Genomic DNA, 142,544 nt, shown 5'->3' with positions numbered 1-142,544 from the left:
CCCCTGGTTGGTGCTGCATGCAATGTTCCAGGCAAAAGTCCGATCCAAAAGTGATGCATCTCTGATGCCAACTTATGGAGGGGTCGTGGCGCGCCAGCCAGCTCATGCCCAAAACGATTGGGGGGTCTGAGATGGTGGTGACGTTGAATGCCAGTGTCTCTGAGTGCCTTCCAACCGTCATTCTCATGGGGGGGGTTTGATGAGTGATGGCCCCTCCCAGCAGCTCTCTGCCGTCAATGGTTGCCACGTGCAGAGGAAAATCCAGCTGCAGAAGCTGGATCTGGTGCTCTTCTGCAAAGTTTCTCGAGAAGAAGTTGGCTGAGGCACCACTGTCAATTAGGGCGAGGACCGTCAATGGATAGCCATTTGGGAGCGTGAGCGTCACTTCTAGAACCACTCCTGCTCTGGGAGGGGTGGGCTGGCTCTGCTCCTCTCTGTGCGGGTGGGTGGGCTGGGGCTGTTGTCTGCTGACTGTGCCTGGCTGCCGCCCCTTGTCTCCTGCAGCCAGGCTTTCCCGTTTCCCTGCTGTGGTGCTGCGTCAGTGGGGGAGGGCACAACCGTTCCCGCCTTTCCTTGCCACTCCCTGCGATGTGGGCAGTCTCTGACGAGATGCTGGGGGGAGTTGCAGAGAAAGCAATTCCCACCCCTTCCCTCCTTGCGTCTTGGCGCCGCTGGGGTTTGAAAAGCCCGCGCGCGCGCGCTATCAATCTGCATGGGTTCCTGGTCCTGACTGGCCCCAGGCGTGGCTTGAAAGGGTTGTTGAGGGAGTGGCTTCTCCTGCGACCGTGGGAACCAAGCCCGCTTTGCGCGCGTTGCTTGCTTGTCGCTCCATCTGGATTCCTGCCTCACCCCCACCGCCAGAGCCGCTTTGCTCAGTTGATCCATATTACTGGGCTTTGGACCTCTCGAGAGCTCATCCTTCACCTCCTCATGCAACCCCAAGTAAAACGCCGCTTGCATTGGGGCAGACTCCAGATCCCCCCCAATCTGTGCACCAGCATGGTGAATTTCGCCCAATACGCGCGAACTGTCATATTTCCTTGGCGTAAATTATGAAGTTCCTCCTTAGTCTGGTCCATATGACTATCGGACGAATACATCGTTTTCAAACCTTCTAGAAATAGTTTGACATTCTTCATGCAAGGATTCCTTGTTGCAATTAACGGTCTTAGCCACTCCCTGGCCGCCCCTGTAAGGTGCTCCACAATAAACGCTACTCTGTGCTCATCATCAGGGAACTCATCGTGGTGCAGCTCAAGAGCATACACAATCTCAGTCTCAAAGCCCTGAAACTCCTTCGGGTCTCCATTGAACTTGCTTACTAGGGTCCCGGCTCTCCTTCCTGGCAGCACTTGGACTTGGGGTGCCCCTCCCGCCTTGTTTTTCTCTGCATCCAGCTTGTTTTGGAGGTCTACCGCCACCGCCCTTAAATGCTGCTCTTTTTCCTGGAGCTCTCTCACCTGTTCCGCAAGTTGTAGCCGGTCGTCCTGGACCTTCTTAGTCTCCTCTTTAGCTGCCTTCAATTCTCCCTGCGCCTGCAGCGACAGCTGTTGCAGTTCTAGCTGGGCTTGCTCAGCGATCTGCCGCCACTTCTCCGCCTCTGACACGCTCATCCCGGCAACTCCAAAGTAGCCCAAAAATGATTAGGAGGTTGCTGTCACAGTGGCCGGAGTGGACTACTTCAGAGTAACGACGCTACGCAGCTCTGCATTTTATTCTTTTATTGGTGCTGCGTATTTACAGTGCTCAAGTCATTGCTATTTACACGGAGCGATGTTGTCAGTCGGTTTCAGAACCTCCTAATGGCTTTTGGCGCGTCTTTCTCCAACACAAAAGCTTTGGCAGACCCATCCTCTTGCCCCTCCTCTTCCTGCGTAATTCTGGAGTTGGGGGGATGGGTCTTCCCCCCTTACTTGCCCCTTCCTGTCCCACCTGGGACCCTGGCTCCTCTACCTTGCCTGAGCCTCGGACACGACTTCCTGCTTCCCCACTGGAATCGGAACTCTCCCTGCTTTCCCCTTTGCTCGGGGACGGGCTTGAACTCAGGAGGGGAGGGACTTCGCGATATCCCCTGTCCCTCACAACGACTAAACAACAACAACATATATGGAAGAAATGTTGTTTAGTCGTTTAGTCGTGTCCGACTCTTCGTGATTATAATATATATATATATATATATATATATATATATATATATATATATATATATATGAGATTTTTGCAAAAAAGCTCAACAACTTTTGTGTCTGGATTTTAACTTTTTGAAATATGGCAACCCTATATAGGGTGATGGGATCAGGGTGATGAGAAAAACCTACACCTAAGATCATGGAGAGCACTGTCAATCAAAGTAGACAATTCTGGGACACGTGAACAAGGAGCTTCAACTGGTAAAAGGCTGCTTGGTAAAAAGGATGATAACCAATGTATATTCCAGACAACTGACTATGAAACTGGGTCTGTGGTGGTGCCTGGCTATGAGGTTGTATATGTTGTTGTTGTTGTTTAGTCGTTTAGTCGTGTCCAACTCTTCGTGACCCCATGGACCATAGCACGCCAGGCACTCCTGTCTTGCACCGCCTCCCGCAGTTTGGTCAGACTCATGTTGGTAGCTTCGAGAACACTGTCCAACCATCTCGTCCTCTGTCGTCCCCTTCTCCTTGTGCCCTCAATCTTTCCCAACATCAGGGTCTTTTCCAGGGAGTCTTCTCTTCTCATGATGTGGCCAAAGTATTGGAGCCTCAGCTTCACGATCTGTCCTTCCAATGAGCACTCAGGGCTGATTTCCTTCAGAATTGATAGGTTTGGTCTTCTTTCAGTCCATGGGACTCTCAAGAGTCTCCTCCAGCACCACAATTCAAAAGCATCAATTCTTCGGCGATCAGCCTTCTTTATGGTCCAGCTCTCACTTCCATACATCACTACTGGGAAAACCATAGCTTTAACTATACGGACCTTTGTAGGCAAGGTGATGTCTCTGCTTTTTAAGATGCTGTCTAGGTTTGTCATTGCTTTTCTCCCAAGAAGCAGGCGTCTTTTAATTTCGGGACTGCTGTCACCATCTGCAGTGATCAAGGAGCCCAAGAAAGTAAAATCTCTCACTGCCTCCATTTCTTCCCCTTCTATTTGCCAGGAGGTGATGGGACCAGTGGCCATGATCTTGGTTTTTTTGATGTTGAGCTTCAGACCATATTTTGCGCTCTCCTCTTTCACCCTCATTAAAAGCTTCTTTAATTCCTCCTCACTTTCTGCCATCAAGGTTGTGTCATCTGCATACCTGAGGTTGTTGATATTTCTTCCGGCAATCTTAATTCTGGCTTGGGATTCATCTAGTCCGGCCTTTCGCATGATGAATTCTGCATATAAGTTAAATAAGCAGGGAGACAATATACAACCTTGTCGTACTCCTTTCCCAATTTTGTAAAAGGCGAAAGATTTATACGATCTGAAGAGAAACCAAATTTGAACCAATCAGTTGTTCCATATCCAGTTCTAACTGTAGCTTCTTGTCCCACATAGAGATTTCTCAGGAGACAGGTTGTATATATATTGGTTATATATATATATGTGTGTGTGTGTGTGTGTGTGTGTGTGTGTGTGTGTGTGTGTGTGTGTGTGTAATGTTCTCAACAGGATAATCCTCCCCCTTTACTGTACTGTGATCTTGAAAAGAATCGTTCTTCCACAGGGTGAAACAAAATGATTAGGGGCACTTCCAGACTGTCTTTAATTCTGGGTCGGATTCAGCCACATACCAGCAAATTCAGGTCACACAGATGATTTGGTACTCTTTCACAGCAAGCTTGCTTCCTCTCCCCCACAATACCATACCCCACAATGCAATGTGGCCAAATCTGGGACACCATTTTCTGGGTCCAAAATCCCACGTGAGTCACGTTTGGGGAACTGCATGAGATTGCAGACCCGGAAATAGCCTTTTCGGAGTGAAATCTTGGCCTGAAATCGCGAGAGAGCAAGGTGGCCAAAATGGCTGCCGTGCTCTCGCGGGGGAAAATCAGATGTCTCTTCCAGTTGAAATCAGACAGCCCCCCCCCAAAAAAAATTTTTTTGGTGCTTCCTAAAGGATATTTGTTTTATTTCCCCCTAGCAAGCTATTTAATTAAAATCTGGTACAGTATTACAGTTTTAACTCATCCCAAGCTTTGTTTATTTGGTCTCCTATCCATGCCTTAGGAACAACTGTGCCTAGAAGAGCTTGGATTTGATATCCTGCTTTATCACTATCCTAAAGAGTCTCAAAGTGGCTAACAATCTCTTTTCCCTTCCTCCCCCCACAACAAACACTCTGTGAGGTGAGTGAGGCTGAGAGACTTCAGAGAAGTGTGACTAGCCCAAGGTCACCCAGCAGCTGCATGTGAAGGAGCAGGGACGCTACCACTCTTAACCACTACACTACACTGGCTCTCAACTTGGCAGTACACAACAAATTGTTGAAATAAATAGAATTCAGGGGTCAGAAAACTTTTTCAGCAGGGGGCTGGTCCACTGTCCCTCAGATCTTGGGGGGGGCAGACTATATATTATGAAGAAGAAAAAATGAACAAATGAATTCCTATGCCCCACAAATACGTAACCCAGAGGTGCATTTTAAATAAAAGTGCACATTCTACTCATGTAAAAACACCAGGCAGGCCCCATAAATAACCCAGAGATGCATTTTAACTAAAAAGACACATTCTACTCCTGTAAAAATACGCTGATTCCCAGACCGTCCGCGGGCTAGATTCAGAAGACGATTGGGCCAGATCTGGCCCATGGGCCTTAGTTTGCCTACCAATGAAATAGATAAATTAATGATAAAATAATAATAAACCTTCCAAAGGCCATATGCCAGTTGCTTTAAAGAAATAGTAATCTGTCCCATGACACAAGGAGGTGATAGTTCCAGGGCCACAGAAAATGTCACAGAGGGCAGAATTTGCACTCAGAGCTGACGGGCAATGGGAGGCACAGACTAGTAAATTGACACCTTTGTCACTATGGGTGAAACTAGCTTTCAGTTCCCAGAATGACTCTGTTGCTGGAGGCACATTTTCTACTTGTCTTTCCATTAATACCATATTTCCTGATTGCAACCACATCATCATTTTGGTGTTCAGGAAATGGCTACACTTTGGGCAAGTGGGATGACATGTCAGAATAAGGGATGGCATGTCAAAATAAGGGAGGTGAGCGGGTTACTGGTTTTGCACAGTCTCCTCTCCTCCAGGTCAAGAGGTCAGACAGAGATTTGCTTTGAATTATTTCCTACAATTTCCCCCAACTGTTGAGAGGGGATGGAAGAGTGCAGATTGCTATTGCGGTCCATGGGCAGAGGAACAGCTGACTCTCAGATGATGGTCCATTCATTCCAGAAGGCCCATGGGCTGATGGGGGTTGTAGTCCAAAACATCTGGAGATCACCAGTATGATGAAAACTGCCCTATGGCTAATGTTTTAGGAAACTGGAAGGCGAGTATCTATAGCTCAGGGGCAGAGCATCTGCTTTGCAAGCATAAGGTGTCAGGTTCAATCCCCAAGTACGGTAGGGCTGAGAAGGATCTCTGTCTGAAGCCCTCGAGAACTGCTGCCCATCAATATAAAAATTAGGAATGGAGGTGAAATGCGATTCAGTTCACATTTAAATGTGAATCTATGCAATTTGCACTTTCTGAAATGCACGCGAACCGAAACATCCTTCGAAATTTGTGCTTCTCTGAATTTCACAATGCCGTTCTCCCACCAAGGAATGTGCAGGAGTGGCAAAATAACTGCATATGTGATTCTTCAAACAGGTAGGCAGCTGTGTGAAATCCCAAAAGAATGTGTGTGTTGACATCATCTCTGAAGCCACTCACTCTGGGTCATTGGCAACACCTGCAAATTTCACCCCACTACTGCAATCTCCAGATTCCACTGCAACCTGCAGAAAAGGAAACGGCAGGTCACTTCTGCGAGAAAAGCTCAATAGCCCTTGTATTCCAGGAATGGGCAATGTGTTCCCATCTAGCTTCCAGAAGTAAGGTGCTGCACGTGGGATGCAAAGGTCCTGGGCAAGGACCGGCATGCAAAGGCAGTGGTTGGGATTGCATGCCCTGGCCTTGCTGCCTCTCATTACACCCAGCCCTTGTGAGTTTGAGAACTCATCTGTTTAGAGACCTAGGCAATCTCTGGCTGAAACTCAGTGGCGTAGCGTGGGTTGTCAGTACCCGGGGCAAGGCAAGTAATTTGCGCCCCCTAACCGGCATATAGATTTTTAACGGCTCACCCGGCCGCCAGCTTACCTCACGGCATCGGCGTCGCCTCCGAGGCAGAAGCACTGCTTCGGGGAAGGCGCCCTCGCACGCCCTCCCGCTCCTCTCCTCGCCAGCAGGTACCTGAGGAGAGGCTGGTCGAGGCCGCCCGGGAGGGCTGGCACCGAAAGCACCCGCACATGCGCCCGCCTGGCAAGTGGGTGGGCGCGCGAGCCCTTCAGCAGCTACGGCGGTGGCGACAACAACAGCAGCAGCAGCTGAGGAGGCGGCGGAGGAACTGCTGGTGCCTTATTCAGTCGCAGGGAAGAAGGGGAGGCCGGGAGAAGGGAAAAGACCCCCCTGGATTAAAGGCGGAGGAGAGCCGACCTGAGAGCGGGGGCTGGGGGGGAAGAGAGAGAGCACTGCGCTGAGGAATCTGCCGCTGCCTCTCCAGGGAAGAGGCGCTTCTGCTTCTACTTCCTCCTTGCCCTCCTTCGTCTGCAGCCGCCCAGCGCACCTGCCTGGCCTGTGGGAAGACAGGAAGACGTCGCCGCCGCCACAGCCGCGGTGCCCGGGGGGCTGTGCGGAGCAGCCTCCCCGGGCACACCAGGAGAAGCCGCCTCCGCTCGCCCATGAGCACCGCGGCTCCGGAGCACCGCCGCCGCTCTGGCAGGGGGCAGCTGGCTGCAGGAGCGCACTCGGCGGGGGCGGCAGCATGTGGACCCCGACGGAGGAGGAAAAATACGGCGTGGGTAGGTGCCGCCGGGGTGCTTCTCCTTCGGCCCCTGATCCTCCTCTTCCTTAACCACCCCCCCGCGGCGCGCTGGGATGGTCAGTGGGGAAGGGATGTTAACTCCTGAGCTAGAATAATGATAATTCCCAGTGTGAGTGAGCCAGGCAGCGGCAGAGAGCTGCGAGCGCGAGCGCCCCCCCCAGATGTTGCGCCCGGTGCGGCCGGCCCCCCTGCACCCCCCACGCTACGCCACTGCTGAACCTCACATAACCAGACACCTTGATTTTGCAACAAAGAGCTGTACTCAATGCATTTGTTGTTGTTGTTGGTTCCTTGTGAGTTATTTACTGTGAAAAATCCTGAGAACAGTCACCACCCTACGTCCAACAGAGTATTTATTCTAACACTTCCCTGTTGTCACTTTGCAGCATGAAGAGATTAAAATGTCTCTGAGTACAGCTAATTTTGGATTATGACACTTCTGCGTCAAATTGACAGAGTTAACAACCCAGTTTCTGAAAATTGCTTCCAGTTTTTCTCTAATTATGGTGTGGTGCACAGGGAAGGTGTTTACTCCTCATTAAAGTATGCATCAAACTAGAAACAGGACTAGAAACTTGGGATTGGCTTGAAAATATCTTTTTTTAAACCCATCTGCACAATTTTGTCTGCATGCTTTGGGTTAAAGCTTCACAAGTAAAAGGAAGAGAGGTTTTTAAAAGAAAGAAAGATGAAAACTGAAAATTATGGGAAGGAAACTCAAATATTCAAGAGGGGCCAAGTCCCCCACAAAATCCCCCTGTGGAACCTTAGTCAGTCTGGTCTCTCCCCCCCAAATCTTTTTACCCTTGCACCACTGGAAAGGATCAAAGAGCAGATGGCATGAGACTCCTGCTTGAAGCTCTGGACAATTATGGGCTGGAAGGAGAACCGTCTGACTTGGTGAAAAGCAACTCTTTATGCTCCTAGAAGCACGTATGAATCATCACCTTTCAGAGGGGTTGAACTGATGGCAATGATAACCTAGCTGTGCACATGTTTTCTTTAGGGTACGTACGGTTCCGAAACACTACAACCCAATGTACCCTAAACGTGTCCTCGTGACCTGCTTGTACTTTTTGAATGACAGATGGCATTGGCAGAAGAAAGCGCTGATTTGACCTGAAACTTCCAACATTCAGCGTCGTTGAGTGGCCCTGAGTTCGAATTTTACAAGAGAGGAAGAAAAATGTACCTTTATCAACCGTCTTCACAATCTTACACGCCTGGTATAATCATGACCCCATATTACTCACCTTCCCCCCTAAACTGAAAAGCCTCAAATACTGCAGCCTTTCCTCATAAGGAGTTGTTCCACCCACTTGATCACTTAGGATGCCCTTATCTGAACCACTTGCAGCTCTTCAATATCCTTTTCGAGGGGCAGTATCCGGAACTATGCTCAGTATCCCAAGTGCGGCACCACTGTAGATTTGCATAGCGACATTGTGGTTATTGGCAGCTGTATTTTTAATTCCTTTCCTAAACATTCTTAGCATGGAATACGCTCCTTGCAATCTCTGCCATTTTCCCGGGTTTCAGCCAGGAAGAGGTCATTCTCACCACCTACCAGCTGATTCCTTTTAAGCTTGAAAAGTCGGGGCAGAAGGTGAGAACTTCTGCATGCAAAGCATTTGCCCTGCCATTGAGCGACGGTCCCTCCTTTGCATGGTCATCATGCCATTTTTATTTTATATTTTACCACCCATTGTCAATTGACAGCGATTTGGGCTTCTGCCCCCCCCCATTTAGGGGCAATAAATACCCTCACCCCTGCCAAAAGACTGAGAACCAGTATTAATCTCTTCTCCACTTGCCGCTTGTTATACAAATAAATAAAAAACATATTAAACAGAAGTCACAATTTCCATTTTGGCGCATCAGAACAAACACAATGAAGAGTCTTGTGGCACGTTCAGGACAAACAGATTGATACTACAATCCTATGCACATTGATAATTTAGGATGCCCTAAATTATTGCACTCAATGGGACTCACATCTGAATAGACATGCATAGGATAGCTGCCCACAAACATTTCTGCCACTATACACCAGTTTCTTCAAAGGCGCCGCAAGACTGTTTTTTTTAGAAGTCACAGACTTTGGGGGACTTTTGCCATGGTGCTGCTGATGGGCAGATTAAAGGTCTCTGGTTACAGTTAATTTTGGATTATGACATTGCTAGGGCTGGGGGAGATATCAATATATCAATATTTCGTGATGTTTAGCTGGTCATATACCGCGGTGTTAAGGACCAGGCCTAGAGACTGCTGCATCTAACTGGCAAAGTTAAGGACCCTGTTTCTGAAACAGGGCATTGCCTTTTGGGTTACTTGAAATGGCAGGAACCCTTCTTCCAACAGGGTTTCCATCCATCGTTCTCCAGGTGCCCACTCATCCAGCCACACAGCACTCATCCTCAATGTCCAGCCAGTCTCCGCCACAACATTCCTTGGCAATAGCGGTTGGTTTCATTCCTTTGCATAAATGCAGTGCTATGTGGCAATTGGGTGGGGGAGACCGGGAAGGAAGAGGAAGCTTTGGCTGTTGATTTCTGCATACCACGAAGACGTTATGCAAATGGGACCCCGGCGAATAGGTCGCAGGCACCATGATTATGGCTCTGAATGACGTTGCTTGCCTGGGTGAACAACACGACATTTTTGACAGCCAGGTTCAACAAGGGCAGGCAAGGGTGCCATTGAGTTGGGTTTGCCACCTGTCACCGTGAGGTCGAGGCAGGTGTGGCCCTCAGAAGCGACAAGGGCAAAGCACTCTTCCATCATCCCTGCACAAGCTCCTTTGACTCACTGCGCATAGGCGCATAGGAGTAAAAAAAAAAAAAGTTGGAGCAGAAGGCACCTGCTAAATCTCTGTTGGCATAGTATTCCACAATACTGGGCTGATGACACCAAAGGCTCCATTTCTTGTTATTGTGCAATTTACCCTGCCAACTCTTTTTAAACATTTGCCAATATTTTGGATGGTGGTGCATGTGTGACAGGATGAGGCTCACGGATGATGATGAAAGCAAGGACATGAAGCATACGTGGCTGGGATTGCGCCACCCCCACCCCCAAACAGCGAAATGACGAAGGGACTTGGTGAACTGAGCTGGCTGACTTTTTCCTTAGTTATTTTTGCGGTTGTGAAACTGACATAGCTTTTGTATAGCAACACATGAGGCTGTGACCCCGAGAAGGTCAGAGAACAATTATTTTTGTTAAAAATGCTTTTGCTTATTTCTTTGTGAAGATGATACCACAATTAAAGGCTTTCCCACACCTTCCTCTTGTCCCGCTGCTTTCCCCTCGGGAGCTGGGGTGGGGTGGGAACTGCTCTTCAGCGCGCAATTGGAGAAAACAGCAATTTTAGGTTTTCTTCGGATTGATATTTGCTCTGATTTAGCACTAAAGAGTGGGTGTTCCCTGGGAAAGGAGTGGGGAGAGGGGGAACTGCCCCAGAACCCAAGCAGAAGTGTGGAAAAGTCCTAAATGTTGCTAGCTTACTGCACAAGTGCTTCCCATACACAGGCATCTGGTTGGCCACTGTGAGAATAGGACTAGATGGGCCTCTGGCCTGGTTCAGCAGGCTTTTCTTATATTCTTACCTTAACCACACAAAGAAACGCCATGGTGCACCTGTAGCAGCAAAACCAAACGCCTTCATCTGCCCCACTGGCAATAAAACATGTCTCTCCTTTATCAGTCTACACAGCCAAACGAGGCATTGTCTCTCTCCAATGGTCTGACTTTACCCCCAAAGGTGCACTCTGTCATTGTCTCTCGAGACAGACAGGTGTCAACTCCCCCCCAAAAAACCATGTACTGGAGAGCTATGTAAATAAGGAGACAGGATAAGAAACATAACAATGGATGTTAATGCCCTAAATGCCATTGACCCAGTATACCTGAAGGAGTGTCTCCACCCCCATCACTCAGTCCGGACACTGAGGTCTTCTGGCAGTTCCCTCACTGCAAGGAGTGAATTTACAGGGAACCAGGCAGAGGGCCTTCTTGGTAGTGGCACCATCCTTGTGGAATGGCCTCCCTTCAGATGTCAAGGAGATAAAGAACTACACAGCTTTTAGAAGACATCTGAAGGCAGCCCTGCATCAGGAAGTTTTTAATGTTTGATGTTTCATTTTGTTTTATATGTACTGTATATCAGGAAACCCAGCTTGATGGCCAGGGTATGAATAATAAAATTATTATTATTATTATTATTATTATTATTATTATTATTATTATTATTACCACCACCATTATCACTTCAGTGAAACTGAGTTCAACAGAATACACATTTCAGCACATGTGATACAAAACAAATCACTCAGCCCATGTATGGAAAGCGACTGACTTGCCGGCTTGGTGAATGAATGGACAGCTGCAGAGAACACATTAATGTGTGATGATTGTGAAATTCTCCCCCACCCTTCCTGTAGACAATATTGAGCTAGAATGCACGAATATCCTGAATGGGTGCAAGGGAATTTCAGGTGCTCCTATCTGCCTACAGATAAAGCTAACCATCAGATCACATACAGTAACCACCAGGGCCGCAGCGTTCAGAAGATGAATCAGTTCAATCAATTTAAATAATTCTGATCCATTAAAAATGTAGCTCCGGCTAATCACTAGGATATTTTTAGTAGATGTAAAGGTAAAGGGACCCCTGACCATTAGGTCCAGTTGTGGACGACTCTGGGGTTGTGGCACTCATCTCACTTTACTGGCCGAGGGAGCCGGCGTACAGCTTCCAGGTCATGTGGCCAGCATGACAAAGCCGCTTCTGGCGAACCAGAGCAGCGCACGGAAATGCTGTTTACCTTCCCGCCGGAGTGGTACCTATTTATCTACTTGCACTTGACGTGCTTTTGAACTGCTAGGTGGGCAGGAGCTGGGACCGAACAACGGGAGCTCACCCTGTCGCGGGGATTCAAACTGCCGACCTTCTGATCGGCAAGCCCTAGGCTCTGTGGTTTAGACCACAGTGCCACCCATGTAGATGTAAGTACTTATAAAAGCTGCCAACGAGAAGCACCATCTTGAAAGAAGGATCCCTTCTGTGTGGGAGGGGGGGAATTCTCCTTTCTCAGGTGACACTACTTACACACATAGCATGATGCAATGCCTAAAATGAAAGATCTGTTGCCTCCAGACTTTCATAGTTTTGTGGGAAGAATTCAAGCACCTATTAAAAAATGCAGGTCTGCTCAGTTAAAGTGGATTCGAGCTCTCTGTTGCTCTAAAACAGGCACCCCCAAACTCGGCCCTCCAGCTGTTTGGGGGCTACAACTCCCATCATCCCTAGCTAACAGGACCAGTGGTCAGGGATGATGGGAACTGTAGTCCCAAAACATCTGGAAGGCCGAGTTTGAGGATGCCTGCTCTAGAACAACAAATTTATTTTTAAAAAAGAATTGGACTTTCTGTGGTTTGGGAAAGCAGCAGGGAAGGACACTGAAAAGTAAGGAACACACAAATGACTAATGGGAAGATGTCCTAACACCCCACAAGCAAATCAGGATGAATGCTTGTTGCCAGATAACCTCCCCACAAAGGAATCAGAAAAGTGTGTTTAAACTGTGCTGTTGTCGGATTTCAGAACTGTTTTACCGTTTTAATTGTTTCCAATGATGCTTCTTCAACTGAGGTTCTGAATTCTTCTTCTTTGTGGGACTCCTTCCTATGCATAAGCACCTCAGATAAATGCACACTGGGATACACAAACCAGAGCATGTTAAAAAAAACAAACCTACAAAATCAGAATGCAACACATCAGAGAATCAACAGTATTTCCCCCCCCCAAAAAAAATCAAAATCTCCATAGCACATCACTGTTTAGAGAAGCTCTCCAACTCTCACTCATATGTTGCTGGGAAAATGCAGGAGGGTTGCAAATAGGCGACAACATCACGTGGACCCCTGCAAAATGTGATCGAAAGAGGAATGCCAACTCCACACTAAATACCTAGTGCACAAGCAGCCTTAGGACAGGTGTTAGACTAAATAACGCGTTGCAGCCGTTCCAAATCTTTCATAAGTCATAAGAGGTTCTGATGAAGCATGCAGAGCTTCGCCACAGGCTCTCACACCCAAATCAACCCCAGGTTCCTGTAAGGATAGCTGTCAAGTTGAAGATCGGCCCTTAGACAGCCAATGGAAGACATCTTTTAAAAGTGGCTATAATAATGTGGTCTGGCCAATTTATTTATTTCATCGGACACAGGGAGAGTTGTTTCGCCACTGTCTCCCAGCTTTGGGGGTTCCCTTTCACAGGAGGTGCTGAAACTGAATTTGTTGAGCAACCCTTAGATGTCAGGGTCCTGGGAAGTAAATATATTGTAATTAAGTCAAAGAAATAGAGAAACCCAAAGCACTGCTGGGTAATTTGACGGTAACAAATTACCACCCTTTTTGCATACGTCCTCCATGAATCATACGTCCTCCGTGAATCATAACCAGTGGCGCTGTTTTGGTGTTCTGTTAGTCAAGTCACCTGAAAGTGAATGCCATTAAACAGGGGCTATTTCATGCAATGGCCCAGTTTATGGATACAAGTCCTGCTTGTGAGCCTTTCCAATGGCATTCTGGTTGGCCCCTGTGAGAACAGGCTGCTGGATCAGATGGGCCTTTGGTCTGGTCCAGCAGGGCTCGTCTTCTGGAAAATGAAGGAGCTTTCCATGGCCTTTCCAGAGGATTCAAAACCTTGTCCCCAAACTCACAGCATGCCCAACATAGTAAGCTTCTGTATAGAAATAAATACAAAGCAAAGTCAGCTGAGTACACCAAACACACCTCAGAAGGACATAAGAACACAGGAACATAGGAAGCTACTTTATATGTGCTTCAATCACAGAATCATAGAGTTGGAAGGGACCTTCAGGGTCATCTCGTCCAATTCCCTGCAATGCAGGAATCTCAGCTAAAGCATTCATGACAGATGGCCAACCAACCTCTGCTTAAAACCCCCCAATGAAGGGAAGTCCACCAACTTCAGTTCCACTGTCGAACAGCTCTTACCATCAGAAACTTATTTTTGATGTTTATTTGGAGTCTCCTTTCTTGTAACTTGGAGCCACTGGTTTGGGTCCTAGCCTTTGGAGCAGGAGAAAACAAGTTCGCACCATTCTCCATGTGAAAACCCTTTAGATATTTGAAGATGGCTATCTTATTTCCTCTCAGTCTCCTCTTTTCCAGGCTAAACACACGCAACTCCCTCAACCGTTCCTCATAAGGCTTGCTTTCCAGACCCTTGATCTTCTTGGTCACCCTCCTCTGCATACGTTCCAGCAATATCCGGCATAAATTGTGGTGCCCAGAAATAGACACAGTACTCCAGGCGTGGTTTGACCAAGGCAGATTAGATTGCTACTATGGCTTTCCTTGATCACGACACTATACTTTTGCTGATGCAGTCTAGAATAGCAGGGCTCTTTTTGCTGCTGCATCACACCGTTGACTTGTGCTAAGTTTGTGCCTAGGCATACACACAATGGAATATTGGGCTTGGACCACCTCAATAAAATACTATACTGGTTACGCTGCCATTTTTGCTGCTCCCCATCAAGTCTGCTCACTGATTTGCTCAAAGACTCCTATAAATCAAAATGGTATCAGTACCTTGAAAAAAAGATTGAATCTATAGGCATCGAGTTGGAGCCCTTGTACAATTCTAGCAAGCAATACATTTTCCATAATATCCTAACTAGACTAAAGGATGTCGAGAGACAAAATATTGTGGCAGCTGTAAACAAAATTTGCTCCCCTATATTCTACGATTTAAATATCCTAGATAGCAGAGCCAATTACGTCACTAAGTTAAAAATCCCAGCCCAACGTAGGGCTTTTATGTTGGCCTGTCTGAATGTTTTTCCCTCAGCATTTGTCAGGGGAAGATATCAAAACATTCCTAGAAACAAGAGATTCTGCAGATGTTCTATGAATGTCCTGGACACTGTAGAGCATATTCTCTTTCATAGTCCACTGTACAGTACGCTCCGTCAACGTGTGCTGTCCCCTCTTTTGGGTGGTCTGGAACCCTAGCAAGGTGAAAGTGTGGGATTCTGCCTATCTGACATTGACCAAAGGGTAACGGTGGGGGTAGCCGAGTTTTTGGTAGCAGTCCTCCAAGGAGCAGGTTAACAGGGGAAACCCCAGATTCTGTACACACACACAATCAGTCTATGTAGCCAACTGCTGCCTTTTATATATATATTTCAAGGCTCTTATAGGTGATTTTCTCTTTTATGGTTTTATTGTAAAATGCCTAATAAAGGTTTGATAAGTAAGCTAAGTTTGTGCTCTACTAAGACCTCTAGATCCTTTTCACATGTACTACTGGCAATGTTCATGTTGTATGCATTCCGTTCCGTAAGTGGACTTTAAAACTTCTGTCTTCCACGTAGCATTTTATTGACTTTCTGTGTGACTTGATATGTTAGTTGCTACTTTTGGGGGGGGGTGAGACTGGCCCTACAATTCTATAGACCCTGGGAGGACATCCCAGGGGCCATGGGAAGCATTTTATCTCCTTTTAACTCAAAGAAAGCTCTGATCTTGTAGAGGGAGATCAAATCTTGGATGATCCACAGGAAGTTTGGATCTGTTTTAATGATATTATCCCTCAAACTGATGGTTCTGTGCAGTCCTTTGAAGTGCTACCAGTGCAGGAATCTCATGAAGACACATCACAGCTCCCGAGAGGATGCGTCTCCTTGGCTCCACCTTGGGCATCCATGAGGTAAGCATGGACATATTGAGATTTGACCTATGCTTGTAGACTTCATCATGCATAGGTTTCTCATGCAAACCAGAACCCAGCACAATCAGGACCAGAAAGCCAACGCATGTAGAGATCTTCATCCATTAGCTTTCCCCTGCAGATGTCCAGCCATAATACATAGATATTGGGGATGGGAGTAGTTGGGGAGCCATGTGGCCTCAAGGTCAGGGTTAGAGGTCCAGCCCCAAAGTCCCATCATGAAATTCACAGGTGAAGGAGGCTTATGTCTTGAAGGTTACTGATGTTTGAATTATGGCTATTGATTATCTTAAAATCATTCTTTAAGGCAGAGGAAGCCCATGTGGTGGCTTCCAAATGTTGCTGGACTCCAACTCCCGTCATCCCAGACCCATCAATCATTTATTATGAAGTCCCAGACCCACTAAGCACCCCAGACCACTGGCCATGCTGGCTAGCACTGATGGGAACTGGAGTTCAACAACAGGGTTATAACTTGGAGATCACCCTGTTGGTTGTCTCTGCTTTCAGGATTTGGGAGTAGTGTGTTTTAAAACTGAATTTGTTTATTGTTTTATGGAGGCTGGCTGTACACTGCTTTGAGGGTCAGATAGGACATGGATAGTAGCCTAGAAATTAGATGTTGTGAATAAATGTGTAAAATGAATGAATGAATGAATGAATGCACACGTAAATAACAGCGCCGACATAATATACTGCTCGAGGGCAACCACCTCACCTCGTCTTATGGGAGGGCTGGCTCTGCTTCAGGTAGTTTGGGGCAAGCCCATCTTTGGCTGATGCTACGGGGCAAGTGATTCAGACAACTTGCTCAAGGGAGAACAGGTGTCCGGTGGTGAGCAGAGAGAGGCTGTGTGATTCAGCCCTCAACACAGCCGATTTCTGAGGGCATCTTCTTCCTCCTCCTCCTCTAACAATCACCTGTTATATCATCGGGAAGTCTGCATTAATCTGAACAATGGATTTGGTCCTAGTCACTCGGCTATGAAAGAGCAAGGCGGGGGTGTTAACAAACACTTCCTGAAAAGCCAAAGCCCGGTAAATCCAGGGCAGGACTAGTTGAAATAAAAGCCAAGAAGGGCCTGGGAGACAGTGTCTTGGATTCCGGCAGCCTTTGGGGGTAAGACATCTCTATGCTTCTATGGCTTTCTGGTTTCAAGCTCTGAAAACCACCTTAGGTGTATTATTTTCTGGGCAGCGCATTCTCTCTGGGACATCTCTTTAAGGTTCTCCTCTGGAGGCAGTGGGAGTTAGCTGACAGGAGATCTCCGTCTTGATAGCCAACACCCTGATTTATTTGTCTCCTTATCTGAAATATCTGCAACTTTGTGAATCTGAACAGATCTGGGCAGGCTGTACAAATTCCTCTGGATGCAGCCTGCAGTCAAGGAGCGTCTCTCCAGCATAACCTCTCAGCGAGGAGCTGCCTGCTGTTGACTCCAATTGATACGTCTTTCTGCTCTCCTGTTGCAGTCTGCAAACCATAGATATATCTCTAGGCTGTCTACTCAACAGCTTTCTGTGCAGGCAGGACTTGAAAAGGTTTGTTATGTTGCATGATAAGAATGGCATAGACTGAGCCACTCTGGAGTGATTTATTTTGTTTCTTTGTTCTGCTTGTTGCCCTGCAAGAACTATTGATTGATTAGATTTAGATCCTGGCATCTTTATTTGCTCGTTTTCTAGAGGGCATCTTCATGATGCAGTAATCAGAAAATCCTCCTCTCATGTTTTCTCTGTTCAGTTTATTATTATTATTTTTTAACCTCAGACCACAGAGAATCTGACAGCAGCAGAATTTGCTCAGGTGGAGATGGCATACCCTCCAAGTGTCCCGATTTTCCAGGGACAGTCCAAGAATTACAAAAGCCACCCCGGCTTCTGATTTGATCCTGGAATGTCCCTAATTCCTCTGACAATGCTGCTGCCACCAAGCTTGGGGAGGAGGGTGAACTGATACTTGCCCTGAGTGATGGCTGGGAGGGAGCATCCTGTTGCCTCTCCATGGCTGCCGCTGGTGACTTCCTCCCTTGAGCAGCCCGTAGTGCAGGGGTCAGCAACCTGCGGCCCATGGGCTGCAAGCGGCTCATGGGGGTCGTTTAAATGGCCCACGAGCTGCCCCTGAACTGAGCCGCCCGCTCAGCGAGTCCCCACCAGCTGTGCTAAACCGGCGCAGTGTGGAGCGGGGACTCGCTTCCAGAGCGCCAGAAATCACGTCTACACAGACACGATCCAGCCAATGGAGTCATCTCCATGGGAGTGAACTGGCCCAGGCGAGGTAAACCTTGCTGACCGCTGTCGTAGTGGGTGAGGAAGAGGAGAGGCTGTGGCCACCAAAAACCAGCCCTGCATGATGCACTGGTTCCGAGCGGCAAATTGTTTCCAGATCCCATTGACATATATACAGTGGTGCCTCGCAAGACGAATTTAATTCTTTCCATGAGTCAATTCGTTTTGTGAAAAATTCATCTTGCAAATCGCGGTTTCCCATAGGAATGCGTTGAAATTTCTTTTTTTGCCCGTAGGAACGCATTAATTAAATTTCAATGCATTCCTATGGAAAACTGCGATTTGCAAGGCGCATTTTTCGCAAAACGAATTCGTCTTGCGAGTCACCATCAGATCACCATCAGATCGCAAAAGGCATTCGTCTTGCAAAAAGTTCGTCTTGCAGGGCATTCGTCTTGCGAGGTACCACTGTATATATATATATATCTATATTCAGTCCCTACATTGAAGTGTGTGTATGCTTGCTTCCAGACAGGTTTATATTGTGGGATGAGTATTCCTTATGCATGCAAGTTGTTGTGGTGTTTCTTTTGGTAGGGTCCACATGCCATCTTTGACACCAGAATGCCAGTTTATATCAACCCCCCTTTAATCTGGATGTACCCTTTTGGACTGGGGAACCCACCCACCCTTTTTTAAAAAACCACCTGTTGCCAGCAGCCCGTTTCTAAAACCTGAATGACCCATTTACAAGATTAAGCCTGGAAGCACCTTGTGTGCTTACAGAGAGTGGGGCTCGTGATCAGGAACGCAGTGATGGGGGAGAGAGTATTTAACCCTTTCCCCCTCCACAGTGTGATCCTAATGAAAATCCACCCTGACAACTGAAGCTGGGGAGAGGCCAACTGCCCTCTTGGTTACAAGAGGTTGTTATTTGGATTCCGTAAGTCTGGAAGCAGAGTTGCTAATCCACAACCCTCTTATAGCAGAACAGCCATGATTGGGACTGGCAAATCACTCATGACTGGAAGCAATCTTGGAAAATATATAACTACCCACGGAGCTGGAGATGGACTTCCAGCTAATTACTAACTCCACTGTCCTACACATTATTCAGAATGAAGTGGTAAAATCTGAATGGTACTGTTTCAGAGTGCAGGGGTCTCTCTCTGTGTGTGAGAGAGATACTTTTGAATGCTCCTCCGCACAAGAATTTTTCTACCTATAGGAATCTAGCACACCAGGGAGAAGTGGCTGCACTTAACCTTTCTCTGTGATGTCCTAGTTTACCATGCAGGGAATATAAGGAGCATTTATGTGCAGGAACAATTGAAAACAGGACCTCCTACCTGGGATATAAAATGCCAGAGTCTGTCATCCTTCCATCTCAGGCTACTGGTCCAGAATATAGTAGCCAGGTAACTGGCTGGGGTTCCATTTAGATCACATTAAACCCCCATTTTATTTTAAAGCACCTGCCTTGGTCGGCCAGTTTATTTTCAGGTCCAATTTAAGTTGCCCACATTAGTGCTTAATGCCCTAAGTAAACCAGGGCAGACGAAGCCCTCTGATTGCTCCACTGCTCTCAGAAGCTTGTGAGGTGGGGTGGACCGGGAGGTGGCCTTCTCTGTGGCAGCCCCTATGTTGTGGAATTCCCTCCCCACAGAGGTGTGTCTGGCTTCTTCACTCTGCAGCTTTCAGTAAATGCTAAAGGTGCACCTCTTTCCTCTAACCTTGGACACCTGAGGTGTAAATTTTAAGATCCACCCTAATTTTTCAGAATTGTATGTTTTAAAAACTGTTTTCATGTTGCATTTCAAATTGTTGTAACCCATGCTGAGACCTCAGGGTGAAGAGCCAGTAATCAACAACAACAACAACAACAACTCATTCTGTGTAAAGGGCAGAATGGCTCTCAGTTATTTTGATTCCCATCTCACATTTGTGGAGTTGTGGTGAAAAGAATGGAAGCGGTTTCCTAGTTTGGAGGCTCTCTGCTATCTTCAACCTGTCCTCCTTTCTCCCATTGCTTTCTCCATGTCTCTGGAACTCCTAGAACAATGGAATGATTGCATTATTATCTCCTCTCTTACAGGACAGCTTATTCCTGGAAAGAATTGCACCCTACCCCCAACCACCATGTCATCTCATTTACTGGAATTGCTGGCTGCCATTTTGTTCCTGGTGTCTCCTGGTAAGATCTGTAGGGCAGGCAAAATAAGTGTGTGATGTTGTTGTATTTTTAGGTGTGGTAAATATGTTTGGGAGTGTACGGCATAGGATGCATCTAGTGGTTGAAAAACACATGGAAATATTTTTAAGCTGTTTGTTGGTGTTTTTTTGGCCAACCACTGAGGTTAGACCAATAGATCCACGTGGGCAGGGAATAGTGACAACAGCATTGAGGGACAGGAAAGTAGCACTGATTTAGACATTCTTTTCCAGAAGAATGTGGTGCTGGAATCCTGAGGTAGGAGGGTGGACTGTACCATTTTAGACTACAGGAGGGTGATATTAAGAACGAGCCCAACAGGGAGTGGACTTTTTTCTCCCTGAAGGTTTTACTTTTAATCTTTTTGATGTGGTAATGTGAAGAGCTGATCTTAAGACTGGACTAAAAATGAGAAACTGAGGGAAACCAAAACTGGCAGATTTTACCATCTTAAACAGCAACATGGTTTCCCAGTATTGCTGCAGATGTGGCCTCTTCTTCCTTCAATTGCCATCACAAGGCTACCCAAGAACCATTATGTTTTGAGGAAAGGAGAGATCTAGCTTCCATAAAGGCTACCCCCAGTTGCTTGTCTTACTTGTTTTAATTCATGCTCAATATTTTAATGTAATCCGCCTTGTGAGGTTAGTCGGAAAAGCAGGATGCAAATATCTTAAATATGTAGATAATAAATGTCTCTTTCAGAAGTTGAACTTATGAGCCAAAATCCCATCCACCCCAGATTGAACTTTGCCTCCTCCATCCAGTGGCGTTGCAACGGGGCGGGGGGCAGGGGGTGGTGTGCTCCCACTGGCATGTCTCCAGGGGTGACAAGGCAGCGCCCCGCCACGGCTGCACGAGCAGCCATCGCAACGTTGCAGCCGCATGTAGAGGATCCTCCGTTCATGGCTGCAGCCGGGAGCAGAGGATCCCGCCCCTCCCAGCCTCCCTCCCTGGCTCGCTGGAAGTGGCTCCTGGTTTGCCGCTTTACAGTGAGCCAGGGAGGGGCAGATGGGAGACACGGCTCCCCCTCTCCCGCTCCCCGGTTTGCTGTAAAGCCGCAAAGCAGGAGCCGCTTACGGTGAGCCACCTCCCTCCCACCCTGGCTTGCTGTAAGTGGCCCCCACTTTGCCGCTTTACAGCGAGCCAGGGAGGGGGACAGACGGGAGTCATGGCTCCCAAGAGGACACAGCTTTGCCAGCGCCCCGGCAAAGCGGAGTGCGGGTGTGTGACAAAAATTTCCCCACCGGGTACCACCTGGGCTTGCTACACCTCTGCCTCCATCAAACCCCAATATATACGTTTCTTTTTCTAGTATTGCAACTGGTATCTCCTAAAAACATACCTTGTGAAGGAGGCCTTGGTTGTGCACCCATTCCTCACAAAATTGCAACTTAGGGGTGTTGACAAATTACATTTGACTAGTGTACCCTCTTTGTATATATGAATTTCCCAGACATAGCTGGCAGTCGGCCATTGGAAGCAGTGTCTGGGCAGAAATTGCTGGAATGTCTGGGAAAATCTAGGTGTTTGGCAACCCATGTTGGCAGTGTCACTTTTGGTGATTTTCCTTTAAAAAAGCTCAAGAATTTCAAAAGCTCAACAACTCCCCCCCTCCCCGAAAAATCTGTCCAGATTTTCACTTTTTGAAAAAAAAAGCGGAGATGTACATTTGCAGTTATTCACGTGTCATATTCAACATGTTCAGCAAGTGTACAGACTGTGTGTCTGTGTACATAATACCTGAGCTGTACAAATCACATAGTGTACACTCTTTCACACAAATGCTTGTACATGTGCTGAGACAGCTTGCGGCCGTGTTCTGTGCACCGTGTGAACAGTCCTGCGATCACACAAAGTTGTTTGATTTTTTTAATTCATTTAACAACATTCAGATTGCTGCTCGGTTGTAAGGAAACCTCTGAGCGGTTTACAAAAATATAAAACAAAACATTGAAATGATTGATAAAAACAGGTATTTGAAAACATTCAGAAGATGATTAAAATCAACGGTACCTAAAAAGAAACAAAACACATGTAACTTCTACATGTCTGGGTAAACTTGCCTAAAGAAAAATGTTTTAATCAGGCGCTGGGAGGAACACAGAGAAGGTGCCTGCCTGATCTCAACAGGCAGGGAGTTCCAAAGATCCATTTCCTAGAAGTACAGAATGCGTATTATATGTTGCAATGGCACTTGTAATAGTGCAAGTGTTGCAGATCAAAGTGACCAAGAGAACTCATATGGGGTAAAACATTCCTACAAGTAAACAGGTCCCCAGCTGTTAAGTGCTTTATATACTAATAGTAACATACACCCCAACATTTCTCCAACTAAAATAGGGACATCCTAAGGAAAAGTGGGACGTTCTGGGATCAAATCAGAAACTGGGACGGCTTCTCTAAATCAGGGACGGCCCTGGAAAATAGGGACATTTGGAGGGTCTGTAGTAACATATTGAGCTTCGTTTACGTGGCAAGATGTTAATGATTTGTGGTTTATGTTCTTCCAGCTGCCCGAGCAGATACAACCCGGATAATTGGTGGGGGGCCTTGTCGAAAAAATTCCCAGCCCTGGCAGGCAGCACTTTTTTCAGGCTTCAGACTGCACTGTGGAGGGACCCTGATCACCAACAGATGGGTGCTCACTGCCGCCCATTGTAAATTGGGAGTGTAAGTGTACATGGGCAGGGAGAGGGCTGGGGGTTTGCATGTGCATGCGCACACATATGAATATGAATACTGTACTTGTGCATTTGTGGGCATGAGACTCACCATATTCTTACACTCACCGTACATTTAAAGCACTATGCTACCTCTTCAAACAGTCATGGTTTTCCCCCAAATAATTATGGGAGCTGTGGTTTGCTAAAGGCGCTGAGAGTTGTTAGGAGAGCCCTAAATTCCCTTCACAGAACTTCAGTTTCCAGAGTGGTCTTAATAATCAATCCCTTTTCCCAGGGAATTTACCACATCTAATCTCAGGGGCACTGTTATAGTGGGGCCTCACACCTGTTTTTTTTTTTAAAAAGGAGAATAAAACCTTTCAAAAATTGTTTTACTTTGATTATAGGAAGGCTGGGCACTATACTGTTGCACTTCCATCCACCCACAGCCTTCATATTCCAGAAGCATTGATACAGAGAAATTAGGATATGCAAATGTGTTGCAAACTTGTGACACAAGCCTTTAAGTACGTAGCAAGGCCCCTGCAAATCATATGCAAGCTTGCGTCGACCAAGCTGAAGGCCACGCATTACGAAACGTCAACATGGAAGGCATTCCCACACAGCATTAATGTAAATCTCAAGTATAGTCATCGTGAGTGATCTCACTTGGCAATGGAGTCTTGCCTCTGTTCTCAATCCTGCATAAGTGGCGTCCAGCAGCTGCATCCCAAAGAGCTAATAGTAATGGGCATTTGCACAGTGCTTTTGGATGTTCAATGAGCTTTGCCTGCACTGTCTCACTGCAGTTCATACAAAGCATGGATGGGGGAGTTTGTGGCCATCCAGAATCTGTTCAACTCTGACTCAATATCAGCTTCAGGAAGGATGGCTAATGCTCAGGACTGATGGGAGATGGAGTCTAGCAGTATCTGGAGGGTCACAGCTTCCCCATCCCTCTTGTGAAAAAAGTGGATATACTTGACCATCTCTGTGAACCGCCCCGAGACCTGTGGGTATAGGGCAGTATATAAATTTAAATCATCACCACCACCATCTCTTTTTTCACTGCCAGGTAGAGTTGCCAACTTTTCTAAAGGTGCTGCTCCTGTTCTTTTAGCAACAGTCCGGCATGCATGTTGGAAAACGTTGCATCTGCTGGACTTCTGTGATGCTGTTAAAAGTTCAGGATCAAATCCAGTAAGAAGAACAAAGCAAAGCACTGTTGGCAGCACTCCTACCAGCCTAACTTGCCATTTATATTTATTTGCTCCTAGTCCTTTTCCTGTCCGACTTGGGGAACATAACCTCAAAGGTCTGGACTGGTCTGAGCAGCTGAAACTAGCATCAAAAGTCATTGTGCATCCAGGCTACAACCCTCGGAGCAAGGACAATGATATCATGCTTGTCAAGTTGCTGACCCCGGTTTGCTTAAACAACAAAGTCAACGTCATTGATTTGCCCACCAGCTGCCCCGTGGCCAGGACCCAATGCCTCGTTTCAGGATGGGGTACCACGACAAGCCCCCAAGGTATGTTGCCTTTTAAAGCGCGTCCTTTCAACCTAACATTTATTTCTTATTTTATTTCATGACATTTTAATCCCGCCCTTCCTCCCAAAGGAGCACAGGATGGCAAATTACAAAACAGTTAAAAACAAAGTAATAATATCCATTTTTCAAACAACTTTCACCACTAAATACTTGCAACCAGTGGCGTAGTATAGGTTGCCAGCGTCCGGAGCCACGCAGAGGGAGGGTTGTAGGGAGGGAAACTAACAGAGTATGTATGCGCATTCAACTGCCTAATGGTGTTCGCATCACCCAGGTGATTGCAGCTGCAGAGATAAGAAAAGAAGAGTCTTTGGTAAAATGTGTATTTGTGTGAAAGTTGCCTACAAAGTTGTGTACAGTACATTGGCAGCAAATTTGTGCTAAGATGTTGATGAGTTTTCATGAGGACTTTTTAAAAAAGATTGAAAGCCTGTGTGGAAATGTGGAGAACTGAACTTAAGATTGAAAAAAATGAGAAACTGAGAAAAACCGAAATTAATAGATTGGTACTTCCCCAATTGTACCACAAAGGCTGCAATCATTTACTAATTTCATTTATTAGTGCCTACCCCTACCCCTACCCCTACCCCAAACCCACCTTTTCTCTTATGGACTTCCTCTTTAGAAGGCATAAATAAGAACAGGACAGACATCACTGGGTGAATGAGATGGCTGTGATGATGGTCTGCACACTTGAGGAATTTTTGGATTCTGATACAAATTAATCTGAACTGCAATCTCCAGTAAAATCTGCAGACTGGAATGCAGATTTCATACTTCTCTGACTTTTGTGCTGCAGTTTCTTTTTTTAAAAAAAGGGTGTATGTGTGTTAGAATAAAGTGCATTTAGAAATGCATACTTTGAGAAAAAAGGTGTTCAGAAATGCATATGATGTCGGGTCCTGCATCTCCTTCCAGTCATTGGATCGAATGACCCCAAGTCCTAATGCTATGAGAAAGGGGTGGGTGGGGGGGAAAATACTGCTCTGTCTCCACCCATTCTGTAATGTTTGACGCTCTCTCCAAACAATGTGTTGTTGTTTTACAGCAAGATTCCCCAGTGTTTTGCATTGTGCAAATGTCACCATTGTTGGTCAAGACGTCTGCCGGTCCATTTACCCTAATAAAATCACTGATAACATGGTCTGTGCTGGTGCTATGGAAGGAGGCACAGATGCTTGCCAGGTGAGTTGAATTGCTTTCCACTAAGCCTGTGAATATTCTTGAGGACTAGGTGAATGCCAGGGGATGAAAGTGTTTTCTGGAATCTTGTAGATTAGTACTCTTTAACCTTTTCAGACAATCCACCTTTAGCCTAATCGAGCATTTGAGGACCCAGTTCTTCAGGTTTTTAGATCTTTTTGTGATAGCTCTGCTGTTGTGATCTATCTTAGGTTAAGATCCAGTGTTGGGTCACATCCCACCAGTTGAAGACCTGTAGCAGTCAGGAAGCTAGACAATAACTTTATTGTTCCTCTTGAAGAAGAGCAGAACAGCAGATAGAACTAAGTCCAGTGCCACCTAGTGACGAAGCTATATAATTACTGTATGCTTCCCATACAGTAGGAAACCAACTCTACAAGCCAAATGAGGCAGAGATGCAGTGAAACAAGTAATGAAACCACAGAACAAATTGAATCAAGTGCTAAAATTAACCACCAAAAGCAGTAAAACAAGAAACGGAACCATACGACAAACTGAATTAACCACCAGAATTATCCACTGAAAGATAATTGCTTGGTGCTTCTGCGATTTCTCTCATTTATCTGGGCTTTTATCAGTGTCATGTTAGTGGTTAATTAAACCTGTGGTGTGATTTGGGTTTCCTGTTTCACTATAGCTCTGTTTGGTAGGGTTGAGCCACGAAGCTGGCCTCCCAAAAGTGACATCATTCCTCCTCAATGAGAGTGTTAGGACCAGTGAGGGGCTTGCCTTAGTGAGAAGAGGCATAGCCTAGAGGGGTGTGTGTGTATGTCCCAGTGAGAGTCCCAAGGGCCAGACAGAGAGTCCCATTCAGCCTACGGGATGAAAATTCCTCACTCCCAGCACAGTCTTCAAATCATCTTCTGTTCTAGATTAACCCTTGATGTTTCTAACAAGCTGCCTGAGATGAAAGACAGAATGGTGCCCTCACCAATTCACATACAGAAACTGAACAATGTGGCAGCTGAATCTTACTTCAATACGGCTGATAGGGTTGTAAGTAAGACTAGTCCTACTCTGAGTAGACCCATTGAAATGAACAAACATGTTAGATCCATTCATTTTGATCAGGCACAGGCAAACTTGTCCCTCCAGGTGTTTTGGGACTACAACTCCCATCATCCCTAGCTAACAAGATCAGTGGTCAGGGATGATGGGAATTGTAGTCCCAAAACATCTGGAGGGCCGAGTTTGCCTGCACCTGATTTTGATTGATCTACTCAGAGTAAAACTTAGTTGTATACAACCCATAGTCCTCCACTACCCATGAGGATGGCAAGCCATATAGTACATGGAGCTTCTTCGTCTGTTGCTCCTCAATACCGCCCTCCACCATTTGCCACCTGAGGCGGCTGTCCAAATCTGCCTAATAGTAGGACAGGCCCTGTCCCAACAATAAACACACACCACTAATTAGTTATAAGAAACTTTGAAGATCTGCCACTCCGCTCACCTGCATGGCCTTGTGCAAATCATTCTCCCTGAGCTTTATTTACCTCCTAAGGTGAACTGTCAGTGAAGGATCTAGAGAAGTGATTGTGCTTTGTTTTTTTTTTCTGCAGGGTGATTCAGGCGGCCCCCTTGTCTGCAACGGGAAGCTGCAAGGGCTTGTATCCTGGGGGCCCCAGATTTGCGCAGAACCTAGGAGGCCTGGCGTCTATGTTAATGTATGCAGATATATGGACTGGATCCGAGAAACTATCCGCAATAACTGATGCTCCTGTGGCAGTTGGAGCAAAGGAAGCTGCCTTATATCAAATTGGAGCACTGGTCGATCGAGTTCAGTACTGTTTACACTGACCATTGTTTTAGGGCAGAGGTCAATCCCACCCTTTCCTCGAGATCCCAGAGGCTGAACCCAGCACCAAGTGCTCGACCACTGCTCCTCCAGCCCTGAACAAACTATGAAGTAAGGTGGGAATACCCTTGCTGTTTTGTTGTGGACTTCGCTAGACTCCTCCAAGTTGGTTTGTGCTATGTAAAAATGTACTATAATAAAACCTGGTCTTGACCACCAAATCTTCTGCTGCCCTCTGAAACCACCTCAAGCTGATGAATGCTTTTTGCTGAAGGGCCAAATTAGACACACCACCACCTTTTGTGCAATTAACCACAAATGCCTTTTGAAAGGTAAATTGAAGGTGTGGGGCCCTCAGACTGAACTGGGACCCTAGCATGCAGGTTGCAGGTAGGGATGGAGGAGAAACTTGATTCCTGGCACATTTAAAAGCAAACTTATCTAATCTGCACTTTCCAAAACAAGATCTGAACTGAACTTCAGCCATCTTTCAAAATCCAAAATTTTGCAATGCATTTCTCCATGAATGTAAATGTTGCCTTTGTACAGTAGTCTAGTTTCTACACATTCAAAAACCATTAAACCATTCCCTATCAGCCATCCAGACAAGCAAGAGGCATTATCAGAGTTCAAGGACATATTCCAGTCAGGCAAGAACACGCAGGGTGGGAAGCAGAGCCTGTGGCCTGAGGAAAAGGGGCCTGAAGGGTCGCCTGAGGGCCAGATAAAGAGGCTCAAGGGGTGGCATGTGACCCTCAGGTCTGAGGTGCCCTACCCCTAACTTAAATAAGCAGACAAGAAAGGGGGAGCATGCACAATCACCCCCTGTCCTCAGCGCTCTCCACATTTTCAAGGGCAACCGTGTGCAGCAGGGGAAGTCTGTACTTATGGAGGGTCCTGTGTGTTTTAGAACTTCTTCTTCTTCTTCTTCTTCTTCTTCTTCTTCTTCTTCTTCTTCTTCTTCTTCTTCTTCTTCTTCTTCTTCACTTGTATCCCACCCATCTGATTGGATTGTCCCCGCCACTCAGCTTCCAACAGAATATAAAAAACACAGGATACATCAGACATTAAAAGCTTCCTGATACAGGCTGTCTTCAGATGTTTATGGAAAGTCGTATAAATGGTTATCTGCTTGACATGTGATGGGAGGGCATTCCACAGGGCGGGCGCCACTACCAAGAAGGCCCTCTGCCTGTTTCTCTGAAACATCACTTCCCGCAATGAGGGAACCATCAGAAGGCCCTCAGAGCTGGACCTCAGTGTCTGGGCTGAATGATGGGAGTGGAGACGCTCCTTCAGGTATACTGGGCCGAGGCCGTTTGGGGCTTTAAATATCAACACCAACACTTTTGTGCTCAGAACTGTTTCCTCCCTGGCCCCGTGGGCCCTGGAATCTTGCACCGCTCAGAGATTGGGGAGGCGTACAACAATATCTTGTCATTGTGCTTCTTCTACAGCACAGTAAATCATAAAACGTGCATTAATGATCCCCTGCAACAATGCCCCGGGTTGGAACACCCTGAATGACAACCTGGAAATGTGAGATCACCCATAGCCATGGGTGACCAACCACTCCTCTCCTCGCGAGAAGGAGAAGGGAGTGACTGGGACAATTGTTCCATGCATAAAGAGACTGTCACACAGTGTCCCAACACCAAGGAATTTGAACTTTAGCACCCAAATCATGAGTTTACACAAGCTCCAGGGCGAATCCAGGGTGCATGAGTCCCACAATTATTTATCATATTAAGATCAGCCTTCACAGACCTGGTGTGCTCCAGTTCCCATTAGCCCCAACTAATGTGTGGCTGCTGGTCCTGAGGCAGTATTGTTTTATTTATAACAATGCATGCAGAGAATAATGCAAGCAGAGACTCCTCTGGCAGGCAGCAAACACTCCTAGGTGGAATCTACACACATATAAAAAGACGCTGTGAAAATCCTTTATAAAAAAAAAGTTTTGAAAAATATATTGAATTTGCCATAGCTCGCTTTCGCCATGTAGTGTCACATTTATATATTGGACCATTGTTGTTGTTTAGTTGTGTCCGACTCTTCGTGACCCCATGGACCAGAGCACGCCAGGCACTCCTGTCTTCCACTGCCTCCCGCAGTTTAGTCAGACTCATGTTGGTGGCTTCGAGAACACTGTCCAACAATCTCGTCCCCTTCTCCTTCTGCCCTCCATCTTTCCCAACATCAGGGTCTTTTCCAGGGAGTCAAGTCTTCTCATGAGGTGGCCAAAGTATTGGAGCCTCAGCTTCACAATCTGTCCTTCCAGTGAGCACTCAGGGCTGATTTCCTTCAGAATGGATAGGTTTGATCTTCTTGCAGTCCATGGGACTCTCAAGAGTCTCCTCCAGCACCATGATTCAAAAGCATCAATTCTTTGGCGATCAGCCTTCTTTATAGTCCAGCTCTCACTATTGAGAGATTGCACCTTACAACACACTTAAAACATTTTATTTGCAGCTGTATAGCTGAGTCCCTAAGATGGATCAGATTCCTGGGCACTCAAAGAGCTTTCTCTTCAGTCGACTCTCAGCTCCCAACCCTCTGCAGGAGTGTGTGTGCTCCTTTCCAACATTAACATCAGTTCATTAAATTAAATTAACATTAAATGTTCATTAAATGAACATTAACAGCAGTTCATTAAATCCCTGGCTATTCATCACCTGGCCATTGATAGTAATCTAGATATTCAAATGTAAGAATATCTCCTGAAAACCCATGGCAGTGGCAAAGTTTTCTTTCCCTAAAATGGGCATGGGGAACCTCTGGCCCACAGGTCAAATGAGGACCACAAGACCACTTACCCCACCACACCCACCTGTCACTCACCTGGTGCCATCTGATGTCAACGGTGTGTCTAGTGAAGCCACAGAGGCAAAGGAACCACTGGGAACTTTAGAGTGTGCACTGCGCAAATTTATGATGGAATGTCAGGTCTATGTGATGTCACACGATGTCATGTGACTGACCCCATCCTACATGTTTGGTAATCTCTGAGGGCCGTGTTGCACATACCTGCTTGCATTGCCCATACCTGCTTGCCAGCCTTTTTAAAACAAATAAGCAGACCGTATTAGAACGCACAGAGAAATTAAACCATTATTAAGCACATTGACGCAAATAAGCCTTCATCCTTTTGCCACTCCCTTCCTTCCTCACCCTCTGTAGCCTCACACCCATTATTGGAATTTATTTAAATAAATAATGTAGTTTAGATTGTAAGATCCTCAAGGCAGGGACCCTGTCTTTCTTTGTCTCTGTAAAATGCCACGAACATAGTAATTATTTGAATCCTGGCACCAGCAGGCTTGGGCAGCGCAACAAGAACCCTCTGTTTACACTTGCACTCCTTTAAATAAGTGGTGGGGTGGGGTCTGAGAGTTGCCAGTTTAGTTACCCTCAATGTCTCCTGAATAGCATGACTCCAGGATAACCGGGGAAATTCAAAAGGGCAAATCGCAGCTGGCTAGGGCTGATGCAGAGCATTTCTGTTGCCACCACTCACAGACCTGTTTGCCCTCCACATCCCTGGCACTGATTATTTATACAAGGGGTAGGGGGTATTTTTCAGCCAGAGGTCCACCATTTCCTTCTGGGAAACCTCCCAGGGGCCACATTCCAGTAGTAGATGGGGTAGGAGGCAAAGGTGGGCATGGAGCAATGGATTTAAATTTTACCATAGTTCAGTATGCTTGTTTCTACACATGCGCATCCCTCTCTACCTTCCATCCAGGCAAGCATGATGATTATCGTAGTTCCAGGTTGCATTCTGCTTTGCTAAATGAGCAAAGTCAGCGGAAGGTGTGCTCTAGAGAGAGGGGGTGCAGCTTGGGAGGGCCACGTTTGACCCCCATTGAGCCTGAGGTCTCCCACCCCTGATTCATGCACACAATGCTTGGTGCAGCTCTATTGGACATGTCCGTGGGAATCCCATCTTCAATCTGCTTAGTTGTTCCCCATCACTTGGAATGCCATTGGTCAGAGTTGCCACCTGATCAGACGTTAAAATAGCCAGACTCGCTCTTCTGCATTTAACTGCCATGCAATTTGAGGAGACCAGGAATGGAAGCTTCCAACCTTAATTTGCGTTGTGGGATGTTGCCTGCCGCTCCATCCCTAGTCCCTGGTTCTCCCCAACACGCTTGGCGATTATTGGTTGTGCTCAACGTGAGGAAGAAGCAAATCAGCTGCTGCGTTTTCTCAACCGGTGCATGTTTGCAGCATGAGATCAGTGGCGTAACCCCACTTTGTGAGTTTGGCCAAGCAGCAGCGACACCCCAAATAAAAATGAGTCACCGTGCAGAATTGTCGAAACGAGCACAAGAGTTTTAATGATGGAGGGGGAGGTATCCCAGAGGTTCCACCACCTGCTTCATGCCCTTGACCTGCGCAGCTAGTTAAAAATCTAAGGAGTGTGTAGTTATGGAAGGAGGGACATGTTGGGCTTCCAAACAGTGCAATGGGCATTGGGCAGTGAAAGGGGCGGGGAGGAAAGTGAAGCTCTGCTCTGAATGGTTGCTTCTCTAACCCATTGCATGAGATCAGCCCAAGAGAACCTCTCTCCCCATCATCTGTTACCTGTGGATTCTGCTTCTGACCATCACAGCCTCCCTCAAAGCAAAATCCCAAATTGGGATCTCAGGTGACTTGACAGATTTACATCTTCTTTGAGCTGCTGTTTCAAGGTGGTGCTGGTGGGCATTTTGAGTGGCATGCTGGATCATGGCTGGGTGATCATGATTATGGGTGTGGTATTCATCTAAGTTTTGTTAAGTGTAGACCCTTTGAAATGAATGAAGCTAGGTTCCTAAATTTCAGCAACGGAACTATTCTGAGCAAAACCTAGTTGAATACCACCTTTTGAAGTTCGTGGGGGCCCATAACAAAATGTTGTGCATTTGCCTTAGGGAAGCCTTCAAACCTCTTGGTTCTTAGGCAGGAGTGGGGTGACGAGAGAGCGAGGGGATGGGTGGACCTTATCAAGCTATGTTTCTCTCCTTCCATTCTCCTTTTCCGGCCACCCCATTCCGTTCCCCCTCCCCAACTGTTAGTCAGCAGCCTGTGCCTACTGAGCATGCTCAGTCCTCACTAGGATTTCTTTAGTGTCTACCCTCTTAGATTTCCTCCTCCTAAAGTTTTTTTGTTGTACTTCTGCAAAAACTGGAGGTGTGACCTCCCCAACCTACTAATCTTCTGTGCGTGGTGGGTGGGGGTGGGCGGGCACTGTTCATGCTTGTTGGGGCTGATGGGAGTTGTAGTTCAGCAACATCTGGAGGGCCAAAGATTCCCCACAACCAGGGTACATTAAAAAATGGCACCCACAGCCTGAACATTGGAAACAGGAGGAGTGCTATTTGTTGTGTGTGTGTACTGTTGAATGAATAACAATATATGAAGGACTGCTTACGACATTCAATATATGAAGGACTGCTTATGACATTCAAGACATTCAATACAGGATCTCAAAGCAACTGTCTTATTACAGTTCAGAAATAGACTTGAAAGAGAAGTTGCTGAATTACAACTTATTACTAAACTGAAAACTATGGAGAGACCTGGTCTGAAAAGAGATATTGGATTCTTGTCTCATTACATATGCTAAAGCTATTTTTGGTCATCTGCACACTATCCCTTGCTTTTTCCTGTAGGACTAATTGCAGTCGTTAACGGTCGTCAATAGGTTTACCATACCCATTGAGTCAATCACCCATCTCCCACTACCCTTCTGAGAAAAACCCCACCCCACCCTCCCACTATATATAAGGTTCTGGTGACTTCTGTTTCAGTGTGTCTGAAGAAGTGTGCATGCACATGAAAGCTTATACCCAGAACAAATGTAGTTGGTCTCTAAGATGCCACTGGACATTTTTTTAAAATTTTAATTTATTTATTTCGTTTGCTTATGTATACTATGTGTTGTCGCTTAATGCAAGGCACTGGTGAGTTCAGCACAGCAAAAATGCACCAGTGGGGCTAATTTGGCATTGGTGCCTTTGAACCATGCTGACCCGAACCCTCCCTGTCCTGGTGTGCAGCAGCAAAAATGGATGACCAGAGGTCAGGTGGAGGAGGGCATCTAGAGGGCACTATATTGGCCACCCCTTTTGTACAGCCTTGTTCCCAAGCTGGCAATGACAGTTCTCCTTCAATCCTTCAGAAAGTTTCCAGAGTCTGTTGACCCAACAGCCTACTCTTGCTGCCTGTTCTGGTGATAGGCATGGAGCTTCTAGCAATGGCTGTACTTCTGGTCACAACAGGTAAGATCATGCATATGGGAGTCAGACCTGAAGAGCAGATACGCTTGTTTATTTATTTTTGAAAACTATATACAGCCTTACTTCCAAAAGGAATTCAAGATGGTTAATGCATGCTTCTCGGCTTGTGCATTCAGAGAGGGCAGATGAACAGGAAAGGGGAGCAAAGAGGAGACTGGCTGTAGCTTAGTGGTAGAGCATCGGCTTTGCAATCAGAAGGTCCCAAGTTCAATCCCCGGCATCTTCAGGTGACGTTGGGAGAGATCCTTCCTGGAAATCTTGGAGAACTGCTGTCAATTAGTGTAGATGGTGCTGACGTGACCAATGGTCTGTATATGACAGCTTCCAGTGTCTCTACTCCTTTGGGGATGAGCCATAGCTCAACAGCAGAATATCTGCTTTGCATGCAGAAGATCCCAGATTCATTCCCAAGCATAAGGCCACTGTGTTCTTAAGCAACAGGGCCTAGGGGCCTCTAAAGATGGGCAATGCCTGCTCTCTTCCTGGTGAGTTGCTCTTAGCAAGTGCCCAACAATGATTACCCACTGGTGCCGACCTGGACAAATGAGTACCATTTTTGATCATTATTGCTGATGGCTGGTGCCCTTTGGGCCTGGCTTGACAGAAGGGAGGAAGACCAATAGCGGGCGGCGCCAGAGCCAATAACAAAGAGAGCCAATTAATTCTAGTTTTGACTCCATCCTCCCCCTGCTGAGCTATACAGGGCAGCACTGAAACGGAGGGGGCGAGGGAGGCAAGCCATGCAGTGCCAGTCCCTGGATTTGGCACAAATAAGAAGACAGGCAGGGTAGATGGGTGTGTAGATGTGACCCTGCCTTGCTGCAGCACAGCTAAGAGAACATTGTTAGCTTTCCTCTGTTCCAAGCCCTTTGCTGTGACATCCCTGTCCATTTTTTTAAAATAGTGACTGCACAGAACGGACCCGGCATGCTCAGGGGTTTCCACTGCAACAAAAACTCCCAGCCCTGGACAGCAGCACTGTTTGATGGCTGGAAGTTCCACTGCACAGGGACTCTGATCAACAGCCAGTGGCTGGTCACCGCTGCTCAGTGCTTCACAAATCGGTATGTGTGACTGGGAGGCAGGGGCTGCATTCATTGCAAAGGACAACCTGGAGGCCTGTTATTGTGGAACTATGGCTCTGTCTGCGCTATACAGTCAAAGCTGCATCTTACCTCTTTGCACCGTCATCAGGGCTGAACCAGGACATTTTGCTGCCTGAAGCAAAACAGAAAACAGCCTCCTCCACCACCACCGCCACCATGCTCCCCTGCCACTGCCACTAATGACAATGACTCCTCCACTCTGCCACCTGAGGTGGCCCAAGGAAGCCCCTGTATGCTGAAGGTGGCAAGGGAGAAAAAAGAAGGCTGAAAAGGAGGCCAGTTGGGGGGAGGGCAGTGGTGGAAGAAGAGGCAGGGATGGATGAGTCATTGTCACTACTGGTGAAGGAGGAGGAGTCAGTGGCAGCAGGTGACACGCACAGGAGGCAGTGAGCACCATGCTCCTGGTGGGCCCAGATCTGCCATCCTTCTCAGCTGTCCCAAGCCTGCTACCAAGCATCATGGGCTGGACAGCCCTGGTTATAGCTCCCTCCAAAGAAACTGGGGAACTGTTCACCCACTCTGAGAATTGCAGCTCTCTTGGGGGGAATAGGGGCCTCCTACCAGCTCACAGCACCCTCAAGGAATGAGGCTTCCCAAGATTCTTTGGGGGGGGAAGCAATGGCTGTTTCAAGCAGTATCACTGAACTTCAAACGTATAGTGCAGATGGGGCCGTCAGTAAAGAAGGGGACCATGGCAGGTATTGAACCTGGTCTCGAGAATTAAGGAGAGCCCGAGAAATTCTGCTATTCAGAGATTCAGAACTGCTCTAGATGAGAGAGGGAAGGGTAGGTATTGAGGGGGGAGGGCTCAGTCATGGGGGCCAAATGCAGCTCTTCAGACCTCTCTGCCCTGCTCTTGGGCATCTCCCTAGGCCACAGCCCCTCTGCCAAGAACACACCTCTCACCAGCCCTGCTCCACACCCTCCTTGCATGCCTTTGCCTGGCTGGAATGTGTCCTTGAACTGTGATGTTGCTTCTTGCTTGTCTGGATGCAGGATGGAGAAAGGAATGCATCTATTGACTTTTGTGTAGCTGGAATGCAACCAAGTCTACAGAGGTTACACCCAGGGCTTTTTATCCAGCCAACGTTGTTGAGCTTTTTTGAGAACAGCTCACCCTGAAGAGTAAATGACACTCTTGGGGATCCCCATTTGTGCCATTCAGAGGTGAGGTGCTTGCCAGTCTTCAGTGGGTTTGCATTGGTGGCTGCTCTTGATAGAACCTTGTTTCCCCCTGAATACCCCAAGCATTGAGTCAATCTTGGGGTGCCCAGTAAGGAGTCACACTATTGGCCCACCTAGTTCATTACTGTCTACACTGACTGGCAGCAGCTCTCCAGGGTTTCAGCAGCAAATTTCTCCCATCCCTACCTGGAGATGCTGTGGATTGAACCTGGGACCATCTGCATGCGAAGCCAATGCTCTTCCATTGAGCTCTGGCCCTCCCCTTGTGCATCACTATGCTAGAAAGAGCTTCTCCTGCTCAATGCCTTTATCTCAGGCTGCTGTTTAAAGGTGTGCAGGAGCAGGATGGGGAGCAAATTTGGCCACCCTGCTTCAAAATGCCCTTTGAAGTGCCATGAAGCCCTTTGGGGAAAAAATTTATTGGCATGCCAAGAAGTCGTTTGCCTTGACTTGTCATTAATCACAAACAACTTGGGAGATTCCGGCTCACTGTCCTCTGGCTCAACTTAGCTCTTACACAATTTTCCAATGGCAAAGAGCCACGTTCTTCCCATGTCAGCTTTCCCCCAAAGTTGTGCTCTCCAGATGTTCCTGGCCTACAACTCCCACCATCCCCTGACCATTGGCCATGCTGATCAGGGCTATGGGTGTAAAAAGGCATAATTGTTCATTCTTCCCTGTATTAGTCCTTTTTCTGTTTAAGGCAGTTTGTCTGTTATTCAGCTTGCTGTCCACGGTGGCAAAACTACGTAACTTGTGCAATTTATTACATAAATCGCATTGCCATTGTATTATTCCGGCCCCATTCATTTCAGTGCCAATGAGGTGCAATGCAAATGGGAAGTGGGGTGTGTGTAAACAATCAAATAATTGCTTGTGGGCTTAAAGCAACAGCAAAAATGAATATTGGCAATTTCCCCTCCCATTACCGTTTTCGTCAGAATCCTCCGACATCCCTATCTGGGGTTGTTGGAAGTTGTAGCCCAACAACATATGGAGGGCACCAGCTTGGAGAAGGCTGCCAAAGGCAAAATCCAGAGTGGCCACTTAGATGACCTTAAAAGGGGATCAGACAAATTCGTGGCATGTTTAGAGGCAGACTTTGACCCTGGGGAAAGGAATGGATATAGCTAAACCAAATGTAGCGAGGGCAGCCTTGTGCTCTAAAACGAGGATGGGGAGTACTTTTCAGCCTGAGGGCCACATTCCTTTCTGGGCAATCATCCGAGGGCCACATGTCAGTGGTGGGTGAGACCCAGGAGCAGCACAGTCATTCGGGTGGGGTGAGGCTGCCACCTCTGGCAGTGGAAGCCCCTGAGGTGGCACCCTCGTGGGTGCCCCATCACTTCCCCCAGCAGTGGAGAAAACAGCCGAAATCAACACTGATTTCAGGAGAGATCTCGGGGATTTCTGGTGAGATCTTGGCCGAAACTGCCCAATATATTGTGGCCTGGGAAGATGGGCGTGACTGGAGAGAGGGTATGGTCTAGGGAGACTCCCAAGGGCCAGAGAGAGAGAGACCTGGAGGGCCACATACCTGCCTCTTTGTCCTTTACATCTGCTCCTTGTGCCCACAGTTTCTTCTATGTGACTCTCGGAGAAAACAGCCTGCTGAGCTTTGAAGGGACAGAGCAGCTGAAGATCGGAATCAAGGGTATCCGGCACCCCTTTTACAACAGCTTCAGCAAGGATAACGACATCATGTTGGTCAAACTCCTGACCCCCATCAGGTTGACCGACAGCGTCCGGCCACTTGCCTTGCCCAGCAACTGTGTTGATCCTGGCAGCTACTGTGTCGTCGCTGGATGGGGCACCCCCATTCTGCAGAAAGGTAGTGGGGGTTGGGGTGGGGAGTCGGAAGGAACCTAAGATGTGAACAGGGATGGGGGAGAACTCTGACTCAATTTGCTTTTAAAGGCGGACCTATCTGATTCAGATTTTCTGAAACAGTACACAAACCGAAACGCGGCAGTCTTTCAAAATTCGCAATTCTCTGAATTTTGCAATACAGCCAAGTAATGGGTGCAGAAATGTGTATATTAGCAGAAAGTCTGCTTGAAAATGCAGATATTAGGGAAAATAGCACACAAAAATGCATTGCATAATGACAGTTTGTTGTGTAAAAATGTGTACATTTGGCAAAATTGCATACAAAATGTGCTTATTAGGGGGGGGATGTGCAGTAAAATTAGGGTGAGGTTGAATCCCCATTGCTGATGAAGTGGGAGAAGCCTCTATCACTGCAATTTCTTATCTTCCTGGTGCACTATGCGGCAGAATCAACACCCTTCTTATTCCTTTTTTATTTGAAAACTTAACAAGCAAAGGAAAAAGAGAAAAAGTCAAATAAAATTAAAGAAGAAAGAGAGATTAATAATAATAATAATAATAATAATAATAATAATAATAATAACCATAGACCATGATCAGTTCACATTGTGGACACAGTGACCATCAGTATATGTATCTTAAATTAAACATATAATTTAATATAAGCCCTCCAGATGTCCGGATAGGTAGCCACACAACACTGATGCCCAGGGCTTTTTTTTCAGGGGGAACTTGTCAAAACTCAGTTTTGGCACCTCTCAGGTAGGTGCCATTGTGATTCTGAGAGAAAGAGGGAGGCATTCATGGTGAGTTCCGGCATCTCCTTTTCTAGAAAAACAGCACTGCTGATGCCTGTATGCAATATGGTCACATGCAGCCAGGACAGTGATGGTGCTCAGACCGTTGAGCAAAAGACAGTGGAATGCAGGTGGCGCTGTGGGTTAAAACACAGAGCCATGGGCTTGCCGATCAGAAGGTCGGCGGTTCGAATCCCCATGACGGGGCGAGCTCCCGTTGCTCGGTCCCTGCTCCTGCCAACCTAGCAGTTTGAAAGCACGTCAAAAGTGCAAGTAGATAAATAGGTACCGCTCCAGCGGGAAGGTAAACATTGTTTCCATGTGCTGCTCTGGTTCACCAGAAGCAGCTTTGTCATGCTGGCCACATGACCTGGAAGCTGTATGCCAGCTCCCTCGGCCAATAACGCGAGATGAGGACCGTAACCACAGAGTCGGTCACGACTGGACCTAATGGTCAGGGGTCCCTTTACCTTTACCTATGTATCCTTCCAGGTTTCAAATATAAGTATATTTGTCACCATAAGGGCTCACGGAAACCCCGCTTGTTGTACTACTATTAACCCCCATACTACAGGGATACAGTTTGAAAGTACATGAACACCTGCAAATATCAAGGATTTTGCCAATACTAAATCGATGTGACTAACAACTTCAGACCAAAAGGAATATATATCAATGTACAAACCCACTCCATATGCATCAAATAGACATTCCCAGCTTTACACCTCCTATGTTAAACAGTGCCCTCTTATACTCAAAATATTAATTCTTGCCACATCAATCTCACTTTCAGGTCCAAAGAAATATTTCGTATAGATCCTATAGCAACTTCCCATTGTTTAAGCCAGGCTTCCTCAAACTCGGCCCTCCAGATGTTTTGGGACTACAAATCCCATGATCCCTAGCTAGCAGGACCAGTGGTCTGGGATTATGGGAATTGTCAAAACATCTGGAGAGCTGAGTTTGAGGAAGCCTGGTTTAAACTGTATAATTTCTTATAATTCCCTGTTCCTCACTTCTCTAAGTTCCTCAACTTCTACCTCATCAAAATCCATTAAGCATCCATTAAGCAGCAGTTATAGGTTAGGTTTTCTGTAAGGATTAACATCCTAACATTCCCCAGCAGACTGAGAAAGAGGGCGCACGAGTCTGACATTGATCCCGGAGCAGAAGGTCATGAGAATGGGCAGTAGTGACAGTGACTGAAGGCATTTAGCTTGAGGTCTACAGATGTCAGAGAATTCAAATGGAAATGGAAATGGGAGCAGAAATGGCCAATGATTGCTGAGTCATTCCACATTCAGGCCAAAACTCAATCCGGCAAATACACTCGGTATTTGCTGCTGTGGTTGTTTTCAGTCCACAAATGACACACAATGGATTACTCCCCCCTCACACTTGCATTGTGTTTCCTTTGAATTGAAATGAATGGTGTGGAATACCGTGATAAATACATGATGAATTATGGATTGTCTCCAATGCTAGTCCTGCTCAGAGGAGACCTACTGAATTTAAGGGATATGATTAAGGACCATTGATTTCAAGGGGTCTGCTCTGAGTGAAAATTAGTTGGATTCACGCCTGTGTAGTTTATTCTGTGAAATTCTGCTGCAGACGAAATTCTGCTGAGATGAATAACATTGTGGTTTTTTTTGTTTTTTGTTGGAAGCTGCATTGCAGTGGAATGGAAACAGCACTGCATGCGACTAGCATGGGTTTGGAGTGGGAAACTATGCTTTCTTACACCTAGGAACCCGCCACAATCTCTGTGTGAATCAGCCCCATGAGAAAAGGCAAAAGTGTGTTGGCGGGGGTGGGGAATCCAGGAAATAATTAGAGTGTGAGATTTTCTTGCAGCATGTGAAATACCTGCTTCATCCATTCCTCTCTCACTTACCCCTGCTCAGGCCCATTAGAGTACCCACCAGACATCCTCTACTGCGGAAATATCACCACCCTGACTGACCAGGAATGTTTGGCTGCCTACCCCGCTATCCACTTGGGGCACATGCTATGTGCCACTGTGAAGATGGGTGGATCTGATTCCTGCCAGGTGAGCAAGGCCATTCCTACCACCCTCTCCCAGCCACTGCCACCCTAATGTTTGTGCCTCCTGATTTATTCCTAGAGTCTTTGATACTTACTTGCACATGGCTGACAACAGGAAGCATGGAGCCTAGGGCTGTTTACACAAAAATACTTTGTGTAAACGCGGGTGGCGCTGTGGGTTAAACCACAGAGCCTAGGGCTTGCCAATCAGAAGGTCGGCGGTTCGAATCCCCACAACGGGGTGAGCTCCCATTGCTCGGTCCCAGCTCCTGCCCACCTAGCAGTTCGAAAGCACGTCAAAGTGCAAGTAGATAAATAGGTACCACTCCGGCGGGAAGGTAAACAGCGTTTCCGTGTGCTGCTCTGGTTCACCAGAAGCGGCTTAGTCATGCTGGCCACATGACCCGGAAGCTGTACACCGGCTCCCTCAGCCAATAACATGAGATGAGTGCTGCAACTCCAGAGTCGGTCACGACTGGACCTGATGGTCAGGGGTCCCTTTACATTTACCTTACTTTTAAAACACATGGCTTCCGCCAAAGAATCCTGGAAACTGACGTTTCCCCCTCAAAAACCAACCGTTTCCAGCAATCTTAACAAACAACAGTTCCCAGGATTTCCCAGGATCATGGGTGATGAGATTAAGATCTGGCCTCCACCCCTGAAATGAGAGGTGAGGTGATCCTTTAGTCCCTGCAGGCCCAAGGCTTTATATCCTTGAATTGATGGATTCTTTTACTCCGTAACAGCATTTCTTCATTGTCCCCGCAGGGAGACCTTGGCTCACCCCTCGTCTGTGATAACACACTGCAAGGCATCACATCCTGGGGCTTTGAAAAATGCTCTGAGGTAGAAACCCCCAGCGTCTTTGTCAAGGTCTGCAACTACATTAATTGGCTGCGAGAGACAATGGCTTTGGCTTAACATCTCTGAGGAATTCCTCACTTGGAAGCTTTATAAATTACCTAATATACCAACACGAATGGAATCACAAGATTGTAGCTGTTATATAAGAGATTATTGTATCGAAATGGCATGTGATGGAAATTATTAAGATTTTGGAACGCAGAAAAAATGTTGAAGAATGAAGTCATCCAAGGTAGCATGCGGGGAGGCCAGTTTGTTTAAATTGTATAATTTGACATTGGGTAAAATTGATATTGTTATAATGAGCTGCTATTGGAACGATATCGGAAAATCAATAAAAAACTTATTTATTTGTTTGTTTATTTATTTTAAAAAGAGAAGTTGCCAAGTCTTATAAAGCCCACTGACCACAAGCCCTTTCTTTTGATTCATGTGGGTACAAATGATTTTGCCTGACACAGCCTTCAACAGATAGCAAGGGACTATGAGACTATGGAAGATGTGCAGAAGAGGGCAGCCAAGATGATAAAGGGTCTGGAAACCAAGCCTTATGAGGATAAGTTAAGGGAATTGGGGATGTTTAGCCTGGAAAAGAAACAGAGAGGAGATATGATGGCCATCTTCAAATATCTGAAGGGCTGTCACAAGGAAGATGGAGCATGCTTGTTTTCTCCAGCTTTGGCAGGTAGGGCTTGAACCAATGGCTTCAAGTTACAAGAAAGGAGATTCCGACTAAACATTGGGGGGGGGACTTTCTACCACAGTAAGAGATATTCAGCAGTGGAACTGACTCCCATGTGAGGTGGTTGACTCTCCTCCCTTGGAGGTTTTTAAACAGAGGTTGGTTGGTCGTCTGTCATGGATGCTTTAGCTGAGATTCCTGCATTGCATGGGGTTGGACTAGATGACCCTTGGGGTCCCTCCCAACTCTATGATTCTATGAATTAAGCACATCTTGTAAATTTAGTTATGCAGTTAAAGTGCATAACTAAAGACACACGTTCTCTGTGTCTATTGTGTAACAAATCAAAATTTAAAAACAACAGACTGTTCTCAGTTGGAAACAGGACACAGAAATCGCACCAAAAGATGTGGGTTGAATGAATGATGAAGATGTATAATCATCCTGAAAACAAATCAGGATGAATGCCCATTCTTGTATAATCTCCCCCACAAAGAAATGCTGAATAAAGGCATGAAATAATCTAAGCTGTGTGTAAGCTTTGTGCAAGCAAATCAGGATGAATATTCAATGAACAGCTCTTCCGGAGGAGCCCAGGGTGGTGAGTAGCAGTAGTGCCACCTATTGCTGGCTCTGATCTCATCCACTGCCAATATGCAGCCCCTGACCCATTACCCTTGAGGGAATCTAGCCCAGGTTGGAAAAAAACCACACTTCTCCACCTTTGCCCTACTGTGAAGGAAAGATTGTTAATGTTGCAGAAGCCATAGCTGTCAACCTCCCCCTTTTTTGCTGGAAATTCCCTTATTCCAGCGCCATTTCCAGCTGCTATCCTGGATTGTTAGATATACCATAGACTGTCCCCGGGACAGGTGAGGCTGCTGATCCCTTATTTTCAAATCTGAAAGTTGACAGCTATGGCAGAAGCTTGTCTGTCATCACTGACTTCATTGTGGAATCTCTGGCAAAGAAACATCAAAGTTCCCAGGAACATTGTTTTGAAAACCAGCTTTTGAAAAAGGGACGGGGGTGGTGCTGTGGTCTAAACCACTGAGCCTAGGACTTGCTGATCAGAAGGTCAGCGGTTCGAATCCCCGTGACGGGGTGAGCTCCCGTTGCTCGGTCCCAGCTCCTGCCAACCTAGCAGTTCGAAAGCACATCAAAGTGCAAGTAGATAAATAGGTACTGCTGCAGCGGGAAGGTAAAGGGCATTTCCGTGCGCTGTTCTGGTTCGCCAGAAGCGGCTTTGTCATGCTGGCCACATGACCTGGAAGCTCCCTCAGCCAATAGAGCAAGATGAGCGCCGCAATCCCAGAGTCGTCCGTGACTGGACCTAACGGTCAGGGGTCCCTTTACCTTTAGGGTTGTCATGTTGTTTTAGTTGCCTTCTTATTGTGCCTTTCACAGCAGCACTACGCTGAAGAAATTTAGGACATGACTTTTTGAATGACTTACAAGGGGAAAGCACCATCTGCCATACAGACACCTGTCAAGCTGTTGTTGGAAACACAGGAGTCAAGGTTAGACAAAAAGAAGAGTGGCTACCTTAAATGGCATACAGGGACAGGAGGGAATTTTATTCCATTTGCACTTATAGGCGAACATACTTAATTCACACTTTCCAAAACAATACGTGAACCCAAACACAGCCATCCTCTGAAATTTGCAGTTCTCTGAATTTTGCAAGCCAAGTTATGTGCACAAGAATTGTGTTACGGGGGAAAAAAACCTTTGCAAAAATGCATACACTGGGCAAAATTGCATTAAGATGTGCATATTAGGAGAGAAAAGTATCAAAAGGCTGATGGATTTCCCTGAGAACTTTTTAAAAAAATGCAAACGGATATGGCAATGAGGAGAATCGAACTTAAGACTAGGAATGTGAGAAACTGTGAGTAACCAAAATTGACCTAGTCACCTGTCCTAGTGGCACAGAACGTAACTGGGGGGAAAAGTTGCCTGGTGCAGATTGCATGGTGTGTGTGTTTTTCTTCGGAAGCTGCTTCTCGCCTCTATACGTATATCAGGGGAGAAAGGATACATCTCGTAACGTTTGCACTCAATCAAGTGAGAGGAGGGAGCAGGTTTGGAAGCATGAACATAAACCAGGAGGCATTTAAACCAGCTAAATTTGAGGACGCGATCCAGCTGCCTGAGTCTCAGAAACCTCAGAGCAAAGGGATTCCAAGCCAAGGTGGAATCTTAATGATAGCTTTGGCACAGCACCTGGCTTCCATCTTTCAAAGGTGCTTAAGTAAGAATGAGAGGATGTTCCAGCACAGGAAGTGTGGATTTGCTGAGCGAGCAGTTGTTGCCGGGTTGGCATAATTATCGCCTTGTTGACGCAGAGGCAGCACTGGAATTGAACACCCACCAGCAGAGCAGAGGCGTTGCTTGCTGTGTTGCAGGCATTATAATTAACCCAGCTAATGCACACTAGGGTATTACTGAGGGGCACGGATACTTAATAGGGTGCTTATCCCCGTCGGACAATGCTCTTCATAGTCAGGTTTCCTAACCCGCACCAAACAGGAAAGGTCCCTCCGCATGAAGAGCTGCAGGTGAGGAATGGTGTCGCAGCTCATCACTGGCCAATTATTTTGCAGCTCCATTCATTTAACCACCTGTTGAAACTTGCCAAGAAGAACAGCCCTTGCCTGGCAGATTCCCTCTGCTCCTTGTTGCCATACATTTGGCCTGGTAGCTGCACATTTTCAGTGTCTCCAGGCCTTTCTCTTTGGCCCTCGGAACTCCCCACCACCAGGCAACATCCCTCGCTGGCTCTAATTCGCACCCCAAGCTTTCTGCTTGGCTCAAATGTGTCCTTGAAAGCTCATCATGCCTCTTGCTTGCCTGGATGGAGGGTGGAGAGGGAGGTGAGAGTGTAGAAGCTAGCCTGCTGTATAAGGGCAAAATTTGCATTCATTGCTCCGCCTGCTTTTGCCTCTAGTCCTGCCCACCACTTGCACGTGGCCCTCAGAAAGTTGCCTAGAAGGGAATGTGGCCCTTGGGGAGAAAAGAGTTCCCCACCCCTATCGTAGCTGTTTCTTGATGCTTGCAAAGCTCCATGGACAAGGGTTTGAACAGTGCTGCAGATCAGCTGACTGGCAGTGCCTCCAACTCCTTTCAGCCCAAATGTGTCTTTAGCTTCTCCACATCTAGCATTGTTGTGTACATCACATGTATGGCAGGTATGCAGGGCTTGGCCAAATGGCCAAATGGGGAGCACTGGTGGGGCCCAACTAGGTTCGCAGGCCAGAGGTTCCCTATCACTGTAATAACATAACAGAAGTTGGAGTAAGCTTGTTTTCTCCTGCTCTGGAGGGTGGGACTCAGACCAATGGCCGAGGAATGGTGCCACAGCTGGTGCTGCAACACTAAAAGCCCAGTCTCTTGAACACGCACTTTGATGTGACAGTACAGTGTGTTTTCCTGATCTGGCAAGACACATTCTAGGCTATAATAAAAGGTAAAGGTAAAGGGACCCCTGACCATTAGGTCCAGTTGTGACCGACTCTGGGGTTGCGCGCTCATCTCGCATTATTGGCCAAGGGAGCCGGCGTATAACTTCCAGGTCATGTGGCCAGCATGACAAAGCCGCTTCTGGCAAACCAGAGCAGCACATGGAAATGCCGTTTACCTTCCCGCTGTAGCGGTTCCTATTTATCTACTTGCATTTTGACGTGCTTTCGAACTGCTAGGTTGGCAGGAGCTGGGACCAAGCAACAGGAGCTCACCCCGTCACAGTGATTCGAACAGTCGACCTTCTGATCAGCAAGCCCTAGGCTCAGTGGTTTAACCACAGCACCACCTGGGTCCCTCTAGGCTATAATGAGTGTTAATCTAGGGTTGCCATACGTCTGGATTTTCCTGGTCATGTCCAGGATCCCAATGATGGAAAAGCTCAACAACATTACTAAAAAAGGGGGGGTTGCAGCTTCTCTTCCCTATAATGGCTGCATTTGCATGTAACACATGGCAGCTTGTCTTCCAAATGGCCCCATTTCCATGATTAACACAAACCCAACAACAAATCAAGGATTATTGACCTGGTCTGTTTGTGAACCATGATTAAGTTGCTAGGCTGTGTTCAGCTGATTAAATGAACCATGGTTTAGTAAACCATGGCTAAGAGTTGCATGTGAACCAGGCCAATAGCGCTGAATGGAATAAGTAGGATTGAGTCCCATTGAAATCAGGGGGGTGTCAGCTGTGAATTCCTCAAGCCCCATTGATTCCTGAAGAGCTCAAGCATGAGGATGTAAAACACGCACAGTTGATAGGAATGCTTGATAAGGCTACTGCTGCGCTACCCATCTGGGAATGCAAAACCCACAGATTTGTCAAGCGCTTGGCAGGCCACCATGCAAACCCGGTGAACTGAATTTGGCTCAGTCGACCGGCTTTACTTCAGCACAGAGCACTCTGGGGCAACTGTCAGGGCTCCAAGGCCGTAGCAGGGCCCACCGGTCTTGATGCTTGCCTAGGGTGGCCACTTACACATTCTGTGACCTGGGAAGAGTACCGAGGGCCGGATAGAGAGGACCAAAGCTAGGAGGACTTGACATGCTCATATCTGCAGGGCAACCGCGGCTCAGGTAGCAACATATGCATCACCAGAGAAGAGGAAATACATCACCAGAAATGAAGGCACATATGCGCTTATTATTATTATTTCCATATGCTTATGTAAATGTAGTGATGCAAACGTAGACAGAATTACTACAATTTAGATGGAAATGCAAGGCATCTCACCGTGGTTGAGAAAACTGTGACCGAGTGACCTGTGTGCTTGCGCCGTTTGTTTCTCAGGTGCAAACTCTTGACAGGCAACTCCAAGGCCCTTCCTGCTCTCCCTTCTTAGGGTTTCTTCTTCTTCTTCCTTAAGCAGAGGATTATTTCAAAACCAGTCCTGTCCTATGAAAGCCTTTCAAAACAGAGGACTGTAAAGTAAGGCACTTGGCCACCTCACACCTGCCCTGAGTCCTTTACGCCAGGTGGCTAGGGTGTCTTTACACCCGGTTCATTGTTTCACATTGTGGTTCAAACTGCAATTTTAAATGTTGCAAGCAGCCCCAAGTGGTGCTTTCACAGCCGAAGGGCGGGATTTAAATGTTTGCATAAATAAATAAGATTAAGATTAAACGCCTGCATCCTTTTGTTGTTGTTGCTGTGACACCTGATCAAATAGTTTCATTTCTCTCTCCTCATGTTCACACACCCAGGCCTACATCACCAGCTCCTGAATTCTCAGACGGCTTCATTCTTATGCATGATGAGGATCAAAGGGAATCCATTCTATTAGGAAAATGAACGCGTAAGGCAGGTGTGGGGAATATTTGGCCCTTTAGGTGTTGCCAAACTAAAACTCCCATCAGCCCCAGGAAGCATGGCCAATGGCCAGGCATGATGGGAGCTGTAGCCCAACAAAATCTAAAGGGCCAACAGTTCCCTACTCTGGTGTAAGGGATGTGTTATTGTACACAGATCTGTTGAATTGACCAGAGACAGCATCCTTGTGGCTAAGCAATGGCCAATGCATGAACACCTGGACACATTGTGTTTTATTTTGTATTTTATTCTGTGAACCACCCTGAGATCTCTTGATGAAGGGTGGCATATAAATTTAATAAATAAAAATAAAATAAATTCAGTGGATGGGCAGAATGTGGCCCCAGAGAACAGCTGGAAGGCTGCCCTATGCAATTCTCTTATGGCCCCACCTTATCCCAAAATGTGTACACAATTTACAGAATAGTTAGATGTCAATTTGGGACACATGGGCATCCAAGTGGAGACTCCCCCCAAGAATGTCTGTCTGTCTGTCTGTCTGTCTGTCTGTCTGTCTGTCTCTCCTCTACACCTCTACATTTATTTATTTAAAGACTTAGGGTTGTAGCTAATGCTAGTCCAACTCAGCATAGGCCCATTGAAATTTATGGGCATGGCACAGTTAGCCCCATTAATTGCAATGGATCTACTCTCAGGAGAACTCCACTGCATACAGCCCTGCTTATAGATAGATAGATGATAGATAGATAGATAGATAGATAGATAGATAGATAGATAGATAGATAGATAGATGATAGATAGATAAAGCATGGATAGCAAAAAATGAAATACGTAAATATCTAACAATCTAGAGGGTTGTATTCGGCTAAGTGCAACTCAGAGTAGACCAGTTAAAAGTAACAAAGCTATGCCCACTGACTTCAATGGGTCTACTCTGAGTAGAACTAGCGCTGAAGACCACCCCTAAAAAACCACAGATCTTAAAAGAAGGAGTAGCCAATGTGATGCCATTCCAGATGTTGTTGGACCACAGCTCCCATCATTCCTGCTCATTGGCCCTGCTGCTTGAGGCTGGTGGGAATTGTAGTTCAACAGCGTCTGGAGGGCACCCCAATTGGCTTCCCCTGTCTTAGAACCACAAACTAGATGCATTGCTGTTCCAAAGCAGTTGGCATCATTGCATAAGCCGTGTCAGAGCAATGCAACCGCAACATTTCCTGGAAGTACCTGTGAGAAGATGAGTGGGGAGAAAGGATATGAGAGCAGCCAAGGAACACTCCCAGGCTGGCTTTCCCCTCACTGGGTAGTGATGAAGATGCCAGGAATAAATAAGAGCTTTCTTCTACCACCACAGCTGCAGCTCTTCTCCATCCTGCCTTCATAGTGCGTGCTGTTTGTCTGGGTTTAAATGGCGCAGGAAGGGTATGGGATTGTGGTGGCGGCGGTGGCGGTGGCAGCAGCTGAGCCAGACTACAGCTCCATAGATTTCTGAGCGTAGGTGGATTGCCAACAGAGTTTGCAAGTCTAGGCACCACTTTTGGCCCTGCATGCTTCTTTTGACATCCCTGGTGTCACCTGTGAGCATTGAGCAATGTGTCTTCCAGCAGTGGTGGGGATGCTCAGTTTCTTACTCCCTCGCTCTCTGCTTGTGTGTCATGTGCAAAAACACCATTATGTTCTTACTAGGAGCTGATGCCACTGATCATTCCACTCACTATATCCATCTTGTGTGCATTTCAGAATCACTTGTTGGGCCTCAAAACAGAATTAATTCCAGATCACATTTTCCCCCTTTATCAAATGGACTAGTTGAGTTCACATTAAGTTCAAGGTTCAATTCGAGTTCGCCCAAATATTCCTCAGAAATCAATCAATCAATCAAGAACTTGGGGTGTTGCAAGCTGCTGTGCTAAAGTATAAAATAAGAAGACCAAGGAAACTTCTTTTTTTAAACACAGTAGGATGTCAATTGCTTAATTTATTTTCCCCAACTAATATGATCTTTAAGTTTAAAGGCCCAGGAATAAGCCGAGAGAGAGAGAGAGAAACACTGTAAGAAAATGAACTTGGAACTAGAAATTGTTCAGAGTTCTACCCCAAAATGAACTTCATTCATATTCCGTTCACCCAGGAATTCTGGGAACAACTTTCTGGTGCAGTTCAGAGGTTTCCTGTGACCATTCAGGCATCCCTGGCAGTAGTTGCTCCATTGCCAGGACACTCTGTTCTGCCTGCATACTTGCAATTGCTACTTTCCATATTCATGCTTCCCATTTTCCTGACATCTGTCACCATCCTCAACACCTGTCGCAACCACACCCAGAAATTATGTACTTTGCCCACACCCTCCCGGCCAAGTATTTGCATGATTATCTCTGTACCTGCTCATGTGGCAACAGGGCCTTGAGGCTGGCAACTGTTAGGGATATCTACATCTTTCCTGCATTGTCAGACTTCTTGGACAAAACAGACAGGTGGATCCCCTGTCCCTGACTGACCTTAGTCAACCTTGATGCTCTGCCCATTGTGCTGGGAATGCCCCAACCCCGTCTTTTTCTTCCTAGAATCCTTCCTTAGATGCACTTAACAGGTCATCTGATGAAACAAGTATCTTTAAGGTAGGCTTGCAACAATAGCACACTTCCTGCTCCCGTTTGACTCTCATCCGGTCGGAGGCGGGTGGTGAATATCATCCCATCAGCAAAAGACGAAACAAAAAACTTTTGCTGTGTTCTCAATAACGACGTCGGAGGATTCCAAAGGAAATGGAAATTGATAGTGTCTGCTTATTCGTTCCACATCCTGAATGGGAATCAATCCAGAAAAATACTATCCACATTCACTGCTGTTGTGGTTTTCCGGTACTAAACATAGAGCCATAGAATTGTAGAGTTGGAAGTGATCCTGGGGGGTCCACCCCCTGCAATGCAGGAATCTTTTTGCCTCACTGTTCCCCAATGCACAGAAGGCAATAGCAATCTTCTCCTAGGTTTTTTTATAAATATATTTATTAAAGATTTATTAGTTTGCAAAAAAATACATGCATTGTCTCTTTCTTCAAGTTGGGTTTTCTACAGATCAATTTTGTTTGTGGTGAGACATTTGTGTGGCATACATTGTTAGATTAGGAAGAAAAGAGGGGGAGGCGGGAATGGTGAGTAGGGTGGGGTGGGGTGACCATGCTTCTATTGTTCTACTTAGTGTATGTGTGGGATTTTGTGTCAGCGTTACTTGTGTGGGTTCTCATTACTATTCGTTTGTTGTAGTTCCTTGGTGGTGAGAGAGGTTGGGTGTGGCTTAGGGTTTGGTTGGTTGTCTTTGGTTGGTTGTAGTGAGATTTGTTTTTGTGTGTGAGTGGTGTGTGTGTGTGTACTTTTGGATCAGGTTAGCCAGATTCATATGCTGTTGGCAGATTCTTCTTGTTGGGCTGTGTGATAAAGGGGAACCATACCAGAGTGAAAGGTGTCTTCTTCTATTTCAGTTTCAGTTTATTGGTTATTTTTTTCGAATAAGGCTGTTTTCCATACTATTTGATACCATTGGTCCATGCTTACTCCTGACAGGTCTCCAGTGTCTGGCTATGATGCTTCTGGCTGCTGAGAGTAGGTGGGTTATGAGCTCTTTATGATGTGAGTGGGCATTATTATATTGGAAGATGTTTAGTAGTGCCAGTTCTGGGGTGACTACTGATACTTGCTTAGTTATTTTGCATATTTCTTGTATGATTGATGTCCAGAAGAGTTGGATTTGGGGACATCCCCACCACATGTGGAGGTATGTATCTGGGGAGATGCATCCTCTCCAGCCATTTGGTGAGTTTCTTTCTATTCCATCTTCATCTGCAGCACTGAGGAACAGCCCAAAGAAACACCCCCAATTAAGGCTACTTCTCCATTCGCAGAGATTCCCTGGAACACCACAGCTGGGATTTCAAAGTACAGTGGTACCTCGACTTCCAAAGGTTTCTACTTCAAAAGTCGGCAAACCCAGAAGTCTTTTCGCCGCCCGCATGATCTGCGCCTGCGCGAAGCGCAAAATCGTGCTTTGCGCAAGCGCAAAACGGACGCTTCAACAACTGAAGGTTTCGACTTGCAAAGAGCGCCGCAAAACGGATCGCCTTTGTAAGTCGAGGCACCACTGTATCAGTCTGGTCCCTGGATGTGTTTCTGTAACCTATAACCCAGTCCCTCCCCTAGATTGCAACCATAGTTATTATCTGCACTGTGGTGCTATTACTGCATAAACCACAGCAATGATTAGCAACATGTTTTCTGGTTGGCTGGAAGGGCACCACACAGGCCATGTTAAATGGCACAGCATATACTGTATTGAGTATTAGTCCATGATGGGATGGACCTCACGTAAAATTGTAAATCAGTACAACTACTAGGGATGAAAGACAAATTAAATCAGGCGGCCCTCCAGATGTTTTGGCCTACAACTCCCATGATCCCTAGCTAACAGGACCAGTGGTCAGGGATGATGGGGGTTGTAGTCCAAAACATCTGGAGGGCTGAAGTTTGGGGATGATTAAATTCAGCTTGCATGTAAAGGCAAACTTACCACATGCACACTTTTTAAAATTCTTTATTAAACTTTCTGGGAGATACAAATTAAAAATGAAACGAACAAAACAGGTGCAATGGGTGAGTTATTACCACAACAGGCTTAAGACCAGGCATCCCCAAACTCGGCCCTTCTGATGTTTTGGGACTGCAATTCCCATCATCCCTGACCACTGGTCATGTTAGCTAGGGATGATGGGAGTTGTAGTCCCAAAACATCTGGAGGGCCAAGTTTGGGGATGCCTGCTTAAGACTGACCAATGACCAAAAATACTGATAATCTCCATACTTCCTTTCTTCTTCATATTTTCTTTACACGATTTTTGTTTGCAGGGTTTTTGGGTGAAGAGATAACTCAAAAGCTCCATATTTTCTTTTGCTCCTTGGTTGCTTTTATTTTCTGTGTCAATTTTTCTAAAAGAGCACATTGTCATACTTTTTGCTGCCATTGGTTTATGTTCTCCAATGACTTCCAGTTCTGAGTTACTGCTGCTTGTGCAGCCAATAGTAAATGAGTCAACAGCTCTTTATGATCTATATATTACAAAACTTCTTGTAACCCTACAAGCGATGTTAGATAAGTACAGTTGTCTTTCAAATACAACAGAAATTTCTTCCAGTCCTTTAGGAAAATCTGGTCCTGCTGGTTTCGAATTTTCCCTGTTAGACTAACAGGGATCAAGATCTAAATTTCCATCCAAAAGCATATTTAACAGAACCGAAGTCAGTTTGACTGATCTCCTGGCATACCAGCTTCCAAAATACACTTTGATACAAATGCTTTGGTACTTTCTGTAACGACATGCAAACCGGATCACAGCCATCCTTTGAAATTGGCAGTATTCTGAATTTTGCAGTGCAGTTCTTCAGCAGAATAGAAAGTACAAAAAGTCATATACTGGGACATAAAAAATTAGTGAAAATAACATACAAACGTGCATTACATTAGAGGAACTTGCTTTGCAGAGATGTGTTTATTAGGGGAAATTTGTTCTAAATTGAAATCACAAACTGATGTGGAAATGTGGATAACTGAATTTAAGATTGGGAAAAGGACAAATAGTGAGAAACTGAAATTGATAGATTTGTCCACCCCTAACATCTGTATAGGATATCACTCTAGAGGAGGGCTGGAGAACCCATTACTTCCCAAATGTTGCTGGACTCCCATTAGTGTAGTCAATGGCCAGGGATGATGAGAGTTCCAGTCCACCAACACCTTGAAAGCCACAAGTTCCCTACCCTGATATGGATGATAAATCAATAATAAAAACAAATTAATATCACGAACAGTAAAAATCCACAAAGCCTGGATAAAAATGAGTTTTCAGAAACTATCTAAGGTTAGGGAGTGAGGGCTTGGCAAAGCTCACCAGGGAGAGAAATCTACAACAGCAGTACCACCACTGAAAGGCCCTGTCCCTAACCCTAATCCAGAAACCGGGTCTCAGGTGCTGATCATGGCTTGGGTATGTTCCAGGCCAGCTTACCCATGGGGCAAAGTGAGGCAACCACCTCAGGTGGCAGGATCCATTGGGAACACGGATCCTGATGTATGTCCTCACTCTCCACTTCTTCTCTGGCAGGGAGGGGCCACCATTTTATGGTTTGCCTCACACGCCAGCATGTTTTGTGCTGGGTATGTTCATCTAGTCCGTGGTTCCCAATGTAGGGCACACACGCCATGGGGGGCAATTTGATTTTTAGGGGGGCAATTCAAGAATGAGTTATTAACAGTGAATGGTCTTCTAGGCTTCCTCCACATAAATAGGAGTTCACTTTTTGAAAAATAAGAATTATATGTCATGGGGGGGGGGATCAGGATTTTAGAGATGCTTGGGTGAGGCATGGCCAAAAAAGGTTAGGAACCACTGGAAGTTGCTAGACCTCATTTATGAAACAATTGCTATTCGTGATCCGCAGAACGGTTATAATAACTTTTATAAGAGACAATTTTCTAATTAATGGTAAGTCATCAAAAGGGGTTTGATTGATGTACCAGGAACAGGGATGAGATAGACCTGTAATCTTCAACCTTTCCTGACCTGGGAACCACCTTGAACTCAAACATGCATTGGCCCCATTTCTTGATTTTTTTAAAAACCCTATATTTGTCTGGTGGTTGTGGATTGTAGCAACCACCTTAGATCAAGTCATGACCCATTAGTGGGTCCTAACCCACCATCTAAAGACCAGTGTGCTCAACCACACACTTGCTGTCACAGAACCGTTGATCCCTCATTATTAGAGACTACTGCCTCCCTTACCATATTGCATAAGAGAGGGTTCTGCCTCTTCACACATACAGACGTATGCTGGCTGCACTATAACTGTCTCAAGGTGGTTATCACAGGGATTGTTCCTACATGAGCAATACGTTTTGATTATCAATCTTGGCTTGGCTGTCCTAACCGCATTTCTCTAAGGTATTTTGAATGACGCTGCTCACCAGAGACAACCATCAGTTTTTTCTTCTCCATCTCTCGTCCTGGCATGGATGCGTCAACAGCTCCTGATTTTGCCCTGGGTTGTTGACTAAGCTCATCGCAACTTCCATTTCACCACTCAGCTGCTTCAATTTCAAGGGCTTCTCATTAGACACTTACGAAAGAAGACCTTGGGACCATCCAATGAAACTGGCCAGCAAAAGACTCAGGATAGACAATGTATCATTATTTTATGGGATCAATGTTATGGAATTTGCTTCTGCAAGATGTGTTGATAGCACTCAAAGCGGATTAGGCAAAACCACAGCTTTCAAAGCGGATTAGGCAAAACCACAGAGGATGAGTCTTATAAATTGCAACAAGTTATGGTGTCAATATGCAATATACCTCTGACTGTGAACTGAATCACAGTTCTCTCCCATCCTTAGCCAGCATGGCTAGGGTTCACAGGTGATAAGCAAAACTGCATAGGTCCCACCATGCCTGCTGTGAACAGAAGCTTGACATGGAGAAATCATCTTGTAAATCTTAACCTAATGGCATGATGCTCCTTAAGATGGTCACCTGCTAATCGCTGTTCATCCAACTGCACTAAGGGTCTAGTTTGAACATTGATAAAAGCCCAGGTCTCTTCTGAAGCATTGCTCTGTGCAGGAAATGAAAAATAGACATGCATAACAGAAACTTCTGACAAGGGTGGACTGTATACCTGGCATCAATGGGCACGCAAGAGATCTAGATTTTCCTTTGAAGGTGAAGGAGAGCCTGCCTTTCAGGTTTCTCGTGTGCCAATCTTTTCAGGAGTGCAAAGGGTGACTTTCATATTTCCCTTTCCTCCGTCACCCTTCCCTGGAAAAAGGTACCGTACACTGGAGGTGCCACTGTTCTCTTGGGCATGCATTGCATATAGTGCCATAAATATCCTGGGATGAGCCCTGCCTGCAAATGCCCCTTGGCAAGGCTGCAAGAGCAATCATATGAAGAGGTGGAGGGTGGACCCATCAGCAGCTTGGCCCAGTAACGTGGGTTTTCTTGTTGGAGTTCAGAGATCAGAAGATATACAGCCGCGGCTTTGAGTCACAGCGAGAGCCTTCAAAGCTGTGATGCACCAGGAAGGGAATCCACCAAGGCCGCCCTACTCCTTTGGCATTTAAATGCTAACTTCTCCACTAGTTATTCACCTGTTCTCCTACCAGACATCACTGTTGAAGCTCCTTCCACCCAGGGCTTCTCCCGCCAGGAACGGCAGGTAAGCCTATATATAGATTCGCTCTTAGGGTTATGTTTAGAATGTTATCCAGGAGGCAAAGAAACTGTGCTTATTAATCAGCAGGCAATTCTTGTTTCAGCTATTTCCAGTTGTATGTGTGTGTCGTCGGGAGTGCTATTTAAAATATGAAACGACATATTGCTGGCTGCCGTTGGGGAGCTATTCGATGGAGGGCCTCAAATAAATAATCAAAGCACCCATCCGTCATCACGGCTGTCGAGGAGCTGAGCTGCAAAGGCATCCATCACGCCATCCCTGCCTATGTTTTCCTTCTCTTGCAGCCTTGGCAGTGAAACAATAGGACAGATTGGGAGTCATTCTTGGCTACTGTTTCTCAGGATGTTGGAAGGCAATTCTGCAAGGGGAAATCCCTGTGTTTCATTCCTTTTTTAAAAAAATCCTGGTAGTAGTTATTTATTTATTTTATATACTGCTTAATGCCACAGCTGGATTCTAAGTGGATTATACAGTTGGATTATAGAAATGCAACATTGAGCTATAGGGGGTTGATCTTACAGGTGGGTGGGTCTTAATGAAGGGTAGTTGGATTCAAAGAGTTGTGTGTGATTCTGGCGAATTTTTCCAATTTGAAGTTCAGAGTTCAGAGTTGAAATGAACCTGATACTTGAGAATACCAGCCATGCAACATTGGTTTCAGAGTGCCTTACTGAAGGATGACTCAGGTGACTAAAGCATCCCAAGGAGATTTCAGAATGCATCAATTTCTTATGAGTACAGTGGTACCTTGGTTTAAGAACAGTCCTGTTTAAGAACGATTCAGTTTACAAACTCTGCAAAATTGGAAGTAGTGTCCCGGTTTGCGAACTTTACCTCGGTCTAAGAATGGAAGCCGAATGGTGGAAGGGCACCGGCGGCGGGAGGCCTCATTAGGGAAAGCGCGCCTTGGTTTAAGAACAGTTTTGGTTTAAGAACGGACTTCTGGAACAGATTAAGTTCATAAACTGAGGTACCACTGTATCAGAATATTGGGAATTTGGGTGAAATTTGGTTGTTTTGTTCACTGCTACTCTTGTTGTTGTTGGGGATCAAGTCCTGGCACAAAAATGTGTGTAGTCTCTCCCTCTCCCTCTTCCTCTCCCTCTCCCCCCCCCTCTGTGTGTGTGTGTGTGTTTTCATTCTACTCCAAAATAAGAACATGGATTTAGACTGCTAAGCTATCCCTTAGAACAGGCCCTAATGAACTGGCTGGAACCTATCTACTTCTGAGTAGGCTTGTGCTGGATTGTTCTGTTGGAATGTGTAACCCAAAATGTGAAATTCTGGAATCCAAATATATGCATTTATGCCCATCTTGCATATGAAATTTGAAACACATGATTTGGAGACTTGCATCACAAAATTCAGATGAGTCTGAACTTTCACAGTTGGCTGCAGTGACATCCACACCTTGTATCTGAAACACATTTATACCACTTTAACCATCATGGCTTCCCCCAAAGAATCATGGGAACTATAGTTTACCCCTCACAGAGCTACAGTTCCAAGAACCCTTAACAAACTATGATTCCATTGGATTCTTTGAGAAGGAAGCCGTGAATGTTAAAGTGGCATGATAATGTTTTAAATATATCATGTGTATGGCTGATCTGTGGTTGTAATAATTGATTGATTGATTGATTGATTGATTGAAACTTTTGGCTGGCCTGATGAATGCTGAGCTGTGTGGCTACCACAAATGGTAGCAAATTATTACTATTATTTATTTTTTTAAAAAACTATTACAGTGGTACCTCAGGTTACAAATGCTTCGGGTTACAAACGCTTTAGGTTATAGACTCTGCTAACCCAGAAGTAGTATCTCAGGTTAAGAACTTTGCTTCAGGATGAGAACAGAAATTGTGCTCTGGCAGCGCGGCGGCAGCAGGAGCCCCCATTAGCTAAAGTGGTACCTCAGGTTAAGAACAGTTTCAGGTTAAGAACGGACCTCCGGAATGTATTAAGTTCTTAACCAGAGGTAGCACTGTAATAGTAAAAGCAACCTTGGCCACTACTGCAGAAGGCAAAGGGTAAAAGACATAGTCACTTTGAAATATTTTCTCTCTCCCCACCCCCCTCTCTCCCTCCAAGTGGCTTTTAAAATAATACCATATTCCCAAATATTATTCGAACAGTAACGTTTACGACAGGCTTTCCCTTCAGTTCACTAGATTTACATTTCTGGTCACCATTGGCAGTTGTATTGATGGACACCTGGATAAGAAGTTGTCTAATTCTTGGAATTATGCTTCAGCTATTTGAACAACCTTATGAAAATACTGTGGGCCTTTGTTGGAATTTAGCTTGCTTTCAGTAGAGGTGAATTTCTGTTAGATACAGAGAGCACCTATAAATATGCAGGAGTTATACAAGCAGGGGTGTATGAGGAGTTAGGGGAGAGTTAGTTCCTCTGGTGGGGGACATGTCATGCTCCTTCTGTAGCAGCTTGTCCACCTTAGGTCCCCACCTTGTGCTTTGCTCTCACCTGTGGCTCCTAGAAGCTGTCCGGATGCCACACCCTGGGAACGGCTTCAACTGGCCGACTAAACCACGTGAGGGTAGCCGATAGGTCTCAAACTGTCAGTGAGTTAGGGACTTCCCTAACTTTTTTCAGATCTGAGACCAACCTTTAGTCCAAACATGCATTTGGGGACCCCCATCTCCATAACCCCCCTTGTATCTGTATGGTGGTAGTACTGCTGTTGTGTCTCAGATTGCTTTAGATTAAGCTGCAACCCAGCAGTAGGTCCCAGCCTACCAGATGAACACCAATGAGAGGGTCACAGTGTCCCCAGGCTTGCTTGCCCCAATCCAGGACTTTAACACAGAGATGGACAACATCTGGTCCTCCAGATGTTGCTGGACTCCAACTGCAAGATCGCACTCAATATATAATTAAACATCAATAAGATAACAATAAGATAAAAGAGCTTCTAAATACACTAATCAAGTGAGATTAAAGGACAGACGGGAATTCAGTTCAACAGCATAATGTAAATAAACAAAGCTTTTAGCAGTCACCTGCATTTTGACCTTGCGGCCTCTTCATCATGTGACTGCTTCAAGGTAAATCCAGAGTGCTCTGTATCTCATAAAATTACTCCCCCAATTACCAGGGATGTTGAATGAAAAATACTCTCTGATTACAACCTGATTGCAATGATACACCTCTGGAATTTGCATCTGCCTGCAGACACAATGTGTCCACTGCCTATCCTACTGCCATCTCATCAGGGATGATGAGAGGTGTGGTCCAATGACACCTGGAGGGCGCCAAGTTACCCAACCTTTCTCTCATCACTTCACACTGCCCTTCTTTTTTCTCACTTGGATTCCTGGGGTTGCATCTAGCGTTGACCATCATCAGAGTACACTCATTGAAATTAATTGACCTGGTTAACTTGAGTCCACTAATTTCATTTTTTTATATAAAAAAATAGATTTTATTGATACATCAGAACAACAACAAAACAGAAAAACACAAAACAAAACAAAAACAATAGACAGCAATAAAAAGAAATTAAAAGTTAGATAGTGACAATAAAAGTTACAACCAACGAAACTTAAACATTTACACCACATAAATATAAATAACATAAAGTTTTGACTTCCTTCACCCTGATATCAGCCTTTTAATTTATTAAAAGTGACAACCTGGACTTGTTTTGATTAATTTCTGCAAGATGGTTTATGATTCTTAGGTTATGTATGTGACACAATCATAACAATAATTCACATGGGTCCACTAATTTCAATGTCTCTGCCCTGGGTTGCATCCAGCTAAGTTCCACCTAGAGTAGACCCATTGACATTAATTGACCTACTGTAAGTTAGTCATGTCCATTAATTTCAATAGGCCTGGTCTGAGTGGAACTAGCATTGGTTCATAATAATGTACCACCCTAAGGGACAACATATCCGATTTTTCAAAATGCTTTAAAACTTTGTCTTGCGTTTGCTATTTATTTCATAACTGCTCTTCAATCCCCAAAGCAGCTTACAGCCAGTTAAACAAACATAGTAATTCTTCTGTTCTGTTATTATCATTGCTTTACTCCTTCATTTATTTTAGTAGTGTTGTTGTTAGGCTAATAGGAAAGAAATCACATCCTCTTTTCCATTCAGCCCTGACCCTGTGTGGGGGTCACACGTGTCCTCAACCAAACAGGAAACATTTACCTTGACGTTTGCTTCAGCATAAGCGCTAACAATAATGTATCATGAATAATAACTACTGATGAGTTGTTTACATAAACAATTACTGATGATAATGTTGTTCATTATTGTAATTTGGGTGTATGCTGTGGTACCGGTATCAGTGACTCAATCTGACATCCATCCATCACAATTGTTCACCATAAATGTTTTACCCTGCAGCAAGTTCCTTGGGAAGACTGGTCTCTTGATCTGCCAGTGCAACGATGAAGCTGTTGGCGTTTGGGCTGCTCCTGATGAGCTCTGGAGGTAAGGAAATAAGCAAAGTGACATGGGGGCAGCAACGGCTCGATGCTCACTGTTTTCTTCTTTTTCCTCTTTTTCCTTGTTGTGCCGATACTGTTGGGAGCAATGAGAATAGTTGCTGGGAATCGCAAATGGGGAGAGTAGTGGTCTTCTGCTCAGATCCTTCTTCCAGGCTTCCCATAGGCATCTGGTTGGCCACTGTGAGAACAGGATGCTGGACTAGAAGGGCTGATCTAGAAGGTCTCTTTGTTACATTCCTTGTTGTTGTTGTTTAGTCGTTTAGTCGTGTCTGACTCTTCGTGACCCCATGGACCAGAGCACGCCAGGCACTCCTGTCTTGCACTGCCTCCCGCAGTTTGGTCAAACTCATGTTTGTAGCTTCGAGAACACTGTCCAACCATCTCATCCTCTGTCGTCCCCTTCTCCTTGTGCCCTCCATCTTTCCCAACATCAGGGTCTTTTCCAGGGAGTCTTCTCTTCTCATGAGGTGGCAAAAGTATTAGAGCCTCAGCTTCAGGATCTGTCCTTCCAGTGAGCACTCGGGGCTGATTTTCTTCAGAATGGAGAGGTTTGATCTTCTTGCAGTCCATGGGACTCTCAAGAGTCTCCTCCAGCACCATAATTCAAAAGCATCAATTCTTTGGCGAGCAGCCTTCTTTATGGTCCAGCTCTCACTTCCATACATCACTACTGGGAAAACCATAGCTTTAACTAGACGGACCTTTGTCGGCAAGGTGATGTCTCTGCTTTTTAAGATGTTGTCTAGGTTTGTCATTGCTGTTCTCCCAAGAAGCAGACGTCTTTTAATTTCGTGACTGCTGTCACCATCTGCAGTGATCAAGGAGCCCAGGAAAGTAAAATCTCTCACTGCCTCCATTTCTTCCCCTTCTATTTGCCAGGAGGTGATGGGACCAGTGGCCATGATCTTGGTTTTTTTGATGTTGAGCTTACTTCCTAAGTTGAACGTTCCTAAGTTGTTGCTATTTGTTGATTTTGGAAATGTGTATCCCTCCAGTGTCAGGGAGCCGACAGGCAGAGCAGGTCATTCATAGGAGAGGGAGGGAGGGAGGGAGGGAGGGAGGGAGGGAAGGAGGGAGGGGGAGATATGGTTGGCTAACTTGCAAAACACAGAACAAACAGAGACCTCTAAAAGGTAAAGCTGCCTTTGTTCGAAACTGGTGTGTTGCCCCTCCTTCACTCTCTAGCCCTCTGCACCAAGCTGCCCCCTCTGTGGTCTTTTGCTCCAGTGAGCTCCAAGGGACCCTCTCTGCGTCTGCCTGACTCACTGCTCGGCAACAAGCAACAAATGCCTCATTCTAGGAATGGCGGGGCAGCATGCTGTCAGAGGGAGAACTGCTGGGTCTACCTCCCCTCTGTCATCGCTGTCGGCGCCTGCATCCAAACTGGAAGCCTCCTCACTGTGCCTTGTGCTGGGGCAGCTTCTGCCAGTGTCTGTCTCTTCACTTGCCCTCAAGTGCCTTGCTTCTAAGCTCACTTCCCAGCTCATCCCCTCCTCTGAGGTGTGGCCAGTGTCCCACCACCACCAGTCCCCAGGCTCCTCTTCCTCTGCGCCTTCCCTGGGCGGGAGGTAGCTCTTGGTTGGGTGGTTTCCACCACTCTTCCTCATCCAGCCAGCCCCTGACATTCATGCTTTTTGAGTGGTAGCAGAGTGCACCCCCCTAATTCCCTGCCCCATATTCAGTTTCTTAGAAGGGGTATTTCTTAAGGGTTTGAGGGGCTCAAATTACCTGTGGTAATTTGAGCCTTATCTGTTTTCCTCCACCACTGGGTGCTGACATTTACTTACTCAGGACCGTCCTTTCCATTTGGCTTAGTGGCGCGGCTTAGTGGCTTAGTGGCAACGGCGCCTAGCAAGCCCGCCCAGGTGAGGGGGGGCGGCGGGAGCAGCGCCCAAAAGGCCTCCTTTCGGTGCGCTGTTCCCGCCATGTCTCCTCGCAACAGCAGGCTTGCTAGCCGCCGTTCCAATGGCACCTAGCAAGCGGGGGGGATGCCGGAGGGATTTTACACCATGGCGCTGGATACCCTTAAGACGGCCCTGTACTTACTTACTTACTTACTTACTTACTTACTTACTTACTTACTTACTTACTTACTTACTTACTTACAGTGAAGACTGCCCTTTCCCCACCCAGGATGATGTTACTACATCCAGGGCATCTTGGGGGGGAAATAAGATGGCAGCCAGGAGTGACCTTAGGGGCCTCTCTTATTTCAGTGCTGAAGTAAGATTCCATTGGCAGTCCTGTCAGTTGAAGGAGGTAAGATGAAGAGAAAGGGTGCCATCTTATCTTTTGCCTCAGGCAGCGAAATGTATTGGGAGGTGCTGAGCGGTTTCCCTTCTGGTTGGAGCCATCTCTAGAGGCTGCCCCCTACCTCCAAATGATGTCATACCCAGGATATCATCTCTGTTCCCACTGAACCAGAAGAGGCCGTTGATGTTTTAGGCCTGTACTGGAGTCAGTCATAGGCTGGACGTGGATGTGAAGGTGAATCCCAAAAAGGTGGAGGTGATTTGTGTCTCAAGTTTTTACGTCCAGGAGGTGACCTGTCCTGAATGGGGTGGCACTTCCCTGGAAAGAGCAGGTTCGCAGTTTGCGGGTGCCCCTGGCTTCAAGACTGTTGTCTGGAGGCTCAGGTGGCCTTAGTGGTAGCAGTACCCTCCCCCCCCCCCCCCGGTCCAGTTGATTTGCTGGCTACATTCTTTGTTGAGCAAGAGATGACATGTTCGCTGTCCTCCATGCTCTGGTAACTTCCAGACTGGAGTATAGCAATACTCCGGTACTTGAAGCTATCCTTGAAGATGACTTGGAAACTTCAATTGGTCCAAAATGCAGCAGCCAGATTACTGGCTGGGGTTCTGTTTAGATCTCATATAACTGTCCCACCTCACCAAACTCAGCAAGAGGAGGGATGTTCTGCAAGGTGCTCCCACTCGCCATCTCCAGCCCAGAGGCAGGAAGATCACTGGCAATGCAGCACTCCAGAATGCCTGTTGTGAGCACACCAGCACCCCTCCCCCCAATAAGGATGCACAATTGAAAGCTTAGTTCTTCATTGGCAAAGCACTTGGTTACATCAGCTTCTAAGGTGAAATAATCGCATGCACTGCTTCTGCTAAACAGCTAGCTGGGCATCTCCTTCTTCAGATCTGTGCTCCAATCCAGACAGTTGGAACAGCGGTGCAACCTCATCTCCACCAACACATTTTAACCCCTTCTTCTGATACGGCGCATGCAAGCAGCCAGCAACTTCTCTTGCATGTCAGCTTCAGCAGATTCTAATGGTCAGGCACTCTCTGGGACTGTTTCTTCCACCTCTGTGCCTTCCTGCAACTCTATCCCCTGCCTCACCTCTCTCTCCCCATCTCTGGCTACCTGACTTCTTCCTCTCCCCCCTGCCTCACAGGTGGCACAAATCACTGGCCCCTTCCCCTAGAATACCTCATGCCTGCCCCTCTCCTCTGCCCACCCTTCGGACTCCTGCCTGTCCTTCACAATGCCCCTTCTCTTGCCAAACTTTCTGAGAGAAGGGGCGTTCTGCAAAGTGTTTCCGCTCACCTTCTCCACCCCAGGGCTGGGAGGGTGAGTGGCAACAGGGTGTGCTGGAATGGGTTGGTGTTCTGCTAGTGGTGGAAGCAATGGGGTGGGCAGGACAGCACCCTTTGTGCTTCCACCACGTGAGGCTGATGCTTCCCCCTGCCTCATCTTTAGGCCAGCTTTGACCTCTGTTTTAAAACAGTGTCACTGGTTTCTGAGCCCACTGCAAAGTGCTCATTTTATGTTTAAAGCCTTAAATGATTCAGGCCCCCGAATATCTGGAAGACTCTCTTCTTCCATACAGACCCTCTCGGGTGCTTAGATCGGCAAGGGGGGGGACCTCTTGGTAGTTCCTTTGCCCCCCAAGACGCACAAGGTGGGGGTGGCCCAGCAGAGGGCATTCTCTGTGACAGCCCGTAAGCCGTGTAACTCCTTCTCTAAAGCTTCTAGCAAATACCGAAGATGAATCTCTCCATCCTGGCATTTGACACTCCATGTGAATATTTTTAGGAAATGCCCCCCCCCCCAATTTCTGTGATTGTAAGTTGTTTCAAACTGTTTTTAATATTGTGTTTTAATGTTGTAACCTACCCTGGGGCCTTAGGGTGAAAGGTGGGTTGTTAATAATAATAATAATAGTAACAACAACAACAACAACAATTGGGGAAATAAAATGGCAGCTAGCAGAAACCTTAAGAGCCTCTTTCTACCTAAGTGATGAAGTAATATTGATGAAAGTGGAGTGTCATCTGTCCTTGCCTCAGGTAAAAAAAAATGTATTTGGTAGCTGGGAGGGGTTTCCTCTCTGGTTGAAACTTCCCACATTCCAACCCGTGTGATTTTTTTTAAAAAATGTTTTAACCATTTATATGGATTTTAAATGGAGAGACTTACAGGTAATCAAAGAGCGCTGGGCAAACTGGGTTCTGAGGCAGCAATGTGCTGGCACGCTCTCTCAATTTCTCACCTGGAAGTAACAAGGACCTACCAGACAGGTTGATGGAATGATAAACAAGGCTGTTAACACGTTGCATATCAGACAGCAATTATAAAGATACCTAACGTCAAACAGCAGTAGACATCTTGTCCCAACATCCCTACTTAGCCAATGGACAGTCCTGAGCCTGGAATGCTTCCATATTACTTGCTTTACTGGGCATTTGTTCTGAAGGGCTGCAGCTCAGTGGTAGAGCTTCTGTTTTGCATGGGGAAGATCCCGGGTTCAACCCCCAGCACCTCCAGGTGGGAGAGGCTCTTTCCTGAAACCCTGGAGAGCCACTGCCTGCCAGTGTAGACAATACTGAGATAGATGAGCCAATGGTCTATCTCAGTCTAAGGCAACTTCCTGTGTTCCTGTGCTATATTCTGTCCCCACTGTTGGAGCCAATATGCCTCTGAATGTCAGTTGCTGGGATTCACAAACAGGGAGAAGGCTGTTCTTCTGCTTGCCTGCTTCCCATAGGCATCTAGTTGGATAATGTGACAACAGGATGTTAGGCTAGACGGGCCACTGGCCTGATCCAGCAGGCTCTTCTTATGTTTTTATGTTGATTGGGCAAACCCAAATTTGCTGGTAAACCAAGAATTGTTTGCTCCTGTTGTAAGAATTATATACTCCATGTGTATTATTTCCCCCATACTTGGATCCCACCACACTGTATAGGAAGAAGCTATGATTGGAGGTTGGTTGGCGGTTGGAGGATGGATGGTGGTTAACGGATTGAGGTTGAATCCTGACAAGACAGAAGTACTGTTTGTGGGGGACAGGAGGCAGGCAGGTGTGGAGGATTCCCTGATCCTGAATGGGGTAACTGTGCCCCTGAAGGACCAGGTGCACAGCCTGTGAGTCATTTTGGACACAGCTTGTCCATGGAGGCGCAGGTTAATTCTGTGTCCAGGGCAGCTGTCTATCAGCTCCATCTGGTACACAGGCTGAGACCCTACCTGCCCACGGGCTGTCTCACCAGAGTGGTGCATGCTCTGGTTATCTCCCGCTTGGATTACTGCAATGCGCTCTACGTGGGGCTACCTTTGAAGGTGACCCGGAAACTGCAACTAATCCAAAATGCGGCAGCTAGACTGGTGACTGGGAGCGGCCGCTGGGACCACATAACACCGGTCCTGAGAGATCTACACTGGCTCCCAATACGTTTCCAAGCACAATTAAAAGTGTTGGTATTGACCTTTAAAGCCCTAAACGGCCTTGGTCCTGTATACCTGAAGGAGCGTCTCCACCCCCACCGTTCAGCCCGGACACTGAGATCCAGCGCCGAGGGCCTTCTGGCAGTTCCCTCACTGCGAGAAGTGAGGTTACAGGGAACCAGACAGAGGGCCTTCTCAGTAGCGGCACCCGCCCTGTGGAATACCCTTCCATCAGATGTCAAGGAAATAAGCAGCTATCCTAATTTTTAAAGACATCTGAAGGCAGCCCTGTTTAGGGAAGCTTTTAATATTTAATGCTGTATTGAGAGCTGCCCAGAGTGGCTGGGGAGACTCAGCCAGATGGGCGGGGTATAAATAATAATGATGATGATGATGATGCAGGGGTAGCCAACGATGTCCTCCAGGTATTATTGGACTCCCATAAGTCACAGCTGGCAAGGCTGATGTCTATGGATGATGGGCACTGTAGTCCAACAGCATGTGGAGGGCACCATATTGGCTGCCCTTGTTATAAGATAGAGAACTACCAGGTTGCAATTGGAGATCCTGCTTTTATATTTAGAAGTACTACTGAAGCAGGGAAGCCTCCTCTCCCATCTGCTATAGGTCAGAATTTGCACACATACACATATGGGGCATCTGAAATTTCTGAAGAGAGATAATGGAGGGGCCATAACTCAGTGGTAGTAGAGCCTGCAGAGCACACACTTGCACACCGAACGTCTTGGCTTTGATCCCTGGCATCTCTTACTAAAAGGCAGGTGTCATGTGATGTGATGTGATAGAACTCTGCCTGGGACCCTAGAGATCGACTGCCCGTCCAAGTCAGCAATGCTGTGCTTAGATGGACAAATAGTTTGCCCTGGTACAAGGCATTTTTCTATGTGCCTAGCCTTCACAAGACTTTGAAGAGCATTGCTGCCCCTGGCGAACCATGTTGACGAGTGAATTGTGAAGCACAGGTTGGGAAAACAACTTTTTGTGTGGGTCCTGAATGGTCATTGAATAGGGAAGGGCCACAGGTCAAGGATGGAGCATCTTCTTTGTATGGAAAAAGTCCCAAGTTCAATCCCCGGCATCTCCAGGTAGGACTGGGAAGGCTCCTCACCTGAGATCCTGGAGAGATGCTGCTGATCAGTGTAGACAAAACTGAGCTAGATGGACCAATGGTCTTACTTGGTATAAGGCAACTTCTTCTGTTCCTTCTTTTAGCAGAATTCCTGTAGTCCACCAATCTGTGTTAAGGCAAGATTACATACTCAGGATCTCTCATTATTTCACAATTTTTTAAAATCTTGCCCACATTAAGCTTACATGAAATCTAGTTCCTGAAACAAACCATGGATATAAAATACACGATGGAAATAACCACAAAGTTTTTGTTTTGTTTTGTTTAGTTTCAGCTTTTGCCCAGCCAGGCACAGCTGATCGAATAATTGGAGGGTATGTTTGTCCACAACAGTCCAGACCCTACCAGGCGGCCATTGTAACCGGACGCAGAGGCAACTGGAACATTTATTGTGGAGGAAGCTTAGTGCATCCATGTTGGGTGCTATCAGCGGCCCATTGTAGACCCAGACCCGGGTAAGTGAAAGCTGTAGCAAGATGCAGTGACATGGCGGGGGAGAGAATGCTTCCTCTGGGACAAGCAACAGCCTTACTTTAACAGCCTGGCAACCTGCACATTAGACAAAGAGGCATAGGCTGGATCAATCTGTAATCAGCATTCACACAGCTCACCCACTATCTATTCTTTTGTTCAGTTTTGCATTTGCCTTGTGCCCCCATACAGAATGAAGGTGTGCTTAGGAAAGCACAACTTGAAGAGGGTTGAACAGGGAGAACAGTGCTTGGATATCGCTGAAGTTAAAGTGTACCCAGGGTACAACCGGAGACAAAATGACAAGGATTTCATGCTTCTCCGACTTCGTCCCTGTGCTAGACTCTCCGAAACTGTAAAGACTGTCAACCTACCCACGGGTAGCCCTAATGATGGGAGTCTATGCAGTGTCTCAGGCTGGGGTACCATCAAATCTCCTCAAGGTAAGCTTGCAAACGTTAGAAGGCGGGAGAAGGGGAGCCTCAGGACTGGGGGACAAAAATTTCTGTGACTGGTCCATGGGATTCTCCCAGGCCACATCCCCTTCTTAGCCAACCCCTCTCCTGGGCTTGCTTCACACCCTTTTCCAGAGTTTTCACCTGCCCGGGATGTGCCCTTGAACTCACGTAATGCCTCTTGCTTGTCTGGATGGTGCGTAGAAACTAATTTGCCACACAAAGATAAATTTCATTTTCATCATTCCACCCACTTTTTAAAATCCTAAGAACATAGAGCTATAGAGTTTATAGGAAGTTGCCTTCTACCCAATCAGATCATTGCTTCCCCAGCCACTGGTCCTGCTAGCTAGGAATCATGGGAGTTGTAGGCCAAAACATCTGGAGGGCCGCATGTTTGACATGCCTGCTCTAGAGTCTATATAACTCAGTATTGTCCACATTGATTGACCTCTCTGGGGTTTCAGACAGAGGGCAGTCCCAGCCTTACCTGGGATTGCCTGCATGCAAAGCAGATTCTCCAGTGCTGAGCTGCAGCCCTGCCCCAGTTAGCACAGGCAAATCATTGGGTCTGGATGGTATCCGCCCAGGCGTTCTCAAGGAACTCAAATCCTGGCGAATTCCTAAAAAAAAAAACCAGATCTGTACATCTCTAATATGCAGATTTGTCTAATTAGCCTAACTGCCAATCACGTTATTTAAAAATGTGGATTTTATACTTTTTAGTTGATATTCATTTATAATATTTTATTTCCTGCTATTTAGAAGATTTGTTTTTTAGCTGCTTACTGTGCTCTACAATGTGGAATACTGCATGTTATGTTTGTAGTGTATTCTCGTGTGTAAGATTTATGTTGATGCTAAGTAGAATACACTGTTTAGTTGTTAATTGTGGGTTATAGAAAGTAGGAATTATTTGACATTTGGGGGGTTGCTCTAACCTATGTTGTAAACTGCTTAAGAGATTTATTTCAATATAAATTGTACAAATAAATAAAAATTAAATATAGACAAGAACTTAGGGCACTTGCACGATAGTGTAACAAAAGCAGGACAAAAGACAAAACCAAACCTGGAATACACATATCTTGTCACAAATATCTGTCTTAGTTCATCGGACTTGCCTCCTGCAAAGGTTAGTTCAGGCACTGGAATCTGTCCTATATCCTCCATTGTGAAGACAGATGCAAATGAACCATTTAGCTTCTCTGCAATCTCTTTATCCTCATTTGCAGCTCCTTTGACTCCCTTGTCATCCAAGGGTCAAACTGCTTCCCTAGATGGTTTCCTGCTACTAACATATCAAAGGACTTCTTGTTGTTGATATTAAAGTTTCCAGCAATGTGTTCTTCGAAGTCTTTTTTAAGCATTCCTTACTGTCTGCTTGGACTTTTTTCTGTTTCACCACTACCGCTGACCTTTCGATGCTCTACACATATCTTCCAGCTCAGCTTCCAGCTCAGCTACAGTGTGCAGATGTCAACATTGTCCCAACATCACAGTGTAATATGGCGTATCGTGGTGCTATTTCACCGTACATGATGTGTGCTGGAGTACAGGAAGGAGGCAGAGACTCTTGCCAGGTGAGAGGAGGGCTGATGTGAAGATGGACTACACCTTTTGAGAGGTTGAAAAAGGGTTAGGGTCACAAGCATGGACAGATCAATCTGTTTTTGGTCCCTGTCAGATTCACACATTTTCATTTATTAGCCTGTTCCCTCCCATTTCTGCATCACTCTGCATTTATTTATTTTTAATGTATGGAATTTATTATTATTACAGTCGTACCTTGGAAGTTGAACGGAATCCATTCCGGAAGTCCGCTTGACTTCCAAAATGTTCAAAAACCAAAGCGCAGCTTCTGATTAGCTGCAGGAAGCTCCTGCAGCTAATCAGAAGCCACAGAAGTCCTGCCGGACGTTCGGCTTCCAAAAATAGTTCACAAACTGGAACAGTCACTTCCAGGTTTGCGACGTTCAGGAGCCAAAACATTCGGCTCACAAAGCATTCAAAAACGAAGGTACAACTGTATCATCATCATCATTGAATTTATATACCACCTTATACCCGGAGGTCTCATGGCAGCTCACAGAACAAAATCGTAATATAAAACCACAAAATATATCATTAAATAAAAACAACCCAATAACCCCCCCCTAAATTAGATAGCAAACCTGTGTTTAGATCTCTAAGGCAGAGATCAGCAACCAGTGGGCACCAGAGGCACACCCACTCCACCAAATCCCCCTGTTCAATCCCACCTTGCCACGCAACTTACCTGTAGGTTTTCCAAAAGAAAAGGGTCAATGGAGAAAGCTTTTCAGAAAGAAAAGGCCTTGGTGGATGGATGTTACCTACAGGACAGTATGTTGCCGACCTCTTCTCTAGGGTCAACCACTTCTCTAGGGTCAAAACAAACTAAGGGGCCAGTGTAGGCAGCTTATTTCCTTTGGAAGATTTTGTGCACATTTTATCTTAAAATATGCATTTTTAGTGCACATTTTGGAATAGTGATACCTCGGGTTACAGACACCTCGGGTTACAAACTCCACTAACCCGGAAGTAGTACTTCGGGTTAAGAACTTTGCCCCAGGATGAGAACAAAAACCGCGCAGTGGCGGCGCAGTGGCAGCGGGAGGCCCCATTAGCTAAAGTGGTACCTCAGGTTAAGAATGGTTTCAGGTTAAGAATGGACATCCGGAATGAATTAAGTTCTTAACCAGAGGTACCACTGTACATTTTTGCACGGAGAACCCAGGGTCATCTTAAGCATGTCGGGGGCCCTGGTGCCGTGGTGCGATGATCGCTCCGGCGTGCCCCCCCGCCCCGTTTCTCACCACGGCAGGTGGGTGCAGCATGCAGCCGTGCAGCGCTCCCCTGGTGGCCCGGCGCCCTGGCACCCTGCGCCACCCGGGCTTGCCTTAGAGCCGGCCCTGGGAGAACCATATTCAAAATTCAGAAAATGACAACTTCTTCTAGTACTATTTTTCTTCTAGTACTTCCCCAAAGCAGGAGGTCACTGCTAGCAGCCAAGAAGGAGAGGGGCAAGGTGGCAGGGAGGTCGGTGAAGTGCACTGAATTGGCTCCACTGTTGCACCTCCATTGCACCTGCACTGCTCTATCCTTCCTACCCTCTCCCTCTTGGTTATAGGCAGCAGCCTCAGCGCTGGGAAGCCAGGTAAGCAGCCCCACCAACCACTCTGACCAGATTGAATGTGAAACCTCAAGCACACAAAGCTATACCCTACCACTGAGCAATGGCGCTCCCCTGGTGAACATAACAGACCCAAGTATGCTTGCCATGTTATGAAAACAAAGCAGGCCATTTAACTGAGTTTAAGTAGCACCATGCAGAGGAACACACAGAATGGAAATGTCCACCTGCTGAAAACTTCTTCCATTTCTCCATGCAGGGTGACTCTGGGGGCCCACTCACCTGCGGCGGGCAACTCGAAGGTGTGGTTTCTTGGGGAACACAAGTGTGCGCACAGCAAGGGAACCCAGGTGTGTATGCGAAAGTGTGCTGTGTCGTGCCATGGATCCGGGAGACCATCAATCAGAATTCGTGATGAACCTCGACGGAAGAAAAAGCTTCAGCCAAAAGACCCTGAAATCAGGGGAGGGAAAAGCTTCAGGAAAAAGACCCTGGCAATCCATTGCCCCCCTTGCACATCAGTTTTTTTCCTTCCTTTGCTGGTGAAGGATGTTCCACCTTTGGCAAAGTTTGGCCAGGCTCTACCCAAGGCTGGCTCTAAGCTATTTTTTCTGTTGAAAATGAACATTCGTTTGCTTGTACCACCCATTCCTCATTGTGTTGTATTAGGGGGGACAGTATTTGTATGCGTTTTAAGTTAATGGAGTGAATGAGAAAGATTGTAAGAGGGGAAATTAAGACAGGGTTTAGAACACAGTGTCCCTGTTTGGAGAAGTCCGTGCGATTGTGGAATGACCTTGTTTTAAGAGGGAGGAGATTTCCAAGAAAATGCAGTACTGTATACTAATACACTTTATTATGTTGATTTAAAGAAAAAAACCCACCCTGGCTTTGCATTCATACTTTCCCTTTATTTCACGATTTTTTATGTGGATACAATTGGATGCAGGGCTGCAGCCCCAAGGAACAGTCCCATTCCCATTTCATAAGCTCTGAGAGAACATTAGCATCTTCCATTCAATAAGCCCTTCTGTTCATCGATATTATCCTGCCAACTATTGCCACACTTGGTGTTCACTCTGGAATTGCCACTTTATGCTTACTCAACTGTTATGGAGCATCTATATATTTAAATATGTGTTTCGGAACATATTTTCTGACAAAATGTGCTTTTTATTAATTTTTTTTGTTTGAGCCAAGAGCTGCATTGGAACATTTGGAGTAGTGGAACCACAAGGAGAATTGCATTTGCATCCATACATTAGTCCAAAACAATGCAGACCTGGTCACTCCCACTAGTGTGGATGGAACACAGCAGGTTGTCCTCTTAACAAAATGCACTGTCCCAAAATCAGCTGGAGTTCTCCACAGAGCTTTCAGTGCAACAGCAGCAACTGCATAAACTTGGCAGCACAGAAAATGTTTCAGGTTAAAAGCAAAGGCTCCTTCTGAATTCTCTGTTGCCACAACATTCCACAGGACAGTGCCAATGGGACGAAAGTTTCTTGCTGCTGTCAGATAAACCTTGCGAACTTGGGGAACCACCAATCATGTCCCTGAAGGTGATCTCAGTGATCATGCTGGCATAATATGAAGCAGTACGCTGGACCTAAGTTGTTCAGGGCTTTGTAAATTAATACCCTACCTTCCCAGGCCACACCCCCTCACCAGCCTTGCTTCACATTCTCGAGTGTGTTTGCTAGGTTGGATTGTGTCCAAATTACTTTTGCTTGCCTGGATGGAGGACAGAGAAGGGTGTGTGAGTGGGCGTAGAAACTAGCCTCCTGCGCGAAGGTAAAATTTATGTTCATTGCTCCACCCGCTCTTGCCTCTGGTCCCACCCACTATTGGCATGCGGCCTCCAAAAGTGTCCCCATCCCTGTTTTAGATGGGCCGGATTTTGGTTTGATGAGGCCCTACGCTACTGAAGATAATGGGGCCCTTTATAGTTCCAGCTGTCCTTTGTCAACAACAAATGGTTTCTGTTTTTTTGTGTTGAATGTATGCTACATGGTAATTTATGGACCTAGATGCAACCAGTCCATGCAGAATGTAGGCACCCTATATATAGAAATGAGCAAACCAGTGATATTTTAGGGAGCAGGCTAGCAGGCGGGCCCCATTACTTACATCATAGGAGCCTACACAACACAAAACACTGTGGTTGTATGTAGGTTTTATTTTGTTTTTTTATCTTATATTTTGGAAAGGTACAGCCAGTGTGTTTTTTTCTTTATTTATTTTGGGGGGGGCAAGAGAGTGGAGCCCTAAGCTATAGCTTGTTTAGTTTATATGTAAATCCAGCACTGTGTCAGGCTGCACAGAAGCAGAACTAGTTTTTAAAAGTGTCAGGAACCTATTAAAAGTCTGATCTACCAAGGTAAGGATGTTCTGACTGCAACTGGAGAATGCAATAAGGTCCCTGACAGCTGAAAATGTTCAAGTTAAAAATGTAAGAAGATCTTTCCCTGTTGGGAACTATGAAGAGCACAGTGCATTGGGCAAGACGCCGAGGTGCAGATGAGGAATTCCACGGTTTCGCTCTCACCTCCGCCACGAACCCATCTTGGGCCTCAGCCTCAGCCCCTCCATCTGCAATATGGACTTTCCTTTGCAGGACTGTTGTAAGGATTAAAATTAGATCATGTGATGTCTCTTCAACATCTGGAAGTGCTAGGAACATGCAGGAGATAGCTAGATCTTAGTTGCAGCACAAGACTGAGAGGCCTTGCCCATGTGGATCACTTGATCTGCTTTTGAAATGTTCTCCCCATCACTGATTATTTGTTCCCAACAGAGGCTCCTACGCCTTTAACAAGGGCATCATATTGTTATGCTCATCCCACTTCTCTAATTGATGAGAAGCTCCTGGAGTGCAGCCTTGCATGCTCAAACCCCTTTGGATGGACGTCCCTGGAGGCTTGTCATAATGTTTTCACTTATTTACAAATATATGGGTTGACTATCATTGGAAGCACAGGTTGAACACTCCAGGAGACAGCCAAAGTCCATAGAGAGACAGTCACCAGCACCCTATGATGCTTGCAGAGCTCAAGCTCAGCTCTCTGTGTCTTCCTCTATCTCCAAGGAAAGTCTGTCCTTTTCATGAAGACATCTAGACCACATCAACCTTAGCTTGGGTTGGGGGAAAGGTACAAACCTTTCAGGTCTTTCTTAATCTTTCAGAAGTCCAGCTGTTGAGCACCATCAGCCAACCTGCCTAACAAAAGTCAGACTTCCTAACTTTGTTAGGATTGTTGTTTTCCAGCTCCATTAACACTCCCCTTTCCAATTCTACACACACAGAGTCTTAAAATATATTATATCAGGGGGTGGAGCACCTGTTGTCAGACTCCCATCATCCCTAGGGATAGGCGAATGGGTCAATTTCAGTTTCTCATTTTTTCCCAATCTTAAGTTCAGCTCTCCACATTTTCACAACAGTTTGCAAATAAAAACAAAAACAAGCCCCCATGAAAATTCGGAAGCACTTTAGTACAAATTTCCCTTAATATACACAATGTTGCATGCGATTTTTTTTTCTAACATGCACATTTCTGCAAAGCAATTTCCCCACACTAAATGCATTTTTGTATGCTATTTCCACTAATATGTGCATTTATATGCACACTTAACCTTAGTGCATGCATTTTTAAAAAACACGCTACTTGGCATTGCAAAATTCAGAAACGTGTGAGTTGCGAAAAAGGGCTGTGCTTTGATTTGTGTTTTGTTTCGTAGAATTCAAATTCAGTCAGTTTGCCTCTAAATACAAACTGAATGGAATTTCTCACCTATCTCTAATCATCCCTAGTGATTAGGTAAGTCCAACACTTGGAGGGCCACAGGTTCCACATCCCTGCCTTTTATACAGGTCTGGAGAATTTGGCTACCTTGTCATGGGGATGGACCAAATGTGAGTCCTGAGGTCTTTAGCCAGCCCTTGGGACTCTCCCTAGGCCATGCCTCTTCCTAGGCCACACCCCTGCTGCATCCCCTTCTTGCAAGACTGAAGAATGTCCTTGAACTGTGAAGATGCCTCACTCCACTTTTGCCTCTGGCCTTGCCCACCACTGGCTTGTGCCCCCATTCCCAGAAGGTTCCCTATAAGGGAATGTGGCCCTTAGGCATAAAAAGCCCCCCCTTTATAGTTTCAGCAGAAACAGGGTAGAAAACAGCAGACAACTGCTGGGGCAGATTTATGGCTATGTGAGTGGTATGCACATAACTAGGTGTTGAGCCTGGGGGGGGCAGCTTCTCAAAGCCCAGGAAGCAAGGTGCCAGGTTTTGGGAAAGAGGCGTGAACCTCTGACAGAGTCCTAGAGTCCACCTCCCTCTTTCCCAAAGCTTGGTTAGCACTTACCCAGCTTTGGGAAGGATGTGGGAGGGCTCTAGGATCCTGTCAGAGCCTTGCACCTCCTTCCCAAAGCCCAGCGCCTCACTTAGCCAGATTTGAGAAGGCAGCAAGGAGGCCGGAGGGTGTCAAATGTTGGCCTCGCACAGGGCGCCATATTACCCAAGTCCACCACTGTTGCAAGCTTCCAAGGCGTTTGAAGACAAAGAGCAGTGGACCACACAGCCTTTTTTGCTGTGATCTGGTTAGGCAACTCAGAAGTTCAATTCACTCTTAATGACTCCATGTCATCGCTCAACTTCTGTATTTATATATACCTTTAACTCTTCTGAACTAGCCTGAGAGGAGGCAGTTTCTGTACCTCCACCAGAGTAGGGGGTTGCCACCAGGGGGCAGGAATGCACTCTCTCAACAAACAAGCAATGCACACAAACAGGGGTGCTGCTATCTAGGCAAGGTCCCCCAAGGTTGCACTGCAACCTTTGCCAACCTGGTGCCCTTTGGACGACAACTCAGAAGTTGAGGCACACGTGCACTCACACACAGGCCCCAGCCAGGAAGGAGGCACAGAAACTAGAAAGAAGGCAACAATGAGTTTTCAAAAGTGCCAACCAATAAGATTTATTACTCCTCGGTGTGCTTTGGAACACAGGTTCCTTATTTGGGAGCAATCCTAAACCTTTGCAGTTCTGCAAAAGAGCTGAAGTGGCTTGCGCAACTAGACACAGTGCTGGAAATGCAGCAAGCTGGGCAGGTGTGAGGATGGGGAGCAGACTGACAGGGCAAATGGATGCATGTCAGCAGCAGGATCAGGATGGCCACAGGCACCCCCAATGGATGGAAGAGCCATAGCTCAGTGGTAGAGCATCTGCCTTGCAAGCAGAAGGTCCCAGGTTCAATCCCTGGCATCTCCAGGTAGACCCCTTGCCTGAAAACCCCATAGAGCTGCTGCTAAGCAGTGTACTGAGCTAGACAGACCAAACATCTGACTTGATATAAGACAGCTTCCTATGTTCCTACCACAGCGGCAAGGAGGGAGGCATCTTGTTCAAGAGCCCCCCAGAACCTGAACCTGCATTAAAACACATGATTGTGTCACCATAAGGCCAAGTTTGAATCATCTCAAGAACAACCTGTCTGGAGCCACCTCTTTTCCAACAACGCTTATGATGCCAGGTGTTTCCCTCCAATGTGCCACCTAATAATAACAAACTCCATCTACTTAAGCTGAGGGTGAGGCCACGTGCCTTGGAAAGGTTAGGCTACGCCATGTGCATGGAAACGATTCTCTGGTGACTCCTTGGGTGTGGCTTTCAACTCCCAAGGTGACAATTCTGAATGGTTAGTAGCTCGTCCATTCTATAATGCCTCGTGCTGTTGACATCCTCTGGGTGGCTTCCCATAGAAGCGACACACGGCAGACCTTGTAAAGCAGAGATAGGCCTTCCTGGTGCTGTTGCACTTCAACTCCCATTGTCCCTGGCCAGCGTGACCAATGGTCAGGGATGATGGGAGCTGGAGTCCAGCAACATCTTGAAGGGCCACAGGTTCCCTGTCCCTGGCGCGAAGAGTCACTGCTAAGCAGTGGAGGCTGGTTCTTTAGGGCAAATGGGGCTCTGCCCCACCACCAACCACATTTTGCCTTCAGCCAGCCCCCACCAGACTGCCTCCTTGCTTACAACCACTCCAGGAAGATTCACTGGCTGTCAGCTTCCTCCTCCTCTCATGTAGTATGTACATACATATCTCTCTAGGCTCCTTCCAGACGTACCAGAGGCATTACCACAGTTCAAAATGACATTTTAGCCAAGCAAAAGCACACATGGAAGGTGAGGGGCAGGAAGCTCAAAATGACATACAGTACATGCCCTCCCTCCCACCACGCATTGTGTCTTCTCAACAATTGTGTGAGATAGGTTAATTTAAAAGGGAGAGTGAGTAGCCCAAGGTAACCCAGTGAGCTTCTTGGCTGAGTGGTTATTTGAACCCAGGTTATGTTTCCCAGGTCCTAGTTTGACACTATAAAAGGTAAAGGTAAAGGACCTCTGGACGGTTAGGTCCAGTCAAAGGCAACTATGGGGTTGCGGCGCTCGTCTCGCTTTCAGGCCAAGGGAGCCGGTGTTTGTCCACAGACAGCTTTCTGGGTCATGTGGTCAGCATGACCAAATCACTTCTGGCACAACGGAACACTGTGATGGAAGCCAGAGTGCACGGAAATGCCGTTTACCTTCCCGCCACAGTGGTACCTATTTATCTACTTGCACTGGCGTGCTTTCAAGCTGATAGGTTGGCAATAGCTGGGACAGAGCAACGGGAGCTCACCCTGTTGCGGGGATTCAAACTGCTGACCTTCTGATCAGCAAGCCCAAGAGGCTCAGTGATTTAGACCACAGCTCCACCCGCGTCCCTAGTTTGACACTATAACCACTACACCAAACTGGTGCTCTTTAGAAGCTATAACATACAATAGATCTTAAATTTATTTATCTAAAACATTTGTATGCTGCCTTTTAGGGTAAAATCTTCCCTTCTGCCATTTTTATAAGTGATTATTTTCACATGTAATTTGTGAAATGAAGTTGAAATAGTTGTTTCTTTTTGTCATGGGAACCTTCAGTGGCTACTTTAAGGCTGAACTGTATAAATGGGGTTAATGGCCTGTTTTTTGTGTGCATGTTAAGTCACGCTGGGCTATTTATTACATTTGTGCTGGCTTTTAGTAATACAATGAAGTAGATGCTTAAATAAACTGCAAATTATATTTCATTGGTTATAATTTCAGGTATATTTTTGTAAGGTGCTTTGGAAAGAACATCTCTTTAAGAGCGGGCTATGAATTCATTACATCAATAATACATAAACAAGAGCCTATGTGATCTATAGAAACATAGGGTTGTATCAAACTAAGTTTTACCCACAGCAAATCCACTGAGATGAAAGGACCTGACTTAATAATGTTCATTAATATTAGCGGTTCTATTCTCAGGAGGACTTGCATCAGGTACAAAGGACTGCGCTATTCACTATATGCAATGTGAAAGTGACAGTTCAGAAAGGAAGACAAACTCCCAACCGAATTTCAATATTTGATTGATGTTTTTATATTGAAAGCTAAGCCTGAGGTGCTGAAAGACAGCGGAACTGGGAGGGAGACAACCTCTGTATTGGTAAATGTGAATTGCCACTGGTTTCGGGGAGGGTTTTCTGATTCTCTGTAGGTGTTTTCACAAATAAAGCTTAAAGCGCCCTTGCTTCCATCAGATATGTAACACGAATGTAAGAGACACCGACCAGAATGCTCATTTGCATTACAAGTGCTTCTGCTCAGCCTTATCTTTCCGCCTGAACAGTTGCTAAAGTCAGACTTAATAGAGATACAAAAATGATTTTAAGCCTCTTGAACAGATGCTTCCGTGTTAAGTATTTTGGCTGCACAGACTTGTCTGGAGCCTGGGATTTGTGTAGCTCTTTGACGGTGATCCAAGTTCCTTATCTAGATCAAAGGAATGAGGCTGTGATTCTAATGTGTCTATCTCTTAATTACTGCCACCGTTCCCTTTTCACATGGAAGGGATTCAAAAGCTTCCCCCCCCCAGGTGTTCATCAGCTGCTGAATATCAGGGAGACCCTAAGATTTGCAGGAGTACAATTCTTAAAAAATTACAGTACTTCCAGGGTCGGGGGGGGGGGAGAGATTGGTGGGGGCATCAAGAAAACAGCAACCTCCAAATTAACCCAGCAATGGCTGAGCAAGCTCCGTAGCCAACAAATGTTAAGTGTCGTGGAGGTGGAGGCATATCAAGGATGGTGATGGAGTAACCTGAAGCACTCCTGTCAGAAGGTGAGGACCACAAAGCCATAAGCTTTCATGGACTGCGGTCCACTTCACCGAGGTCAGAAGATTGCGGTGGGGTCAGGCAAGCCACTGGGCCAGCGTGGAGTAGCTTAGCCCAGATCAGTCCCAGTGATGTCATGCAATGGGAGTGGTGCTGGCTCCAGATTCAACAAATCCTGGGCTGACTCAGCCCTTCCCCACCCCGAAAGATGCCCCATTCCAGGGACGATGCCAGCAGATAACCCACCGATGGAATTTCCACCTGCCTGGCATCATTCCACAGGTACAGACTGGCAGGGTTGGACAGAAGGAGACCTCTACCCAATACACCCACCCACCTCAGGAAAGGTGGCTTGGATAGTTCTGTTAGTCGTTTTAAAAATATATATATATTATTGAATTTCATACAAAGCAAGAATAAACAGGAGAAATCACCTCTCTCCAAATTCTACTCCCGTTTCAGAGTCCCAGATTTGTTTTATAATATTGGTTTGACCCAACTGGCCATTACTAAATATCTTATCTATAATACATAGTTGTCTTTTAGATGTTGAGTCCATATTGATGATCAACTTTTCAAAGCAGGTTAAGAGAGGACTGCTGGAAGTGTTTAAAAACACGTTTATTAAGAAGCCAGAAGCCTTTTTACTAGGTATTACAAGAAAGGAATTACCTAAGAAAGATGTTACCTTTTTTTATGCCACAACAGCAGCTAGAATTGTATTAGCAAGGAATTGGAATAGAATTTATGGAACTGTCTGAACTGACTGGGAGACTCCAGGACCAGGGAGAAGAATCAGTGGAAGAAGATTGGAAGAAATTTAAAGTTTATTTAGAAAAGAATTATAAGATTAGTAATATTCAATAAAGGATTTGGAAGTATAAGGAGGTTGCACAAGTAGGTTAGATTAAAGTAATATGTGTTCAGATTTAGATATATGATAGGATGTTATTATGCTCTTAAGATTAAAATTATATCATGAGGTTTTGGAAATTTTTCATTGAAAAGGGATTAAGAGTAATATTTAGATGAGATAATTAAGAAATAGAATATTATTAAGATTTAGAAAGTGCTAAGTAAGTGATATATAGAAACGTAGAAAGGAGGGAAAGGAGGACGTCGACAAAGATATGGAATATAAGATTGAGTGATGTATTTTTATGTTTTTATTTTTGTTGTTTTTGTGGTATGTATAAGATATGTTAGTTGTTTTCTATGTTTTCTTATTATAATAAAATTATTTTTTATTATAAAAAATTAATAAATATATTTTTAAAAGAGAGAGAGAGGACTGCTGGATTGGATATTAAATGTAGCACGTGCTGAAGATGCAGCCAGCGGACCCCCTCAGCTGACAGTTTTGACGTTATCTGTTTGTTGATAGTCTCTAAGATGCCATCAGACTCCCTGGTGCGTTTGTCGCAGAAGACTCACACTGCAACTCCTCTGGAAATTGGGATGGTTGTTTTGAATTGTGAATTCATAGTTTTATCTTGTTGTCACCTGCCTTCAGCTCCCCAGAGGAAAGGCAGAGGGTGTATGTGTTTTAAATGAAAAGAATAAGCTTGCCCTGTTCCCTGGAAATGCCATGTTTTGGTTACTCACTCTATATTGGAAACCCAGATAGCACTGCTGTCAAGATGGCTGAAGACCAGGGAGGTTCCAGGAAGAGGGTGCACTTTCACCTTTCTTGCTCACTAGAAACTTACTCCCTTCCAAGCTATATAGCAATAAGACAAACCACTGGCCCTCCAGATGTTGATAGACTCTTAACTGTCACCAGCCAGTACAGCAGTTGGTCAGAGGTGATGGCAACTGTGTCCCAACAAGAAGTGGAGGGCCAAAGGTTATTCGTCTCTGAAACAAAGTATCCGGGTTTGCATCTCAGGTGACTGGACACAAAAGAGGAGAAGTTCTCCTGAGCCATTAATAGGTATGTACAGTAGAAGACACACATCAAAGGCTTGTCTTTAGGGTCTGATTTTATTGATGACTTTTATGTATATTTCATGTGGGTGCAGGAGCTCCTGTCCTTTCTGCATCTGGTCACCCTATTTGGGTCTGGCAGACAGTGGAAAAGTTCCAGGAAGATGGGAAAGAATGAAAAAAGGTGTCCTCTTTCTTCTCCTTGATCCCCAAAGAGACCAACAACTCTCCCAATTCCAAGCTGGTTAGAGCGTTGAACATAAGAGCTCCTGTTAGAGGCTGGGGAATATGCCAAAGCATTCTATTACTAGTCCCTACTTGTTAAATACTCAATGTAAAAGGTCAAATGATGGTTGCTGAAGCAAATATCTGACAGATACCTGGCACCCAAATCTGTAGCCCTGGAATCAGTAGAGGTGATGTTTTCTTTTTCCCAGTGCTTGTTTGAAAACTAGTGCAATAGCTTCTGGATTTTATTTTCTCTCTCTCTCTCTCTTTTAATCCCTTTTCTATTTCCTTTTCTTTCTCTCTCTTTCTTTCTTTATTCCTCTCTTCCCCTTTCTCTTTATGTTTTTATTGTTGTTAGATCAAAGTCTTAGTTTGGACACACACACACACAATTGAGGGAAAAGATATTCAGTATTGATTTTTGTATTTTTCCTCTAGAAGCACTAAAAAAATTTATTATTTTTTAAAAAAGAAGAAAATCGGTGCCATGATTTTTCATCTCAGATCAACACTTCTGCCTGCCCCCTGCTTTCCAGAACTGCAGGATGGTGTCCTTCCCTCTGAAAGGTCAACCATCCCCTTGCTTGTTCTCTAGGCCCATCCAGACTTCCTTTTTTGCCACACAATTCTCAGGCACAGACAGGTCCGCATTTTAAAGCTTTGTGTCTGAGCGGGTTTTGTTGTCCCAGTGATTTCCCGGAGAGAACCTATGTTTTACCACTGAATTGGAGCAAATGGCAATTGCCAAATGCTCTGATTCAGAGGTAAAACGCGGGTTTTCCCAAGGTGTGCCAGTTTAAAAAGAAAAAAGCCATCCCTGCTCGGCCATGGAGCTTTAAAGCCCAGAATGTGCCTTGAAACACAGCACAAAAGGAAGTCTGGGGCTCCAGAAAGAAGCTGTGCACTTCCTCTCCTGTCAACAATGCTGCCCTTTGTGAATCCGATGTCTTAGCTAAGGAGGGGCCACATTCTGCCGCACCACCCCTCCCACCTCTTCTCCAAGTCTGCTTAAGACCAAACACAAACAAAAGATGAGCCTAGGAAATAGGCATCTCTCTGAAGGGATGGCAAAGATGAGGCAACGACTGAGGCGTGTATTGCTGGCTCCAGGGCTGCTAAACTGGAGAGGCAAGCAAATCGGATGGATCGGGGCAAAAGGCATTGATACTGGAGGAACAGGTGCAAAGCACTAAACAACCAGGAGGAAGATGAAGGATTGAGGGTGCCAAGGTCACCCAACGAGCTTTATGGCCAAGTGGCCTTTTGAGAAAGTACATTAACTTTCAATCACACCAATTTAAATTTTTGCCATCCACTTCCAGCAATGCCTGCAGTTAAGGTGGTGCCGAACGTATTGCTCTGTTTCTTTGGACCACATCAGTGTGGCTCAGAGGGGGATCTTGCTGTCTGGGCAGCCCAGGACCTTCTTACACACTGCCCAGGCTTGTGCCCCAGGGAGGTCGCTTGGGTGATGCTAACACAGCAGTTTGACTTCACACCGGAGGCACACTCCCATTGTCTCTTGAGACAGATGGAGGCCAACAACTCAAACAGCCGAAACACTGAAAAGCAAGACAACTAAAGATACATGTATTTGAATGAAAACATTCAGGATGGAACGCAGTGAGGTGCATCCCATGCATGCTCTAGGTCATGTATGATCTAGTTGAGATTTCTGCATTGCAGGGGGCTGGACTCGGTGACCCTCAGGGTTCCTTCCAACTCTAGGATTCTATGAGTCTATGATCTAGGAGACCAGGGTTCAAATCCCCACTCAGCCATGAAACTTACTGGTTGACAGATTAGCAGCCACTGCATCAATAAATGCCTCAATCATAAATAACAGCAGGCATTGTATGACCTCGCAGGCATTGTATAACCCCCCCCAAACAAATCAGGACGAATGTTCAATGAACTGGTCATCTGGAAGCGGCTGGTGTCTTCAGTAACCCGTGGAAGCACATGCCAACAGTTGCAACCTCTTGAGGGATCAGCAACGGCAGATAGTGACTAGCAGACAAACACATTACTGTTGGAAAAGCATGAAGAGAGGAACATGGGAAGCTTGCTTCAAGCTGTCCTGTAGGTGCTACTACCAGCCCAGCCAGCTAAGCATTGTCTACAGCAGTCTTTCTGAGCCCTGCTTGGAGATGCTGGAGATTAAAACCGTGACCTTCTGAACGCTGCTGAGCTACAGCCTTTCCCCATACAGCCTCCATGTTGACAAAAGCGATTTGGGTTCCTACCCAGTTCCAAGAGTGGTGCCATCATCCCAGAACATGCAGAGCCAGATTTTTGAGGCCGTTTACAAAATGGCTCCAATTAATTGCGGCTGCAATTACATCACATTGTATCACAGACTCCCTGAGTACCTGTTAGTTAGGCTGTTAAATTATATTATTAAATGGCACACATGGTTGATTTGTGGATGGATTGCCACACCCACCAAATTGCCCGGAGAATCCGGATGGGAATCTTGCTGGAGTTTGATTACTTTGAGAAACATCTGGAGTCATCAGGACAAAGGTTGAGGCAGGGTAGGGACCACAAGAAAATAAGGAATTCCACTAGGAAACTGTCACAGTGGCCGGAGTGGACTACTTCAGAGTAACGACGCTACGCAGCTCTGCATTTTATTCTTTTATTGGTGCTGCGTATTTACAGTGCTCAAGTCATTGCTATTTACACGGAGTGATGTTGTCAGTCGGTTTCAGAACCTCCTAATGGCTTTTGGCGCGTCTTTCTCCAACACAAAAGCTTTGGCAGACCCATCCTCTTTCCCCTCCTCTTTCTGCGTAATTCCGGAGTTGGGGGGATGGGTCTCCCGCCCTTATTCGCCCCTTCCTGTCCCACCTGGGACCCTGGCTCCTCTACCTTGCCTGAGCCTCGGACACGACTTCCTGCTTCCCCACTGGAATCGGAACTCTCTCTGCTTCCCCCTGTGCTCGGGGATTGGCTTGAACTTAGGAGGGGAGGGACTTCGCGATATCCCCTGTCCCTCACATCCACCCCCCTCCCAAGCTCTCCTTCACCCCTCCCCAGGTCCCCCCCAGGTGTCGGTGACGACTGGAAGCCTAAGAACTCAGTGCTTTCCGAGCCCGTTGGCGTGAACACCTCCCCCCAGTCCTGCAAGCCCCCCCTTCCGCCTGGGAGGACGGGAATCCCAAAAAGTCTGTGGCGTCAGAGCTGGTGGGGGTAAAAACGTTCTGCCAATCTGCTCCTTCCTCTGACTGGGTGGATCTCGGTGACACCCATACCTCATCCTCTGGTTCCTCAAACTCCGCTTCCCAGCGCCATGGTGAACTGCTCTCCCGTGCTTCCTCCCCCTCCCCCTCCCTTTCCATGTGCCAGGGCTTGGGTCTATGGGGAAAAAGGGCGTGAAATTCTTCTACCAGGAATTCCTCCTGTATCTGAGTGGCTGGGACCCATTCATTCTGGGACGGTGGAGCATCCTCCCATGCCATGAGGTACTCCAGGCCCCCCACCCCCCACCTTGAATCCAGGATGGCTGTGGCCTCATTGAGTTGCTCCCTGCCTTCCCTCTCCCCCCCTCCCTCAGGGGTTTGTTCGCTGTCTCGGAGCCTGCTGCTTTCCCTGTACGGTGACAGCAGCGATCTATGAAACACTGGGTGCACCCTCATGTCCTCTGGCAGTGCCAGCCTGTATGCCACCGGGTTGACCTGTTGCGTGACCGTGAAGGGGCCCAACCTTCTGGGCGCCAGCTTTTTGCATCGCCCTCTGATGGGAAGGCCCTCCGAGGACAACCAAACTTTGTCCCCCACCCTAATGACCTCCCCCGGTCGCCTGTGGCGATCTGCCCCCCTCTTGTACGCTTCCTTGGCTCTCTCCAAGTGTTCTCTGAGCTGCTGGTGCACCGTCTCCAGTTCCTCTGCCCAATCCTCAGCCTGTGGGCCCTCCTCCTCCTCCTCCCCCTCCCTCTCAGGGAAAGATCTGAGGTCACGCCCGTAATTGGCCTTAAAGGGCGACACCCCTGTGGAGACGTGCACCGCATTGTTGTAGGCAAATTCTGCCAGTGGCAGGCGATCCACCCAGTCCGTTTGCCTCTGGCTGACGTAGCATCTCAGGTACTGCTGCAGAATGGCGTTGACCCTCTCCGCCTGTCCATTGGTCTGCGGGTGTCTAGCCGTCGACAAGCTGACCTCCACCTGCAGGAGGTTCATGAGCCGCCGCCAGAACCTGGAAACAAATTGGCGGCCACGATCCGAAATAACCCTTAAGGGTAATCCATGCAGTCTGAATACGTGATCCACAAACAGTTTGGCTGTCTCTTCTGCCGAGACCGCCCTGGCACACGGTATAAAGTGGCACATTTTGGACATGAGGTCCACCACCACCAACACTGCGGTCTTGCCCCTGGAAGAAGGCAGATCTGTGATGAAGTCCATGGACACCACTTCCCACGGCCTGTGTGGCGTGGCTAAGGGCTCCAGCAATCCCGGTGGCGCTGCTCTGACCACCTTTGCCCGCTGGCAGGTGTCACAGCCCCGTACATAGTCTCGAACATCTTCCCGCACCCCTGGCCACCAGAAGTGTCTCATGACTAGGTGAGTGGTTTTGTCCCTCCCAAAATGACCCGCCGTTGGGTTGTCGTGCATCTGCTTGAGGACCGTACGTCTAAGCTGGGTGGTGGGCAGGTACAGTGCACCCTTGTAGAAAAGCAGCCCCCTGTGTTCTGCAAAGTCTTTTGCCTGCTCCCCCCCCCTTCTCAGTTCTCTGCAGATGCGGTTGGCAAATTCATCCGCTGCCGTCAGTGCTGTGAGTTCTGCCTCGCTCACCACTGCTGCTCCGCAGGACCATGCTGACGGGGGGAAAATGTGCCTGGGTGCCGGTGGCGCCTCCTCCTCCATGTATTCTGGCTTGCGGGAGAGGGCATCCGCCCTGACATTCTGCTCTCCCGGGATGTAGTGTATGGAGAAGTTGAAGTTCGAGAAGAACTCTGCCCACCGTATCTGCCGCTGGTTGAGCACCCTGGCAGTTCTCCAGAACTCCAGGTTCTTGTGGTCTGTGCACACCTGGATGGGGTGCTTGGCGCCCACCAGGAAGTGTCTCCAGTGCTGGAACGCAGCGTGGATCGCCAGAAGTTCCCGATCAAACACTGTGTAGTTTCGCTCTGGCTGAGTCAATTTCCTGGAGAAGAAGGCACAGGGTCTCCACTCTCGGTTGGCGTCCAGTTGCAACAAAATGGCGCCCACAGCTTTATCAGAAGCATCTGTCTCCACGCGTAGGGGCGCGTCCTGAACCACGTGGAACAGGTTCTGGTCTGAGGCGAACACCCTCTTGAGGCTTTCGAACGCTGCTTGCGCCTCTGGTGTCCACCTGAACTTCTGCTTGCCTCTCAGGCAGTCAGTGATGGGAGCCGTAACGCGAGAGAAGTTCTTGATGAACTTCCTGTAGAAGTTGGCGAAGCCTAGTAGGCGTTGGGCATCTTTGCGAGTCCTGGGGCTGTGCCAGTCCAGGATGGCCTGCACCTTGTCCTTGTCCATCGCCAGCCCCTTGTCTGACAGCTTGTAGCCCAGGAAGTCCACCTCCTTGGTGTGAAACTTGCACTTCTCCAGCTTCACATACAGGTGGTTCTTCTTCAGGCGCTGCAACACCTCCCTGACATCTTTCACGTGCTGCACTGGGTCGTTGGAGTAAATAAGGATGTCATCCAGGAAGACCAAGCATTTCCTGAAGAGGAGGGACCCCAGGACGTGGTGCATGAAGGCCTGGAAGCATGCTGAGCCCCCTTGCAACCCGAAGGGCATCACCAGATATTCAAAAGAGCCCAGAGGCGTGAACATCGTGGTTTTCCATTCATCGCCTTCCCGGATCCTGATCAAGTTGTACGCCCCCCTCAGGTCTAGCTTGGTGAAAATCTTGCCCCTGCGTGCCGCTGTCAGGAGATCATCCACTCTGGGCATGGGGAAAGCCACTGGCTCTGTCACTGAATTCAGCCGTCTAAAATCCACCACAAGACGGCGCTGTTGCGTGTCTTTCTTGTCCACCCAGAAGACCGGGCTGCCCCCTGCTGCCTTGCTTTCTCTGATGAACCCCCGCTTGAGGTTCTTGTCGATGAAAGCGCGCAGATCTTCCAGTTCCTGGTCTGACATGGCGTACAGCTTGGCTGGGGGTATAGTTGCCCCTGGCACCAGGTTGATCTGGCAGTCAAAAGGCCTGTGTGGGGGTAGGTGGTCGGACTCCGCTTCGCTGAAGACCTCCTGCAGGTCCCAGTACGGCTTGGGTATCGCCTCACCCCCTTTGACGTGCATGGTGGCCACCGTGGCTATCGGAGGCCCCTCCCCTGGTTGGTGCTGCATGCAATGTTCCAGACAAAAGTCCGATCCAAAAGTGATGCATCTCTGGTGCCAACTTATGGAGGGGTCGTGGCGCGTCAGCCAGCTCATGCCCAAGACGATGGGGGGGTCTGAGATGGTTGTGACGTTGAAAGCCAGTGTCTCTGAGTGCCTCCCCACCGTCATTCTCATGGGGGGGGGTTTGATGAGTGATGGCCCCTCCCAGCAGCTCTCTGCCGTCAATGGTTGCCACGTGCAGAGGAAAATCCAGCTGCAGAAGCTGGATCTGGTGCTCTTCTGCAAAGTTTCTCGAGAAGAAGTTCGCTGACGCCCCACTGTCAATTAGGGCGAGGACTGTCAGGGGATAGCCATTTGGAAGCGTGAGCGTCACTTCTAGAACCACTCCTGCTCTGGGAGGGGTGGGCTGGCTCTGCTCCTCTCTGTGCGGGTGGGTGGGCTGGGGCTGTTGTCTGCTGACTGTGCCTGGCTGCCGCCCCTTGTCTCCTGCAGCCAGGCTTTCCCGTTTCCCTGCTGTGGTGCTGCGTCAGTGGGGGAGGGCACAACCGTTCCCGCCTTTCCTTGCCACTCCCTGCGATGTGGGCAGTCTCTGACGAGATGCTGGGGGGAGTTGCAGAGAAAGCAATTCCCACCCCTTCCCTCCTTGCGTCTTGGCGCCGCTGGGGTTTGAAAAGCCCGCGCGCGCGCGCTATCAATCTGCATGGGTTCCTGGTCCTGACTGGCCCCAGGCGTGGCTTGAAAGGGTTGTTGGGGGAGTGGCTTCTCCTGCGACCGTGGGAACCAAGCCCGCTTTGCGCGCGTTGCTTGCTTGTCGCTCCACCGGGATTCCTGTCTCACCCCCACCGCCAGAGCCGCTTTGCTCAGCTGATCCATATTACTGGGCTTTGGACCTCTCGAGAGCTCATCCTTCACCTCCTCATGCAACCCCAAGTAGAACGCCGCTTGCATTGGGGGGGACTCAAGTTCCCACCCCAATCTGTGCACCAGCATGGTGAATTTCGCCCAATACGCGCGAACTGTCATATTTCCTTGGCGTAAATTATGAAGTTCCTCCTTAGTCTGATCCATATGACTATCGGACGAATACATCGTTTTCAAACCTTCTAGAAATAGTTTGACATTCTTCATGCAAGGATTCCTTGTTGCAATTAACGGTCTTAGCCACTCCCTGGCTGCCCCGGTAAGGTGCTCCACAATAAACGCTACCCTGTGCTCATCATCAGGGAACTCATCGTGGTGCAGCTCAAGAGCATACACAATCTCAGTCTCAAAGCCCTGAAATTCCCTCGGGTCTCCATTGAACTTGCTTACTAGGGTCCCGGCTCTCCTTCCTGGCAGCACTTGGACTTGGGGTGCCCCTCCCGCCTTGTTTTTCTCTGCATCCAGCTTGTTTTGGAGGTCTACCGCCACCGCCCTTAATTGCTGCTCTTTTTCCTGAAGCGCTCTCACCTGTTCCGCAAGTTGTAGCCGGTCGTCCTGGACCTTCTTAGTCTCCTCTTTAGCTGCCTTCAATTCCCCCTGCGCCTGCAGCGACAGCTGCTGCAGTTCTTGCTGGGCTTGCTCCGCGATCTGCCGCCATTTCTCCGCCTCTGACACGCTCATCCCGGCAACTCCAAAGTAGCCCAAAAAGGATTAGGAGGTTGCTGTCACAGTGGCCGGAGTGGACTACTTCAGAGTAACGACGCTACGCAGCTCTGCATTTTATTCTTTTATTGGTGCTGCGTATTTACAGTGCTCAAGTCATTGCTATTTACACGGAGTGATGTTGTCAGTCGGTTTCAGAACCTCCTAATGGCTTTTGGCGCGTCTTTCTCCAACACAAAAGCTTTGGCAGACCCATCCTCTTTCCCCTCCTCTTTCTGCGTAATTCCGGAGTTGGGGGGATGGGTCTCCCGCCCTTATTCGCCCCTTCCTGTCCCACCTGGGACCCTGGCTCCTCTACCTTGCCTGAGCCTCGGACACGACTTCCTGCTTCCCCACTGGAATCGGAACTCTCTCTGCTTCCCCCTGTGCTCGGGGATTGGCTTGAACTTAGGAGGGGAGGGACTTCGCGATATCCCCTATCCCTCACAGAAACAAATTGAAATTCCAAAGCAGTTTACATTAGCTGGGGTACATGCAAAGTATTATAGAGTATTTATATTCCTACTCAGCCCCCATCAGCTCTTGTTGTGGTGGTGGTTTAGTCGTGTCCGACTCTTCGTGACCCCATGGACCAGAGCATGCCAGGCACTCCTGTCTTCCACTGCCTCCCGCAGTTTGGTCAGACTCATGTTGGTAGCTTCGAGAACACTGTCCAACCATCCCGTCCTCTGTCGTCCCCTTCTCCTTGTGCCCTCCATCTTTCCCAACATCAGGGTCTTTTCCAGGGAGTCTTCTCTTCTCATGAGGTGGCCAAAGTATTAGAGCCTCAGCTTCAGGGTCTGTCCTTCCAGTGAGCACTCGGGGCTGATTTCCTTAAGAATGGATAGGTTTGATCTTCTTGCAGTCCATGGGACTCTCAAGAGTCTCCTATAGCACCATCGGTTCTCAGGGTAGTGCATTTTTTGCAGCTCCACTTTCTGCCTTTGGTACCCCTTGTTACATAATGGACGTTCATCTGTAGGTGACTGTTTCATGAAGGATCCAGGTATATGACTGTGGATTACCATAGGTGACTTTCTGCCCTTGAAACGGTCTTTGCTGTGTTTTACTTCGCACACCCAGCTGAATCCCCATTTGGTCATGAAGCTCACTGGGCCAGTCACTGCTTCTCAGCCTAAGCTAACCTACCTCAGAGGGTTGTTGTGGAGGTTAAATGAGGAGGGGGAAATCTCATGTATGCCACTTCAAGTTCCTTTGAGCAAAAGGTGAGATATCAATGAAAGAAAGAAAGAAAACAGGAAAGGCCCTTTCAAGAACTGGAAGAGAACCCACAGCCACCATCCCAGGTCACAGAACTGTTCTTGTTGTGAGTCCCATGGAGCCATCCAAGACATTGTGGGGGCCCCAGTGCTTTGGCCCCCAGGGGTCAGATCCCCTGGTCTCTACCACAAGTGCCTACTTTTAGTCGTGTTTCAAATGTACTTGTTATTTTTGCATTTTAAACTGATTTTTAAATTTAAAATAATAATAATTTTTATTTGATTTTACAAGTATAGAATTATAACAACCCCAAATACAGGTGAAACTCGGAAAATTAGAATATTGTCGAAAAGTGCATTTATTTCAGTAATGCAACTTAAAAGGTAAAACCAATATATGAGATAGATGCATGACATGCAAAACAAGATATGTCAACCCTTTATTTGTTGTAATCGTAATTATTTGTCGTTAGGTGGGTCAATTATAAATGGAATGTAATTAATGAAATGAAATGTAATAGTGATGTTTATTTTTGTATTACTGTAACTATTTGTTTTATTACTGTGGAATTTCCAAAAGAAAGCATTTGTAAAAATTAAAATTAAAATTAAAATAATAAGTTGCATTACTGAAATAAATGCCCTTTTCGACGATATTCTAATTTTCTGAGTTTCACCTGTATATATATTCATATTTAGAGATTTCTCTGAATCTCTGGACTTCCACCATTCCCTCTATGGGTCCTGTTGTCAACCTTTTCAACTGCATATTATTCTGTAATCCATATTTTATGTCTCTCCATTTTGTCCACAATATATGCTACATTAAAAGTGTTATTTCAATCCTGCTAATGTTTTCGTCTGCTTATAGTTGTCTCCCATTCTTTATTAAAACTTTTGGTCTTCTTGGTTCCTGAGCTTCCCCATTTTAAACTGCTTTGAATTATGTATAAATTGTATAAATTGCCTCGAGACCGTTGTTTAGAAGGCGACTAATAAATCAACAACAACAACAACAACAGGTGAGAGGCAACATAATTAGAGGCAACATTCAATGATGTTTCTGTCATTGTTCACCCGTTCTGAACCTCCCTTCCTTTCCACTGAAGGGCGTTATAGAAACAAACAATCCAGCAGAGATAAAAACAGCAGCAATTAAAAAGCCTGGGAAAATCAGAATAAAAACGTATTTTCATGGTGCCTTAAAGATAAAAGCTTAAAAGATAACAGGGAGTAACTCTAGCAGAAAATCCCACACAACAACAAAGGAAACCCTCCTTCCAGTCACCACCCATCTTGCCACCCTCTGATGGTGGGGGCACTTGGGAGAGGCCTTTGCAAGCAGCTTTTAATGTGGGGGCAAGTTGGATCATATCCATACCACCAAAGCACATCAATATTACTTGAACAACCATCACTCCTCCCAAAGGAATCCTGGGGACCGTAGTTCAGCCCTCACGGATTTATGATTCCCAGTTCCCTTAACAAACTACAGTTCATAGGATTCTTTGGGGGGAGAGGGAAGCCACGTGCTTTCAGTGTATCAGTTTGGTTTGAGAAATGTTCCCTCGGATACCTGGGTTCCAAGCCTTGAAAGGTAAGAGGAAGCATTTTGCAGTAGCAGCAGTAAGATGTGTAATGTGGCCACCCAGCTCCCATTGCAAAATAATAAAAATAATAATAATAAAACCTGCAGCCTGTGCAAAGGAAATTATGAACGGTGACAAATTAAGAATTAGCAATTACCACGCACCGCCCAAAATGAGGAAACACGTCACCAAAAATAAAAGAGGGCACAGGTTTGCATAACATTTGCACGCCTCAAATCACATTTAGAGATGCAAATGTAGAATTTTATAATTTAAATAGCGATACAGTACACCAGAGTGGGGCAGAAACCATGTGACTCATGTTCCTGCTGAGCCTGTAATCTAGGGGCTCTTTGTGAATGGGTGAAGGCGTGGCGATCTGCGCCCTGAGGAGCATGTGGCGTTGGGCAGCTGGGCTGGCTTGAGCGGGTGGGGGGGCGCTGCCCCTCAAAGGAGGCAGCGCCGCCACCACCTCGCTTCAGGCACCGCCACCGGGAAAGAAACGAAGCGGGTGAGGCGGAAGTGCAGGCAGCTCCGTGTGCCTCCTCGATGCGCCCTTCGATGCGCCCCTGCTGGGTGGGCGCCGTGGTGCGCGGCGCCACTCAGCTCAACGGGAAAGATGCCCCTGGGGCCGGACTATATTTTGGAGGGGGGGATGAACGAATTCCTATGCCCCACAAATAACCCAGAGATGCATTTTAAATAAAAGGACACATTCTACTCATGTAAAAATATGCTGATTCCTGGACTGTCCGCAGGCCAGATTTAGAAGGCAATTGGGCCAGATCCAGCCCCTGGGCCTTAGTTTGCCTATCCATGGTCTAGAGCAGGCATGTCAAACCTGCGGCCCTCCAGATGTTTTGGACTACAATTCCCATCTTCCCCAACCACTGGTCCTGCTAGCTGGGGATCATGGGAGTTGTAGGCCAAAACATCTGGAGGGCCGCAGGTTTGACATGCCTGGTCTAGAGGATCACTAAAGGACAGCCTGCAAATAGTCTCATGAGATGATGGATCAGCCCTACCCCAACCTGACAGTGGTCGGACTACAACATCCAGGTTTGCTTTCGATACAGTTGTCAAAACCAGCATGAAAACAGAGCTCACGCTTGATAAACTGTACAGTGGAATCTCCGTTCTCGAACGCCTCCGTTCTCATACATTTCGGTTCCCGGACGCCAAAAGCCCAAAAGTAAATGCTTCCGTTTTCGTTTTTCGGAACACGAACATGCAATGCAGCTTCCACTGAGTGCAAGAAGCTCTTGCCACCAATGGGAAGCCATGCTTTGGTTTTCCGAAATGGATTTCGTTTGGGAACCGAGGTTCCACTATAACAGGGGCATTGATCGGAGAGATCTTTTTCTATATAATCTAGAAGTTATGGTAGAATTTTAGGTAGCCAAAAAAAGAATAGCTAAAAAGCATACTTGCAAGCATGATAGACTATCTAAAGGTCTACTTTAGCAGTTAAAAGGTAAAGGTAAAGGGACCCCTGACCATTAGGTCCAGTCGTGACCGACTCTGGGGTTGCGCGCTCATCTCGCATTATTGGCCGAGGGAGCTGGCGTATAGCTTCCAGGTCATGTGGCCAGCATGACAAAGCCGCTTCTGGCAAACCAGAGCAGCACATGGAAACGCCGTTTACCTTCCCGCTGTAGCGGTTCCTATTTATCTACTTGCATTTTGACATGCTTTCGAACTGCTAGGTTGGCAGGAACTTTAGCAGTTAGTTAGAAAATAAATAAATGTGTATGTAGGTATATCTCTGGCACATCTTACAGTTTCACAAGGTAGGAAAGAACAGGAAAACAATATTAATAACAAAAAAACTGAAAAGAAAGAGACTACAAAGCTTCATCACATATCAATTATCAGTTTGGCACACACGTTCCCAGGGCAGCATGTAAAATCTATCAATCTGGCAAGATGAAAGCCTAATTGCCTGGGTAAGATTACTGCCGACCACAAATTAATTAACAGTCAATGCATTTCAAACTTGTCTGCCAGTTAGGTATGCCAAATTACAGGCCTGCACTTTTGAGCAAGGGCAAAGAGGAAGACTGATAGTCAGAGACAGGAAACCTACACAAAATCGGAAACAGTCGCTGCTAAAAGAGCACATATTTTGGTACAGGATTAACCATGCCTTCCATCATCACAGGTGTAGTTGGTGGCAGTGATGAAGACGGTCCAGAAACTGGCTTTGAACGCAGTTCTGAAATTGCAGTTGGTTCAAAATGCAGCCACCAGGATGCTATGCAGTCAAGGTCGTTTTGCGCACATTACTCCAATCCTGTACCAATTACAACGGCTGCCAATTTGTCCCCAAGCCCCATTTAAGGTAATGGTATTGACTTCTAATGCCCTACATGCCCTAGAAACTGGTTCTCTGAAGTGAATCTGCCCCTTTCTGTTACTCATTTTCCCAATCTCAGTTTTAGTTCAACACATTACCACATCAGTTTGCAATTCTCTTTTTAAAGTCATCATGAAAATTCAGGAACATTTTAGTGCAGATATCTCTTATTTTGGTATGCAGTTTCCCCTAAAACATTTTTTTTGCCATTTCCCCATAAATAATGCAAACTAGTATGCTATTTTCACCAACATGTGCATTTTTATACGCACTTCACCCTAACATATGCAGTTTTCGTACACATTACTTGGCATTGCAAAATTCGGAGAAGTGTGAATTTCAAAGAGTTGCTGGTTTTTATCAGTTCATTTGTTTTGGAAAGCAAAAATTGGCTAAGATCTCCTTTAAAAGCCAGCTGAATCAAATTTCTTCCCCATCCCTAGTGTGGGGCTTCTTCTCCTTTTGATTATTATGTAGTGTGAACATGTTTGCTGCCTTATCTTTTTGTTGATTAGGTGATGTGGGAGAACCTGTTCTTAAAGATGGGGTACGAAAAAGATAGGATGAAAGAACAGTAGGAGTTACAGAACAAAAGAAAAGTCAACATGAACCGTCCTGCTTCTAAACATCTCTTGATTCCAAATCTGAGGCGCATTGACTTATGGCTTTTAAATATCTCAACGAGATGCTACTTGTCACGGCCTTCTGCAGCCTGCCAGGAAATTTGTTGCGCTTTGCAGCTCATGAGGAGAAACAGAGCGAAAGTTGCTGAATCCTCAAAAAAGCAGTTAATTTCTCAATTAACTGATTAACTGCTGATAATCTAGAGGGCAATTTTGTGCTGGGGGAGCATGCAAACACTGACGCCTTTCCTATCCCTCCATCCCAGTCAGGCCCCATCTGCACAATACATTTAAAGAAGCACAATACCACTTTAAACAGTTACTGTACAGCTTTCCCAAAGAATTGTAGGAACTATGGTTTCTTAAAGGTGCTGAGAGTTGTTAGGAGACACCATACCAGCCTCCTTTGAGAGCTACAGTTTCAGACTTCCCCGGGAAGAGGGACTGACTGTTATACCGGTCTGGAAACTGTAGCTCAGTGAAGGGAATAGGGATCTTCTAACAACTCTCAACACCCTTTCTCAGGATTTGTTGGGCAAAGCCATGACTTTTTAAAGTGGCATGATTACAAACTTATAGATTTAAAAACAACAACAATACCAAGCATAAAGTATTGTCTTCCAAGACAAAAACACGTACAACTGTTAAGTTTCGTATGCAGTCATCCACATTGCATCAAAACAAACTGAGAAAATACTTTATATTACAGATTAAGCCTTCCATCCAAGAAGCGACTAGTGTTTTGTTCGGATGAAAAGGGTGGCCTGGGAATACCTGCAGTCAACATCTGTGCGTTTAGCCAAATTATCATCCTCCTCAGCATCTATTTTTTTCTCCGCACGGCCTACATTATTGGACAGTGTTAACTAACATAGAGCAACGTATCAGATACAGCCTGTCATCCTGTCTGCCTGTCTATCTTGCTGCACCAAACAGTAAGAATCTCCAAAGTTTTAGCACTTACTGGGCTTATAGTATTTTATAATAATACTTGGGTTGTACCCCCCCCCCAATGAGAGTCCTTCTCAGACTAGGTCTATTGAAATTAATGAGCATGCCTAAATTAGGCTCATTCATTTCAGTGGGTCTATCTACACTGATAAAAACTTACTCAATGTGTTTGTTTATAAATATACAGGTTTGAGCATAGGAGGTGCATTGCTATTCTCCTTTTCTAGACAAATAGCATTGCACTTACTTCTATATGCCAACCCCACAACTCATAGCTATATTATATAAATAGATATAGGTAGATAGGCCGATACCAGGAATGTGGATGATAACGCCGATATCTTGCTGAAACACATCACCTACGGTGCTGGGGCTGTGTTTGCTGCAATGCTGCGCCTTCCACATTCTGCCTGCAGGCAGGTCTCTGTGATTCAGATGACTCCAATGGGCGAAGCTGGGTTGAGAGAATTAGAACCAAGGTGCTTGCCACCCTATGATTAGAGCATCTCCAAGCAGGGCCTTTGTGCAGCTTCCATTGCAACACTTTCCTGGCAGCTACCGGCTTATAATGCTGCGCCCACACGGCCTCTACAAACCTCTTTTTCTTTTTTCTTTTACACTTGTGAGAGTCGGGGTGCCATCAGGCTAGGGTTTGGGGAAAACAAGCCCAACCTTCCAGTGAACAGCAGGAGGAACCCCCCAATGCAGCACAGCTGCCTCAACACATTTGGAAGCAATGCCTGTAACATATGAAGAAGGGGGACGTCCCCTAAGATCCTTAAGTCCAGCGTTTGAAATTATTGAACCACACCAATGTATGGGAAGGATGAGTTCAGCACGATGACCCCTCGATGCCCTTGTGGGCGTAGCATGATTCACAAGAGCAAATGGTTGCAACACGGTGAGGGGGTCCATTTTCGACACACACCCTGCTCACCGGGACTTTTCATGAGTGACTCAGAACCACAAAAATGCTTGCGCTGGAACTGGATTCGCTGCCCTTATCAAATGCAAATGAATGAAGAGATAGCTTGCCACCTCCGCAACGCTCTTAAATGTCCCACTTGAACAGAGCATGATTAACATGCCAGGAAATTAATGCAGCTTCCATCACGGGCATCGACAACATCCTTTATTTAGACTGCCAAAATGAAACTCAGTAAGAGCAAAGAGAAAATCAGTAACTGCGGCTCCAAGTCCATTTCAGAGTGCTGTAAGGTGGGAACATCCATGGTCAAAATGTCTTTGGGACAACCTAATATGAGGCGTGCAAATCACAGAATCGTAAAATTGTAGAGTTGGAAGGGACCGCAAGGATGATTTAGTCCAGGCATCCTCAAACTGTGGCCCTCCAGATGTTTTGGCCTACAACTCCCATGATCCCAAGCTAACAGGACCAGTGGTTGGGGAAGATGGGAATTGTAGTCCAAAACATATGGAGGGCCAAAGTTTGGGGATGCCTGATTTAGTCCAACCCCCTGCAATGCAGGAATCTTTTGCCCAAGATGGGGCTTGAACCCATGAGATTCAGAATCTCAGGCAAATGTAACAGAATTCCAATAAAATAATATAAAATAAATAAAATAAAATAAATAAACCTTGGGAAGCTGTGGAAGGGATCTTTAATTGGCCCAAGTTCAAACATTTTTCTTTTCTCCCTTGTCAGATTGCAGGCTCCTATTTGCAAAGGAAAATACTAGAGGTGTACATTGGTCTGAGTACAAGGGAAACGGGGATGATTTCCGTGACTGTAGCACTAACAGGATGTCTTGAGTTAGATCAGGGACTCCCTAAATTCCTGTGACTCTGTAGACTTGAGTACCCCCCGCCAAGAAAGGTTGCATTTTGCCATTTAAAATAAAATGGCAACTGTATTTTTAAAAAGCAGAACCAGGCTGACTCGAGCTTGTGGGGGAAGAGAACAAAGAAGGGATGGGGTGGAGAAGTGCAAGGAATATTTTGTTTGGACAGACAGGCCTAGCTTTTAATCTCAATGAATTATTTTCCCAGGGTATTCCAGAGTGATTTGGGGGAGGGATGTTGCTGTAAATAAGAGTCCTTTCCCCCCACCCCACAATCATTTTTATTCTGCACGTTTTGCCTGGGAAAGCAGGGCGGTGAACTATTGGCATCCATTCCAATCACTTTCTTTTTTTCCTTTTCTTTTTATTAAAGATTTTCTCGATTTACAAAAATATGTGCAATGTCTCTTGTAACATTTTTACAAATCAGTTTCATTTCTGTTTGCTAAAAATTAAAAATCAGTACTTCAGGAAATTTGTTTTCATTCCACTTCTCTTCTTTTGTCTTTTTGGGTTTTTTGCCTGCAAATTTTATCTGCTTCTGCAAAAATAAAAATGTTACAGCTGTTTTTAGGTTCCCCATTATAGTCAATGGGGAGAATTTCAGAGATCTGATTTGGACCTGAATAACAAATCAGAATCCAATCAGAAAGACGCATGGCAGATACAAATCAGAACAGGTTGCTTCCCAACACCACAGAATAAGATCCAAGGCAAATGTTGTGGCTGGTGTACAACTCTAGCAAATACACACCTGAAAGCTCACAACTGTACTTAAAATAAACCTACGTTTTTAACTGGAAAATAGCCAGCAATAAAAGGGTGAGTGGTAGCTGCATACTCTGCTCAAAATCATTGCCACTGGGGGCTGCTTTTAATTAAACAACAACAACAACAACAACAAGCAACCCATTGGGTTTTTGTTACATTTATTTGAATCACAGTTGTATTTTTTAAAATAAAAAAATGCCCTAGCTTTCCCCAGGAATTTTGAGGACTGTAGTCATGTCTAAGCCCAAACCACTAGCTCCAAATCACAGCTCCCAGTGCTACCTGGATTAATTCATGACAACTAATACCATTTGCAATCTGAATTAAATCTGATGTGGCCTCAGATTCACATAGGTTGCCATGAGAATAAATTATGCAGGGCACACAATAGCAAGTAGGCATATATAATCGAGCCAAGCTAAACTGGAACTTATTATGAAGCTCCTTTCCTCTCACTGACGTCAAGTGGGATGAATTTGCTGAAATCCAAGTACTTTAGTTTCAAGTAGGGTGTGGAAAGAGTTTAGGTAACAGGGCAGGAGTGTCTCATAATTTAAATTATTCAATTAATTTCCTGGCTTTGTGAAATCCAGATTTCGCTGTACTCAGCATTGTGGACGTGCGTTACGAACTCTCAGTTTGACTAAATTTCCTCTGAAAGATATAATTACAAATCTTTAAACTAGGCTTGCTGTACATCGGGAAAATTCCTGACACATTCTGGTTTTCGGGTGTAAAAATGATGTCTCGGGGGGTGGGATTTGCCGAAATGGCAAAATGTCAGGGGGAAACCCAGAGGTATGGAAAAAGCTTCCCCCCAGAAGCTCAGCAATTTGGGTTTGTTCCAAAAAAGCTCAACATATATTGCATATATTGTGTTGAATATATGCTATATGGCAGGGGTCAGCAAACTTTTTCAGCAGGGGGCCAGTCCACTGTCCCTCAGACCTTGTGGGGGACCGGACTATATTTTGAAAAAAATATATGAATGAATCCCTATGCCCCACAAATAACCCAGAGATGCGTTTTAAATAAAAGGACACATTCTACTCATGTAAAAACACCAGGCAGGTCCCACAAATAACCAGAGATGCATTTTAAATAAAAGAACACATTCTACTCATGTAAAAACATGCTGATTCCTGAACCGTCCACGGACCGGATTTAGAAGGCGATTGGGCCGCATCCGACGCCCGGGCCTTAGTTTGGGAACCCCTGCTATATGGTAATTTATGGACCTAATGGGTATCTAAAGCCATTTGTGCATAACAAAATATGTTATTTTATCAAAGTAATTGTTGAAAAGTCCATGCAGAATGTGGGCACCCTATACTGAATATAGCAGGGGTCAGCAAACTTTTTCAGCACGGGGCCGGTCCACTGTCCCTCAGACCTTGTGGGGGGGCCGGACTATATTTTGAAAAAAAATATGAATGAATTCCCATGCCCCACAAATAACCCAGAGATGCATTTTAAATATAAGGACACATTCTACTCATGTAAAAACACCAGGCAGGCCCCACAAATAACCCAGAGATGCATTTTACACATTCTACTCATGTAAAAACATGCTGATTCCTGGACCGTCCGCGGGCCAGATTGAGAAGGCGATTGGGCCGCATCCGGCCCCTGGGCCTTAGTCTGGGGACCCCTGGTATATAGAAACGAGCAAACCAGTGATATTTTAGGGAGCAGACTAGCAAGCGGGGCCCATTATTTGCATCATAAGAGCCTACACAACACAAAACACTGTTGCTTTTTTGTAGGTTTTATTTTATTTGTTTTTAATCTTATATTTTGGAAATGTACATCCAGGGTTTTTTTTCCTTTACTTTTTTTTTGGGGGGGGCCAATAGAGTTGGGCCCTAAACTATAGATTGTTTAGCTTATACGTAAATCCGGCACTGTACATGTGCTAGATATGCTCCAGTATCAATAGGAACAGCCAGTGTGGTGGGGAAATGCTGCAGAGCTGCTCTCCCAACAGCTGTGTCACTGCTGTTTACCTGGACAGTTTGGAAGCAGGGCACGGATGCAGCAGTGCAAGCAGTCAGCATTGCTGCCAGTCCACCTATGCAATTCCATCCTCAGTGCCACACCACCACCTACTATCTAGGTAAGTAACAGCGGTGCTGTTGTAGGCAGGGCGAGCCCTGTGGCACCACCCTATCGCAAATGCTGGCTCAGCTCCCACATGAAAAAGTCTGACCTAACATTCTGAGCTACATTGGGTGGTTGACTTCAGCTGCCGTTTTTATTGCCCACAATGCCCCTGGTGTAGCATCACTCGTTGTGGGAAAGAGGGGCACCGTGGGAAATTAAAATGGCAGCTAGACTTTGCCAGCCAGTGCTGCTTCTCACACAGCTGAGAGTACTGCTGATTTTTGTCTGGTCATTGCTTGTCTTGAGCTGCTTCCTCAACCCTCAAGATCCTGATGTCTGTTTGTGCTCTGAAACTATTGGTCTTTGTGTTATTTTATTATGCAGGGCACAGAAGTAGTGCAATAATTGCAAAAGGGTTGATTTAATCTAATCTAATCAACTGTCTTTAATAATATAATCCACAATGCAAGCATGCAATTAAATCCAAGTAATTGCGGGGGTTTTTTGTATAAGGATTATTCCTATATTAAAATATAGTTTATTGGCCTTTGTTAATATGATTAGATTAGCTTTTTGTGGTCGCTGCATTTTTGTTGTTGTTTCAGCACATCCAGCCAATTCAGATTGTGCTCTTTTGCACAATCCTGAAAATCTCTTGTGCGAAGAGAAATGGAGCATTCCCATCCTTGCTGTACATTTAAAGCAAATTTAAAGCACATGGTTTCCCTCAAAGAATTATGGGAAGTGTAGTTTGGTAAGGTGCTGGGAATTGTATATCTGCAAGTGGCAAACTACAGCTCCCATTATTCCCTGGGGAAAGCAATGTATAGCGTGAATGTGATTATATAGTGGGTTCTTCACCATTATGTGAGACATCCTTTGCAACATGTCTTGATTCTTTTCACACAAGAGTTTGGATGCTAATTCAGCTATCAATATTGTCCTTCTTTTCATGCTTCAGCTGAGTTGTCAGTCCAGGTTTCCCCTCTTTAAGTAGCACATCTAAGCCCCCTGCCACGACTTAAGCAGCATATCTAAGTTTATATTTTTCCTTTACAGTATTAAAGAACAGCCTCATGAATGGTTGCCATAAAAACAGCTGCAAAAGAACTCTGGAGACTGGGAGGTGGGGCGAAGCATGTTGGTGATTGTCACATGCACTAGTCACTAGTCAATCAATGCTACCCATAATAGACTTTTCCCTATTCCAATTGATACCCTTTGGAACACATTTGCTTTGAATTGTTTCCACAGTAGAGACTTTGAAGCCCTGCCGAGGTACTGCTTTACTGCAATAGTGCTACTTCACAATTAAAGAAAATGGGTGTTTAAGCCCTCTGCTGAGCACAGGAACTCATTAATCAAGGGGTAGTAATAGTAGTAGTAGTAGTAGTAGTAGTAACAACAACAACAACAACAACAACATGCCGTCCATCTGACAGGGTTGTCCCAGCCACCTTGAGTGGCTCCCAAAAAATATTAAGAAGACAATAAAATATCAAAATAAAAAAATTCCTTCAGTAGCACCTTAAAGACCAACTATGTTTTTATTTTGGTATGAGCCAAAATAAAAACTTAGTTGGTCTTTAAGGTGCTACTGAAAGAATTTTTTTATTTTGTTTCGACTCAGACCAACACGGCTACCTACCTGTAAATAAAATATCAAACATTAAAAACTTCCCTATACAGGGCTGGCTTCTAGAAATCAAACAGTTGTTTATTAATATGACATCTGAGTGGAGTGCGCGCCACAGGATGGGCAATTCATCAAGGCGCAATTCATCAGTAATTCACAGACACACATTGAGGCAACTGGAGATGGAGGAAGCTTCTAATGAAAGACACAGGAGCCCCAAAATGCCCCAGTAGTTCTAGGCGTGTCCACACTGGATAAGCAGGCACTGCAATTGCAGGGTGGAAATCAGGCCTGGAAAAAGTCATGAGGGTGGCCAGATTACAAAGTGAATGATCCCTGCTGCTGCACTTCAAAAACTTTGTTTAAGCCCGACTAATTATATTCAAGATTATATGTAAGAAAAAGACATACCGTATACTCTTATTATAATACATTTAAAAGAATTAAGTGTCATGTTGTAATACATCTTGCAGCATAATATTAGAACACAGAATCATCGAATCATAGAATTGTGGAGTTGGAAGAGATCCTGCGGGTCATCTAGTCCAACCCCCTGCAAGGCAGGAATCTCAGCTAAAGCATCCAACCTCTGTTTAAAAACCTCCAAGGAAGGAGAGTCCACCACCTCTCATGGAAGTCTGTTCCACTGCTGAACAGCTCTTCCTGTCAGAAAGTTTTTCTTAATGTTTAGTCGGAATCTCCTTTATTGCAATTTGAAGCCATTGGTTCGAGTCCTATCCTCCAGAGCAGGAGAAAACAAGCATGCTCCCTCCTCCATGAGACAGCCCTTAAGATATTTGAAGATGGCTATCATATCTCCTCTCAGTCTCCTCTTTTCCAGGCTAAACATACACAGTTCCTTCAGCCATTCCCCATAAGGCTTAGTTTTCAGACCCTTGTTAAGGGTCCCCAAACTAAGGCCTGCGGGCCGGATGCGGCCCAATCACCTTCTAAATCCGGCCCACGGACGGTCCGGGAATCAGCATGTTTTTACATGAGTAGATGTGTCCTTTTATTTAAAATGCATCTCTGGGTTATTTGTGGGGCATAGGAATTCGTTCATTCCCCCCCCCCCAAAAAATATAGTCCAGCCCCCACAAGGGGACAGTGGACCGGCCGCCTGCTGAAAAAGTTTGCTGACCCCTGCCCTTGACCTCTGCACACTTTCCAGCTTGTCAACATCCTTCTTAAATTGTGGTGCCCAGAACTGGACACAGTATTCCAAATGTGGTCTGACTAAGGCAGAAGAGAGTGGGGCTATTATTTCCCTTGATCTGGACACTATACAGTACAGTACTTCTGTTGATACAGCCTAGAATAGCATTAGCTTTATTTGCTGCTGCATCACACTGTTGACTCATGTGAAGCTTGTAGTCCATCAAGACTCCTAGATCCTTTTCACATGAACTACTAGTAAGCCAGGAGTCCCCCATCCTATATTTGTGCATCTGGTTCAGGCATCGGCAACCTCCAGCCCACAGAGGCCGTTTATCCGGCCCACGGGCCACCCGTGAACCAAGCAGCCTGCTCGGCAAGTCCCCCACTTGCTGTGGTAAACCGGTGCAGCACGGCGTGGGGACTCGCCAAGCAGCACCAGAAGTCGCGTCTACGCAGCCACAGATGCGATTTCTGGCGCTGCAAACATTTTGGAAATGGGCGGCCAGCACTGGAAATCGCTTCTGTGCAGCTGTGGACATGCACAGAAGCGATTTCTGGTGTTCCAGACATGGGCAGCACGGCAACGGAAATTGCTTCTGCGCCTGTGTGGCCCATGTCCGGCCCATGGACGATAGTCCGTGGGATATCCTCCGGCCCACGGGCAGAAAACGTTGCTGACGCCTGATCTGGTTCTTCCTGCCTAAGTGCAGAACCTTACATTTGTCCCTATTGACATTCATTTTGTTAGCTTGCGCCCAGTTCTCCAATCTGTTAAGATCATTTTGAATTCTGATTCTCTCTTCTGATGCATTAGCTACCCCTCCCAGGTAGGTGTCATCTGCAAATTTGATGAGCATCCCCTCAATTCCTTCATCCAAGTCATTTATAAAGACGTTGAACAACAACGGGCCCAGGACAGAACCCTATGGCACCCCACTTGTCACTTTTTCCTTAGTGATATACATGGTACTTCCCCCTCCCCTTTTATCTCCCACTCCAACCCTGTCAAATGCATTACCTATCAGTTTTGGTTTCTCTCAGTTTCTCTTTTTTGCAATCATGAGTACAGTTCTCCACACTGGTCAGTGAACTCTGAAAAAAACCTTCTCAAGAAAATTTGTCAGCATTATTTGGTGTATTCCTCCTACTGCACACATTTTTTTGCAAGCGATTTCACCTAATATATTTTCCATGCTATTTTCACTGATACATGCATTGTTAAATTTACCCTAGTATATGCATTTTTGTAACACTTTTCTTGGCTGGAGAAGTGCATTGCAAAATTTGGGAAAACGTGAATTCCAAAGGATGGCTGTGTTCGCGTGTTGCTCCAGGAAGTACAAATTAGGCAGATTCATCTTTAAATGTGAACTGAACTGAATTTCTCCCCCATCGCTAGCTGAAAGACAGTGACTGGCCCAAAATGCTGGTGAGGACTTAAAAAAAAAACCAGGTGTGGAAGTGTGGAGAACTGAATTTAAGATTGGAAGAATGAGAAACCGAGAGAAATCAAAATGGGCAGACTTGCCCATCCCCAGTTGATGATAATTTTATCATGCTAGCACAGGGATGTAGAATCTGCTGGAGATAAATCTTTCAAACAAATAAATACATTAGCTGTGGCATGCAGAAATGCATATGCAATATGAGAAGGCAAGCTAGATTTACAGACAGGGAGAGGATAATAATACTGCCTTACCTTGCTGGATTTTTGTCAGATGTACTGAGATAAATTCCCACAGCCCACATAACACTTTGTGCGTCATCTATAGGACCCCAAAGCAGATGTGCATAGCTGTGGGCTGCATACTATGTGCTGCATGGTTCATCCAGGGAAAAGATCGTCATTCTCATACAGATGTTATACGCCACCTAAGAACTGAAAACACCCAGATCCCGGCTCTTCTTTCTACTTCCCCACTAAAATATGTATTTATCTTTTTATCCATTTCATAAAATTTATACACTGCAAAATAACCTCAAAGCAGTTTACAAAAAAAGTTTTTTTTTAAAAAAAATACCAATAAGAAAAACTAATATCAGTTAATTGAGACTTTAAACCAATGGACTGAAAAACAGATTGAAACCCGCACCAGCTTCCTAAACACCTTTCTACAGCATCAGCAGGAAACATTTGTGTGACTGTCAAGGCAAGCTGGCCGCCATCGTTTCCATGGTCGTTTATGGAATTCACACAACCACAAGATGTTACAACGGTCATCATGTTAGATGCCTTCAGATGCCTTGACTTTTTATATATAAAAAAACACCTCCCCGTAATAACGAAGGTGGTGGCTTCTGTGATGGTCACTTTAGCTCTTCTGCATCGCCAGGACCAGGAGGAGAAGAAAGTGCTTGGCAGGGCAGGATAGCATCACAGCAGGGAGATGTGGGCAAATATATATACGGCGCAAAGGGTGGAACAAATTGTGAACTGGAGGCAGACCTTTTTTGGAGATCTTTCTCCCCGGGTGGCCTGATTCCAAGCAGCGCTAGAAAAGGAGCCTGACAACGGTTGCAGGTGCTTTGGAGATCCCAGTACACAAAACAGAAGGAGCAGGATTGCTCTGATAGTTGCGCATGGTAAGAAGCCCCAAGGGAGTTGCCCTCCTTGTCTAAACATGTGCGATGGATAAACACAGGGCGATTGATCAAGGGAAGATGGGCAGATAAGGCACATTTGACTCATAGCCCAGGCAGCAGCGGCGGCAGCAACCGCAGACGCATCTTCTTACTGTGGAATCTCCGCGGCTGCAAGTGATTCTTTCCTCTCAGGACCTGCAGGTGACTATGCCTTTGTGTGAGTGAGGTGAGGAGTTGGGGGAAAGCCCAAAGGCAGCAAGGCGAACGGTTGAGGGGCCCGTCCAAGCCCGTGCTTTCTTGCGGGTGTATTTTGCGACATGTTCTTGACACAACCGTAGTGCATTAGTAGTGGGTTTATTCTGCTTTTATTCTTTATTCTGAGACGCTTCCCATATTATTATTGCTATCTGGAGGGGGCATGGTGCAACAAAAGTGGGTTCAGGGACATTTTCTCTCTTGGATTCTGTCCCCTGTTCTACAAAAAGGGGGGGGCGAAAAACTCCTGCAGTTTAGAGAGAATAATACTGTTTGAGAAAGTCAAACATTCAAAACATTTGCTGTAATTTCACACTGAGAAATGAATTATCACTTGGAATAATCACACACACACACACACACACACACACACACACACACACACACAAAGACTGCAACTTGTGTGCATTTAACTTTACACAAATGGCGAAAAAGGCGGGGAGGTTGGAAGGGGGGCAGGGTTCTGGGAAAAATGACTTTGAACCCAATGGGCTTTGACCATAAGCCATTTTGGCTTTAGGTGCAATGCCTGGAACGTAACGCTGCGTAAGGTGCAGGCTTACTGTATATAAAATCTTGCTCTTCACTTAAAAGAGGGTAGAGCAGTCGGGAAAGGCCAGCCTGATAGTTAGAGATAATGCAGGGCTTTCAAATGCATATTTCTGCTATTTATATACAGTAATTGAGGCTGCTGCATAGATGGAAGTCTATCTCTGACAAATAAAATACTGTAAAATCAGCATTTTTATGGTTTTCTGCCAAAAGATTTGACATATCCCTTTACTGCAATTTCAAATGATATATTTGGAATAGAGCTGTGCCAAAAATGTCCCCCCCCCAAAAAAAAATTCCAACCATTTGCCAGGGTGGGAGATGAAACTCTTCTGAAAAGTTGTGGTGGGTGAGGGGGGGAGAGATGTATCTGAAATATTGAGGAGGAGGTTGTTTTTTACTGTACTTAATCTTAGGATATTTCCCCTTGTTTTTGTTTTTTAACTTTCAAATTTATAGTTAGGTGTAGGCAGGTTGGCATGGCATGGCCAGAACGCCTTGGAGGGCCTAATTAATCCCACAAGCCGTAGATTCCTCATGTGAACCTGCTTGGATTTTGAGATATTCAGGGGTGTCTCTTCTCTCAGTCCTGATGCCCTGTCAGGTATGACTGGAAGGGCTTTCTCAGCCCAGGCTTAGGAACTCCCACCCTAGATAAGTCAGACTGGCTCCCTCCTTGTTGACCTTCCACTGGCAGGTGAAGACCTTATTTCAACAGGCTTTTGAGAATGGACTGCTTTTCATGAAAGAGCTGGTTCTATGCTGTCTTTATTGTAAATATCTGCATGTTTTTAATAGATATCCTTAATATTTTTTTTAAAAAAATTATTGTTCCCCCACCCCCATATTTTAGCTGTTTTATTTGTAAACTGCCTCAAGTACCTGTCAGAGAAAAAGGCAGGGTATACATAGATATAATTTAACGAAATAGCCTTTGTCACTCAAAGCCAAGGAAAGTTCTCTCTGCAGCCACTTTCCAGAGGAACTTCATGGCATGTCTGGGGATTTATATCGTGTTGCATCGCTTTGTGTCGCTCCCAAGGCATTTGGGGGTTTGTGGTCAGTGGAAAGCAGTGCCAGGCTCTCCCAACAGATTCCTGTCCACTGCAGAAGTGACAAACCACCTCCCAAAATGTTTCATGGGGAAATGCTCCCCCCCACCCATTTTTCACAGGGAGGGGCAACATTTATTTTTGAAAAGAGGGGAGGATCTCATCTCAGCTTTGCTTTGGAAATGAATCCTCTTTTCTGCTTCCAGCATTTTGATATTTATAACATTGACCTCAACCCACCCACGATCCCGACCCCTTGCTCAGACCTTTCCCTGTTTTGTAGTTCGTGTCTTCTTCTTTTCCGTTCTTTGTGGACCTTTCTTGAAATCGTGTTTAACTCATCAGCCATCATTCAACGGGTCCCAGTAGTGCTTCCATGGTGTGGGGATCTTAGGCTAGTAGCTAGTCCTACTCAGAGGAGACCTGCTGGTGTTAATGAACATGCTAACTTAGTCTCATTAATTCCCCTTGGGTCTACTCTTGAGTAGGGCTGCAGTGACTACAGTCCTTAGATGTCCTGCCCTGTAATCTTTAATTCAGCTGCTGAGAAAGAGTGATTTAAAAAAATGTTTTCAGGGTTTGCAAGTGTCTTTCTTTCTTTCTCTCTTTTGAGGTGGCCAGGGGGTCTCAATGTTCAGAGGGCAAACACGGAGCCAGCTGTGGTGTGGCTCAATAGTCGGTAGCTCCTCTCCTCCTGCTGCTTCTGCCACCACTGGCGGGGGGCACCTTCTCAGGAAGAGCGGGAGGACGGAGGTTGCCGGCCACTGTGGCCTCGCTGCCACCACATTCGGTTCCACACACCCTAGCTTTGCACCTCAGGAGATCATGTGATGTCATGCACGTGATGTCAGGACGTTGTGTCAGGCCACCCCCACCCCCCAATCAAGGCACTGTTCAGACTCAGACCCAACTAGCTTTTCTGCAAGGTTGTGGCCTCATGGAAATTGTGTGGGTCTTTCCTGGTTTTTACCCTCCAAATGCTGTGCGTTGCTTCTTGTTTTTAGCAGTGGAACACGTCTCTCCCAGTTGGAAAGAAACCTTGACGCACTTCTGGCAGAAGGCTAGTCCTACTCCTTTGCATTTAGTGGGGATGGGATCCAGGGCCATGAACGCAGCAGCCCACTGATGGCAGCGCTGCTACTTCAGTAGCAGCAACAGGAAAAGCTATTAGGGTGGCCTGTCCCTTCTTTCTCCCCAAATTCAGATGTGTGAATTGATGCTCACACTTTGTAATTAGTGCCTTGCTCTGGAGCACAGTGGTGATAAGATAATTGGATTGAAGCCAAAGAATTCAGATATAATGCAAGCAATTCAACTTAACCGGGTTGTAGATTAGACTGTGTTTACCTGGTGGTGTTGACGTTCTTTTGTATTTAAGCCAAGGCACCTGCAAAATCATGGGGGCCCAGAAGTCCCTGGAATCATTCAGCTCACCATTCGGAAGCATTGGGAAATCACCTTAACCTCAGTCTCTGCTGGCGGACAGCTCAGACTGGCATAGTAAGGACCATGCCAGGACTAAGGGTCGCAGCCAAGAGCTTCCTTCCTCCTGATTCCAGGGGCTGAGCATCAGCAGGCTGGTTGTGTGGGCGGGTGAAGAACCCACATAACTGGATCCTTCTAGACAATGTCAAGGAAGGTGGGGCCAGCTTGGATTTAAGGGTGATGAATTCGGTGACAATGAACTGCTTTCGATCCAACAGCACCGCCAACAACAAGACAGACACATGCAGGTGGCATCTACTCCCTGCAGGGCCATGAGGCTTCTGGCGATGGTAGTTCTGCTGACTCCTACAGGTAGGGAAGTATCACCTGGGCTGAAAGTATGGCTTGAAGATCAGGAGTGAGTGCGTGTCCTTCCTTCATATTGCCAGAAGTGGTCCTGGGGAGATAGGAAAATCTCATGCTTTCTGCAGCTGGTGCCCCTCTGTAGAGTAGCCTCCTTTGTCATGCTTACTTGGCATGCATTATTCTTTACTTGTTTTTTAGGCACCAGGCAAAGAAGACCTTTTTGTTCTCCCAAGTTCTCTCCCACATCACTTTTAGTGCTTTTACAACCTTCTAAATGCTGCTGGACTCCAACTCCCATCAGCCCCAGCCAGCCTAGTCAATGGCTGGGAATGACGGGAGTTGTAGTCCATCAACACCTGGAGGGTGGCCAGTTCCTCATCCCTATTTTATATCTTTGCACTTAATTATTCCCTTCATTTGCTTTACATTTGTTTTTAATTGCTGTGCTTGCATTGGCTTTAGCTGTTTAGAGTTTTAAAATAATAATTGTTTTTTGAGGGTGTTATCATTTAAACTTTGCATTGTATTTTGTCATCCACCCAGATGATGATGATGATTATTATTATTATTATTATTATTATTATTATTATTATTACCCCACTCATCTGGCTGGGCTGCTTTCAGGTGTCTTCTAAATGTTATGTAATTACTCATCTCCTTAACATCAGATGAGAGGGCATTTCACAGGGCGGGGGCCACTACCAAGAAGGCTTTCTGCTTGGTTCCCTGTAACTTTGCTTCTCGCATTGAGGGAACCACCAGAAAGCCCTCATAGGAGGCCCTCAGTATCCGGGCTGAGCGAACCTGGGGCTCATCCAGACTTCATTTTCTGCCACATTTCTAGGCACAGGTTCATGCTTTAAAGCTCCTTCTCCAAGCACTTTTTTCTTTTGCCCCAGTGATTCCCTCATGAAAATCCACTATTTACAGCTGAATCTGACCAAATTGCTGTTAGTTCCAATTCAGCCTTAAGGAGCGGGTTTTCCTGGGGAAAACAGCGGAGGAAAAAATAAAAATGCTTGGACATTGAGCTTTAAAGTGCATAGCAAACATGAGGCAAAAAGGGCATGTGGATGAGCCTTTATGGTTGTGAAGGTGGTGTTCCATAAATGTAATAGATAAATGATTCTGAAGCGCTGCCATAGAATTTCTATGCACTCATCTGGGCCGGGGATCAGGGACTTCACATTTGGTGACTCAGTGTGGTCTAGCCCTGGCACTTTCTGCAGGTCATGTCCCTCTCGGTAGCCTTGCTCCCGGGGGGCTTTTGGCTGACCAGGTTGTGTCCTTGCTTGCCCGGATGAAGAGAAGCATATGTAGAGGGAAGTGCAGAAACAGCTGACTTTTGCAAGGCTGGAAAAATTGCCCTCTACACAAAGCGTGGAGTCCCATCTGTAATTCCACCCACTTTCACCTTTGGCCCCAGCCACCAGCAGCATAATGGCATATATGGAAGGCTGCCCATGGGGGAATGCAGACCTCAGGCTGAAAGAGGTTCCTCCCTCTTTTAACTAAGCTGGGCTGGTGGCTGAGATCCTTGCTGCTTAGCCAGTGTGGTATCGCTAGGTATGGTGGAAGCCATCTCTCACCTTAGCTGGTTTTCTTCCACAGTGGCTGCACAGGATGAGTCGCGGATCATCGGGGGCCAAGACTGCACCCTTGGCGAACAGCGCTACCAGGTTGTCCTCTCAAATAGCAAGAGAAATGGACCAGATATTCTGTGCGGAGGCGTTCTGATAGACAAGTACTGGGTTATTACCGCTGCTCACTGTAACCAACAGGGGTAAGGAAACTCAAGATTGCTGATCCTGGGAGAAGGGCTTTGGGATTATTAGCATCCCTGGAGCAGTTTTAATGTTGCATTGTAGCCAATGTTGCGGAAATGGAAGGTGTAAAAACAACAACAGCAGCAAAGTATACACACAATAAAACAGGTAAAAACAAAGATGACTATAAGAAACATAATAAAAGAATTCCTTCAGTAGCACCTTAAAGACCAACTAAGTTTTTATTTTGGTATGAGCTTTCGCCTGCATGCACACTTCTTCAGATACACTGAAACAGAAGAGCCAGACCCTTATGTATATTCAGAGGGTGGTGGGGGTGGGTGGGAATGGATGATGGGCTGATAGGAGTGGTAAACCTGTTGATGGCTGTTAACGACTGCTGATGACTACAATAGGTCCTGCGGGGGGAAAACAAGGGCTGAGGCGTTAAAGAAAGCTTGATCATGCATAATGAGATAAGAATCCTATGTCTTTGTTCATCCCAGGTGGCTCCATGGTTTTAAGCTTGGTAATGAGTTCCAATTCAGAAACTTCTCTTTCCAGTCTGTTTCTGAAATTTTTCTGTAATAAAACAGCTGCTTTGAGATCTTGTATAGAATGTCCTGGGAGATTGAAGTGTTCTCCTACTGGTTTCTCTGTCTTGTGGTTCCTGATGTCAGATTTATGTCCATTTATCCTTTGGCGTAGGGTTTGTCCTGTTTGTCCAATATAGAGAGCTGAAGGGCACTGTTGGCATTTGATGGCATACACAATGTTAGAAGGTGAGCAATTAAATAGTCCTGAGATGGTATGTTGGATGTTGTTGGGGCTGATAGGAGTGGTAAACCTGTTGATAGCTGGCCCCAACAACATCCAACATACCATCTCAGGACTATTTAATTGCTCACCTTCTAACATTGTGTATGCCATCAAATGCTGAATTGGAACTCATTACCAAGCTTAAAACCATGGAGCCACCTGGGATGAACAAAGACATAGGATTCTTATCTCATTATGCATGATCAAGCTTTCTTTAGCGCCTCAGCCATTGCTTTTTCCCTGCAGGACCTATTGTAGTCATCAGCAGTCGTTAACAGCCATCAACAGGTTTACCACTCCTATCAGCCCATCACCCATTCACACCCATACCCACCACCCTCTGAATATACATAAGGGTCTTGCTCTTCTGTTTCAGTGTATCTGAAGAAGTGTGCATGCACACGAAAGCTCATACCAAATAAAAACTTAGTTGGTCTTTAAGGTGCCTACCTGTATAAGAAACATAGATGACTAAATTATATGCCTGAGTAGGCTTGTTAAAATACAAAAGATGTTGGCTACACACACACACACACACACACACACACACACACACACACACACACCATTCTGTTATTTAATGTGGCTAGTAGCTTCCTGTAACTATTAATTGTTCATATTGTTAGATTGTTGTTGGTAAAATAGAATGGAGAATTCCCTGGATGCCTAAATCCAGGTTTGGGGCAAGTAATCTTTGATGAGAGGGCCCCAGCAGAGATTCGAAATCACAAAACATGCGGCAAAGCATGGAAATATAGGCTGTTAAGACTTTTAAAATACCCCCTTCTATGTTTCTTCCAAAGCTCCCAGCTTCCCTTAGCATAGAAAGAAATCACACATTTGGTAAGTTAAATATTGTTTACTTACAAACTCTTCAAAGGTCAGATTCATGAGTTTGTCTACACAGCAGCAAGAAAAGACAGGTAGCAAACCTTAGGCTAGTTTCAAAGTGGTAAATGTTTCTAAATTATTTGTATAGAAACACAAAGATGGCTTACTAAGGCCATGTGGCCTAAGCTTGCAACATCCAGCTTAGACATCCTTACTGGTAGGTTTACATGGTGGAAAGTGGGAGAACAAAGAGTTTGGTAATCTATGCTCCCAAGGTGAGGGGACATGACCTAGCTAAGGCTGTCAGGACAACTTACTCTATGGTCTTAACCCCTTCATGTATTAAGCATGTTGGTTATATGAAGCTGATTTATCCCACACACATGACATCTTCCTCCCAATCACTATCCCCTCCCTCAATCCAGATTTTCTCATAACAGGGATGCTCTAAAAAGGGGAAGGTATACGGAGATCTGGACAGAGGGAGGGGGAAGTGTGGGGAGGCAGTGATTTGGAGGAAAACATCATGTGGACAATGGAGAATTCATGGATCTACAGGAAGCTTGCTTATACACTTCAAACAGTATGGATGAGACTACATACAAAGAATAGCATAATTTTTGATTTATTGGGATCAGCTGACAGTCGTAGAATATGCCCTTCTCTATACTAATCTGTCACAAACAATAGCAAAAATGGGAGAGCGAGAGCATTCACGTCAGAGCGAGGAGGGTCTGTCAATTAACCAGGAAGATGATGCCATCATTCCTGCTCTGAGAAAAATGCCCTTCCTCTTCACCACATTCCTGCTCTGCTGCACCATGGTCAAAAAGGATGATGAAGCATTTGGAAGACAAGTCTTGCAGGAAACGGTTTACAGAAGACCTCACCATGTTTACCTTGGAGAGAGAAGAGGATTATAGTTTCCTAAGGCGCTACCATGAAGGGAGGGTGACTCTTTTAGCCTTTTAGCTGGTTACCCACAAGGAGACAAGAAGTCTCGGTGCCATCCCTTCCTCTCCTATTGCCTCACTGGAAGGCCTTCCATGAGTCAGTGTTGTTTAGTGCTCATACTTCATGTGTACATAGTCATCAGGTAATCTGGACAGTGCAGTAATCAGAGCAGTAATCTTGCAGATCATCTTGTAAACTGAGCAATTTTTTTATTTATTTTTAAGTTGCTTACTCATGGAAATGACTGAAGGCAAATTACAAACACACTTCTCATGAGCCTGCCCCAACAGCAACAGTGGTCCAAGGAAGGAGGATGCAGAAACTTTCTCACTTAACAAGCATCCTTAAAAAGCACTTGTCTTCCTATTCCTATGGAAAAGGTATCCTTATAGTTTCACTTTTTTAAAAAAAGTGACTCTCGTTAGGTTTTTCAGTAATGAAGTCTGAAATTCCACTTTATTCATTGTTATTTTGGATTTGTTAAATATACAGGCTGCCTTTCCTCCAATGAGCTCTATTTTACCCTCACAACAATTTGGTGAGGTTGGTTGGCGGAGATACACTTCGCTTCATGGCTGATTTGGGATTCGAAACCTGTAAATACTACCTATACCAGGCTTGTGTTACCTATAGATCAGTGTTTCCCAACCTTGTGCCTCCAGATGTTTTGGGACTACAACCCCCATCATCCCTAGCTAGCAAGACCAGTGGTCAGGAATGATGGGAATTGTAGTCCGAAAACAGCTGGAGGCACAAGGTTGGGAAACACTGCTTTAGATAAATCTATCTATTTCTCTATCCCATGGGAGAGGAGGGGAAGAAGGTGTGGTAGTGAAACACTGGTACTGAACACATTACTTTGTGGGAGAACTGTACTGCAAAATCTGGAGAAAAATGAATTTTGAAGGATGACTCTGTTTTGGTTCAGTGTGTTGTTTCAAGAACTACGAATCAAGTAGATTTGCCTTTAAATGTGAACTAAACCAAACCATAGCTGCCAAGTTTTCCCTTTTCTCACGAGGAAGCCTATTCAGCATAAGGGAATTTCCCTTAAAAAAAGGGATAACTTGGCAGCTATGAACCAAACATGCCCACATTTCATTAGATGCCAGGAGTACACACCCACCCTTCTTCCCATTCTGAACAGAGGAGAAGTGCAATGAGTTTCTCTCTGTGAGCAAGAGGCCACCATTTTGTGTTATGCTACACCCCCCACGGCAGCCATTTTGTGATTGACACTAGATTATCTTCGAGATCTCTTCCAGCTCTGATTCTGGGGTGTTATGGAAAGGTCAAGTGATTATCCCATTATTGTGGTTGAAATACTTCCTCTCTGAGGTTCAGTGCCCTGTCAATTTTCTCGGAGAACAGGCCTACTCCTCTCCATGGCTGGCCACATCTACAAGCGGTGGCTGCTCTGGGAGACAGGACGGAGGTCCAAGTGGGTCTTTGGAATGATTTAGCAAGACTCTTCTTAGATTTATGTTCTTACGGCTTTTCTTTCTTTTCTTTTTCTTCTCCCCTTCTCCTTCCTGTTCTCATCCTATGCAGGGTCATCCACACAAGGATGGGTGATCACAGCCTCAGGGCGAACGAGGGCTCAGAGCAATGCATCACATCTGCACAGAAATTCCCACACCCCAACTACAACCCCACCACACATGACAGTGACATCATGTTGATACGACTGAGCAATCCCGCCTTCATCAATGAATATGTCAGGCCTGTTCAGCTATCTACCCAATGTGTTCAGCCTAACACTCGGTGCCAGGTGTCAGGCTGGGGGACTACGACAACCCCTCAATGTACAGTAGATAATTTTCAATACATACTGGGGGCATGGATGTGGTGGTGGTAGAGCTGATGGCCCTCCCCACTATTTCTCATTCATATTTTCTCTCTGTCTTTTGCGCAGCTTTTAAATCCCCCGCCCAATTGTCACGCCCTGCCCTATATCCTTTTGATCTCCAAGTATTTCAACGTCTGTCGCCCAGTTTCGTTTTGTTTTTAAGAATGATCATCAGTTAATCATTGGGGTTCATTAAATGTGTGGAAATTTGCATGTGGGTAGAAAACGAGAGTAAGCAGCTTACCTTATAAATTATGCATGAAGCTGAAGAGGTATTCTCCTAATAGGGGGATTCCCTCTTGAGAGCATTCCATCCTATGATTGTCTCTTAAGATGCATTCCCTCCAAGATGCATTCCATCTAGAGAGAAAAAGTATTCTTTCCCAGGTGTCCTCCTTAAAAGAGGAGGCATCCCATTCTGTGATTCCCTTTTGAGCTGAAGAGGCGTTCTTTCCTATGTGAAAGTAAAGTGTGGTGCCTCTTTTAAGATGGTGGTTGTCATCTGCAGGTTTTTAAATTAATATGTGCAGTTTTTCAAAAATGAAAAATATGCTGGGTGGTTTGTTGGTTTTTTTAGTAAATTAAACTTTTTCTTCACCGAGTAAACTAACAGATCAATTAGCCACAATGCTAGTTATTTCCCTTTCATATCTTCTGCTATAGCCATTCTCTCATATTTCAGAGTGCTTCCAGTCACGAAGGGGTTATTTCAGTGCTATTAAGAGTCCAGATTCAAATTTACACAATGCAAAAAACAAAACAAAAATCCTTCTTGGTGTGAGGCTCCAATTTGCGTTGCTTCCCAATTTCAGTTATAGTTTTTGAGGGTCATCAAAGTCTCCAACTGGCCATCTTGGTACCAAGTACCCTCTGCTCTTGACGTTATCCGTCATCTGCCCTAGGTATTCAGCAGAACAAAGAGAACCAATATTCTGACTGATCTTCAGAAGAGAATGCTAGCATAAGCGCCATTCCTTTTAGGAAAATTGCAAAATAATAAAATATTATATAGAGAGGATCAAATTAGCATGCCCTGTGTAGTCCCTGCAAAATGGGTTGTGTTCAATGTTAGAGTAGACCCACTGATATGAATGGCCATGACTAACTTTGGTTCATTAATTTTGATGGGTCTAGTCTAAGCATAGCTGCCAAGTACCCCGTTTTCTCCGGGAAAAGCCCGATTTTACTTATCTTTTCCCGGTGGTCCCCCGTATCACTTCCCGTTTTTCTCCGTTATTTTCTCCTGCCGGCGGCCTTTTTTTTCTTTCCGATTTGCCCTTCTATAGGCACCAAAAATGGCCGCCGGCGGCTTCAAAAGTCGCATCTATGCATGTCAGGAAGTGCATAGACGCGACTTCCGGTGTCGGCGGCGGCCATTTTTGGTGCCCATAGATGGGCGGAGCGACACCGGAAGTTGCGTTGACGCACTTCCTGACATGCGTACAAGCGACTTTCGAAGCCGGCGGCGGCCATTTTTGGTGCCCATAGAAGGGCAAAGCGACACCGGAAGTTACGTCGACGCAACTTCCAGTGTCACACGGCTGCTGGTCCCGGATTCTGCAGTCCAGGACTTGGAAGGTAAGAGTCTAAGTAGAAATTGGTTGGATGCAGTCCAATGTGTTTATTTACCTGTATACAGGTTGGTGGAGCTTCAACATTATACTACCATCTACACCAAACGTCCAAAGGTTCACTGCTCCAGATCTCCTGGCCTGCCTGCATCTATCTATCTATCTATCTATCTATCTATCTATCTATCTATCATCTATCTATCTTTCTATCTATCTATCTATCTATTTGCTTGAAGTTAACAGAACACGACGACTAACAATCAAAACCAACAGTTATTTATATTTTTGAAAGTTGTTTCTTCACTATACCTTTGGACACCTCTTGAAATATTATAACCCCATTGAGCATGGTGGCTCCTGAGATCAAGCAGGTTCTGGCCTGTGTTTGGATGCAGTTGGATGCCATTTTGAAACAAGGCTGAATCTTTAAAAACTGCACTGATTTTAACCCCTGATTTCAAAACTGCTCTGATTATTTGGTTTCTCACAATTCCTGAGTAATGCCATATATAGGAAGTCGATAGTGAAATATAAAACGATCCACGGGTCAACTTAGACTGGGGCTCATGATAAAAGTGGTGGCTTTCTCACCAGCACCTCCATAAAACCATCAGTGTTCTTTGTTTGCAGCACAGTTTCCTGACATCCTGCAGTGTGCCCAGGTCTACACAATTTCAAATGAAGAGTGCAACCAGGCATACCCCAATGGTATCACGGAAAACATGCTGTGTGCTGGTGTAAGCAGTGGTGGCATAGACTCCTGCCAGGTGAGAGGCTTTCCCCTATTGGCCAAAACCCCTCACAAAATAATAAAGATGTTTGCCAGAACACCAGTTCAAAGCAGTTTCAGATGGTCCATACCTGGGCCCCTCAAAATGGTGCACAATGTCATCTTCAGATTCCACCCATGGTGCCGACCGAGGCCCCTGTCGTTTTGGGGAGGAGAAGTTGAGGGAGTTTTGGCTTTCCTTGTTGTTGCCCTTTTCTCGTTGCTTTATCTTTTGATTCATGAGTTTAGCATATAAATATTCTAAATAAGTATGTGAATATTTCTGCTCGGCAGGGCGACTCCGGTGGGCCCCTGGTGTGCAACGGGAAACTCGAAGGGATCGTCTCGTGGGGGATGCAGATCTGCGCACAGTCCGGCAAGCCTGGGGTCTACACAAAAATCTGCCGATTCACCGACTGGATTCAGAGCGTCATGCGGAACAACTCAGTCAACCGTGCTGCAGACACTTGTTAGTGCCATGCGGAGATGCTACCGCACTGGGACCTTGATCTCAAAATAAAGATATGAAAGCCGAGATTTATTGCCATATTCTACCAGCCATGGGAGGGGTCGCTATTGTGCTGAGGCATTGCCTCTCCTTGGATTCCCTAGCGCTTTATGTGTGCCTCAAGGTTATTTACTTACAAAAAGGACCCACAACAAAATGTTGCAGTGTGTGGAGTGCTCCCTCTTCAGGATTCTAGCCACTTTATCCCATTCCCTCCTCGCCCCAGTTGTGTTGCCCTCAACAGGCAATTGTCATTCCACGCTTACTGAGCATGCTCAGTTCTCACTGAGTTCAGGGTGGCAGAGGTGTTTATATATTTAAATACTGCTAAACTACCTTTCTGGACCAAGTTCGCACAAGGCAGAGAACAACATATGCCGTTATAATAAAACCTTGCCATGAAAAACACACAAAACCCCAAGGATACAATAAAATACAGTACAACTCAACCACACAAAACAGGGGTTGCCAACCTTTCAGGGGCCTAGGGGCCCATTTCAAATTTTGAGGAAGTGCCACAGGCATCAGTCACAAAATGGCTGCTGAGGGGTGTGGGGTAACAACAACAACAACAACAACAACAACAACAACAACAACAACAACAATTTTATTATTTATACCCCACTCATCTGGTTGGGTTCCCCCAGCCACTCTGGGCGGCTTACAACACACACAAAATTGTAAAACAAATGGTGTCAACTGTGCATCTCATAAGATAATAATAATAATAATGATAATAATAATAATAATAATAATTTATTTATACCCCGCCAATCTGGCTGGGTTTCCCAAGCCACTCTGGGCGGCTTCCAACAGAAACATTAAAATACACTAATTTCTTAAACATTAAAAGCCTCCCTAAACAGGGCTGCCTTCAGATGTCTTTTAAAAATCTCATAGCTGTTTTCCTTTTTGACATCTGATGGGAGGGCGTTCCACAGTGCTGGCGCCACCACCGAGAAGGCCCTCTGCCTGGTTCCCTGTAACTTGGCTTCTCGCAATGAGGGAACCGCAAGAAGACCCTCGGAGCTGGACCTCAGTGTCCGGGCAGAACGATGGGGGTGGAGACGCTCCTTTAGCTATACTGGATCTCTGAAAGGTAGGGGGTGGTCTGCCAAAGGTTATTGATGAAGAAGAAGAGTTTGGATTTGATATCCCGCTTTATCACTACCCAAAGGAGTCTCAAAGCAGCTAACATTCTCCTTTCCCTTCCTCCCCCACAACAAACACTCTGTAAGGTGAGTGGGGATGAGAGACTTCAGAGAAGTGTGACTAGCCCAAGGTCACCCAGCAGCTGCATGTGGAGGAGTGGAGACGTGAACCGGGTTCACCAGATTACGAGTCTACCACTCTTAACCACTACACCAGACTGATGCCTAAGGCAGACGTTTTTTGGAGTTCACATGGACAATGAAGACCACCAAGGTTGTACTTTAATGGATTTTATGAGCAGGGTGAGGGAAAAAGGAACAACACAAGAGGAACCACAGAATCAGAGAACTGTAGGTTTTGAAGGGTCATCTAGTCCAAACTCCTGCAGTGCAGCAATCACAGGAATCAGAAAAGATCTTACAGCCCCATCTGTTGCCCAAGAATCCCTTTCCCTTCTTGGGCAGGCAACAGGTTGAACACCTTACAGGTGAAATGTGCAGCACTGGTGTCAACATCATGGCCTGCACCATGAGTCCAACTCACCCTTTGTGGCCTTGGTCCTGATATATTATCTGGGAGTGCTGTCGATACTTCAGCTCCCATGCCTGGGGTCACCACCCCGTGACCTTCTCTAAGTTTATGTATGGCAAGTTCAGGTGAGTAGTCATGGCCAACAGTGAGCTACAAAGTAATGGGACAACCTAGATATTCCAATCCTACACTACTCAGCACTTAAAAGTGCTGAGTCACTGTTTTATGACTCACATGTGAGCCTAGGTAGCCCTAGCTCTAAGGGACACATGGCCCCACAACTCCCGGCCAGGTGGCCTTTCTAAGATGGATGCTGTTTATAGGAAGCTGTGATTCATGGTTAAAGAGCTACACTTCTATCTACCAGCAAGTGCTAGGTACTGGCCTAAACACCTTTGTAGGACATCCAAAGGGGTACATAGTACATAGGCAGTACTGTAGCATGCACATACATAGAATTACCATTCAGACCTTCCACCAAATGGGCAGAGGATGAAGGCAGATGCCACACCAATGTTGGGGGCAGATCCAGAAGGCACGCTTCTGGCGGTTCCACCTTCTACATATTCAGTGAACTCATGGAGAACATTTATGAATGAAGCTCCAGTGGATGCTAGTCTTGAATCTGCAAAGGGGGGGGGGAGGATCCTATTAGCAGATCTTAATGCACATGTTGGAGCTGGGGAGATGCTCTTCATATAGGACAGGCACGTCCAACAGGTAGATCATGATCTACCGGTAGATCACTGGACGTCTGTGGTAGATCACTGGTACATGTAGATCAGTGGATCAGTAGAGCATTGTAAGACAGGTGTAAGACAAATTCTCATTGGCCTGTGCCTGTCAAAGGATGGGCCACAGCAATATTTTCAAGTTTCCAGACGGTCTTCAAGGGCAGTCCCACCTTTGTGCCCTCTAAGCCATGCCTAGAACAACATATGTCAAAATAAGAAAGCAGCGCATGGGAGATCCATCAAGTCAGACTCATACCCTAGGAATGTGCAGGCCTGGCCTGTCCATTTAGCAGATGGGACAATGGTTCCGGGTGCCAGCCCTAAAGATACCTTCTGCTGCTTTCCTCAGCGGTGTGACCTTTCTAGAGCCTGAGGTCTATCCAGACTTGTTTGGGCAGCGTGGGCTGCAATTACCTCGCAACCACCGCTGCACTTAGCTCATGATTTGTGTCTGGCAAGAAGTCTGGCTGGGCTGGTTGTGAAACCAAAGTTTTGCTGCCATAGGGAAGGGAGCAATTAAGGGAGAAGGCAGTGCAAGAGAATTGCCCTGAACCTAGGACTGATATGGCACAGCAAGTTTCCAGATGGGGCAAGGAGCGGGTGGTTACACAAAGCTGCAGAAGGGTGTATACATTTGACCATAGACAGCCTGCCCTCACCCATAGGAATGTAGGGATTTGCCTTGTACCGGTACCAAGTCAGAAATTGGTCCATCTAGACATCTGTTGTCTTCCCCAACTTGGTTGCCCCCTCCAGATGTTTGGATAGCTCCCATCATCCCCAACCAGTATGTCCTTGCTGCAGCCCCAAACATCTGGAAAGCACCAGGTTCAGGAAGGGTAGCATAACACTGAAATATGGCCCAGTGTTGTTATCCTGGCATGCTGGGTGCTTTTAGGGAAATCTTTAGCCTACCCAGGCCTTGTCACCATCAGAGCGGGCTTCTTACCTGGAGTTTGGAGTTGGAGGTGTGCAGCTTTGGAGGCACGGGGGGTGATACCCCGCCACGTAAAGGCGCATGCATCGTTACGTAGCGAGGCCCCCCCCCCCGGGTGCACAGCAATTTGCCGACCCGGGTGTCGCAGCGGCTCGCTACGCCACTGATAAATTGTAGACCTATTCACTGATGCTGGTACCGTATGTATGTTTCTTAACTTACTTACTTTTCTGTGCACCACTGGGAAAATTCCTGTGGGCACCAATCCCTCTAAGGTTAAAAGGTTAAAAAAAAAACTAAGAAAGCACAACTATTAAAAAACAAAGAGACATAATCTTAATAGGAAAACTATGTTGCTGTGTCCCTAAATAACTTTTTTAAAACTGAAACAAGTTAGGCATGCCACTTTTTATAAAACATTCTACTATTTTACAACCATTTTGAAGCAGATTCTTTTTGTGTCTTCTATGGTGCAGCCCATTTTTAAACCTTTGCTGCCTCCAGCGTTGTTAGAATCTCTCACCTGCAGTAACTCAGATGCGGGCTTATATAGCAGCAGGCCATCCCCATACTGTACAAAGAGACCACATGTTTGGTAAGTTAGAAATGGTTTACTTATAAACTCTTCAAAGGACAGGTTCATGGGCTTTTTCTTACAGCAGAAAGAAAACATAGGCAGTAAACTTAGGTTCCAAAGTAGTAAATATTTCTAAATTTATTTGTATAAAACCACAAAGATGGCTGACTAAAGCCACACGGTCTAAGCTTGGTTCATATATTCAAATAGAATTTCCTGGAGCATTCAGCTTTGACCTCCTTCCTGGTATGGTTCAAAAGGCGAAAAGTGAAAAGAACAAAGGCTGGATAACCCTTCCCAAGGTGTGACCTTGTGTGACCTAGCTAAGCCTGGCAGGACAGCTTGCTCTATGTTCTTAACCCCTTCATGCATTAATTCGATTTAAGCAGGTTGGTTATATGAGGCTGCTTACCCCACATTTAGGCCAGTGGGCACGTTTGCTTTTTAAGTGAGTGCTTTTGGTCATGTCTCTCTACTATCCACTGGATCAGTTTCCTACAGGGGGGGGGCATATGCCAAGTTTGAAGCAGAAATGGGTGCAAAAATTGCCAATGTTTGCTTATACATACCGTTGAGAGCAGAAATAATAATAATAATAATAATAATAATAATAATAATAATAATAATAATAATAATATATTTATACCCCGGCGGCTTCCAACAGAAGAATAAAATAATCAATTAAAGATTAAAAGCCTCTCTAAACAGGGCTGCCTTCAGATGTCTTCTAAAAATCTGGTAGCTGTTTTTCTCTTTGACATCTGATGGGAGGGCGTTCCACAGGGCGAACACCACTACCGAGAAGGCCCTCTGCCTGGTTCCCTGCAACTTGGCTTCTCGCAACGAGGGAACCACCCTCGGCACTGGACTTCAGTGTCCGGGCAGAACGATGGGGGTGGAGATGTTCCTTCAGGTATACTGGACCGTGGCCATAATTCGACTGAATATGATCAGAAATCACAGCTGTTATTGTTTTCAGTCTGCAAACAATCTTAATCGTTTATTCCCTCCCCCTGCCACCACCATGCTTCCTTTGCACTGAAATGAACGGGTTGGAATAATGTAACTGTAACTTAACTTACATAATTTACATAATCAATTACACAAATTGCATAATGTTCATTGTTTACATACTTAATTCCATAAATCGAGTAAGTTAAGCAAGTTATGCTGACAGCGAGACAAACAACATCATTTCTGGCAGAAGACAAACTGCAGCAGAACAGAAACGGTGATGCATGTGACAGAGACAGACAGGTTTGGACAGAAAACTGTGGTTTTTTACATCACTTTTTTACATCAGAGAGAGACAGGCAGCTTCTCATGGCATATTCACCTAAAGCTCATTGTGGCAAAATTGGGGCTCCTTTGATTTAACATGACTGCAGTGTTGTGAGGTCAGATAGGCTGCTAGCCAGGGCTGGCACCAACACCTGGTATCTTTGGACAGTTGACAAGTCCCAGTGTTGAAATGTGCCCTGAGCTCCCTGCCCTTTAATTTCCCTCCCCAACCTGTTGCTCCATGCAGTGCTGGGCTCTGCATTTCAAACTGGGTTCCTTTGGAATGAAAGGTGAGCTAAAAGCAACCTGACTGAAAAATGAAATTAATGAAACCAACCACACAAAGTGAGCAACTTTCCACAAAGCAGGCTCCATTCCCATGATCTGTGTCTTTAACTTGTGCAGTTCCTTAGGCTTGGCAGAAAATTATTACCAGGTCTGTGCATTTACGCTTTTCAACCCAGTTAAAACTAAAGTGGCAAAGACCTGCCGTGGAACAATAGTGGGGAGGCTGACACTAGTCTATCTCTCCCTAAGGCCCCTCCCAGTGACCATTGCTCAATTTGCAGCCTTATCCAACAAAGAGGGGGGAAATCCTTGTAATAATAATTAAAGGCTGACACCTCTTCATTAGGAGGAGTGCCTAGAAATTAACAATGGCAGATGAGGCGTCTGAGGCCCTGTAAAGAAGGCATGTGGCGGATGCAGGCACAAGTCGAGAAGAGAAGCGTTGGCCCTGTTGGGACAGGAAAGTATACAGCAGTTGGGAAGAGCTCAGAAGTACGGACCAATACACCAAGGAATCTGCTGGATACAAAACCAGTCACACACGGTGATGAATACTCTGCAGAGCCCTCTTTAGCACCCTTCTCATTAAAGTAGAACCATCCAGGCGTTGTCGGCAGGTATCAGTTCACAGCATTCCTCCAAACCCTCCAGTTGTATCACAGACAGGTAGGTGGGACTGCTCTTTATCTTTCTCAGAGATGGATGTCATCCTTCTGAGATCTCACCAGAGGAGGTGACTAGGATGCCCTTGTTTGGAAGCAAAGCTTCCCAGTTCACCATGAAAGATTGTGGGCAAGGGGGCTGTCGAAGATTTCAATCAGATTTTTTTTTGCAAGTGACCTTTTCTAGAAGGGGCTACTGGAGAGCTCCTTGCAAATATACATCTGTTTTTCTATTCTCATGCTCATCAGAATGGCCTATATAACATGTCAGAATGCATTTTGTTTTGTCCCATTTAGTTCTGGTTAGACCTTTTGATAAGTAACCTGCCTACAAATGCCAGATAGTAATTTTTAATAAGATGTTTCTATGGTAAAGAAGCATGTTTGCTTTCAAGCTGATGTTCAACTAATACCCTTCTTGTTGGGTTTCCATTTCTTCCTATCACAAGAAAAACTATATGTTTGTTTGTTTGTTTGTTTGTTTGTTTAAAAATGTGATTTGAGATTTCACTTTTGAAATGATGGCTATTTTCCTGTGTCTCACAGAGTTCCCCAGCCAACTGGGAAATATATGCAGGTGTTCTCAATGAAGGGCATTATAGGGGGGGGATTGAAATCCCATGTAGACCAGAACATGCCTCTGAATGACAGCTGGGTGGTGATGGACAATATGCCACAATTGTCTCTTATTTACCAGAAATAAATCCCCTTTCTTAGTACCTATCCCTGGTAAAACACTGCCCACTTTCCTACCTCTTAAGGAGATGTAAGCCCCCTGCATTCAGGGTGACTTACTCCAGACAGCAGCCATGACTGCTCCCCCTGGAAGGAGAGGCAAAAACACCTCCAATTGTACCAAGGAATTGGATGGAAATTCAATTCAGTTTGCATTTAAAATGAACTAAACAGATTTGCACTTCAAAATTCACACTTTTCCAAAGTTTGAAAAGCACTTCCCTAGTAAAGTAAGAGAATGCAAATACTGGGGTAAAGTGTTCACAAAAATACACTTTCTAGTTTAAAAATAACATAAAAATGTCGGGGTAAATTGCTTTGCAAAAATGTGTCTGTTAGGGGAAATTGCATGCAAACATGTGTATATTAGAAGTCTGCATTAAAATGCTGCTGAATTCTCACGAGGATTTGTTCATACAATATTCACAAACTGATATGGAAATGTGGAGAGCTGACTTGTAACATCCTGAATGGGGGGCGGGGGCGGGGGAGGAATTGTCAAGGATCATTTGGATGAACTTGAACAATGAATTTAACATGAACCAAATTACAGTGGTACCTCGGGTTACAAACACTTTGGGTTACAGAATCCGCTAACCCAGAAGTAGTACCTCAGGTTAAGAACTTTACCTCAGGATGAGAACAGAAATCACGCGGTGGCGGGAGACCCCGATAGCTAAAGTGGTACCCCAGGTTAAGAACCGTTTCAAGTTAAGAACGGACCTCTGGAACGAATTAAGTTTATAACCAGAGGTACCACTGTAGTTTTGTAAAGGGATGGTGGTAAACTAGAATCAGTTCCTTTTTCAACATGTTGGACTTGAACTAAAACTAGTTCCTTTTTAAAATAGGCTTTCTAAGCTCTGAAAATTATGTGCTCTGCCAACAATTGGTGTCCTTCTCCCTTTGAGGCTTGAGGTATTGCAGTGAATTTCACACCTAGGTAGAAATGTGAATTCAGGTATCTCTACATCCTAGGGATGGTGCATATATTGCTGGACTACAACTCCCAGTATCCCTAACCACTGGCCACGATGGAAGTGGTTGGTGGAAATTGGAGTCCAAGAATATCTGGAGAGCCACTGGCTCCCCATTCCTGCTGTACCCACTATCCACAAACACTGCCTTGGCTTTCTGTGACCATCCACTCTGCTTCTCTCCTCAGCTGGTCTACTGACAGACAGGCCCTTCACGGTCTCATGCAGTGACATGACAGCCATGGAGATGGTTTCACTGGCACTGCTGTTGGTGTCAGGAGGTAAGATTGTACAAACATGTTTCCAAACCAAGTCACTGTTCTAAATGGGGATTTCAACCTCGGGTAAATGACAGCGCGCATGGAGCATGTTGCTCAGATGTACACAGGATATGCCAAGTCAGACCAGTAATGTCAGCACTGACTGGCAGCAGCTCTCCAGGATTTGAGGTAGGAGCGCCGCCCAGCCCTATCTGGAGACGCACTATTTGAGCCTAGGACCTTGTTTCACTTAGCACTGGTGCAGCTTTCCTCAGCCTTAGGGCTGCATTACCTTGTAGGCTACCTTCCGGGGGCCACATTGCAGTGGTTGGTGGGCGGGGCTAGAAGGAAAAGTGGGTGGAGCAACAAATGTTAGTTTACTCACACAACACTCTCTGTCCTTCCTGCAGGTAAACAAGAAGCACTGGCAGAGTTCAAGGATATTTTCTAGCCAGGACAGAACATTCCAGAAGGGTACAAAACAGGACCAGTGAGAAGTGTGGGCTGTGGAGAAGGGGTGCAGCTGGGAAGCAGGTGTGGCCTGTGGGGAGTCCTGAGGCCCAAATAGAGAAGGCTGCAGAGCTGCATTCACACAACACACACACACACACACACACACACACACACCTGAGGTTTTCCACTCTTTCCATATAACAAGGGTGGGGAACCTCTATCTCACAGGCCAATCATGGCCTGCCAGGGGATCTAAGTTGGCCCATAAGACCATTTGTCCCAAGCCATGCCAGTCCACCCATCAGCTCTCCACTCAGCCCATCCACTCAGCCAGCAAGGAACAGAGGCACACAGGCAAACTGAGAAGGATTCAATGCCTGCTCATCAGCTAGTGAGCAGGGGGTGAAATCCTGCTCAGTTCAGCAGCATTCCATGCAAATCCCTCCCTGATTCAGGAAGCGGTTTGCATGGAAACCCCCTGTTAGAAGACTGGGGAGAAACTTTGTTTTAGCAGCACCTTGCTGCAAGGGGCTTTGACGTCCCAACTTCAGGGCTTGTAAGCACCTTGCATCACAAGTCATTGTGACATCAGGTTGTTGTTGTTGTTGTTGTTGTTGTTGTTGTTGTTGTTGTTGTTTAGATTTATATACTGCCCTTCATCATAAGATCTCAGGGTGGTTCACAGAATAAAACTGCCCAGGTGGGCAGATGTTCTGAAAGGCGTCAGAGGCCAACAATACCTGGAGGGCCATGGGTTCCCATCCCATGATCTATGCATGCAACTAGCCATGGTAGCTGTGTGCAGGCTCAAAGTTCAGAGGCATCTCTAGGTACCAGTTGCTGTTGATACAGCAATGGGAAAGAGTTATGGTCTTCATCTTCTTCTAGTGGGCATCCCAGAGGCATCGGATTGGCCACTGGCTGGGAAACAGAATGCTGAGCTCGATGGACCCTTGCCTCTGGTGATGCAGCAGAGCCTTTCTTACTGTCCCTGTTCTCGTCTCCCCCCCCCCCTGCAGCAGCTGCGCAGGAAGAGTCACGAATCGTTGGAGGAACCACATGCATGAAAGGTTTCCAACCTTGGCATGCAGCCATCTATGACATGAACCGGTTCTATTGCAGCGGGGCTCTGGTGACCATGGAGTGGGTGTTGACCGCTGCACACTGCAGACTCCCAGGGTACGCCTTTGCATCTTTGACCTAGCAGATTGTCAGGCTTCAGGGAGCCCGATCCCTCCCATGGTGCCAGCCAAGAAGCAGATAAACAAAAAACAGTTCTTACCAAGTAACTTATTCACTATGCAGCCAGAGAGACGAAGGAATGCAGTCGACCTAGGATAATGGCGTTGCTCTGAGTGAAGTCCCACCCCTTCCATCTCCCCTATTCTATGTCACCCCTGCGCCGGCTGATCTGTGCTTTCTGCCTCTGAGTTTTCTGTTCTATTACTCTCAAGGCATGCCTTGTTCTGGGAGGGGGGCATCAGGAATGCTTTCAAGAGACACTGAGTCTGTTAGCTGTCTCTCCCCTGGTGCTTCTTCTTCCTGCTGTTCTCCCAATATTTCCCAGCTCCTCCCCTCTGCAGCCTCTGAACTATGCCCTTCTGCAAACCACTGTTCTAAATCTATACTGTCCTCATGTTCTTGGGAAGGTTCAGGAGAAGGAGGGTGGTCCCCACCATTCCTCCTCAGTCCAGCCCCTGACACAGACTGCCTCTAGCAAAATCCCCTCTTCTGCCTAAGGGTCCCTCCGGCTGCCCTTTAATTGGGCACATGACGACTCATGATGCCATCTAGGTGGGCACACGCAATCCCACTCTCAGTACTGTTGGCGCCTCCAGAAGGTTTGGGACAGTCACACTAGTTCCACTTCCAGTCAGTGAATATCCTGTAACTTCCTGCTGAAGCCCCACAACTTTTTATGCCGCAAATGTTCTGGATTCATATTTGTCCTGATTTTGTTACACAATATCCCCTCCAGACAGCGATAGTGTGGTTGCATTGGGGAAGCATCACAGAACAAAGTAAAGCAGAATGAACTCACCACTAATGCACAGTGATTGAGGCAAGAACATGTTGCAGAAGACAATGAAACCTCAGCCTAAGTAGTTAACATGAACTTTGCTCTAGCCATGGCAGTTCTTGTAAGAGAAAATTGATAGTAGTGGTGGCATCTTTTATACTAGGATGAAAAACTTCTTTTGTTTACTCCAAAGGGCTACATTCTCTAGAAGATATTATGTTAGGGGCTGGTGGTTGATGGCAGTGGGACTAGAGCCAAAAGTGGGTGCATACACCATACATTTAAAGCACATAACTTCTCCCTCCCCACACACAAAAATCCTGGGAACTGTAATTGGTTGAGGCTGCTGGGAATTGTAGCTCTGTGCCCGATCAATTATAATTCCCAGGATCCTTAGGGTTAAAAGAATGTATTTAAATGTATGACATGTGTGAAGCCTCTCCTCCAGCCTCCTGTCACCTGCATGAAATTAGACTAATGGCCACATGAAATGAGGGCAAATTGCTGTCAGGAGCTAGAGTTGGAAGCAGGCCAGCAATAAAACACCCTGTGTCAGTTAACGCTTTATTCAAAGAAACTACAATAGCACAGGCCTAGTCATCCCATCAACTCTTCCCAGGTCTTGCTCCAAAGAGGCAGTTGTGAGGACGTCCCACTGCTCTCTAATACTCCTCCCTTGGGTCTTTCTCCAGCAACCTGAGGTGTCTTCATCTTGTCTCTCTTTGCTCTGCCCTCTTCATTCCTCTTTGTGTTCTGGGAGACCAGGAGGAGAGGAGCTGGTCACCTCAGGAAGGGGATATTTCCCTGGCTCCTTCAGCAACCTGGCTCTTGCCCCCTTCCTCTCCAGCGTCTGCTTCTGCTTCTCATTCTGGACTGCTCTCTGCCACAGCCTCTTCCCACTCATTAAACCCTGTTGCCTCTTCAGCTTCCAACACCTCCTCCTCCCAGTCTGCTCCCTCTTTTCCCTCTGACCACTCATCGTCATCCCATCCCATCTTCCCCTGGGGGTTCCCCAGCCAGTCCATGACACCATGCCACTCTAGACTTTTAACTACTTCTCTTTCTCGCAGATTTCCCAAGTAACCCCCTTTTGCCTTGCCTTCCTGCAGCACCACTTACGTGCGCCTAGGAGTGCACAACATGATGCGCATGGAGGACACTGTACAACAAAAGAGAGCGGTCCGGCTCGTGCCTCACCCAAACTACGACTCCGTCAGCAAGGACAATGACATCATGCTGATCAGGCTCTCCTCGCCAGCGGCCATCACCGACAGTGTCCAGCCCATCAACGTGGCCAATCAGTGCGTTGCTCCAGGAACGCAGTGCCTTGTGACAGGGTGGGGCAGAACCAGCAGCTCAAGACGTAGGGCCTTTGAATATTCTAAAAAAAAAAATTAAGGCAGAGGTGGGAGAGGGGCCATAGGAGCAGTCGGAAAGATTTTGCCACCAAACAGATGTGGGTTGTATCGATCAAGCAAAACACACAATCAAGCAAGCAAGATCCCTTTATTCAAACAATGTTCCAAAGAACACAAGCAAAGGCCAAATAATGCCAACAAAGCTTAGTAGTGCCTACATGGGCTGGAAGCAGCACTCCAGGGTTTCAGGCAGGGCATCTCTCAGCCCCAGCTGCAGGAGCTGGAGATTGAACCTGGGGAGCTACAGCCCTTCTCTTGGAAGCGGCCTTATTGTCAGACCAATTGCCCATCTAGCTCAGTGGTGTCAACAGCCAGTCCAGATTTTCGGACAGTGTTTCACCACCCAGCCCTGAAACATATGATCTCTGTGTATGTGTGGTTTGTGAGAGAGAGGGAAGGGTGTGCTTGGGCAGAGAGAGCAGCGAGATATATGTGTGGCTTTGTATTTGTGGTACGTATGAAATGTGAGAAATGCCTATGTGGTATATTTTTCCAAGTACTGGGGAATGCTTCCAGTTGTTTTTTAGATAGCAACAGCATCATTGAGTCTGTGTGTGTGGCAGGGTGTGGGTGGGTGTGTCATTATTGCATTATTTCCACGTTCGGGACCAGCAGCACATAGCGGACTTCCCATGGTCGCCTTGCCCGAGAGGGAGCAGCAATGACTGTGCACTCTCTAACTTTGTGTCCTGTCATGCTCCTGCGGGCGCCATTTTGTGACTGGCGCCCACCACCCTTTCGCAAAATTCCAAGTGCGCTACTGGTCCAAAACGTTTGGCGACCCCTGAGCTTGGTAACTGTCGTCTCTACAGCAAGCATCCCTGAAGAACTGCAGTGTCTTTATCTGCCCATCATCACGCAGAGGGAGTGTGAGGCAGCGTATCCTGATGCCATCACCGAGAACATGTTGTGCGCCGGCGTGAGGCAAGGGGGTGCTGACACTTGCCAGGTGAGGAAAATGCTTTAATTCAGAGGCAACTTAGGGTCAAACTAGATCATGGGTAGGCAAACTAAGGCCCGGGGGCCGGATCCGGTCCAATCGCCTTCCAAATCCGGCCCACGGACGGTCCGGGAATCAGCATGTTTTTACATGAGTAGAATGTGTCTGTTTATTTTAAATGCATCTCTGGGTTATTTGTGGGGCATAGGAATTCATTCATTCATCTCCCCCCCCCAAAAAAAATATATAGTCCGGCCCCCCACAAGGTCTGAGGGACAGTGGACCGGCCCCCTGCTGAAAAAGTTTGCTGACCCCTGAACTAGATGGTGCGCAAAATGCATGATTGTATGATACAGAAGCACCGACTTGGGCCCCAGGTTATGGGTGCCCAGTGTGGTGTTATGTCATCATGTTAGGACATGATGTCATGATGTCACATGCCCCAAAGTCTCAGAACCTTACTTCCGGTGGCTATGGAAATCCAGTTCCAAGGTCTCGCAAGGCCTCAGGCATGACTTCCGTGGCTTCGCGAGGCACTGGAAGTTGCGTCGGGGGGCCTGCAGTGTGGGTGCTGAGCACCCACAATAACTTTTGTGGGTGCTCGGGCTCCCAGGGCCCCCTAGAGATGGCACCCCTGGGATGAGAGAGAGAAAGAGAGACAGACAGACAGACAGACAGACAGACAGACAGACAGACACAGACAGAGAGACAGGGGAGGTACAATCAGGATCAGCATAAAGGCTCCTTTAAAACTATTCCCCCCATGTCACTTTCAAAATACAGTATAAACATTCCAAGCCAGCGCTGCCATTAGGCAGAGTGAAATGAGGCAATGAGCAGCTTGGAGGTGTTGGGAGAACGAGAGTCCTGTGTCACCATTCCTGGGGCAGCCCATCCCATTTCACCCTATGAAATGGGAATGTGCCACTCCCTGCCCCACCTGTGCTGTCATTCCCCCCCCCCCACAACTATTGCCACCACCAGACTGCCCTCCCCCCCACGCCAAGCTCATCAAGAGCTGAGAGTCCAACAGTAGGTGGAGTGCACCTTGTTCGCATTTTGCCTGTCTCCTGCTATGGTCCTTATTGTCTCTTGTTCGGATGCCTTGTTTCTTGGGCCGTACTTTTGACCACCTGCTTTCCATCTGTTCCAAAGTGACTTTAATGTAATTGCTTAATTTTACAATATGTTTTAAGCCCGGAACTGCCTGAGGACGTTAGAGGCTTGTGTGCCCGTGTCTGTGTTCAAGCATCTGTGAGCTGCTAAGACCGAGACGTTTTCTGTGTTTAAACACCCAGAACTGCCACTTCATGTTTAGTTTCGATAGCCAGGACCTGCAGCAAAATGCTGTGGTGTGAGACTGCTCCAATTCAGGGTTTCAGCCAGCCATCGGTTTATGAACACAATTGGTACCTCGGTTTATGAACACAATTGGTTCCGGAAGTCTGTTCATAAACTGAAGCGTACATAAACTGAAGCGAACTTTCCCATTGAAAGTAATGGAAAGTGAATTAATCCGTTCCAGATGGGTCCATGGCGTTCGTAAACCGAGGTTCCACTGTATTCTATGGCCACTGAGCATGCTCAATCTTCATTGGACTGTTTTGGAGTTTGTTCAGGGTTTCTGTCTCCTTCGAGGTTTTTCCCCTAAAGTCTTTTTTTGTACTTTTACAAACCTCAAGGTGGAGATGGGTGTATCTGTGGGTTTCAATTTCACTCAGTTGCTAATATTTCTACTCTTAAGTTCAGTACTCCACACTTTCAGATCAATTCGTGACTTAGAAAATAAATATCTTCAAGAACAGTCATCAGCATTTTAGTGCTGATGTTTGTCTGCAGTGTTGCCTAATGTAAGCATTTTTGCAAAGCACATTTCCCTAATGTGGGGCATTTTGTATGGTATTTTCACTAATACATGCGCACCTTGCTCTGTATATGCATTTTTGTACACATGACAAAATTTGGATACACGTAATCTGTCAGGGAGGTGCCACATGATGACTTTGTACAGGACACTCTTTCTTTCTTTCTTTCTTTCTTTCTTTCTTTCTTTCTTTCTTTCTTTCTCTCTCTCTCTCTCTCTCTCTCTCTCTCTCTCTCTCTCTCTCTCTCTCTCTCTCCCCCTTCTATCTCTCTCTTCTTTCTCTTTCTCTCGCTCTTTCCCAGGCACTCGCTTCTTCTTAAGAGAGGTCTGAACAGATTGCTTGCAAAAGTCACTTGAAATTAAGCCAAAGACTGCTACACTGCCTCTCTACACCATATGACCTAGCTAGAAAGACCTATACTACTCATTTTAATTGGTTTGAAGAAACCAGTTAAATGGTTAAGCTTCCCCCTGAAGACCCCTAGGAATGTGGCCTTGGGAATTTTGAATTATCACAGAGCCTAAGCTGAAGGTTCCTGAGTTCTAGCCAACATGATGAAATGTTCTATTAAGACTTCACAAGGGGGTGGGATTTTCTCCCTGTGCAGGGTGATTCTGGGGGACCCCTCATCTGCAACGAAGAACTTCAGGGCATCGTGTCTTGGGGTCCAGAGGTGTGCGGCCAACCTGGGAAACCAGGTATCTACACCAAGGTCTGCAACTACGTTGGCTGGATCCGGGAGGTGATACAGCGCGGGTGACGCCAGCTCAGAAACAAAGCACACAAATAAAGCATGAGAAATGAACTCAAGTCTGCATCTCCCTTGTTCTCTCCCCCTCACCCCAATGCACAAACACGATCCCATGCCTTTTCCACTCCCTGTGTCTACAAGGATGCATGCCGACCCGGCCAGTGATCAATGAGGTCGGGTGCATGCTGAGGCTGAGACTAACGATGGCCCACTGAGGGGCAGTCCTGTGTGGGAGGCTCACCCTGCTTCCAAATTTCCCAGGTGCTGAAGGCAGATCGCAAATTGCAGAGGGTTCCATGAATGCATAAGGGCACCATAAGGCAGGGGCAGAGAACCTCAGGCCTGGGGAAGAAATGCAGTTCTCCAAGTCTCTTTTTCTGGCTCTCGGGTCATTGCCCAGGCCACACCCTCTCCTTAAAAGGTATAGGGACCCCTGACCATTAGGTCCAGTTGTGACCGACTCTGGGGTTGCAGCGCTCATCTCGCATTATTGGCCAGGGGAGCCAGCGTACCGCTTCCAGGTCATGTGGCCAGCATGACGAAGCCGCTTCTGGTGAACCAGAGCAGCACCTGGAAACGCCGTTTACCTTCCCGCTGTAGCGGTACCTATTTATCTACTTGCACTTTGATGTGCTTTTGAACTGCTAGGTTGGCAGGAACTGGGACCGAGCAACGGGAGCTCACCCTGTCACGGGGATTTGAACCGCTGACCTTCTGATCAGCAAGCCCTAGGCTATGTGGTTTAACCCACAGCGCCACCCACATCCCTTACCTTCTCCTTACCCTCTCCTTAGCCACACATTTTCTCCCCGGAACATGCACCTCACCAGCCCTGCTTCATGCCCTTCTTGAATGCCCAGCTGGGTGTGTCCTTGCCCTCTCTTCATTCATTCATCCATCCATCCATCCACCCATTCATTCACCAATGGGGAAAACAGGGGTTTCCTAACAGCTCTCAACACAAACTATCATTCCAGGACTTTTTAAAAGGGTTTAATACTGTTTCAGAAGTGCAGTGCAGGATTAAAATCGGAACTGTTGTTCTTGGATTAATCAAGATTATGAAAGCAGGAAGAAATAAGAGCTTTGTAACCTGAAACCAAGTACACGGGAAGTCATTTCAAATTGATTAATTTGGTTTTTTAATAATTGGCTCTCTCTCTTTTTAATTGGATTGTAATTTGGTAATGTGACAATGTGGCTTTTATTGGGTGGGATTGTATTAAAAATGAATAAAAAATTATTATACCAGAAGTGCAGTGCAGATGGGACATAAGCCACGTCCATTATTTTGAATATGTCTGTTCTGAATGCAGCCATAGAGTTGCAAATTTTCTATGACAGGAATAAACCGTGCACTGAAAGTCATGAAGGGGGCAAGGAATGCCATTTGTTTTATTAAAAAGAAACCACACACAGAGATTCAAAAATTGAACAAATGGCAGGTGAAAAGTACCCGTGAAGATATCACTTAACAAATGGCTCTCCATTTGATTACCTTTTTCACCCAAGCAGAGACTGACATGTTTCTCCCCCCTCCCCCCCCCACACAAAGATTTTCATTATTTCCCAAAGGATTCCTTCTCCAAACTGTACAGGAAGTACTGGGAAAGACTTTAGTCTGAAACCCAAGACGACTGCTGCCAGTCAGTGTAGAGTGTATGGAGCTAATTGAGCCAATGGTCTCACTCTGCGTAAGGCAGCTTCCTATGTTCCTAAGATACATTGTATGAAACTCGTGTCAGGTTCTGCTTGGAAGCTATTGGTGCTTCTCCTTTGGGAGCAGACCAAAAGAGTTTGTGGGTGAGAGAGAACAGAATTGTAGAGTTGTAGAATTGGAAGGAATCCCGATGGTCCTCTAGCCCAACCCTCTGCAATGCAGATAGTGCTGCAGTCCAAATAAGGGAAGGCAAGAAGCAGACCTGAGTAAAAAAAAGGATGGAAGGCAGGAAGGATATATGGGTTCCTCATGGTTTATTCTGGGATATCAGCAAAATCAGGAGGGGGGAGGGTCTGATTTCCCTACAACGAGTCAGTCGTCATCACACATGGTCTCAACGATCCAGTCTCTGTATCTGAAAATGTCCATGTAGACCCCGGGTTTGGTGCTAGAGATGCAGGGCACGTCGCCCCAAGACACCAGACCCTGGAGCTTCCCGTTGCAGACAAGGGGTCCCCCGGAGTCACCCTGTATTGACAACCAAGAGAGACATCTCTTTAACCCAGGAAGGGTTGTTCTGATTATTAGTAAATCTAGATCCCCTCCTGCCTCGGGCTGCCATACGTCCAGACGTTACCGGAATCACAAAGGCGGAATTGAAATGGGGGGGGGGTTCCGAAAGGTGGCAATTTATCCTGAATCATGTCAATCGAAAAATCATGGTTTGGGGGGCATGTCTTGGTTGTTACTTTTTGAAATATGGCAACCCTACTCTTTCCTCCTAAAGGAGCCCAGGTATTAAACACACAAGTGTTAAAACATCTAAAAGCAACGCCAGTACTGTACGAGTCATATACAAACATGTTGCCCTATCCCAGCGTTCTTCAACCTTGGGTTCGCAGGTGTTACTGGACTACAAATCCCATCATCCCAGGCCATATTAATCAATAATGAGGGATGATTGGAGTTGTAGTCCAATGACATCTGGGGACCCAAGGTTGAAGAACGCTGCCCTTTCCCATGCTTGTTTACATGGAAGCAGGGGTGACAACTTGAACACAACAAGGGGGGCAGGAGAGTCCTGCCCCACATAATTGAGCACAAGATGCAGCACGCACATACCATGTGAATGGCAACTTGGGGAGGTGGCCCCCTCCAATATTTTATTGGGAGGGGTGAAGGGACCTTGGCCCCTAGGAGTTGGCTCTTTTGCATGGAAGGAAGTCTCACTGAGTTCAAGGAGACGCAATTCCCAGGTAAGTGCACGGGAACAAAGTCCATAGGTCAGGGAAAGCGAGCTTCAGGCCTGGCATCCAAACACAGTCCTCCAGACCTCTCCAGCAGATCCTTGGAGGTCTTCCAGTGTTCAGAAAAAGCCATGGGTGTTTATTATTTGCCATTAGGAAAATGCCAGTCGTCAAGACAGACGAGGGCAGGGCAGTGGGTGGGCGGAGACAGCACTCATTTATGAAATTGCTGGCTGTCAGACATTATGAGCGGCCATTAAACCATTTTGCAAGATAAGCTCAGCACACCAAAATCCACTGGATATATTGGGTCAGTGCTTTTGAATGTGTGTGATGGTACTCAGTAGCACAGAATACTGCTACTGCTCTCTCTCTCTTATTTATTTATTTTTTGCTACCCATGGCAGCCGTTTTGAGTACTAGCTCTCGGCTTTCTGTTGGCTTAACCAAAAAAACCCACTGACTTTAGACATTAAAAAAAACAATAGATGAATCAACCCTTATCTATGCACATAATTAGACTGCATCATTTTTCATAACTCACTATGGCCACAGATCTTGGGTTTCCTCAATACAGTGGTACCTTGGGTTTTCAAACACCTCGGGTTACAGACGCTTTGGGTTACAAACTCAGCTAACCCAGAAGTAATACCTCGGGTTAAGAACTTTACCTCAGGATGAGAACAGAAAAGGCGTGGCGGCGGCGCAGCGGCAGCAGGAGGCCCTATTAGCTAAAGTGGTACCTCAGGTTAAGAACAGATTCAGGTTAAGAATGGACCTCCAGGACGAATTATTTTCGTAACCAGGGGTACCACTGTATAGCATGGCTGAGGAACCCAAGGCTCTAAATGTTGTGGGACTCTCAACTACAGCCTTAGCTAACATAGCCCATGTCCAGGATGATGGAGTCCAGCAACAAGTTCGGTAGCTTCTCTTCCGGGGCAAAGTTTGAACTTTTTGGCACACATTACATAGAACACAGTGACACAAAAGGAAGAAGGGGCACTGAATAGTGAATATTGAAATACACAGATGCACTTTAAATCTAGGTAGAGCTGAAAGGGCAAAAATGTAACAATAGCAAAATCTCACCCAAAGGCCAGCAAAATCAGATTAGTTGGATGTTAAATCTTTTTAGATTATCAGCCAACTTAAGTTCCAAAATGGATTGAACGGACTATTTATATTTATATTTATATTTATACATACACACACAAACACACACAGCATTTTACCACAGCCCAATTACCACCCCCAATTTGGGGGGAGCCTTGTACTACGGTGAAGGAGGGTAATTGCCAAACATGCCAAAAGATAGATTGTGAAGATCCCACTGATTCTGTGTATTACTGCTGCTATTTCTCTAATTCACTGCTTTATGAGGATGTTAACTGAGTGCTAATAGCTCTGGAGGAGGTTTAACTGGTTGCGAACGGCAAATTAATGATAGCTGAACAGAAATGGAGGTTCTGCTGCCACTTTCCCCCACCATAAGTCATGGAAGTTGCCTGAGGTGGCAGATGAATGTTGTTGGGACCATTGCTCCTTCCCATTAGAGGCACCCAACTAGCCAGAGGCCCTGGGGTCCTTTGGTTGGAAGAGCAGGATAGAAATTTGATAAACAAAACAAACAAATACAAATAGATTCTGATATATGCATTGGCCAAGCCCCCAGCCAATGTGCAATTGGCGTCACTCCGTAGGGGCCTATGTGCATGCAGGATTGAGCACATAGGGCTCTTTTCATGGGAACAGGTGCTCACATTCCTATAGAGGGGACCCCTAAATCCAGCCATGCATAGGCCCCCTACAGAGTGATGCCAACTGCACGTTGGCTGTGGGGCTTGGCCGGTGCATATATTTGCATCTATTTGTTTTCTTTTGTTTATCAAATTTCTATCCTGCCCTTCCAACCTAAGGAGCCCAGGGCCTGTGGTTAGTTGGGTGCCTATTGGAGAGCCTCATCACATGTTCAGTATCCATAGGTATTGAATGTCCGAACAGGGCTTATATCTCAGCCTAATCCACTTTACAGGGATGTGTTATCTGGTAAAGGTAACGGTAAAGGTACCCCTGACCGTTAGGTCCAGTCACGGACGACTCTGGGGTTGCGTGCTCATCTCACTCTATAGCAGACATCCCCAAACTTTGGCCCTCCAGATGTTTTGGACTACAATTCCCATCATCCCTGATCACTGGTCCTGTTAGCTAGGGATGATGGGAATTGTAGGCCAAAACATCTGGAGGGCCGCAATTTGGGGATGCCTGCTCTATAGGCTGAGGGAGCCGGTGTTTGTCTGCAGACAGCTTCCAGGTCATGTGGCCAGCATGACTAAACCGCTTCTGGCGAACCAGAGCAGTACACGGAAACGGTACCCAGAGCAGTACACAGGAGCGGTACCTATTTATCTACTTGCACTTGACGTGCTTTCAAACTGCTAGGTGGGCGGGAGCTGGGACCGAGCAACAGGAGGTCGCCCCGTCGCGGGGATTCAAACTGTTGACCTTCCAATTGGCAAGCCCTAGGCTCAGTGGTTTAGACCACGGCGCCACCCGTGTCCCGTGTTATCTGGTACTGCAAGGCAATTGTGATGTTCCAACAAAAGGTCCTTACTTCACAGGAGTCAGTGCCTCCTCCGATCGCAGCAGCACACATCATATCGGAGTTCAGCTTCCCAGGATACAGAGCAGTGCACTCCTCCAAAGACATTATCCTGACATTTGCACAGTAAAGGACCAGAGGAATTTGCTCTAAAGAAAGAAGAAGAATTGTAGAGTTGGAAGGTTGCCACAAGCGTCATCTAACCCCCCGCAATGCAGGAATCTTTTACCCAAAACGTGGGGCTCAAACCCATGACTCTAGGCTTAAGAGTCTCATGCTCTGCTGACTGAGCTGTCCGTGCAGGAATAAGAAGTTGTTTGGGCTCTTGAGAAATATTGGTTTTACTCATAGTTCATTACATTTACAGTCATATTTCGGTTTAAGTACGCCTCGGTCTGAGTACTTTCAGTTTAAGTACTCCATGGCCCCGGAAGTGTTTTCTTGCTGGTTCCGCAGCGCGTGCATGCACAGAAGCGGTCTGCGCGCTTCGTGCATGCGCAGAAGCAACCTATTGGCGCTTTGCGCGCACACACTATCGCCGCTTGGATTAAGTACTTTTCGGGGTACGAATGGCACCCCGGAACCAATTAAGTACTTAACCCAAGGTACCACTGTACATGCTTCAAGAAGAGAGGATGCCAAAAGAAGAGTTCCGTTTCTGCGCTCTTTTTTAAACAATATCTTTACCTTTTTTTGCCTTTATCTAGGGTTGCAAACAAGTTTCCCTAAATCATGTGTGTTTTTACATTCTCACAAATGTAGGCCTTTTGAATGATCACTTTCCTCTAATATACACATTGGTGAGGGCTTGGTCATCAAAAAAAATGGTGAAGTGCAAACTTTGAAGGCTAGCTGTGTTTCACCAATTAGCCAATTAGGTAAGCTTGCTTTAAAATGTGAACCAAACTTAATTTCTCTTCCGTCCCTAGCGGGGAGGTGTTCCCATTTTTACTGTTCTCCCATTTACAAATCTCTGTGCAAGTTAAACAAAACAAAACAAATGTATCAGGTAGAAAGGGAGAGACAGGCAAACAACTAATCTCAATGCATTTGTGGGGGGGGATTGGGGGGTGAGCGTTTTATGCAGAGAAGGAAGGCATTAAGAATTCAATTTCCCACCTGCAACCTGGTCCCCTATAGTAGGACGTCCCCATGCTAAAAGCTGTAAAATTGGTTCCCTGGTGGTTTCAGCATACAGTTGTACCTTGGCTCCTGAACACAGCAAACCTGGAAGTGAGTGTTCCGGTTTGCAAATCTTCTTTGGAACCCGAACATCCGATGGGGCTTCAGAGGTTTCCGATTGGCTACAGGAGCTTCCTGCAGCCAATCAGAAGCCACGCTTTGGTTCCCAAACGTTTTGGAAGTTGACCGGACTTCCAGAACAGATTCCGTTCAACTTCCGAGGTACAACCGTATATATGTGGAGAGCTACGCCATAAATCAGGATAGCACCGCCCTTACTGGGAGAACATTGTCCTTTCTACAGCTCCTTCCGATGCCTTCACTATTTTGGATGTTCGTTTCAGAAGCTTTAGTTCTGTATCTTGGGGCAGAGTATGGTTGAGGTTGATCCTGCCAGCATCATTTACATACCTGGGAAATTGATAGGACCGCCCCATCCTGACACCATGCACATATCCCCAGAGGTTGCCCTCTGGGTAGCCAGACTTATGGGCTGCACATAATGGTTAAATACAGCTGGGCTCAACAGCTTGACCAGCATGACGTCATTGTCATAGCACGACTGGTTGTACTTGGGGTGGACGATTGTTTTCGCCACTGCCAAGAACTGTTCTGTGCCCTCCAGGACGTTCAGATTTTCATCTCCAAGCCGGACATGGATACGTCTGCAAAGGAAAGAACAGATAAATAATGGGTGGGTGAGGCCACTTGCACACCAACAATAACCAAGCCTTATGAGAAGCGGTTGTAGAGGCTGGGTATGTTTAGGCTGGAAAGGCGGGAAAGGCTGGGAGGAGATAGGACAACCATCTTCAAATATCTCTTGGGCTCTCACGTGGGAAAGGGAACAAGCTTTTTTTTGAAACAAAATAAAAAAATTCCTTCCAGCAGCACCTTAAAGACCAACTAAGTTTTTTTTTTTGGTATGAGCTTTCGTGTGCAAGAAGTGTGCATGCACATGAAAGCTCATACCAAAATAAAAAAACTTAGTTGGTCTTTAAAGTGCTGCTGGAAGGAATTTTTTTATTTTGTTTTGACTACGTCAGACCAACACGGCTACCTACCTGTAACTAAAGCTTGTTTTCTTCTTCTCTGGAGGGTAAGACCCAAACCAATGAATTCGAGGTAGAAAACTAAACATCAGGGGGGGAAACTTTCTGACAGTAAGAGCTGTTTGACTGCGGAACAGTCTCCCTCAGGAGGCTGTGGACTCTCCTTCATTAAGCAGAGGTTGGAATGCCCAATTCAAAGTGCTGGCTTTGTCCTGTAAAGCCTTAAACAGCTCA

General features: G+C 46.1%; 6 protein-coding genes, 1 long non-coding RNA gene and 1 other non-coding gene across 12 annotated transcripts in view; 6 read left to right on the top strand and 2 right to left on the bottom strand.

Annotated features, from left to right (window-relative positions):
• Nucleotides 1-16,783: 16,783 nt before the first annotated feature.
• Nucleotides 16,784-27,644, top strand: LOC118087570 (trypsin). 2 transcript variants are annotated; one of them, XM_035120339.3, is made up of 6 exons: nucleotides 16,784-16,892; nucleotides 20,097-20,195; nucleotides 22,727-22,886; nucleotides 24,157-24,410; nucleotides 25,480-25,616; nucleotides 27,197-27,644. In XM_035120339.3, the coding sequence occupies exons 2-6, from the start codon at nucleotides 20,141-20,143 to the stop codon at nucleotides 27,347-27,349; spliced, it is 759 nt and encodes a 252-aa protein (XP_034976230.2). In that variant the 5' UTR covers nucleotides 16,784-16,892; nucleotides 20,097-20,140; the 3' UTR covers nucleotides 27,350-27,644. The 2 variants fall into 2 exon arrangements, with proteins under 2 accessions (XP_034976230.2, XP_088528631.1); XM_088672505.1 differs by lacking the exon at nucleotides 16,784-16,892 and adding an exon at nucleotides 17,160-17,314.
• Nucleotides 27,645-37,468: 9,824 nt separating this feature from the next.
• On the top strand, nucleotides 37,469-41,902 carry LOC118086749 (kallikrein-11-like). Its single transcript, XM_035118741.2, has 3 exons — nucleotides 37,469-37,841; nucleotides 40,545-40,690; nucleotides 41,458-41,902. Exons 1-3 carry the CDS (start codon nucleotides 37,469-37,471, stop codon nucleotides 41,608-41,610), a joined length of 672 nt encoding a protein of 223 aa, XP_034974632.2. The 3' UTR covers nucleotides 41,611-41,902.
• Nucleotides 41,903-55,419: 13,517 nt separating this feature from the next.
• On the top strand, nucleotides 55,420-71,611 carry LOC118086568 (kallikrein-14). Its single transcript, XM_035118337.3, has 6 exons — nucleotides 55,420-55,788; nucleotides 60,184-60,270; nucleotides 67,385-67,571; nucleotides 67,780-68,030; nucleotides 69,489-69,625; nucleotides 71,456-71,611. The coding sequence occupies exons 2-6, from the start codon at nucleotides 60,228-60,230 to the stop codon at nucleotides 71,609-71,611; spliced, it is 774 nt and encodes a 257-aa protein (XP_034974228.2). The 5' UTR covers nucleotides 55,420-55,788; nucleotides 60,184-60,227.
• On the bottom strand, nucleotides 69,523-106,038 carry LOC148685388 (uncharacterized). The gene is made up of 3 exons (XR_015950655.1): nucleotides 105,386-106,038; nucleotides 71,479-71,649; nucleotides 69,523-69,659 (listed from the first exon to the last, which is right to left on the bottom strand). It is a non-coding gene; the product is annotated as an uncharacterized LOC148685388 (long non-coding RNA).
• TRNAA-UGC (transfer RNA alanine (anticodon UGC)) lies at nucleotides 76,396-76,464 on the top strand. Its single transcript has one exon. It is a non-coding gene; the product is annotated as a tRNA-Ala (tRNA).
• Nucleotides 106,039-106,163: 125 nt separating the features above from the next.
• LOC118086567 (trypsin-3) lies at nucleotides 106,164-119,013 on the top strand. Of its 4 annotated transcripts, none has more exons than XM_088672503.1 (6): nucleotides 106,164-106,269; nucleotides 109,832-109,925; nucleotides 111,531-111,702; nucleotides 115,841-116,094; nucleotides 118,340-118,476; nucleotides 118,773-119,013. In XM_088672503.1, exons 1-6 carry the CDS (start codon nucleotides 106,267-106,269, stop codon nucleotides 118,950-118,952), a joined length of 840 nt encoding a protein of 279 aa, XP_088528629.1. In that variant the 5' UTR covers nucleotides 106,164-106,266; the 3' UTR covers nucleotides 118,953-119,013. The 4 variants fall into 4 exon arrangements, with proteins under 4 accessions (XP_088528629.1, XP_034974226.1, XP_088528628.1 ...); XM_035118335.3 differs by having other exon boundaries at nucleotides 106,204-106,470; XM_088672502.1 differs by having other exon boundaries at nucleotides 106,206-106,486.
• Nucleotides 119,014-125,228: 6,215 nt separating this feature from the next.
• LOC118086750 (trypsin-like) lies at nucleotides 125,229-134,602 on the top strand. Its single transcript, XM_035118743.2, has 6 exons — nucleotides 125,229-125,274; nucleotides 127,049-127,141; nucleotides 128,593-128,752; nucleotides 130,703-130,956; nucleotides 131,824-131,960; nucleotides 134,424-134,602. The coding sequence occupies exons 1-6, from the start codon at nucleotides 125,229-125,231 to the stop codon at nucleotides 134,574-134,576; spliced, it is 843 nt and encodes a 280-aa protein (XP_034974634.1). The 3' UTR covers nucleotides 134,577-134,602.
• A 1,924-nt stretch (nucleotides 134,603-136,526) lies between these two features.
• Nucleotides 136,527-142,544, bottom strand: part of LOC148685387 (kallikrein-15-like) — a 7,945-nt gene continuing 1,927 nt past the window's right edge. Inside the window, exons 3-4 of the mRNA XM_088671323.1 lie at nucleotides 141,773-141,923; nucleotides 136,527-136,755 (exon numbers count right to left, since the gene is read on the bottom strand). Of these exons, the coding sequence (XP_088527449.1) occupies nucleotides 136,600-136,755; nucleotides 141,773-141,923 (307 nt within the window). The 3' untranslated portion in view covers nucleotides 136,527-136,599. The remainder of the gene's footprint in view (nucleotides 136,756-141,772; nucleotides 141,924-142,544) is intronic.

The sequence above is a fragment of the Zootoca vivipara genome, chromosome 6, assembly GCF_965207765.1.
Source record: "Zootoca vivipara chromosome 6, rZooViv2.hap1.1, whole genome shotgun sequence".
In the NCBI taxonomy this organism is placed as follows: Eukaryota; Metazoa; Chordata; class Lepidosauria; order Squamata; family Lacertidae; genus Zootoca; species Zootoca vivipara.
This window is presented reverse-complemented; position numbering and strand designations above follow the sequence as displayed.

Coding starts and splice junctions, on each gene's coding strand:
- LOC118087570 (XM_035120339.3), top strand. CDS start 20,141: ATGTCATCTCATTTACTGGAATTGCTGGCTGCCATTTTGTTCCTGGTG. Junction 24,411..25,479: donor TACCACGACAAGCCCCCAAG/GTATGTTGCCTT, acceptor GTTGTTTTACAG/CAAGATTCCCCAGTGTTTTG. Junction 25,617..27,196: donor GAGGCACAGATGCTTGCCAG/GTGAGTTGAATT, acceptor TTTTTTCTGCAG/GGTGATTCAGGCGGCCCCCT.
- LOC118086749 (XM_035118741.2), top strand. CDS start 37,469: ATGGGCGTGACTGGAGAGAGGGTATGGTCTAGGGAGACTCCCAAGGGC. Junction 37,842..40,544: donor CACCCCCATTCTGCAGAAAG/GTAGTGGGGGTT, acceptor ACCCCTGCTCAG/GCCCATTAGAGTACCCACCA. Junction 40,691..41,457: donor GTGGATCTGATTCCTGCCAG/GTGAGCAAGGCC, acceptor TTGTCCCCGCAG/GGAGACCTTGGCTCACCCCT.
- LOC118086568 (XM_035118337.3), top strand. CDS start 60,228: ATGAAGCTGTTGGCGTTTGGGCTGCTCCTGATGAGCTCTGGAG. Junction 60,271..67,384: donor GCTCCTGATGAGCTCTGGAG/GTAAGGAAATAA, acceptor TGTTTTGTTTAG/TTTCAGCTTTTGCCCAGCCA. Junction 67,572..67,779: donor CATTGTAGACCCAGACCCGG/GTAAGTGAAAGC, acceptor GCCCCCATACAG/AATGAAGGTGTGCTTAGGAA.
- LOC118086567 (XM_088672503.1), top strand. Junction 109,926..111,530: donor AGTTCTGCTGACTCCTACAG/GTAGGGAAGTAT, acceptor TTTCTTCCACAG/TGGCTGCACAGGATGAGTCG. Junction 116,095..118,339: donor GACTACGACAACCCCTCAAT/GTACAGTAGATA, acceptor CTTTGTTTGCAG/CACAGTTTCCTGACATCCTG.
- LOC118086750 (XM_035118743.2), top strand. CDS start 125,229: ATGCCCTTGTTTGGAAGCAAAGCTTCCCAGTTCACCATGAAAGATT. Junction 125,275..127,048: donor CCAGTTCACCATGAAAGATT/GTGGGCAAGGGG, acceptor TTCTCTCCTCAG/CTGGTCTACTGACAGACAGG. Junction 131,961..134,423: donor GGGGTGCTGACACTTGCCAG/GTGAGGAAAATG, acceptor CTCCCTGTGCAG/GGTGATTCTGGGGGACCCCT.